This window comes from Prinia subflava, chromosome 4 (assembly GCF_021018805.1).
Source record: "Prinia subflava isolate CZ2003 ecotype Zambia chromosome 4, Cam_Psub_1.2, whole genome shotgun sequence".
NCBI lineage: Eukaryota > Metazoa > Chordata > Aves > Passeriformes > Cisticolidae > Prinia > Prinia subflava.
In genome coordinates, this window is record NC_086250.1 from 38074316 (window position 1) to 38218494 (window position 144179).

Consider the following 144179-nt stretch of genomic DNA (forward strand, 5'->3'; position numbering starts at 1 on the left):
TGCCAGTGCTGTGCTCAGTAACTACCACTCAAAGAGGTAGCTAACTTCTCAACCAATATCCCACCAAACATTAGAAATTCACATGATCTTCAGATGAGCTGAGTGAAAAGGGGCTGTGAAAACTTCCACATCCTGCACCTTCCCTGAAGAGCCCAGTGCAGTCCAAACCCCCATACACTCACTGGCCTGTGCTGCTGTCCATCCTGTATACTGTGTCCAACTGCATGCTTGGATCCAATTTCACAGTATACATACCAAGGTTGAGATTGTGTTGGTAATGAAAGATGGGGTGTTCTTCCTTGGCTCCCTTTTCTCCTGGATTTTGCTATAAATGTTCTGTGAGATGAGTTTGTGTCTGCGAGGCTCCAGAGCACTCACATTGAATTGTTAATACCTGCAAAATCGAGTTCAACCTTTGCCCTCATACCAGCATGCCCACTAAACCATGTCAGGGAGTGTCAAGTCCACTCATTTTTTTGAACAGTTCCAGGGATGGTGACTCCACCACTTCCCTGGGGAGCCTGAATCTCTTCTTATGCTGGTCAGACCTTGACTAAGCCCTTTCCTCCTCATAGATCATTTCAGTGAACATCCCATTAAATGTCATTCACAATTACAGGGCAGTGAGCTGCATCTTATCTTGGGAATCTAGACTGTGTCCTTACATGACCTGCCATTTCACCTGCTATTGGGAAGCATCCTATCATTGATTTTAAGGAGCGGTCAAAAAGGAGGCGAGAATAGAAAAGGTTTGTTTTCCAGAACAGAGCAGGAATGTCAGCTTATCCTTATCTGCAAGCTGGCTTAATGTTTGCAAGGAGCCCAAGATCAAAATTTGGCTTAAAAGAGGATATAAACATTAACTGCTACTTTTCTTTTTTATTGCATGCCACTATTTGTTATTGTCCTACCAGAGTAGCAGATAATAAAGCAGAGTATGGCCCGTAACTGAAACTTAAACCTTGTAAAGCTGTTAGCAATGAATTTCCAATGTGTCTGTTTGTTCTCTGTTAATGGGAGCATAAAATGCCACCATAAAGTTTGCACTGCTGCACCTGGGGTACTGGCAGAAGGGATTGTATGATGGCTCAGTAAAATGTTGACAAAGATTAAATGGGAAGAAGCCATTCAGTGCAGTTAGGAAGGCCTGATCTAGCAGAAAATAGCCCAGAAAATACAGTGATGTTGTTGTGTGACTTACTTCAGAGTTAGCTGGGAAAAACTATCTTTGGAAAAGGTAATGATTTTTAAGTAATTTCTCACAGCTGGCACAGCATGTGATGGCCACAGGTGATCTGTGAGGAACTGCTCTGAGAGATAATAATCCTTATTGATTTCTATCTCTTTTTATTTTCATGACAGCTGTCAATCTGGCTTTCATTTGTGACCCTTGGAGTTAGGTTTTCTGGTCAGTTTGAGAAAACTGTATGGCTGAGGAATTTTTAAGAATGGGTCTTGAGGGCAGTGATGTTCTCTCTTGTATTGACCAGAGTTAATACAGCATGAATAGAAAGACAGAACTGCTTCTACTAGCTTCCATGAGGAAGTTTTAGTTCTGATTTTATGTGATGTGGAAATAGCCCATATTTTTTCAGCACCTCCTTTCTGTAATCACATCAGCTCTCACCTTTCGCTCCTGAGGCTTTCTTTGCCCTCTGTGTTGTGGTTTAAACCCAGTCAGCACCCAAGTACCACACAGCCACTTGCTAATACTGCTCCCTTTCCTGTTGGGTTGCAGAGAAAAATGGGAAAGAAGGTAAAATCCATGGGTTAAGAGAAGAAAAGTTTAATAATAAACAATATTTTTTAGTATTTTCCTTCCTTTCTCAAAAGATTCTGCTGCTTACTGCAGGTGTTCCAGAACTTAGAAGGTGATCCCAGCTGCTTGGTGTCCCTACCCTCCAATTCCAGGCTCCAGCCCTGTTACCCACCATCCAAGCAGCCAGGTGATCCCCTGCTCACCTGGCTGATGGCTGAAATCTTTTGGCATCTCACACAGCTCTCTCAGGGATAGGGACTGAGTGGTTCCCTCCTGTTCTGCCTCTTCCTCCTGTCCTGGTGATGGCCCTGCTTTGCTCTCCTTTACTGAACAAACTCTCTTGTGTCCATTTCTCTGGTGAAAAGGGGTGACTGATACTGGCAGGGGTTGGTGCTCTGGTCCAGCCTCAGGGCCTGGGGCCAGACTGGAGCAGCTGCAGTGTCTGTCACTTTGTCATCAAATCCAGGGAGATTCTTTTCCCTTGAGGATCCTGAATAGTGTTGAACTGGGCTTGGTAGGCCAGGACTCAGCATGTTGCAGTGATTTGGGTCTCTGTGGAATTGCCAGGCCCATGGCATCCTTTTCCAAGTATTTTCCCAGTTTTTCTGGATCCTGCTCTTGCTCAGCGGGAGGTTCCAAAATGCAGGAGGTGTCCCCTGTCCTAGGCACTTGCCCACACCATCCCACACACCCATCCACTCAGAGCTGTCTGATCTCAGCACAGATCTCTGGGTGGTTTTTTAAAGTAGTTGTTCAACAAGTCCTGGAAAAGAGTCAGAAGACACAGCAGTAAAACCGTGCTGCTTTGAACATCCCAAGGATATTTGGATTTTTTAACAGTTGTAGTAAAAGGCTGGAGGAGAAGAGGAAGATGAATGGAGATGCCTCTCCCGTGGATTGGGTCTCTGAGGAGCAAAGGTAAAAGATACCATTGTGAATAGTTTCCAATAGATCACTCACAAAGTATGAAGATAACAGCAGTGCTGAGTACAAGTAACGGATTCATTTCATAACCAGCAATTCTGTCATATCATAAGCCAGCATTAAAGTACAACATGATGAAACTCAGATAACAAGCACAACAGCTCTGAGAGCAAGTGAATCAACATTGTGATCAGTGACTTAATAATGAATGTTTGTAACAGGTTTGTTCAAACATGTTCTACTCGTATTTGTTATCTGAGCCCTTCATTGCCACATGTCAGACATCAAAAAAAAAAAAAAAAAAAAGGACTGTCATGGTTTAACACCAGCCAGCAACTCAGTACCACACAACTGCTCACTCACACCCCCTCCTTCCCTGGTGCAAAGGGAGGAGAATCAGGAAGAAGGTAAAATGCATGGGTTGGTGTAAGAGCAGTTTCAGTTTAGGAACATACTAATTTCATCATTAAAATATAATATGTTAACAATTACAATGACATAACGAAAAGGGAGAAAACAAAAAGAGAAATAACACACTTCTCCAAAACTCCCCACCCAGACTCCCAAGTGATGTACAGTGCAGTTGCTCATCGCCCACTGATTGATGCCCAGCCCATCCCTGAGCAGGGATCCCCTTATCCCAACCAGTTACAGTTTTATTGTTCAGCATGACACCATATGGTCCAGAATATCCATGTGGCCACTTTGGGTCAGCTGTCCTGGCTGACCACGAGAAGCTGAAAAGTCCCTGGCTTTGTATAAGCATTACTTGGCATCAACCAAAACACCAATGTGTTATCAACATTATTCTCATACTACATCCAAAACACACCACCATACCAGCTAATAGGAAGAAAATTAACTCTACCTCAGCCAAAATCAGGACTTTGAAACATTTCTGGGAACTTCCTTTGTCTAGAAGAGATCTTAAGGCACCTTTCTCTGCCAGGATAGATTGGATAGATTTCACTAGGAAGATTAATACCATGAGCTGCACTGTTCATAACTGTACAGTCAAGAAAAGTCAAACTTTGTCTGAAAACCCTTGTTGGGACAGCAGGAAAGAGTGGCAATACATTCTTTACATCACCAGACATAGACCAAGAAGGCTGAAGAATGCTTTCAAAAGGGCAATGGTTCCAAACTGTGCAATTAGGAGTGTGATGCTGACATTTCTAAAGGGATGGAGAGAGGATCAACTAAGAATCTCTCTACTCAGAGGACAAACATCATGGTTAAAAAGGTATTATCACAGAAGTCTTAAGATAGCTGAGGCTATGCATGAAGACAGCCATGCAGAGTGTGCAGAGGGTGTAATGATGGATGCAGGAGATGGTGTATAGCAAGACCAAGTCCTGTAGCAGGTGCAGACTACAGTGCTGTGTTGTCAGAAGCCAAAGGTAGGAGACTTGGATAAAGCCAAACACTGAATTATGGGTAACAGTCTTGTTCAGACTACAAAGAGATTGGTTCTAGAGTGCATCTGTTTCCTTTAGCTGAGAAATGCCAAGGAGGAGTGGTATGTGACACTTGTGCCCCAGCTCAGTGGAGCAGTTTTGACTCATAAGTAGGAAGTCCTGCTTCCAAGTGTTTTCTGGTTGTAAAGCCTCAGCATAATCTGATGGATTGTCTGGAGATTATTGTGGAGAGAGAAAGATGCCACACCATATATATTATAAGTAGATTTATAATAACATGATTGGAAAATGACCAGTGGTATTCATCTGGGATGAAAAAAGTAAATGCTTTCTGTCTGAAATCAGCACAAGAGAGGGTCAGGGTCTGTAAAGAGGCAATGAGAATAAAGCATGTGCTTTTATCACTAGTTCAGCATAATCCTTCCAGAGTTCTATATTGAGTTATTTGTGAAGGCCTTGTGCCAGGGCCTTATCAGATGAACTGAGATCAAAGGTTAGGCTTGATTATTATTTTTGTGTGTCTTTCTGCTTCTTTTTCCGCCCACTTCTACTAAGCAGTCCAGAGACTTTATATAATGAAAAGCTTTCGTGGAAACGGAGCAATAAAAACTGTTTCAGCCTGGCCTTCTCAACTAGCACTTAGAGGGGCACAGAACATGCAGGTACAATGCCAGGACCTGAACTCACTCTGGGTACTGAGCACTGATTTTTGATATAGTGGAAGTCCTAAGTTGTAATATGTAGAAATAAATGGCTGCACAATCATCCATAGAACCCTGGAGTCAAGAAGCCTTGATCCAGTCACAAAGAACCCACAGATAAGGCTGACTGCTGGGCCTCAGCCAGCCCTAGGTTTTGTTTCCTAGACTGCAGGCAACTGGACAATGGAGAGGACTGGAAAGTCTCTAAGCAAAGTCAAGAAATACATCAGTTTCCTTGGATATACTGCAGCCAGTTCTGCTGGACACACTGACAGAATACTAAACCCTGGACTCAGTCCCTCTGAACCACTGGATTTGTGCCAGAAACTCCAGAAACATTGGTTGTATTAACGCTGTTGGACAAGACACAGACTTAAGCTAAGTGTAATATTCAACCTGCTGTTAGCAGGCTCCCTGACATGGTTTGGGCCCATGCAGCATCTGTCACAGTTTTGTTTGGTGAATTAATGTGTAGATCAGACACTGTTCCTGAGATGGTTTATGGACAAGACCATTCTATTTTGGAGGAAAGAGGGATGGGAGTGAGTGTGTGTAGACTGGATAATGCTTTGAGGGCAGACAATATCCCCAGACAGTTTAATTCACAGTACAGATGTAGCCACTCTGTCCAGGGGCAGGTGGCACGTTGTGTGCTGGGGCTCTGGAGCCAGAGGAGCTCACAGAACCAAGCCCACTTGACTGAGGCTTTTTGCTGGATGGAACTGGGATCCTGGAAGTCTTGAGTGTCCCAAATGCTGAAGAAAGGATCCTGATGCCCTTTTCTGGAGGCAGCAGCTGGGCTGCTGGTACTGCCTGAGTACTCTCTCTGCTGAAGCTCTGCAGTGCAGGTCACATCTCTCCCTCTGAGCTAGCATGTCAGCCTTCCCAGGACTGTAGGGATTAAAGAACAAGTATATAAACAGTTATACAGGGTGAAAGAGGGAATGCTTTCCTAATAAAACTATTATTTTTCCATGAAGCCTATAGAAACTGTGGCACTGGTGATGGCAATAAGATTCCATCTTGACTGAGCAGGCAAATGTGTGCAGATGAGGTACTTTGTAGGACATTTCTGCTTTTGAGGAGGGGTCATACATCCTAACTGTAATTTGCCCACCTGCACACTTGCTGGGCTGCAAGGATTTAAGTTGTGCCCATGGGGACAAAGTCAGCTGCAGTATTGATCATGTCCTTGGTTTCTCCAACACACTTTCTAGTGTCCCACCTGCTGTATGGTTTTGGCATCGTGAACTGTAACACGTCAACAGATCCAGGACATCCCTGTCCTATCTTCAGCCTTCCAAATACTCTGGATTTAAAGCTTACCTTTTTAGATAGCTGAAGAATACAGGAATATGTGCCTTTCACAGAATAATACACACATAGATAGGAATAACAGTATCAATACACTTAGTTTCCTTGATTCTCTGACCATTCTTCTGTGTGGACATGGGAGTCCTCTGTACATGATTTCTTAGCTACTGTTTTCCCAGATCTGCTTGGCTGGGGTCTGTTTTCTGTGCCTTTGACTTTCCTGATGAGGTCCTTTTCTCTTATAACACTGGAGTCCTTTGATCAGTTTATCAGTTGATCTATTCTTTGGTTGTTCCCTTTCTGCATGTAAAAGGTTTTGCTGTGACTTGCAACCACCTTGCTGATCAAGGATGCTCTGTTTCAGGCTGGAAATCCATTGAAGCCACAGGGCTCCCGTTGCCAGCCTTTTGCCCACCACCACCAAGGCTGGAGAGGCTGGAGACATGCCTTCTGCCAGACCTCCTCAAATTTGCACGGGCAGTTTTCTCACACTGTCCCTTTGAGCCTTCCACGGAAGGGAGGAGTCGCTGAACCAGGAATCGAAAAGGAAAAGGAGTGTTCCCCAGCGGCAGCGAGGCGCGCTTGGGCACATGGTGGCACTAAGTGCCCGGCAGAAAAAGGCTGACTCCATCCAGCCCTGCCTGCCTGCCACCTCAGCTACACCCCTGATGGAAGAGCAAAGGCTGAGTACTGCAGGGCAACACCAAGTAAGAAATCTAAGCTTCCAAAAAGATGTCTGGGAATACTCTCTTAGCAAGTGTCTTCCTCCGTCTGTCATCTCTCCTGCGACTTCTGCTTCTGGTCATATTACACCCTCAAATCCCTCGGGGCAAGCTTTTCCTGGAGTGTTTTCTCATGTCTCCCCTGAAAATAAAGCCAGGGCACATTTCTGCTACGTTATTAAAAGATCTATGACATTTATTGAAAATCTCACTCACATTTAAAAAATACATTCTTTTTAAAAGGTGATGGCTTGCTTTTTAGTCTGGATCCTTCTTCTGAATCTTTTAATGACTGGTTAACATCACATTGGCAGCCTAAACTTCTGAGCCATAAAATGTGAAACTTTAGAATTTTTTCCTTATGACAGAGGTATTTGGGGTAGAAAATCTGAATGACACAAAAGGAGAAAATTTCCAGGAATCTCTAAGGGAGAAACAGAGCTGAACAATCTTTTTCTAATTATCGTAATAGGAGAGCCATTATCAGAAATGCTCTATGCTCTATTGGGAAAGAGAGCTATGTTAATAGGAAACAAAGATATTTGATCCTTCATAGATCAAAGCACTTTTAAGGTGCTGCTGTCATTATGAAAGGCTCTTGGTGTAAGAATGGTACTTAGTGGACAAGAGCTCTATTGTTCATTATTTATTTTTAAAAAATTAAATATCAGACCTAATGTTTTATTTATGAGGGCCCATATTTGACTAGAAATGCTTCACCCTACCATAAAACAACAGTTTTCAGGACTGTGCTGTACTTCACTGCCTACAAATGTGAGAAATTCCACTGTGCAAATAGAAATATTGGGTATGGAAATAAACACTTGCTAAAATCCACTGAAATGAATAAAGCCCTTGGAAAGCTTCTGAATTCTACACTGCAAAGGTCTGTGGGCTTTTTTACCCATTTTTCTCCTTTCTCTTTATGCTCACTTGTGTTCAGGATATAGCTCTGAGAGCTTCCAACTAGGCTTTTTCTTTTTGTGTTTTTGCAGTGCTTAGAGCAGTTAGATTCTGGTCTGAGACCAAAGCTCCAAAGTTCTTTCCTAACAGATAATAATAAAAGTAAAGAGAAATGGATACTGAGAACAGTTCACCTATGGCTCACAAAATGGATTTCTTACTGTTGTTAAATCCTCTGGGGGGTGGGGGGGAGAAATTGCTTAAAGACCTGGAAAGTCCTAAATACACCCACAGTCAACATACACCCACAGCCTTGTGTAAAGAATAGTGTTAAGAGAATAGGAAAAGGAGAGAATTTTTTCAAGGGAAGGCCTTTCAGTTTTTGTAGGCAGAAAAGCAGTATTCAGGGATAGAAATGAAATTGTAAATACTGATATTTTACTTTGACTTGTATTTATTTTCTTTTTAAGCTAGTATTACCTATTCCCACTCAAGTGGAGTGAATAGAAGTGTAAAGCTATTTGAATTTTGAATAGTCTCTTAGTTCACCAAACTTAATACTTGATGAACCCAATAATGCAAAATTATTTAATGTTTTGTTTGTTTTCTATCGTTTCTGTAATACTAATAAAAGGTACAGTACAATCCTTCCATGTGTCCAGCACATGGGGCCATACACAGTTTGCCCACTTCATTTTGGTTTCTCTTTGCTGCTTTTTTGAATGAGAAACTTGATGACCGTGAGATTTTTTTAAAGTGCTTTTGCTCAAGCATCTTCAAAGCTTGTCTTTTCTTGTGTTTTTTTTCCCACAAAACGAAACTCAATCTCTATACAACCTCTCTACATTTGCCCTCTTAGAGATGGGAAAACTTATGTTAAATGCTCTGCCCGTGGTACTTTTAAGCCCAGAGCAAGGAGGGCTCATGACTTCCAGTTGCAAAGCAGCTTTTTTCAGGAAGCCACGGAGGCTGCTTTCAGTTCCAGAGGTGGCATTTCCTGAGGCAGATATTTTGGCACCACTCATTGCACAGACAAAAACCTGCTACTGGAGAACTTGGGCTGGAGAGCTGGGGCACTTTCTCTGAAGAAAAAGAATATTTTTCTGATATGCAGTATCTATGTTTCCTAAGGTAATTGCACAAGCTTTCTGGCCCATGGTGATCCTACAGGTCCCAGTCTGCTCTGACTTTACCTCCCTGCCAAGTGAAAGTGTATTTTTTTCTGACAGAGCACATTGACTCCCTGTCTTTGTGATAATGAACACACACCAAACTGTGCCATCAGTGTTCCCAGCTTCCATCCTCTGTGCTTATTGCCTTATTTCAGCTCAGCAAGAGTGTCATTGTCCCTTACAGGCATATTCTTCAATGACTTGGGACTTGGTGTCTTTAGCTCTCCAAGTCCTCTAGAACAGGATGGAGAAGGCCTCTTGGGTGGCCAGGTTGAGCAGGACTGCTCTACTCCAGGGGAGTAGAGGCTTTTCCAGAATATGTCCTGTTGTCCAAACCTACCAAAACCCCAGAAAAAACCACAAACCCCAGCAAAACACCCCTAACAAAAAACCCATGGGAAATGCCAACAATTTGGGGGACTATCTGTATACTGGGACAAATATATATCAAATAAAGAAAATCTCCTCATACTTTGCATTCACAGTAAGGCATTCAGTTATGTCAGGAAACTTTTTTCCCCCTTCATGCATTAAAATGTTATGCTGCAATCTACTCCATGGGTTTGTGGGAATGTTGTTTGAATCACTCTGGATTGTGCACAGGAGAAACAACAAAATTGTCAGGAGGTTCAATAACAAGCATTTGCTTGAAAACTTTAGAACATTAAGGTGGGCTAAGATACTTGCCACATTTTAAAACCAAATCCAGACAAAGTAATGAAATTCACAAACTTTAGCTTCACAAACTTGAACATAGCCACCTTTAACTTATCCAGACATAACAAGGCACTTACTAAGGCACTGACTAGAAGTTTTTAGTGTGGTTTATGATATATTTTGAGAAGAAGTTAGGAGAAGAAAGAGAGAAAGACAGAAAGTAGAAAGGAAGAAAAAGGAGGGAGAAAGCTATACAGTCACCATCCTTGGATGCAGTGATGAGACTTGATTCTTGCAACTTAGATGTCTGCTGGTGCAAGTGATGATGGCAGTCTTGATCTGCCAGGGCTGGGGGAAGCCCACACAGTCCAGTGTGTCAGTATATGCTCGGGCTCAGTGGGAACGCCCAGGCGCCTCCTCTAACGGGGCAGTTTTACGCTGTCTGATGCAACACTGTGGATCACGTGGCACTACAGGGGTCTTTGATGGTTTATCACACCTTCAGACATGATACCTGCCTCTCACATCAGCACAGTTGAGCAAATTATGCCCCATCAGAAGAGGTGAAGCTTAGACCCTCTGTAAATATCCCAGTATCTCTCTCAGAGGGAAGTTTTACACCTGAGCCAGTTGTGTAAGGTAGGGCACTGGCATGATAAAAAGCACTATCCCTTCTCCCAGGATCTGCTTCTCATAGGCCTCTTCCCTTCCCTTATGTGGCCCCAGTTTGTAGCCTCTGGTGAAGGGTGTGCACCCCCTCTGCACCTGGGCTGTTCCCTTGCATGCTGCCGTCAGCAAAGCTCCCGCTGCTTTTGAGAAGGGCCAATTGTTTGAGCCATTCACCCCTGGCACTAGCAACAGTCTCACACTGAAGCACTGATTTCATACTCTACAATTCATTCTCTGGCCACACAAAGCTCTCTGGAGTTCATTTCCATAGTCAAAAGTAAAGAGACCTAGAAGGACTTCCCAGAAGGCTGTGGTACTTCCTATGGGAGAAGAAACACCTGTTTTGAGTAGAACAATCTCCCCTATAACTTTTTTCTTTGAAGGCTGGGAGAACTCCTTCCTCCAGGAATAGGCTATTTCATAAATGGGAAATGCTGATAGTAACTGCAGTGACCTCTACAGATAGTCCTGAGAAGCTGTTCCTATGTATGGAACCAAAATAATAACTGCAGACACCTGTCCAAACAGTGATTGCGTATAGAGAATGACACCAGATGCAGAAGGAGATGTTTGAAACTTCCTTCAAGAATTAGTTTTGGAGTCCTGAGACCTTCAAGGCTGGCTGCAGAAGACTCTGGTATGTGCATGCATAAAGCTTAGTGAAAGTATTTAGATTCACAGATGGACAGTTTTCCTCTTGTAAACAAAGCATATTTTTTACTTGACAAGTGGAAGTGTTGCCATCTGTGAAAAAAATAGAGATTTTGAGTGGACTCTTTGTCTGTGATTGTTTTTCAGAAATCCTGGCTATGGGCAAGCTCTCAAGAGGAATATTCTAAATGTTTGTTTTTTCTTATGACTGAGATCGGATCTTTAGATAATTCTGACAATGCCACAACAGATTTTTTTATGGAGAGAACATTCTCATGTTTCCTATGTCTCCAGAGTCAGTGGAGCACAAGTCTGTGATTCTCATTATATGAACAAGATGTTCCTAATGTTGATACTGCCTTTTCTTTCCAGTATATTTGCCAGGGTTAGGTATAACATATGGAGTCTCTCCTGCTTTATATATTAGCATGGGTAAATTTGCATTTTCCTTTAAAATTTCTATTCATGTGTAGCTGGGATTCTGTTCAAACAAAGACATATAAAGACTTCAATCAGTTTTCTAGGCTTAGCTTCACATTACTTTCCACAATAACATTGTCACAGAAGGACAGACTTGTCCCTTGTTAGGCACATGTTAATGAAAGAGAACATGAGGTGCTAATTATGGCTGGTGGAGATCCTGGTCCCTCCCTTGCTGATGGAAGCAGTACAGCTCTCCTGGAGTTTGAGAGCTGCCTTCTGCAGCACCCGAGCATCTGCACAATTACTGTGCCTCGTGGATCTGGAAAGAATTTTCTGAAACTGTTGCTGCTGCTGTTGTGATCCTACTTCTGTTTTTATGTTGTTATTTTATATTATTATATATATTTATACTTTTGTATCCATGTTCTTACTCTTCTGTCTCCACTAACTTGTCTTCCAGTGTTTTCAGAAGGAAAACATTACTTTTGCAACATGTTTAATTATTTGAGCCTTTCTTAAGTGATTGATCAATGAAATTTGAGCACCTTACCTTTCATATATCAACCTAAACTATGACAGAGAAATGTCTGATTATGATATTTTCATTACAGTACTTAATACAACATTCAGAGGAAGTAAGTGGTGCCCTGATAAGCTGAAATTCCTATTACAGATGATTTGGATAGGAGATAGTTTGATACTTTTTACAGTAGCAGCTTTTTTGCTGTCTAGTGTATATATAAGTCACTACTGCTGTCCTGTGCATGTAGGTCACAGAGACAGGAATTAAATGGAGCAGCAGCAGCAGCTAGGACTGCACGTGTGGCTGGTCTCCATTTGAGATCAATTATGACCACCAGGTTAGTCAAGGATGTTCCCCCTCTTTTAGGGGCAGAGCCTGGAGCCACATGCGCACCTGGCACAGCACTGCTTGTGTGGTGTCATTCTCTGTGCTTCTCTGACAGGGTCTGCTAAGGCTTGGCCTTCATCCCCATCCATTATTTTACAGGTGATCCCACCTTCTTTATGGCTTTCACTGTATCTCTGACTAGCTCCTTTTTCTTCTGCGACTTCTCTGAGGACTGATTTCCCAAATAAAACTCATTAATGTATCCAGTGAGCCAGAGTAGTGGCAGGCTCTGTCTGGTCTCCCTAAATAACCCACTGCACAAGCCTGCAGTAAACTCTCCTTCAGTTGTTACTGCAGAGAACACTACACATCTGTGGCATGAGTACTTTCAGAGAGAAGTGCCCCGTGCATGTGTGCCAGCACATTGCCCAGAACACTGAAGTTGTGACCTAGGGCACTACTGCTCACTATGTGGCACATAAATGAATGAATATCTTTCTTCCACATATCAAGTTGTATAACCTTAGTGCCTGTTTTTCCCTTCTGCATCAAGGTTCTCACCAACCTCATCTTTCCTTTGTAGGTACTCTTTCCCTTCATTACTCGAGTTGTACTATCTTCCTCCTAAAATAATGCAATTTCATTCTTCTTCCTGATGGTTCATGGCTCTAACATTGCACGTGTCTGGTGCACACATGCATGTGAAATCATCTTTACTTGCTTGTTTTCTCACCATTTCTATGTCCTTAGCCATCACAACACTTCCATCTTTTTGTATCCACTCTGACCTCCTCATCCTTCACAAAACTCCATCATTTCTTCTTAATATCTCACAAAACTCCACCCATTTGCATCCTGCGTCTTGAAGGCCTGTCCTCCCTGAGTTATGCACTGCCCTATGCTCTTTGTCATAGTTCTGGGGTTTTTGCTCCTAAAGATATTTAATGACTTTCTTATTCCCATTCTCTGCTGGTCCTGTCCTATCCCAATAAGACTACTCTAAAACTCACCCAACAAACTTACTACTTTTGCACAGGACCTTCTGGCTGAAATCTGGCTTCCCAAAGTAGCCTCATCTATCCTGAGAGCCTGCATGCTATTATAAAATCCATTTAAATATAAGGCAATTCTACTTTCTTTTAAAAAAATCTTTGTAATTAATTACTTACCGTATGAATTCCTGATTAAACAATTGCTTTCTGAGCGTTTTTGCTTCATTGGTAGTTTACTTCTTTCTTTCGAGTACTTCATAGAAACAACCTACCATCATCATCTCTGGAGAACCAAGCACGTGTAGCTGTCCCATGCTGCAGGCTCTCTTAACAAGAACGCACGCACTGGTCCCTACAGAGTGCCATGGCTGTGCTTAGCTGCTGCTGCCTTCGACTCAGCTGAGCTGGATGTTCTGGTGCAGCCTGAGCACCTTGGCTCTTGCCAAGTCCTCTTTTAAGCCCCACCTTTCATTTGCCCTCAGCACCTCTATCCATTTCCTACCTGCTGGTGCTGCTGCCCCTCTGCCACACATCAGCTGAACTCTGCCAGCTGTTTGGTTATCCCCTCCCCTGCTTCACCTGCCAGGTTAGGGGTCGGAGAGAAATAAAGGGATGATGTGGGAGGCTTTGCTGTCTTATTAGAGGCAGCAGCCCCGGTGCAGCTGAATTGCACCTCTCTCATGTACGGTGCGCAGGTTGTGGGAAACGTGTCTGACCTGATGCATACCCCTGTCACACAGCTGGAGCTGCTGGTGTCACCTGTGGCAGCTGTGAAAGGTCATCATGAGACACAGCAGCGTGCACAGGGAGAAGGAGCTGTTGATAAGGGTCTGCGAGTGATAAGGGTCTTTCGTTAAAAGATTTAGTCTATGTTGAAATGAAACACTACCATTCTTTTTCTTTTTCTGCACTATCATTCTTTTTTTTTTTATGGCACACAACCTGTGACATATTTTGTCAAGAATTTCAGACACCTAGGGAGGTTATTGTAAGTTTTACAATAACTTGGAAAGGATTAATTGAGAATGCACACCACTTGGTGAGGTGTTAGATCATGATTAAACGCTCTTTACTGTGTAGTCACATTTTTATTACAACTTACATATGTTTGGAACACTGATAGAAAAGAAAGCATGTCACCTATTTACAATCACTACACATTTACATTATATTATTTACAGATAATGGATCTAGTAACATATATGAGCAGAAAATATAGCAAATATCAATATGAAACTGTACAGGGCTTAATCTCGTCCTTTACTGTAGTTGCATTTCACTGTAATAATAAATACAGTTCTATATTTACACATTTTACTTAAAAAAATCTATTAAATGAATTTTAACAATTTCAAGTTAAAAATATCTGATCAAAATATTTCAAACATGCTTATAAAAATAAGACACAAAGCCTTTAGGGCCTTTTGCAAGCTAAAAAAAGTTCTGATAAAAGAAGCTTTAACTAGATCTTTAGAATTATAACATTATTTTGCTTCTCAAATTTCTTTACAAACTTCTTAAATATAGCAAGCTGAAAGGAACCTCACTGACATTAAGCAGAGCAGCACAGATGGACCCCAGTTAAATTAAAGCTAAGTAAACATGGTAATAGGTATTGTGCAATGGTTGATTGATCCTCTGTTTAATCCAAAGTGGTTTCAGGCATCGTTTTTGCAGCTGTGTGCTGCACTGCTTCAAAAGCCACAACAGATAAAGGATTTAGATAAGTACCCAGCTGACTTTATCATACATAATTTCAGAATTGGTTCATTTTTTTTCCCTGAAGGATGAATATGTCAGCCAAAGTCAACTGATGCCATCTGTAACTGCAAAACTAAAAATATGCCAGTGTGAATGGACAAGAAAATTAAGGCATATGCATAGTTGGCAGCAAATTCTTCATTGTGAAAACCCATCCCTGGAGTCTCAGGAAGTTTTATATACAGGAACAGATGAAGAACAGAGATCATCTGTAATGGATTACCTTAATTGCTGGGCCTAGCCTAACCTTCCTGATGTTAAAAAATTAGTCTCATTCACCTGGAGGTTGAGTGGCCATTAACTGAGCAGTGAATACTGGGCTATTAAACATTCCTCCTCAGGGAGATCCTTTTAACAAAAACAAAAATAGGTAAATTTGTGTATTTTTCCATCTTAAATGATCAGCTCACTTAAGCAAAAGGTGCCAGCTCTGAGATAAGAACACTGGAATATCCCCTGATGGCTTGGACAAGGTGAGAAAATTATATTCTAGGTGGCTCTGTTGTCTGAGATATTTTAGCAGCAGACTCGGCAAGGACCTGAAGTCTCTTCTTTCTAACTAGGATTCTTCTGACGTGTAAACATACACGCCTAGATTCAGCAAAGTATTAACAGATTTAAAGTCAGAGAACGCTGTTAACCTAATCAAGCCTTTTCCTAAACTAAAGCCATCAGAAGTCCCTGAATTTCAACAGCTACTCCAGTATCTTTTTTGGCAATATATCCAATATGAATTTAGAGATTTTTGGTGACAGTAATTTCACCAGCTAATGACATCTCTATAATTTTCACCTTTACTTCTACACTGCATATCCCTAATGTCAATTTCCAGTTGACTGTACCTCTCAGATGAGTATCCTCTGCCTTCAAACTTCTTATCACAGAAGCAGCTACTTATAAACTTTGATCAAATCACTTATTTCTTAAATTCTTTTAAATTCATGATATTTATATCCTTTCCAATTTCACAATGTTCTTTACAACATGTGAATGCAATAAGAGTTTGAAATATCCTGGGAGTGCTTGCATCAGTGCTAAGAACACAGATTACACAACCTCTTCAGTCCTACTTGATATTGCCTTATCTAAGGATATTGGCTATCCTTGTCCAAAAGGACACAGTGACCTCTGAATCTTCAGCTGACTAGGTACTATGAACCAGCAGCTTTCTAGAATCACTGTTTCATGAGATAGAGATCATGCCGTGAGCAGGATTACAGTTTTTGTTCCTAAGCAAATTACCTTAAATGGATGTTTCTGTCTGAGTGGCTTTGGTGTCCTTTAATAGTTCTCAGCATGCCAATTTTTTTCTTATATTGATGACTTTCTATGTAGTATTTTCTACTTTCAAATTAAACAAGTCATCTGACAAGTTGATCATCAGTAATTTTGGGAGTAATTCTACTGGCATGAAAGCAATTCAGGACCAAACTGTGCAGAACCTCATTAGAAAAATACCCATGTGACAATGTCTTGCCATTTACAATTACATTTTAAATGTGTAACAGGATTTTGATTAACTTCTTTCACATCATGTTAATTTTTTAGCTTCTGCTGACAATTAAAAATGTTTTGTCAAGTTAGATGACTTCCAAAATCCAAACCTAATGCCAGTTAAACCATTTAATCAGCTTTATCAAACATGGAACTTCATCAAAGGGTATTCTGCAGAAACATTTAGGACTTGAACAGGACTGCTCTTCCATTTAGATGCCTTGCTGAACAAAGGCCATACACAGGTGCTTATAAAAAACACTCATGTCACTGAAAAACTATTATTAAAACAAAATTACAACAAACAGGAAAAAAATAACCCAACCCCTGAAAACATCAGGTGATGCTTTGAAAAAATGTTACAAATTTAATATGCTATTTTTGTTCTTGACCAACTGATGCCCTTTCTGAGTAGTGCTACTTTAAAAGAGAGCAGCTGATACAACTGCACAAACTTCAGCAGCTTTCATTTCCTCTCAACTTCCCAGCATTTTGGAGCAGGCTGAGCAGGCTCAAGTACTGGATTTTCAGCCTGCTGCAAGTTTTGTCGTCGTCTGTTTTCTGAGGTGTATCATAATAATTTAGAGGCACTCTCTACACTCGTATGCACACATCCACGCTTACTTTTGGGACTGAAAATTTTGTAAACAGAGGTATTTTCTGTACTGTTTCTGCAATTAGCGACAGGGAACAAATGCGACCGACGAAAGGTTGCAGCCTTCTGTCATTTGATAAGAGGGTGGCATTAGCGAGCTGCTGGTGGGTATATCATATGATATGCTGGCACTCGTGAAGGTTACCAATGCCTGTGTTGAGTCACAAGATTGTTTTTCTATGTCTTCTGAATTCACAGAGATCAGACTAGCATGTTTTGATCTCCTCCATATCAAAGTTTGCTTTCGCAGACTTCCCAAATCCTCCTTAAAATGTGGATTGAAAAGTATATAAAGCAGTGGGTTTAGACATGCTGGCAGTGGGACAATCACTAGAAGTATTGACTTAATCACTTCTGGGCTGATAAAAGTGAGGTTTAGTAAGGAGGAAAAAGATAAGAAGGCCACAGGGCAATAAAGAATGCAGTTAGTAAAAAGCAGCAAGGCTATATGTTTGACCATAGAGCAATCCCAAATGTTGTCTAGTTCTCCCTTTTCTAAACTACAGTAGAGCTTTGTGTAAGCAACAGTCATTACCAGAAAGCAAAGGGAGTTCAGCAATACCAGTGCTACCATGTAGCCCATAGCAGCAGACTCTCCAAACGGGAGTGGCAAACACAGCGGAGAAACCCCATACTCACTTCCAGAGAGAAGGGGTATCACTGCAACCATCAGTGCCAACATAAAGCAAAAGGAAACGGCAACTTTTACGCTAGCAACGGAGGATTTTGTTTCAAACTTTGCAGCATGCTTTACAGAGAACGCACGTTCGAGCGCAGCCAGGGTAAGGAGGAATATGGAAGCTTCTGAAGCAAAAATTGAGAGAAGGCCAGTTATTTGGCAGCCAATTCCACTTTCCCACTGTGCTCCATACTGAGCAAAGCTACCAAAGGTGGATGCATCCACGCTAGCCAGTATTCCGCTGGACAGACCCATCAGGGCATTTACCATGGCTATTAAACCAATCAGAAGTTTTATGGAGGACATATACAACGGAGAGCTGAAAACTGTAGCAGATACCAGTGCATTGCAAATAAAAGTCAAACCCACTATGGTCCACACTCCAATTCTGATCAGCCAGCTGCCAAACAGATGGTCACATGGTTTGAAGGGACCTGAAAAGCCAAAATAAAAAGGGTAAGGGAAGCCCATGTAAACAAAAAAACCCTTGTGCTTTCTAAGATACTAAAGTTCGTGCTTCTTGCAGATTCTCAGCACAGCCAAAGACTGAATTTTAGTCTAAAAAGCGAGGTGGAAATTTGCTCTTTATTTGGAGTAATCTGAGACTTTGATAACATGCTGCAAAACATGTGATGCATATTGCATTAGTGGTGCACATGAGTCTTTGTCCTTCATCATGAGTATTCTGTGGGTTTCTTTGTGTGCCTGGCAGTACTACTGCAATGTGAATGTCAACTCTTGTAGTTTCAAGAAATGCTGTGGTATTTGTCAGTGTGTGAAAAAAGCTGAAAATGTTACCTCTCACTGAATTAAAACAGGTTCCTAATGAGTCCTGGTGAAGGATGATGTCATGGATATGGACAGACTTACTTTGGCTACCTTATAACATCTCACTACACAGTTGTAGAAAATTGTATTTCTCTTTTGCGTTTGGGAGTGCTGCCTTTTTGGATCCCCTGTGTCTGAAGTCAGGTCATTATGACTGAAGCTTGCTATACATTCTCAAGGGATTGATGTGCATATGCTGTGCAGTTGAAGCTGAATGCTCTGTGGTCTGAGAAACACCATGTGTCTTGGTTTGAGCCAGCAAAGCAGCCCCTCACAGTGGCCTGGGCTTTTGCATGAAGACATAAACCCTGAAGAGGGAACAACCTCCCTGTAACTACGGCTGTTGCCATTAAGTAAGCGTAAGGATCTGTTGTGTCAGTTTGCAAGTTTTTCTATGATACTATTTGAAAAATCCAAGCTAAAATTTCTCTCAGGTCTGGTAACAACTTACCTTGAAGACAGCAGTGTTTTAATGAACTCAGAACTTACATTTAGGCTATTGGAGAATATGTGACAGTCAAATAACTCTATTCTTTGGGTTCCTGCCTTTTCTATTCCTCTTTATATAACTTTAAAAAATTTACTTTTTGTTACTTTTGCAAACAAGAATCATGGCTTAAAATGAATGCTGAAGTACAAGTTGTCACTTGGGGTTTTTGGTTCATGTTTCACAATGAAAGAATGGCTAGTGAAAATGTTTGCTGAATCGAACAATCAAAACTTACGACCATGACTGGCTACATTCTACAACGAAAATTATAGTGCTGAGTGTCCTTTGTGAGGGACTGTGCACATCAATGCCGTAGTGTTTGGCATTTCCTAGACACAGAACTAAACTCTGTGTTGTTCAAGTTGCTCATGTGTAAAATAACTCTGTCATGTTCAGAAGAATTACTTTAGCTTTGCAAAAGACTGAGAGAGGTGAAGATTCTGCTGCCTTTATCATCTGTATATTAGTGGCAGAGTCCTTCCTCTCTCATTTTCTTGATTGGTTATCAAGTCTGGTTAAAAGGGGCACAGAGTAAGGATCTGCTTGGTGACAGGACAAAACTTTTGCTGCACTCATAGAAGAATATACTGGCTGAATATTTTTCTGAAATTCAACACAAAACTGTATATTATTGTGCAATGTATTTGTATTACACTCATCAAATTACTGCACATCATGTTGCTGTCTTAGTATCTGATTCATAGTTTGTTCTGCATCTTATGATGCCTGAATATCTACTAACACTGTCCTTGAATTCCTATCTGTCTGGCAGTTTCATACCTGGGGAAGGTGAGCATTGTACTGAATGATGAGATTTCAAATCTTCTTCAAAGTCAAGAAAAAAGTCCTCAAAATCACGTTCATCTGTTGGGGAGAAAAAACCCAGAATTGTTACTGCAATTTTCAGGAAAGGTTTTTTAGTAAAAGTTGCAAAAATGCCTGTGGTATTTGAGGCCTGTTCTTGTCCCTTTGTCTGCCAAACTGTGAGCAGAAGCAGGCACATGCCTGCTTGGTCTTGAATTACTGTACTCAGGATTATGTTAAAAGTTGGCATCTTCTGTGAAAATAATCACCTACAGGTACCTTCTCTATTGCCTAATTTGCAACGTAATGACTGCTTAGGGAGGAGTTTAAAATATGAATTCTGCTGTTGTGCCATACTACTAGGAACTAATCAAGTTTTCTGTGTCTCTTATACCATCACTAGCACATTTTCTTGGCTCTATTCCTGCTGAACTGGTTTGCAGGAGCAGAGATGGCACAGAAAGCAAAGTAAACGTACGTGCACATCTACATAACAGAACAAGTAACAAACCTAGTGCTGAAGGGGAAGAAAAATACAGTAGCGTTCTGTCCTGGAGAACAAATGCCCTCTCTGGCAACCCTGGTTATGTGCATAGACCAGGGAATGAGAGGCTGGAGAGCAGCCCTGCGGAAAAGGACCCGAGGTCCTGGTCCGTGGCAAGTTGAACACAAGCCAGCAGTGCCCTGGCAGCCAGGAAGGGCCAGCCATGTCCTGGGGGGCATCAGGCACAGCATCACAGCCGGGCAAGGGAGGGGATTGTCCTGCTCTGCTCTGCACCGGGGTTGCCTCACCTCAGGTGCTGAGACCGGGTTTGGGTGCCACAAGATCAAAAAGATATAAAGCTAAAGATATTAGAGAGCCTCCAAAGTAGGGCTACAAGGATGGTGAAGGGCCCTGAGGGAAGCCACATGACAAGCCAAGGTTACTTGCTCTGTTCAGCCTGAAGAATAAGAGACTGAGGGGAGACCTCATTTGAGTCTTCAACATCCTCACAAGGGGAGGAAGAGGGCAGGTACCAAACTCTTCCTCACGACCAGGGACAGGACTTGAGGAAATGACATGAAGGTGAGCCAGCAGAGGTTTAGATTGGATATCAAGAAAAGGTTCTTCACCCAGAGGGTGGCTGGGCACTGTAACAGGCTCCACAGGAAGGTGGTCACTGCACCAAGCCTGTCAGAGATCAAGAAATGTTTGGACAATGGTCTCAGGCACATGGAGGGATTCTTGGGGCTGTCCTGAGCAGAGTCAGGAGTTGAACTTGATGATTCTTGTGGGAGCCTTCCAACTCAGCTCATTCTATGATTCTATGATTCTATGAAAAAATATGCCAAAGTAGCCACATCTTTTGGCTATTACTCATCCTGAAGTGTGTGGGTAAGCCTAGGATATGTTCCATTCTGAGGCTGGCAAGAAACTACATCTTTGCTGGCCTGCTCTTGTATGGAGTTACATACCAGATGAACCACCCTGTCTCTCATATAAAGGGAAGATTTAGTTTACCTCATTATAGTTATTATTTGGATGAAAAGATGAGTGCGTGAGTGAGATTTTTGAATGGCAGACCTAAATTAATGAGTTTGCTAAGCACAGGAATACTTAAATAAAATATTATTGAGCAAGAGACAGGGAGAGGCCACCTCTCTGACTGTAAAGGGTATTAGATTTTTTTCAAAATCAGAGGCTGCTCACAGCCTTCAGGTAGACTTAAAAGCCTAAGATGATGGTTACCTTGAATTTGTAACAGTCCAGCATCCTTTCGATGAAAGTCATCCATGCTGCTATTATCATCTTTGTTCCATTGGCTGGAGATTCTGTAGTGGTTCTCACAAGCTCCAAAGGCACAGCACTGATAGGCATAAGGCATTTCCATGACCCTGCAGAAGAATGAGGCCACGTGCTGTGATACTGATTAGGCACCAGAGTTACTGGACTGTACTGCTCTTATAGAGTTAACCCAAAGGAAATAGTTAAATATCCACAACTGAAAGTAAAAACGACTCTGGGTAAAATCAGCCTCGATAAAACAAAATGAGGGTTCACAAACAAAATACCTCACTGGAAATGCACATGGTTTCTAAGCTAATTTTAGGAAAGGCATAATGAACTTTTCTTATGTGTTTTCATAGGAGACATGAAAGCGGAAGACCTATGTCTTGCTATTAAGTAAATGCTACTGAGAGCTGTATTTCTGTTTTTATGATTTTCAACAATTTTACTGAGTAAATCAATGGTTTCTCCAACAGTTACTTTCTTAAAAGAAAAGAAAAAAAAAAAAAAAAAAAAAAAAAAAAAAAAAAAAAAAAAAAAAAAAAAAAAGCATATCCGAAGATCACAATGTGCCTACCAGGCAAAAACAAAACACTTCCCAAATTGAATTTCTCTGCTTCAGGGAGAATGAGATCTTTTGGACATCAAGCTTTATTCACCTCTTTCCACATTCAACTGATTTCACAGTAAGAGGCAAAAAGGAGATTGTTTCTTGTGCAGAAGATTAAGAAATCAGTGTTCTAAACCAAAAGGTGAGTGAATCAGGCACTGTGTGTGAAATGTCACTAAGAGAAAGGTTTTATTTTATTAATCGTCTTAACAATGAGAACAGTCATTGCAGGACACAGGATACTCATTCTTAATTCTTTTAAGATCATTGTAATTCCTAATACACAACAATATATGCCAGTGAGTTTCAATGATTATGAAGGCTCCTGTTGTCAGAAAATCGCATATTTCTGGTATATTGTGAATTTAATTCCTTTGAGGATGTGCAAATTCTGAGGGAGAATAGAAGAATTACTATCTGAGTTCTATAGACTACTTCTATTCCATAGATATAGTCTATACTTTGGAAGCAGAGCTATTTAATTTGCACAGTTCAACAACAGCACATAGTAAAACCTAACAACTCACCTTAATTCCAAAAGCACAATAAACCAAAAAGTTCAAAGATGAAGAGGAGATTAGAAGTTATTCTGAAGTAACTTAAAAGGAATAAAGTAGAACTAGATCCTCCTATCAGATTACTTTCAACAGATTAATCATGTAAATTAACATAATGAGTGTAATAAGTAATAAACAACCTCTAACCCCCTGGGAAATCTGCAGAGAAATCATGCTGAATCAGGCCCAGTGCCAACAGGGCTTAAACTTGTGCACTAGCCAAAAGTTGGGTACAAAGGGGAACAGATGGAATCTTAAGTTCTAAAGTGATTTTTTAAATTAGTGCATTTGGGGGCATTTGGATTCTATAACCTTACATTTCTGTTGGAAATTAACCACAATAATCTGCACCCTTGTACCCAATACAAAATTTTTAGGGTACTCAATAAAAGTTCAAGATAATCAAGATCTAACTGTCAAGCAACCTCAGGCCAGCAGATTTAAACATTTAATTTCTAACTCATTCATCTGCGTGCCATCTTTTAACATAAGGAGATTATCTTGATTAAACATTTTTGAACACATTTCCCAGAATCCCTTCTTAAATAAACTATTATTAAACCCATTGATTACTAGACTAACCCATAGCTAATCATCTGGGATAAAAGCCATCCCAATCCCCAAATAGAAATTCCCTTTTTTTCGGAACAAAACAAACAATCATCAAAAGTAACACTGACAGCTCTGCCAGGTGATCTCTGCAACTTGTGGCTTCAGACCTTTGGAAGGACATTCCTATAGCTGGGGGAATGAACAGTTAGTGGATATTTTATGCACAAGAGACTGATAGAATCAATATCTATCTATCAGTATTCTATTTTCTGATTATTCAAACAGCTCTATGACAGATTTCCGGATGCTCTTGTGCTTCTCCCAGACTGCTGTCCTGTCATACACTGGAAATGCAGACTTCCCACATTGTACTGGTCCACTGCTGTGATGATGTTTGGGAAAACATCCATGGCTTTAAAATGACATTTAAAGACTCTCATTTCTTATCGTCTCTGTAGGTATTTCTAGCATCCATTCTTAAATCTGAACAGTTTATGTTTGTTTCCCCCCCTAGCCTGTGTTATTAGGACATACACATAATCCTTAAATTAGCAATGCTGCTCAATCTGTGTGCAAAGCCCAATTGCACACAATGGCTGCAACCCAGATCACAGAGGACAAAACATACTTTGCAAACCAGGGAACTAAGTATCAGATCTTCCTGGTGACAGAGGAATTTTTTTCTCACAAAAGCTACATCTAGCACATAAAAAAAAAAAAAGAAAAAAAAGAAAGAACTCTCAGATGTACAGTTGCTGGAGGCAGTCCTTTTTATGGCTGCTGCTTATTTGATGTGGGTGATTAGATTTGGACTTTGTCAAATTAAAATCTCTTAGAAACTCTGGCTAACTTTATTTTTATATACTCCTTATCTTACTAATGATACCTGTATCCTTGATAATTTTTTTCCTTCTAGCAAGGAACGCCTCTTTTTTCTGTTTCTAGATTAAGCAGCAGAGAACACAAGGTCGTTTTCTCCCTCGCAAAGGTGTGGAGTTAATGGTAAACAACAAGGCACAGTTATGATGAATGGAGCAAAGCACTGAGTTCTTTTCAGCCCTGAATCAAAGCATCAGATAAAGAAGGAAGGAGTGGCTGGCAGCCTGACTTTGCTTCCTCAAGGCTTGCTGTAATAGGCGGGGCTGAGCTCTGCAGGGTGTGCTAGTGCTATTGCTGATGATGAGGAAGGGGATGCTCAGCTCTTTGATGTTTCTGCTTTGATGAATTTAGATGAGTAGAAAGTTTTTATACAGGAATTAGTCTTTAATGTAACCACTGGCTAGTCACAACAATTGCAAAGGGTGAAATTTCATTTTGTTTTAGATCTCTGTTCAAGTCTGGTGCTTTTTGCATTATCTGTGCAGTGATCCTGTGTGAAATCCTGACCTCATTTTGATTTATGGTAAAAGTCACATAGACTGTAGGTCAGGATTTTTCCCTATTCTCTCTCTTGACTGGGTATAATTTGTTCTTAGAGATGTTAATTAACTCTAGATAATATACTTTGAATACTATTTTAAAAAGAAACAAGTTAATTTGACTTGTTCTTGTTAACAAATTGCCAGATGAAATACACTGTACTTTCACTTGAGTAATGCACACAATTTTGCTGAAGGGAAATTTTTCTAGACTATAATTTTGAGAAAAGAATTTAAAAAATCTTTGTTGTACATAATTCAGTTGAATAATGGATTATTGTAGGAGGACTGCAGCACCTCTTATGCCTCTAGGTCATAGTATATGCATCATTATATATTTGTCAGGTTGGAATAATCAATTTTCTTGTGTTTACATTCTTTTAAAAAAACTTTTTTGTTTTAGAATTGTCACCTGCCTCAGCACTTGGGCAAAGCCAGTGAGAGAATAAAAAGTATGGTATAAGCTCAGTCTTAACCAGTCATGATTTTGATGGTACTTGCTGTACAGAGAGCCTTAATCAGCTCCACACTTCCATTCATCATTCCCTTATTGCTAACTCCAAACACTCCAGTCCTTTTTGTTAGTGGTCACATCTTGAGCTGTTTGCCTGCTAGGATTCTTGGGCCTTTTTCAGTGCAAGAGGCAAATCTAGTGAAAACGTAAGGATGGACTCTCCATCTTTGGAGATACTCAAAAGCTGTCTGGATGTGGTCCTGAACAACGGGCTCCAGGTGCTCCTGCCTGAGCAGGTGGTTAGACAAGACAGCCTCAAAGGTCCCTTGCAACTTCAACCCCTCTGTGATTTGGTAACTATGTGCACACTGTTTAGTTGTTTCATATCTTCTGATACCAAACTTTTTACAGTAAAACACGATAAAGCGTATGTTGCACTTGCCATCTTTGAATTAAAATATAAAAATGAAGGAGAGTTAGGGGAAATTCCCAAATATCCTGGAGTCAGAGACAAAACCATCTTTGCTGTGACCCTGCAATTAGTTTAGTTGGTCATAGCATGGTGCTAATAATGCCAAGGTCATGGGTTCAAGCTCCATACAGGCCATGGTCACCCAGTAACTGGAAGAGCTGCAAATGATCTTTAGAGGACACTTCCTTCCTGCATCACAGAGGACCCACAGAAATTATCAGTATTAAAGTGTGTTAGTAACACTTTCAAAGTATTATCTGACTCTTAATCAAAAGATTGCAGAAAAATCATGTTCAAATAAAAGAAGTGAAATCTTTTGGCTTTTCAGCAGTATATTCTTCCCTTGTATTTGCTGTGTTCTCATTACATATAAGGGGAGTTCTGTAAGCACAACCCAGTAGAAGAGGGACATATCACTAAGCTGCCAGCGATACTGTTTTAACAGCTTTTGAAACATATCACCAGGAAGCAGATGTGGCTTGTACTAAGCAAGTACTGGGGTTAATATTTCAAAACCTTCATAGTTTCTTCAGTTGAAAGTGAGCATAATAAAATAAGTCTATCATTTTTATCATATTTGCTTTAGTTTAAATGGCAGATTTATGACAGATCAAAGACTGACAATACGAAGTAACATGCGTTACACACTGACACACCTTCCACTGCACATGGACACAAATGTGGCTTATTAGTTTTAATGATATACTCACTTGAGTTCTGGAAAATTTTCAGATGTTATCAAACTTTGTAGGGCATGATTTCCTGTTAATTTTAAATGAGTTAAACCATGTAGCCCCGTCACAGGAAAAGAGGACAAAAGGTTGGATGACACATCCCTGTGTAACAGCAAATAAAAATCAGCTTATGGTTTTCATGGTTTTCATTCTTTTTTTTCAGCACTAGAAGTGACACATTGAAAAAATAGGTTAAAGTTTTCTAACTCAATAAAAAATGAGTGTATTAAACAGAGGTCCCAGTGAACACAGCAAAGCTGCACTGCTCAGGGGTACTCACCTTTATGTCTAGCAGAAAGCTAACAGTAACTACCAGTCGTTAGTTGAGTCTCTGTTTCCAAATTTTGACTCAAAACATAGTGCCAGTTTGGAGACTAGCAAATGAATTTAAAATCTTCTCCCTAGACTGAATTCAAAGGAGCTGGAACCGCTTCCCAACAGCTTTTCTTTTTTCAAAGATTCAGTGGGATGCTACAGGGCATGGCTGCCCTGAAATCTCCCCAAGGAGCAGTTCAGGTGTGTGGGGAAGATGTGCTTTTCAGGAAAGGACAGGTCTGGAGCAGAGGGAGATACATTTCCAAGTGAAGTTTGTCTGAGTGGCTGAGGGAAGACAGAACAGTGCAGACAATCACAGGTAACTTGGGAAAAGTAAAACAGGTGAATGGAAAGGTGGCAAGTGATCAAGGAGATTTGGCTAAGTAGCAAAAGAGGGGGAGTCCAGCAGCACTATTTTGTTTTCTATTTTGCTCTCCTCACAATTATCTACTCTGCAATACTTCAGATGGTCAACAATCAAAGAGGAAGGAGCAGAGTCTGATGCAGTTGAAATGCTTTTATGTCCAAGGCTGAAGAGGAGAGTCTGGACTATACAAAGAAATCTAAGGCCTAGGCATAAAATAAGGTATGTTGATGGACTGGGCTTCTACCTACCTGGTTTAGTGTGTGTTTTCTTGCACACAGAACCATTAAATACCAAAAGTGAAATTCAGGTCCTACTGCAATGGTAAAAATGACCACTGACTTGAGCTGGAGCAAGGTTAGAGACTACCATTTCAGGAAACACTGGTACACTGTGTTACTCTGTGTGTGTTCCAGGGCTTTTTTCTTTAATCCCCTCTGGCTGTTGTACGTTATTGTCCAAAGCTACAATTTACTGCTCACCTCACAAAGTAGGTAAGTTCTGAGAAGGGCCCCAAAAGGGATATTTTAGACAAAATTGACTGTGTGGACATTTGTCAGTGCACCATTCAGAGGGCTTTGCACATCAACAGAAGGGAATACCTCTCCAAATTTAGGGTCAGCAGCTACCGGATTATCTGTGAGCAAATGCCCAGCATCATATTTTTGTGACAACCATGCAGCAAGACGACTCCAGAGGAATTTTTTTTCACATCTTCCACATACACCCAATGCCTCAGCCAATGCCTCAGGGATTCATATTAAAAAAGCATTACAGTGACAGTTGGAAATAGGAAAAAAAATAGTAAGCATTGAGAACAAAGCCTGCAAAACTGGCTGCTGATGTTTTGACCACTAACTGCTCTGGCTGATCTTGGTAAAGAATAAAAACTATTTCACCAAATGAGGAACAATGAAATAAAGATGCACTCTTGAAAAAGTTTCAATTATTCAATTTTTAATCCAGTTCCTGAGGCCTGAATATAACTAACAGGAAATATTCACCACTGCTACAACAGAGTAACTGCTAATAAATTGAATGAAAAGCAGCAGATGCACTGATAATCTTCACAGACCCCAAATTATTACAGTGTTGTATGCAGCTTGGCTGTCATACCTACGTGAATTGGGGAAGTACAAGAAAGTAGACATTTAGATATGCATTCAACAGACCAGATGATTAGAACAGAGAAACCCTCCATTTCTGCTGGGACACCAAGCTATTAAATTTTTGTATGCTCTTGCAAGAAAAATGCAAAAATTGAATGTGTAAGATATTCAAATACTTACAGTTTGATCAGAGATGGTAAAGAGGAGAAGGCATTGGGGTGAATAATTTTAATTTTGTTCCAAGCTAAATCTCTACAAGAAAAGAGAGTAGAAAATGACATACCCACTGAGTGACTATGGAAGTTTTCAAACCTTTGATTAGGAGGCCTAAATATAAAAAATGTATCAATTACATGCCAATACTTTCAATAAGCTCCTGCATATGTCCTAGTGCAAAGTATTTTTTCATTTTTTGTTAGTCAGTTGTGGTGTTATTAAACTGACAACTTAAAATGCCTGATATAGCCCAAGGCATTTCAGTCTGCTTCACAGCCTCCTATGGCAGCAGAAAGAAGGATGGGTTATATGGACTAAGTCTTCTGAAATGTTCTCATGTGATTAAGAACAGCACACCCATGGTCAATTGGCATAACTTCCTAATGTCAATTTTCACCACCCCTGAAAAGTCAAGGGACTGAAAGCAACTCCTAAAAAAAATGTATAGCTTCAATTCTGTAAAAAACTACAACCACGAGTAATTTCTTGATAAAATTAGTCCTCTAGCACATGAGTCTGTGTGAAAATTGGAAACCTGCACATGACTGGACTCCACATCTTAAGACACCGTTCTCTGTAAAAAGATTTCCCCTAGAGTTGATTATAACATGAACCTGCCAACAGATACCAGCTCTGGGTCAGTAAGTCTCTCCACTTCCATCAGACTCAATTAGAAGTGACAGTTTTTAAGGCTCTAAGCTTATATATTTTAATTCATCACTGCAGATGCTAAATTTTACAATGTTTATCTCCTTTCCCAGTTATGAGCTCATGGTAAAAGATCATAGTGAGGAAAAACTGAAATAAGGATTTTTTGGGGTCCACCATAAGCAGACATTATAGAGCCCATATTTTTGAGCAGCTGTGTGAATGTCTGTTGGGGTACTCACAGAGATCGAAGAGCAGCCAGCTGCCGAAACGTGTCTGCTTTGATTTCGGCGATTTCATTGTGATGCAAGTCACTGAAATAGCAATAAGGATCTCCTCAGTTTCAAAGACACTTGGAAGACACTTTGGGGTGTTTTAGATTGTGCTTATGATCCACTTCAACAAAGTGTATCTGGGGTGTGTCAAATAGGCCAGCAATAACCAAGTTAATTACACTCAAACACATATAAATGCTTCCTTTTAAGCTTTTTAGAGTGGTTTGACACTTACATTTTTTGGAGTTTTTTACATGCAGTAAAACAGGGTAAATCTTCCAGCAGGTTATAAGACAAATCCCTGAATTATACAAGAAATAAATAGATTAACATCAAAGGAATGTTAAAAGAAAAATAGCTTTCATTGTGTACCTTCATGCTCAATTAAAAATAATTTGTTTTTATCCACAGTCACGGAAGAATAGAAGTATACAAACTCATTTCTCACCTGTCACATTTTGATTTCTAACTGAAGAGGAGATAGGAGGGGAAAAGGCAAGGCACGTTAACCCCATATCCCATTTTCAAATTCCTTGCATTGTCTTAAGATTTCCTGCCTCAAGTGTAGACTGCTGCTGAGTGTTTTATGGCAATAATATTGGACATATGGATTTGTATCACAGACTTCATATTTATCATGTTTCAATTCTGATAAATATTTAAACAATTTAAAATTTACTAAGCATATATACTCATTTTTTTTCAGAGAAGATCCTGTATTTTTCTGATAGGAGTAACAATCAGCTTCCCATTCTACACTTCTAATTAAGCAGTATTGCCTCTGATCCTTAGAGTACTACATCTTATAACTGAGAGAAGGGGTCAAAAAAGATTTGAACTAACTTTGAAATCAATCACTACATGGGGGGAAAAAAACTCTTTAAAAAACCTTTAAAAGACTTGAGCCAAAACTCAACAAATTACAGAATAACTGAAACATCTGGACTGATTTACAGTATAATATAACTAATGAAAACCAAGCCCAGGCAATTTGCAGGAACTGAAGGGAAAAAAAAGGAACCAAACACCAGCCCCCACCAGCCAAGAGTCTCATCCAATACATATATATATATGTGTGTGTGTGTGTATATATACATATGTGTGTGTGTTGGTCATGGAAAATTATATGAGAAATTTGCAAGTGAAAAGAACAGAGAAAAAAGCTTAGGCCTAGAATTAGAAAATATGTCCTTTTTCACAGTTATCCAGTATTATCATATGAAAGAAATTCACTTTTTACTTTGTGAAATTCTTCTCACTTGTCAAATACTCTAAAACTGGCACCTATTTAATCCCTTGGTACATCTGTATTTTCACTGTTATTGTTCCAACAGGGGCATTTGGACTATTTTATATTTGATTAGTAGAACTAGTGCAAGTAATGACTGTGTGTGTGTCTTTAAGGTATTCTACTCTGGTTTTACTCTGTACAAAGGTAAATATCAATATGTTTGGTGTTGTTGGGGCTGGTTGTTTATTTTGTGGGGTTTTTTGTTTGTTTTTGTTTGTTTGTTTTCTTTTTTTTGTGTGGGTTTGATTTTGTTTTGGCCTTTTGCTTTTTTTTGTGTGTACAAAAAAAGGTACACTGGCTCAAATCAGACATTACAGAGCAGTGAGCTAGAGGCCAAGGTAAAGGATATTTTGTACGTCTGGCAGACACTGTCTATTCTGTCATCCACAGGTTTATCACTTAGGTCTTAGAAATATGTTACCAGCTTGAATTTTGTACATACTGACACTTCCTCCTCACACATGGAACATACTCCTGATCTTGAGACCCTTCTCCCCTCAGTTTCTGCCAGAACCCCAGGAAATACTTTATTTGGGTTTTTTTAAGGTCTTTTCCCCCACAGTTCCCTCCTCTTTTAATTACGAGCTCTAATCATATAGGATAATACTCAAAAATAAAAGATGTGAATTTCCAATGGACAGTCCTATTCTACTATGAGCTCTGTAAGTTATTAATTACTGTATTATTTGTTTGCCCTCTGTTTTGAGATTATTTATTTCTTTTGTATGTTACAGGACATATTTAAACTTAATTCTGTGACATTTCTGGCAGCAGACTCTTTTATCATTCTGGAAATTATTATATTGAGTCCATTAAGTAAAACTTAAATTTTTCTGGACATGTTCTTGACATTCACTCTGGTATCCAAATAATGCATTATAATTAGTGCTATTTCAATGTTGGCCAGAGAATCAATACCAAATAGATTCCTAGTGATGTAATGCATAGAGGAAAGTGCTCTTGGCTCATTCTCAAAGAAGTGGACACTGTGATTACTTTCATTAGTGATTAAGCAAACTCCAAGAAAATTTCCAAGCTAAAATAATATTGTATATTTAGTATACCAAATATGCCCAGCTATGCCAAGGAATAGTCTATGAAAATTTCAGTCAGCTACTTGTATCTGGTTGGGAAAGAAACTAAAAGAGGAGCATAACAAGGACTCAAAACTGCCATCCTTACTTATATTTTCTATTCATTTCAATGCATTATTTGCCTTACTGAGAAAAAAATGCAAACTACTGTAGGAGAGACAGAATGAATGAAAATAAGGTAGTTCTGTCTTTTTTAAACAAAATCAAGAACCTTTTTATCTTTTCCTAAGAATATGCTAAGTAATTATCTTAGCAATGTATGAGAAATCCCGATTGGTTAGTGGGTTGTAAACTTTTAAAATAACACAGGGGCCAACTCCCCGAGCTGAATTCCTAAGAAGTAACATGATACACAGAAATAGCGGTAATTGGGTAATTTTGAAATCATAATAGTTTGATTTGTCTATTAATCTCTTGCATTAATGTCATGTTAATAATCTTACTGAAACGTACAGCACTTGGAGATTAGGTAACTGGTCACAAGCTGATTTGGGGAGAGAGGTGATCTGTGCTCCTGTGAGTGTCCTGTTGAAAGAATTTATGAAAAAAAAAAACTTTTTGAAGACTGAAACCCAAAATTTTTTAGTACATTCTTTACAATAAGTCAGTATATATAAACCAAAGCAGAAATAATTCTCTAGCACTTACAAACTCTCCAGACTTGTAGTCCCTGTCAGATCAGGAAACTCTGTTAACTGTGAAGCACCATTTAAAGTCCTACAATTAAAAAAACCAATTTCAACAAAATTATGGGGATGAAAGTGTGGGACAACTCTAGTATTGCAATAGAAAAAGAAAACTAAAATAAAAAGTAAACACGTACAGAGTTCTTAGTTCTGGTAAGTGTTGAAAAGCAGATTTTCCAACAAGCTGGATAGGGTTATCATAAAAATGTCTGGAGAAAAAAAGGATAAGAAGACATTTCATGAAAAATATTTTTAAATATTCTAAATATATTATTATACGATAAAACAAAGGAGTAAACTCTCTATGATGAATCCCAGACTGTGCCCCTCTGGTTGTAGCAGAGGTGAACTTCTGGGCTTTTCTCACCCTCTAATCTATATTCACCAGCCACGTCACATTTTGAACATTCAAGTAGTCACTGTTTTCCTGTTTTAATGCCAGAAGCCAGTCAACAAAATATTCTCTCTTCTTCCCAGGTTAGCAAAGAGAAAATTTCACAAATGAAGAATTTTGTTATGTCCTGAGACAAATTTAAGGATAGCACATGAAGAAGTCCGAACTCCTATTCAGAAGAGGTTCCCTTGCCCTTTTGAAGTCATGCTGCTTTTGCTCATGGAATATTACTCAAGATGAGTCATTATTTTTCATACACTTATTTTGCAATTTCTTAATTTGAAGCTGTCCATTTAGTGCATTTTCAGGTAAGATGATGAGAATTCAGACTGAATCCATCAAGAGCAATTTTTACCAGTTTTTGAATTGCCAGTAATGCTAGGAGATAGTAGCTATTCAAATAAAAGGTCAAAGGCCAGAGACCCCTATTTGCTTCCCTTAAACAGGGCTTGAAAACTGCCATTCTTTCCATGAAGCTGGAAAGATATGAGCTTGTTTGCTTGTATGGTGACGTGCTACAAAGTGGACTCAAAGAAAAGCTATGTGACAATTACTGACAAATATGATATTTCCACATTCTCTAATACAAAGGCTCATTGAAAAGACTCTTATCACTTACATTGTAATAAGTGAAGGATTACCCACAAATGCACGCTCAGGTATTGACTTGATGTTATTGCTATGAAATCCCCTACAAAGAAAAAACCGTTTATATGGTAAGGGAAAAAAAAAAAGTGAAGACTCCGTCTGTGTTCACAATGCACAATGATGGTTTTTTGTTTGTAGTAAGAAAAGTGTCTGTATGTAAAGGTATATCTTTGTTTTCTGGAACAAGACAGGTCTGAAAAACGCAAAAGCAAAGGAGAAAGAAGAGAAGAGAAGAGAAGAGAAGAGAAGAGAAGAGAAGAGAGAGAGAAGAGAAGAGAAGAGAAGAGAAGAGAAGAGAAGAGAAGAGAAGAGAAGAGAAGAGAGAAGAGAAGAGAAGAGAAGAGAAGAGAAGAGAAGAGAAGAGAAGAGAAGAGAAGAGAAGAGAAGAGAAGAGAAGAGAAGAGAAGAGAAGAGAAGAGAAGAGAAGAGAAGAGAAGAGAAGAGAAGAGAAGAGAAGAGAAGAGAAGAGAAGAGAAGAGAAGAGAAGAGAGAGAAGAGAAAGCAAAATTGCTGAAATTCTGCACTTCTCAAAATGAAAAAAACATTCAGATGAAGTAAACTTCAAAATGGCATTTTAAAATTCAGAGTATATGCATGTATGTATATAGATATAATGTAAATACACACATTTGTATGAACTAAGAACATCTTAGTTATCTAACAATATTGTTAGATATTAATAATTAAGTAGCTAAAAATATATCTCCCCCTGTGCTTGTTAAACTGCAACTATTTCTTTTGCTGGGTGGCACAAGTTTATCAAGGAAAATTTTTTTATACACTATATAGTAATATTGATCCTCCCACAATCACCTTTTTGTTGAGACATTTTAAATGTAGACACAAACAAAATGTAGTTGTGCCTGCTGAATAGAGGGCCAAATCGTTGTCTCATCATTAATTACTAATTTTCATTCATATGAGTAATTCTCCATTGTGAAAAACAAAAGGAACAACTAAGATTTCAAAAGAACAATGATGATTTGTGTGGGAAACTCCCATTAGTTCACTCGGGTATGAAGAAGGCTTCCCAGGCTAAATATGCATTACTAAGCCTCCAATTGTTCACTGATGCAAGTACACTTGGCCATTACTTGAACAGGTCCCACACTATTGGTTTTAGTTGTTTAGGCATTGTGCTGCTGGTGATGGGCTACAGAACAAGGCTTTACATCCCTGCTTGCTTTGCATGCACACTCTAAGCAGAATGAGCATCTCATCTAGAACCAGTAAACACACTGGTTTTCAATGGCATGCCTTGAATGGCAGAAAAAACCAAGGAGATGGCACAACGACCTCCCAGAGCAACATCTGCTGCTAGCTGTGCACAAAAAGGTCACATTTTGTGTTTTCAGCCCAGGCAGAAACTCCAGAGAGACATGAGGTCCCACCCAGAAACACCTTTACTAAGGTGGCCCTGCAATGAGCGGAGTCTCTGTGGGGCTGGGCTCCCACATGGCTCTGTGGAAAACTTCCCATCCTTGTAAGATCATCTCCCAGGGCCCACACAACACATGGAGCCACGCAGTCTCATGGACTCTGCTGGTTTGGGATGTCAGGTTGCAGTTTCAGACCCCAAATGTTCCTTGCACATAGTTGATACCCAGAGGTGAAATCCTGCGGGGCCAGTGCGCAATCTCAGGCACATCAGGCAGTTTGCTGGTGCATTTGGTGCAAACTGATTTACCTATTTTCAGCTACTGACTCCAGAGGTCATCAAAAAGGTGATCCTTTGAGGTCGTGGGATTTCATAGCAATTATTTTACGGCATAAACAGCAGCTGAGAATGGTAAACTCATAGCCCTGCTGCCTCTTCCAGAGCTGCATTCCGGCAACACTGCAGATGCTGAGCAGGAATCCACAGTATCTGGGGGTACCTGCTCTGGAAAAAATCTCAGGTGGCTACTTAGAGTTGGTTTTTAGTTCAGTTTGTGATGTAGCAGGGGTACAATCATGTCCCCGATGTTATTATGGTATGTTATTACTTATTTTTGTCCAAAATCTGTGCTGATAGTACTACTAACATGGCAAATAAGTCAAATGGAAAGAATTCTGAACATATGCATTAATGTGTACATTGTGTGTATGATGTGCGAACATAATTTAATTACTTTTAATTTTTTAGTTCAACCATTTTTCAAAATAAATTTGAATAATTTAATTTCATTGTTGATTTTCTTGATGCAAACTATGCCTGTGCATATGAAAGTGTTTTATTCACATAAACATTACAAAGACCCGACTATATATATTGAAAAGAAATTGCTTTAATTTAATAGAGGTGAGGGGGGGAAGTTGGTAAAATTTAATTAAACCTGATGGACTAATAAAGATGCCATGCCTTCTTAGCTTGAAGACTAATATATTGGGTAGTTTGCAAAATCTAACTTTTGTGTTTGGGACTAAAAGTGAATTAATTGTGTTTGTTATTTACTGCATTCCAAAGAGGAAGTTCCTGGAAAAGACCCACTGCACAAGGCAACATGAAAGTAAAAGCTGTCAGAACTTGAATGGTCTAAACTAAACACTGAAAATTATTTTTTTATGTATGTTGGCATGCTTATTAGTTTTTCCTAGGATATCAGTTTTTAAGAATTACTGATAAAATCACCAGCATTAAAAAAAAAAATAAAAATCACATACTAGACAAAACATCCTTCTTAACAATATTAGCTCTGTACTTACAGTTCCTTTAGGTTTGTTAAAGTCCTGATAGCAGTGGGGAACTCGTCCAGACTGTTGTAATTTAAATCTCTGTATGAAAATAGATTTTATTATTTCGGTTATGCACTGCATAACAGATAACGTAGCATTGTTGGCATTTGCAATGAACTATCATCTTCTATGCATTGAAGAAATACATACAGCAAAAAGACAGGAAATCCTCAAAAGTGTATGGATACTTTCCATCAAAGTCTCTTTAGAGCACATTATCATTCCTATTTTTTATCAGCATTCTATTTTTAGTTACGTTTTAGCTATTCTGCAATAAAGAAAATGTAAGTAAATTCAAGTACTACTAAGGGATTTGCTATTTTATAAATTGCCCACCCTTTGCATTACATTCAAGTACTAACGGTGAAAAAAATCTTTGGTGATCCACACTTTACATGTCTAATACATTTCCCTATAAAAATTTCTAACTGTATTGTTAATTTTAAGACTTGACAATTGTCAAAAGAATACTTCTAACCACATAAATTGTATGATATAAAAATGATAGTGTAGCTACAGTAGTGACCTCCGCTTTAAGAAGTGCTCATGCTGCTGCAGTAATTAGACTTTATTCTGATAGGCTGAATAGACTATAATCCTACTTCTGCCCTCAGCGTGACATCCTTTAGCATTTAGGAGATGGCTGAAACTAAAATTGAGATATGCCACTTTACTGTGATGCTCTCTGGCAACGCTTTGTGAGGAAAGTAGTCTGAAAAACTGGAGCAAAAGCCTTTTTAAGCAGGCAAAACCTAAGCCACAGTTTACAATAGATTGAAATTGAAATAGTATCAGGCTGAAGTAATGCAGGCAGGAAACTGCTGTCTGAACTCAACAAGGCTTTCCTTCCTGCTTGTAAATCTCTCCAGCTTATTGACAAAAAGAGATTACAGGCATGTACGGTTTGGTTTTGCCCTCTAGTGATACGCGATTTCCAGACCTACGCCTCAGTGCAAACAAATGATCTTAAGGCTGGCGTCCATCATTTACAGCAAGATCTCCTCAGATTATCTTGAGACTGTCTAGGAACTGGTCTATACATTATGCAATTACTGTGCCTGAGGCAAGTGCTGCACTGTCCTGTTGCAGGGAAGCGGCTGTACCTACATTTACTCCCGGGGTTGTGACTGTCCTCTGTGTTTTCATCTCTCTCATGCCAGGTGGCTGGGACTGGGTTTGCAATTACTTATTCCATTGTTCTGTTTTTCCCCATTTGTGACCAAGTGCCATGTGAATATCACTTAAATAAACAAACCAAACCATTATATTTTCCTTCTTCCTTTCCCGTCCCCCTTTCCGGTGCTACACTAAGGGACTTCCTCTCAACTCACAGGCGGCTAGAAGTCCAAATTGTAAAATTGCAATTCAGTGGCAAGGGATCAATGCAATCAAACTGCTGATAAAAAAACCCCCAAGAAGCCCAAACCTTCTTGCTTCCTAATCTCAATGAAAATGAGCAGTACACAGCTTTGTGGATGGGAAAGCAAATAGTCACTTTTAGCCTAGCAATATCCATGTCTGAAACTATTTGTTTCTCATAACTGGGTTTTTAACCTCTGTCCTGGTTGGGTAAAACATCCAAAATCACTGAAAATGATGCAGCTGACTGCAGCAGGTGCGGGAGGAAGCACATGCAAAGTTTTACTGTCCCTGTGGCATTTCTGGGGTCTGGGTGACTCCAGCAGACAACATCTGTATTTGACTAACTGTAGCAAAATAATTTCTGCTAACCATTAGCACTGCATTCCTGTTTAGTATTTCATGTAGAATATTTTTGCTAGAAAACTCAAGAAAATTTGAATTGGTCTAAACAGAATTACAGTGAAAACTTGAGGAAGTTTCAGTCTTTACCAGTGCTATTCTTTATCAGAGCTCTCAAAAGACAAAAATTTAGATACAACTGAAATATTTTTTCCCACTTGTAAAGCACATGCATAATTTGACTACCTAAAACTTTTGGTTTTTCCAGGTTTTAAAAAACAAACCTATCTAATTTTATAATTCTGCTCTATGGTAAGACAGTTTCTTAATGTTAAAGCTTTTCACTGTGACAATTTCCCAATCTAGTTATTAGCTTTATTGATTGAACAAGACAAAGAGTTCTAAACTAGGCAACCATAAGTTCATGAATAGTCACTTCTTTTTCTATGTTCAACACAGTTTTCAACTGTCTTTCAAACAATTTATCAACTGACAATGCGTATTAAAAAGGCAAACTAATTTTATAGTCAAAAATAGGATTTACTACATAGAGTCACTGTGAACTATCACTTAGATCCTGTAGCGATTAGGCAAGCCCAAATCCACATTTGGCTTTTGGGCTATTTTTATTCTTTCAGAATATTAATGAAAACACTCTAAAAAAAGAGAAACAAATAAGAGGTCAACTCACAATGTCTCTAGGCTGTGGAGTCCATCAAAGCATTTCTTTCCCAGGGAATAGATTCTATTGTTATGGAGATGTCTGCAGGGGAACATTAAGCATGCAGTCAGGAAAGCACACTGCACACAGTGGAGTAAAGCAAAACATTTTGATGGTTAAATCAAAATTAACTTATTTTCAGGCAAGCACTGATTATATGCAATCATGCAAGAGCATGTATAGGAGAGCACCTCTACCACCCTCCACCCATTCTCCCAATACCTATCTATTTGGTTTCACAGAAGGGATCTGTTTTAAACCACCTAGATTGTTCAAAAGTGTTATATCCTGTAGTTCCAGGCCAGGGTTGCTATAATGAATAGACATATTCTCAATGATAGCTAATTAGATAAGTAACACATCTTAAAAACCGTATGTGGGGTGTGAGGTGTATTTGAAGGCTGTATATTCAGAGGGTGTTAGGGGGTATGGCCCAAAAGAGCAGCCATTGAGGAGATGGGTAACACAGCAGACAGGTAAGGGGCATTAGGCTTGCAGAATGCAGAAAAGACACAAAGCCATAACACAAAAAGTTGTAGCTTCCCTGAGATGAGTAAATGAAATAATCTTAGAAGTGCTGTTACTTGCATTTCTTTCAAATTATGAAAATCAGTAACTACTTCCTAAAATATTTATCAATTGAAAGTAATTTTTATATATTGTAACCAATTTAACACCACCCTCCCCCCCTCCCATCTCAAGACTCTGAGTTCTGCCTATTTCTGTCTTTTAGACTGACATGGAAAAAAACCACTCTGAGTGAAGCTCATTAATGTGAGTAGATTCAACTTGTAGCCACTCCAGGTCATTTAATTTAAAAAGAATGCCTTTTTCCCAGATTTTTCCTTTTATTTTGTCCTCAAAATAATGCCCCTGTGGTGGAGGGAAACTAAGGGAGAAGGGCTTTAAGAGAAAAGAGACTGTGAATGGGTGGCTGCCAGGCCCTTCATTATACTCTGAAAATATTGTTAAAGATCAGAGCCTGTCTGAATGTTCTGCAGAACCCAGAGAAATTGAGTCTACCTGTCCATCAAAGGCAGAGATTCTGACAGCAAAATAAAAATTTTCTCTGGGTTTTTCCGTTTCTAGGAAGAAACTTAATCAACTCTATATTTTTAATGACTACTCTGACCTTTAAACCTTCAGTTAGCATGAAGAGTGCATCTTCCAACTCCAGTTATGTTTGGATCTTTCATTATAAAGGTATTGACCATGCACTTTTGCCCTGTGGTAAAAATTTGCCATACTGTATAGAGTAGCAACCCAATGAAAGAAGAACCACACACAAAGATTTTGATGAGCCAAAAAGATCAGCTGCTGTAGGTCATGAGGAATGATTCAATTATTAATCATTATAAAGCCTAGAAAATTAGAAATAAGCAAGGCAGAGCTTAAATAAGGAAATCTAACTGAGCAGAAGCAAGCATGAAAAGAAATTATTTTCTCCTGCATTTCTTAATTGTCCTCCTACCACTACATTTCTGGTAGGGGTCTAGAGAACAATGTTCAAGACAGCCTCTTGTCTTTTCCATTGCTGATGTAAGTCTAGAAGATCAATCAAATCACCAGTCCGTCCATTCTTTAACTTGAATGGGATTGGTATTTAATGTAAAGAGAAGGCAAAGGCTTTGCAGCACAAGTCAGCTGTTCATCCCCATTTTTGGGGCCCCATGGAGGGAGATAGTGACTGCAGCTGTCAGTGAAGAACCCTGATGTGTGCCAGGTTCAGTGCTTACACTGAGGCTAGAGAATGCGACAACATGCTGAGTGTGTTACATAGGACCATGGTTTCTGACAGCTTGTAAAGCTTGACTACATAATTCTCTCTTTAATAATGCTAATGTTTTCCAAAGCATCCTGAAATTACTGCTCCATTTAAGTTTCTCCAGCCAGTCTAGATTTTCCCACTTGGTACATTCCCAGAAGATAAGAGGCTGAAACCATGATTCATAGTATGCTTTCTAGATTTTGGTGCCAGCCGTGCATGTTTCAGTTAGTTGAACCAGTATGCAAACATAACCAAATACAAAATTAGATATACTTTCTATGACAGGAAATGCATATTTTTTCTACTGAATGGCATTCTTTCCAAGTCCCCCAGAAAGATTTCTATTCATTTCCTGTTTCTAATCTTCCCTCTTTCAATCTTAGACAGCACACAATGCATCCATTCCTGATTGTTTGCTGATCAGATAGGGTGATTTTTAATTCCCTTGAATATTTTTCTATTGAGATGGTAACTTTTAAGCTAGATCAAAACAAGTGGTTTAGCAAATGCTAGTAAAACTGTACAAAGATGCAATAAAATCTGTTTCTCCAAGAGGCCAAAGCCCCACAAGAAGAAAGTGTATAAAAAGCAATCAATAAAACTTACAGAACTACCAAACTGGAGAGGTTTCCAAAGGCATAGTCCGGTATGTAATGAATTTTATTCAGTGCCAATGTCATTGCCTGAAGCGCTGGTAAACTCCTAAAAGCTTGGACGGGGATTTCTGTCAAGGAATTATCATCTAGCCACAAGTGTCTAAGGGAGACCAAGCCATTGAAGCAGTTGGGGGGTACATAGTTGATGTGGTTGGCATCCAGACGCCTAGGAGAAAAAGAAACAGAGAAAATGGACTTCAAGAGAAGAAAAGTGGCTTTGCACAATGGCTATAAAAAGTTATCACCATGAACACAACCCCAATGGATGGACACGGGTTGCCACTCCCTTTCATTTCCTGGAGATTCTATGTTCCCATTTTGCTTGCAGCCTCATCCTTGAGACCTCAAATCATGTTTACATGTCTGCTTGTCAGCTGGCTCTGCAGAGAAAGCTCTCCTTTGGAGCCATCAACTCATTGAGAGCACACACTGATCATTTTTGAGCAGAGTCTCTCTGAAGACCAAGTATGACTTTGCTTCCTTTTGCAATTGTTTGAAGCCACGGAACAGAAAAGTGCAGGAAACTCATCCAGAGATTCTCCTTCAGAACCTACAAATCACTGAGCTGCAAGATAATTTGGATTTCCATATGCTAAATACTCATTCCAAGACCCATAAATAGAACTCACTTCTGAGTCTCTGGAGGTTCCTGTTTTGCCTTTTCTTAAATATTACAGAGCTATAGAATCACAGAGTAAGATGTGTTGGAAGGGACCCACAAGGATAATTGAGTCCCACTCCTGGCCCTGTACAGGACCATCCCCAAAAGTCATCATATGTCCAAGGGCATTGTCCAAATGCTTCTTGAACTCTGTCAGGCTTGCTGCTGTGAGCACTTCCCTGGGGAGCCTGTTTCAGTCCAAATACTGTTTATCCTAATGATTCTAATGAGCACTGAAGTTCACATTTTTATAGTACTGGAACATACTGTTTTTACCTAGACAATAGTATTGTCAATGTGATGTACTTGTGTTGAAAAAGACGTTACTAAATGCACTTCAGCTGCTGCAAAGCCAACAGAGGGAGCTCAACTGCACGTTGTACCTTTGCAGAGTCTGCAGGTGATGCTTTGTCCTCACACTTGTGTAATTAAGGATTAAATCTAGCAAACCTTTTTCAGATGTGGTGCTACAAATATAATGTCATCTATTCAATGGCTTTTGTTTTTGCTGTGTTTTGCTTATTCATTGTGATTCTATCAGTAAAAGATTTAAAAGTGCACTTCAGATTTCTAAAACTTCATTAAACTCCCAGCTGGGGATGTGGGCCCCGATACTTCTTCTGCTTTTAATGTGTTGCAGTGACTTATACCTTTCCCACAACATGAAAGCTGTGCTCTAAAAATTTTCATGAAACGTTTAGAGAGGAGTAACTAAGTGAATGGTAAAACAGAAATAAATTTAAATAGATGTTTGAAAATGCTACAGAACAAACAGCCACACCTGGGGTACAAAGAAGTAATTCTGTACAACCTAAACTCGGTCTATTTGAGAGAAATGCAATACTCTTTGTGGTGGGCATACTAATCTCTTTATTTAAAGCTGCTTCCTCATTTACAGTCATGTAAAATGTCAGGTCCATTCTATCTCCTGCTTCATGCTGGCCGTACCTACTGCATGAGAACAAATAATGACTGCTAAGGCTCCGTGCCAGGCTGGCAAATAACTGAGACAAGGTCAGTTGGAACAAATTTATAAGGTTCAGTGTCAAAGCCCTTGTACGATTAAATTTTCAATGTAATAACTGACATGTCAGGCAGCAGAGACAGAGCTTCCAAAATAACTCAGTGGTCTGTCAACAAATGGGTAAAGCTGGAAATGTTTAGAAATACTCATGTTGTTCTTCCTCCTTTTCCCAGGCAACAACCATGTTATGCCTGTGTTTTCAAATAAAGTATAATTTGAATGAGTAGATGAGGTTTCTTTGTGTTCAGTCAGAAGTAAATTTCTTCCCTGGGTGATGCTGGTATGTAAACTAAGAAGTTACAGTTGCCTTAGTTTGACAGTTTCACTGATTAAAGAATGGAGGCTTTATTCAAACTACATGTGCTGCAGTATTGCCTGCCTGGGCAGCCCTGATGTCCCTGCTCACTCCACAAGAGTCACTCACAGGATGCCTGGCTGTGTGGAGAAGCCAACAGTCACTTGTTTGTATGTGACCCTGTGGCTGAAATGGCAATATTTCTGCTGTCGTCAGTGAGACCAGGATTTTTATCTTACCAATATTTTGTAGCAAATCAAGGAACTGATTTTTTTTTAATAGCTGAAGTTTCCAAATATAAACCCACCACTGGCTATGTAAACAAAACCCACAGAACAGAAAGAAAAACAGAACTGCTGTACTGTAAATGAAATTTGAGATAGTTGAATTATTGTTTAAATAAAGCTTGGAAGAAACAAAAAAGCTGCAATGATTTGTGCTTCAGGTTCTGTAACTGGATTACGTATCCTGCAAGTACTTATAAGAAGTACTGCCTCAAGTGCTCTTTCGTTATCTAATCTTTTTTAAATTTCCAAGTACCGTTTTCCCTCTTGCAGATATTAAAAGGTTTCAGTAGTGGTTATGTTTCCTGTCATACTGTAGGTAATGCACACTGATGTATAAAGGACTGATCAAAATCACCCTTTTCAGCCAATTGTTTTACATGTGTTGATCAAAGTTTTGGCACTTTGAGAACTAAACCCATTAACTCACAAACATGACCCTATTTATAACTGAAAATATATGTAGATAACATGTGTGAGTTTGAAAGCTGCTATTATATTCCAGAGAGAGCTAATTTAGGGAAACAGAATTACTTGATCTCCTCTGATAGGCAGCATGTAAATAAAGCAGCCACTCTGAAATTCACCATGAACTCACTTAAAATGCCTAAACCTTTCAAAGCAAATGCTTGAGCTATGTGGACTGTAACCCACTAGTGTTTCCTGTGACACATTGTGAGTTCTGTGACCATGTGCACAAATTATGAAAAGATATTGTTCATGTAGAATGAAAACCTCATTTACTGGTACAGACAAAGGCAGATGCTTGAAAAATACTTGATTTGCATTTTTTTATCAATTTAATATGAATGGAAGCTAAGTTTCATGCCAGTGGTAGGTTTCTAAGGGAATGTGTATATATATATAAATATATGTATTTTTTTCCCCATGTTCTGTAAACCAGCTACAACCTGGGTATATCTCACAATCGAGAAATTCCTTAATATCTTGTTGGAGTGCCCTGCTCATTCATTCAGGTTTAAATCAAATGCTAGATGGGAGATTGGGAAGGAGATTTCTCCCAAGCCATTTGTCACCCTGAAATGGATTGCCTCATCTTGAACGGATGAGGACCAGAATACAATGAAAGGTCTGGAGTAGAGCGAAGCCACAAAGATGGATACAGAAGTCAAGGATAGTAAGTTTCTTTTAATGTTTAAGTTTAAGGTAGGGGAGGTAAAACCTAAGGAAAAGGAACTGTAGGTAACAGGTAAGGGAGGTAAAGAAATGGGGGCACAGGAAGCCTGATTTTAGGCATGGTGGACTAAAGAAGATGTGTGCTTCTCCCTCTCATATCGCCTTTCTCTTCTCCTGACTCAGCTCTGTTATGCAGGGAGCCTCAGTCAAGTCTCTCCATGAAGTATGGAGCAATGATGGGCAGGGATTGTGGACAGGGCCTGTCTGGGGAGGGCATAAAGGCCCGGAGAGGGTCACTTGCAGTCCACCATCTTTATTAGCGTGTCAGCAACAAACCCTCCCAAGGGTTTGTTCACAGGATTGACTAAAGTCTCATTTAAGTAATGACAAGTGACATCTAAACTACCTTTGAAAAGTGGATGTAATAAAAATAGAGCTGGCTGCTGTAAGCCATGTTTTTCAAACCTGGTCTTTTAAGCAGGATATCCCCTTAAGTCCACAGGGGAAAATGCTAGGACTATTGCAAAAGCTGAAGTACAACACAAGAGCCCAGCAGTTCTCACACCTCGCTTTTACAGGACTGATACAAAGAACCCTGCATACCAGCAAGAAGACCAAAAATGACAAATCACAAGTCACAGTTTAGGAGCATTTGTTTCTGTCCCGCTGCTCAGTTTTACATGGGGAGGTTTCCACAGCCCTGGGAGTTTCTCATTGTGTAGTGTTTCTCTTCACATCCGGATGAGCTGCTCAGGGGTATTCGCAAACCTGCATTCAAGATGATGGATGCTATCACACTGCATACAGGAGAAAAACCAACTGCATTGCTACGTTTATACAAATTTTGGCTCTGATATTGGGCACTTTCAACTCCCACAACTGGGAGAAAGTGGGGGCTAGCAGTTGTTGGGTTATCCCAGGAATCTGGCTGCAGACTCAGATCATGACCCCACAGACAGACAGGCACGTTTGATTTGTCTGGGAACACTCACAAGTTCTCAGCCAAATGGCTCAGAGTGACCTCTCCTAGCCTCCCAAGCAAGGTGTCACCTGCTGGGGACACTCCCAGGGGCATGTGATCTACCAGATGAACCCCAGGAATACAGTCCCCAGTTTGGGGCAATGCTATTTGGCATGGGTCAAAAGTGTGCCAAGGCCCCTGCTAACAGTGCAGCCGGGCGGGCGGCCATGGCCAGAGCCCGGGAGTGCTCTGCAGCACTGCCTGCTCTGCTTGACTGGCTGTGGCTACCACAGTGTGCCACTGCACGGCCTCCAGGACCTGTGTGGAAAGCTGCTGTAAGCCCCTGTACTGCCAGGCACTCCAACAGCAGCTTCCTGACCCCCCACATATCCTGACAGGCTTCAACCATGCAGGATGATTTCTGGCTAGCAGTTCTGAGGCTGAGAAATTTGTCTGTCTTAGAGATGTGACAAATCCTCCCTCTTTTGAGATTACTCATAAGACAGGAAGGAGTCAGATGCCTGGTACCTTCTGTTGGATGAAAGTAAACATCATCTGGTGGGGCCTGGAATTGCTGATTTAATACAGCCTCTTTGCATCCCACTTTGAGAGTAGCTGGCTGGTTGAGTTAGGGACTGCCCATAAAAAAAAACTGTAGCAAATGCTTTTTAGATAACCTTGCACATCTACCTTCCTTCCCTTGGTTATGAATCCAGAAGAATGTCTGTGACTGAGAGGGGTGGTCTGATACTGTACTACTGCTTGATGTTTCAGTCACTCTTCTTGTTGCCCAGTGCCCTGGGACTGCAGCCCCAGCATGGTAAAGGTGTGCAATAAAACGAGGAGACTGCAACAGTGAGTTTTGAGGTGTCTTTGTGTACGTGTAGACATCTGCATGGGTACAAACAACCTCAATTTCAAACGTGGGAAATTCCTCCTCTGGGAGTTTGTGGTACCTGCTGAGGTACCAGCATTCTTAAGAAGGATAATACCTTCTGTAGACTTCATTATCATGGGGTGTGACATGGAAAACCACAACTAAGGTTCCTGTCTTTTCATGAAGACAGGTCTTCAGAGAGAATGTAACATCTGAGATGAATTCTAGATGATATTTTGTGTAAAACCTGGTGTCATCATCAAGTGGTTTATAAATACTGAAATAACTTATAAATAAAATTTAAGAAATCTACAAATTACGCTATAAAATTCTAAAAAATTTCATTGATACTACTTTGTTGTTACTTGTTAAGTCAAATTAATTTGCTTCACTAAATTGCAGCTTTGCAGGTTGTTAAGGGAGAAGAGATGGTTTATATTTTTCCATCTGTCAACTGTTTAAAGTGTTTTGTGGGCTATATTTTCTTCTGCCCTATTTTCCACTATCAAAGTAAAAGTCCCTTAAATTTCAGGAATGAGAGCAGGTGATACAGTAAGTAATGCTTGCTTTGAAATGTTCTTCATGACTGGTGTGGCATGGGCAGTGAGATAGCACCCGAGCTGTTCTTAATTTTGACTATTTGTGTGTCTGACAATGCAGCAGTAAGAGCTTCTTATTAACAATGATATCTAAACAAGAAAATAAATGGAGTGAAGTTTCATTTAAGAATTCACTGCAAAGGCTTGTGTTACAATAGTTCCAGTAAAAGAATAGCAGAACCTTTGCTTTTCCATCTGCAATGTCAATTACCCTTTCCTTCTTTATTTAGCAACATTTGAAAATGGAGACCTGCAACTTCTCATTGGCTAATATAATATATAAAATATAAAATATATTTTATATGTATGTTTTATATAAAATATATCTTAACATACAAGAAAAAAATTGGGGAAAAAGGTAAAAAAAAGATTATTGATATGTCATTGATAGTTTTTGACCAATCCCTGCTTGTTCAAAAATACTGAAATTATATGTCAATTATGGTATATAAAGGGTGTAATTTAAAACAAGATGATTATACCAGAGAAACAAAGATACCTATTTAAACAAATCCCTGCATTAAATTAAAAAAGTTTGACACCAAATAAGTTGCTAATTAAAAAAGACATTTGAAAAACGTATCAATGTACATATGTAAAAAGTTTTTGAACTATACATATATATTAAAAATCACTAAAATTTTTTTTGATTTAAACACAGAATGGAGATATTGATCATGTGCGAAACACAAAATCCAGAGACTTCCTGCTAACAATCTGTTCTAAAGAAATAAATTTGCTCAAGGTAACTTAATAGGGATGAGAGCATTCAAGTGACTCTTTGAACACTGCTGCCAAGTATTGAGATGCATCAGTGATTGCATGTTCCTCCCTTTCAATCAAGGTATCTGCACACTGTTTTGTGCTTGACAGAAATAAATGCCATTTGAATTGTTAGGACTAACAATCAATCTGGATAATTTGTGTTCACACTAGATTTCAGAGGAAAATTATAACCTACATGATAATACAGATACCCTTCTGCTCAAAACCACATCTCAAAATCAGCATGTGCTTGTTACTTCCTTAATTCTCCTGGCACATAGGGAACTAGAGTCCTATGCAAACATTGCCCAAGCTCTGGTAGCTGAATTCATTTATTAATCAATGCAGCACATCACTGGTTCTGACTACTGAACTACAAAGACTTATAAAATTGGAGAATATTTTAATATTGTTCAATCTTACTTTTTTGCTTCAGTGACAGAAAAAAAATGTCATCCATTAAGGTTTTCTCATAGATTTTTCCTGTCAAAGGTGAAATTCACAAATCTTACATGTTTTTGGTTAATCTTTGTGCCTATTTCTCATTTTATAGTGGTTATTGAGTAATATCTGCTGTCTGAATAAGATTGCTCTGTTCTAAAGGTAAGTCAAGCCCTAAGAAATTTATGAATTTTTGTCACTAAAACTTGTCACACCACTCTACATACTGGCAATAGTACAACTTGGACAATAAAGTGAAAGAAATTGCTGCTTGTTCCTGCAACACATCAGCTCTCGTTCTCTGTACCACAGACCATTTAACATCAATTCTATCAATATTGACAACTATACTGTCATTTTATAGCCTGGAACTGGATAATAGGGAGAGTATATCATCCAGAAATCCCTGGATGCAAAAAATTGTGATGAATTTGTATTATGGGTGAAAGTGAAATATTAGTGTGTATATATATGTATATATTGTGCACACATGCACAATTAGACATGGAGACTTCTATAAAAAGGATTTTAACATAATCCTCTTCACATTGATTAAGGTATCAAGGCAGTTGCTATGGTTTGCCCCTTTGCATGACTGCCCTTCTTGAGTAAAACCACAAAAGGAAGAGAATTGAGTCCCATCACCAGCTTTTTTCCCCCCTGCATATATGCTAACCCAAAGCAAAGAGTTAATGAGGCTTTGAGAAATCATGCCACCTGCAGACTTAAACATAATAAATAGATGAAGTTGTTATCTTATAGAAACTGCTTTTGAGAAGGCTTTTAACCTCTTAATTACACTCTTGAAAAGACTCCTGCTATTAAACGGTTTCAAGAAATAATTCCTATTGTAGATCAGAAACCAATGCAAAACAACCTTGTGAACAGAAAATTCCTAGACTATATGAAAGAAGAAATTGAATCTGTGCACACCCTTATCTGGCAGGCACAACCCCTTTTAAGCAAACAAAAGAATAATAGTCTTCTTTTCCTCAAAGAGGTCTCTTTTGCCAGTGATCGTTTTACAGGTGATAGTAGCTTTTCTGTACAAGCCTGTATCATTCCATCTTGGGTCTGCTAGGCAGCTGTTCAAAGGTTTCTACTGACCATTCCTATTCTCCTTCTGTTTTAATTCAGTCCTTTAAATAGATTGCACAAACTCCAGTTTACTTCTTCAACTTCTTCACCAAGGAAAAAAATATTTGCAACAAAGCCTGAGTGAGACTGTCATTTTGTTTAGAAACTGTATGAAAATTCAACAATCTCTTTCAGAGTAACAAAGGAACTCTTGTTGGCTTGGCTTATCGTGTTTTGGTCCAGAATGTGTATAGAGTGATGTGATCCCAGCGAGATTTTTTTGTTTGTTTAGTAGAAACAAAACTTAATATAGTCGCTAGACCAGCATTTTCTCATGACTTTTTCAAAGATCAAAGGAAAGAACTGTAACCTCAAAAGTATATGGCTAAGATATTTCTGTCTGTGTCTGGTCAATAAAGAAAAAAGGCATTGACCAAGTAACAATTATAAGATAATTAATTCTTAGGGCTGTTTCACCTTTAGAAACCTTAACAAATGCTTTGTATATTAAGGAGGCAAATGTAGTTCAAGACAGGCATAAGAACATGGGAGCTATTACAGTATAGTGTGTGTCTGTGTAGTGCTAAGTTTACATACACAGATTACATGATTTCTCTGAAAATAAACTAATTTCATTAATTCTGATCTTCCTATTTGGGCTGAACAAAGTGTATATAAAATACGTTAACCTCCTGGTGGAACTTCCTTACCTACACAGAAAAGAATAGTACGTTCAACATAGCACATTTCTCAACCAACACGTCTTAACTCTAACCAGATTGGTACAGATGCTCATTCTATCCTTGTCAATGTTAGACTTTTACCTGTGATGTTGGTGATCAGTGCACACTGTAGCAACATTTCTTGTGAAAGCTGTTTGAACTTCCAGATTGAATTCTCTATTTGGATCTTGTAATGTTTTAGGAAAATCATTTTATTTGAGAGTAATCCTGTGACAATATAAGATGGTCAACTAAAGCATAGAGAAGAGTCATTTGAGGTTTTCCTCTGAGCAAAGAACTGCTTCTCTATTTTCAATCATCTAGATATTTCATGCTGCAGATTCAAAATCAGTAGCTCCTTTAGAAAACTTTGTGAATTTTTTTTGTATCAGATGACAATACAATTTTGTGGGTAGTTCAGAAACTAACTCAATTTACCGCATCCTGTGTTTAGACAGCAAAAGCATCTTTGTGGTTTCAAAATATGAACTGCAAGTGCAGCAGAAGAAACTTCTGATGCCAAAGTGCCTGAACAAGTACATGGCAGATGAAGTTCAGTATAGACAGGTGTCAAGAGAGGCACAGAGGGAAAAGGCAATTCAAACTTCACAGGACGAGTTCTTTAGTAGCTATTAACATGATAGAAAGAGGTCCTGCAGCTGCAATAAGAATGAAAATAACAGCTCAGCATTTAGTAAAGGTTAAAAAAGTTTAGAAAACCAAGGTTTTGAATTAGTGGGAAAGCAAACAAAAAATCATCCATTTTCGCCCTTCATAAACGCCTGGTGCACAAGCACCTTAAACATGCTGTACAGGGCTCATCCCTCCTTCACTCGTCTCAGATCAAATACATGAGAACTGAAAACAAGTTCAGTAATGTGACAAGGATGACAGAAGAATGGAATAGCTGCCACATGAGAGACAATCCTAACATATTACATCTGAAAAACTGACTAATGGAGATATAAGAGAGGTATACAAATCTAGTGTATATGAATATAGAACTGCTGCTTCCACTTTCTCCCGATGCTGCAGAGAACATTAAATGTGGTGAAAAGTTCCAAGTAAATATCTGAAGGTACCTCATCATGCTACAAAGACTAGCTGATCAGCAGACATGCTGCCACAAGAAACCCACAAGCGTTCCACTGGCTCAAAATGCAATTGCACAAACTCATAGAAGAAAACCCTTTAGCTATCAAAGCCACAATAGATGCAGTGAGGCTCTGACTGCAAATCTCTGGCTGCTGGAACAATTTACCAAAGCAGTATTATACACTTTGCTGGACCGTCTTGTTTTCCTTTGGCATTTGTTATTGCAGGCTGGATGCTGGGCTAGGTCAGCTTTCAGCACGACCTGATACAACCATTCTCATAGGGCAGAAGCACACCAAAATAATTTCATTTATACCACAAAGTAGCCAATCTTCACTCTTGGTCTAGCAGTTCTGGCAGGAGTTCTGTTAAAACTGAAGCTTGTGGACTGAGTCAGCATGGACAGTCAAGACCTATAAATACAGAGACCAGCCTGAAGCACAGAACGTAATTAAGCATCTTCTAGTACACTTTGTTTCATGAGTTATTATTGTTTTTTATACTGCTTAAAAAGAAAAAACATATAAAAAAATAGGGAGTAATTTGGGATTCCTTCTCTTCCCACGTAAAGAATACTAACAAGATACCATGTTTTTGACAAAAAGCATTGCAGGCCAAGGAGTGTCTTCTCAGATGTTGAACCAGTCTATAATGCTGCAAAGAAGCCGCTAGTGTCAGGAAATTACTGGAATGAAATCAATCACTTTTGATGTCTAATTGAGAGCACAATTCTCTTGAAAAGCAGCTCAAAGAGAATTAAAAGAAAAGTTGTCTCAGCACATTACAAAGTAATACGAACAGATAATTATTGGTAATCATGTATTAATGTTCATACAGAGTTGCAAATTGATTAATCAGGTATACTCACAGAGACTGCAGGCTGCGCAGGTTCTGGAGTGCTTCGGTAGGAACCTGGCGTAGCTGGTTATTCTGCAGCATCCTGCATTTTGGGTAGCACAAAAGCCAGAATCAACACTGTAAAGATAATTTCTTTCTACTGCAAATTTTCTTCCAAGCTTGCCTTCTTTGTACTACTTCAAGATAATGAAGAAAGTTACACAAATAATCCATTCCCCTGCCCTGTCAAAGGCCTGCTCTCTTCAAAGCAAACAAATACCTGTAGCATATTAGCTTTGTTAACAGCTAGACATCAGCTTTGAGCAGGATTTTCAAAGCAGCTAAGGAAGTTAAAACAATAAATCCAATTTGCTTTCAATAGGGCTTATAACCTCCTAATTGCCTCCAGTGATTCTGAAATTTTCATCCTCTTGTACTGATACTGTTCTCTTTCTGAAGTAGCTCTCTTCTGATGAAGCTGTGAAGGACTGACTCCTGAAATTCTTACTCAGGAAAATGCACCAATGGTAGATCAACTCTTAACTGTGTGAGGCATTTATGATCTAGTTTGAATAAAATTTTATCTCTAAAAATAAACTGCTAATTTTTTTTCAGTGAAATAAATTTTCTCAACTAAAAGGTTGCTAGCAATGAATTGACGAATCTTTTTTCTGAAATATTACAGAATTTACCTTTCAAAGATTGAAAAATCACTTTCCACTCCTAAAGAATATTTTCCTCCTTTTGAATATTGTTTCATTCATACTACCTAACATCCTTGTTTGGACCAACTCCTACATATATAAACATTCTATGTGGAAAAATCCCCATATTCAATGGGACATTGTAAATGAAATAATTTCTGGCAGGCCTAAATCTGCTTGGGCCAACAAGAGCTAGAGCTTGCCAGCTTAGAAGTAGATGGAATGGGAATCTCGTCATACCTCTTTTCCTGCTAAGTATTTTTTCAGTAGAGATTTGTGCAGTAGCATCAGACACTACCTAGGAGGCTGGTGTTCCTGCTAACAATAATTTCTGTGGACTTCACATGGGCAAAGATCCCCTCTAGTGTAAACACTGAGATGTAGCCTGCTAGTAATTTTAGTAAGTATATGTACTGTCTTATTACTCCAAATAATACAGGGTTTTGTAATATTTTTAATAATTTATGTAATAGTCATTACTTTGCAAAGAACCATACATGAAATGTGAACTGTGTTTTAAATTAAATTGCACTGTATACAGTGTTTTTCCCCCCCATGTCTCTCAAGGAAAGGAAAATCCCAGTTTTGTGTGATCATGAAAAGTTCAGCTCAAATCAGGACTTCTGAGATAATTAAAGAAACAATTAACTGAATCAATTTTTACCTTTGATATTGTACAGATAACTACTTGATGAGCAAGTTGTTTTTAGAATGCTATTAATGTTTTCCAACTTTTTTTAGGATACTTTCTATGTCAAAAAACAAAGATTTAATGATGTTCATATGTATCTTCAATGGAATTGTTCAAATGAGCTGATCAAAATATGTAATTTACTTGATCAAAACCTCACTGGTTAATTAGTTCCCTAGAGCATTTAGGAAATCAGAAATATATCAAACAACACAGAGTTTACTTACAGCACTTTAAGACTGAAAAGGCCAGCAAATGCTCCCTTAGGAATGTATGTCAAGCCATTTCCTGCAAGACGTCTGCAAAGTTTGAAAAAGGAAAAGAGTGAATAGTTTTTCTCTTCATGTGGAATTAATTTGGTTCCTAAAAAGTGCAACACAGCTATGTTTGAGTGACTGATGCCAGAGGCAGTAGTTTAAGAGACTAGTTTTGTCATTAATACCCTTTTAAAAACAAACAAACAAACAAAGAAAAAAGAAAAAGGAGAAGCCTGTAACTGCACTGTTCATCCACTGAGAGCTGGACTGAAGAGAAAATAATTCAATTTCATTGCAAATTTGGCTTATGGTTACGAATGTACATTGAATTCTTCATATTCTTTTCAGGATTTAGAACAATCCCAGCAGTTAAAACACAAACATATTGACAACCATTATCATAGTAGGATTTATAGGCATGCACTTTTGGAATTGTGCATATATGATTTTCGTGAACATTTCACTTATTTGCACAAATACCAAAATATATCCACGTAACCATGATTAGAGTTTATTTTGAAATAATTACAAATACAACTGCTGTACTTGTGAAAAAATGGTTTTCCCTGTGAGCAGATAGGCTGGCAAAAAGTGAATTTGTTAAAATTTGTAGGGCTTTTTTCCCCTACTTCTACTGCATCTTGCCTGAAGGTATTTTACAGACCTCGGTAAGTACATGAAATACTTCTGTAAAGCGTGTTACTCTGACAGAAAAAAACCCAATAAACAAAGAACAACAAAACCCCAAATAAACAAACAAAACCAACAAAAAAAAAACCCAAACAAAAAAACCCAAACCCTGCATCATTCTGTAAAGTTTGTGTCTAGGAAAAAGAGGATCTATTTGATATGAAATAATGGCATTTCCATATTCCCCATCAGTGCAGCTCCAGAGGATCCTGGAAATGCTCAAGGCCAGGTTGGACAGGGCTTTGAGCAACATGGTATAGTGGCAGGTGTCCCTGTCCATGGAAGGGGGTTGGAATTAGATGGTCTTTAAAGCCCCTTCCAACCCAACCCTATGATCTTGCATTCAGCCTTCTGACATGGCAACTCAGCCTGAATTTGCTGTGATACCTGTACCCTACCTGGAAATCTGACTGCTAAGGGACAGCTTCCCACTAAAGTTACTTGGAGTCAGTAGGGCCCCAGAGAGTGCTCCTAGCTGATAAAAAGAGCAAATTAATATGATGTAACCCCCTTTGCAGAACAAGTTAAGCCAAGTGGAACTGTATGCCCCATCAGCCAAGATACTGCACACCAGCACTGCAGAGCCCATAGCCCAGCTCTTGTGATACCAGAGCTGACATCTGATTCAGCATCTGGCACCTTAGGAAAGAGCACAGGACTAGTTCCAGGAAGTTCCTTAGGTACCAAGCTGCCAGAGAGGAACCTGCAGCACTGAAAGAGGCACCAGATTTGTCAATACTGTTCATGGAAAAGGGCAAGCACTTTTGACTGGAGTCACAAAGATCCAGCAATGGCTGGCCCTTAAATGCTGTCCTCTTCCAGGGTTTTCTCTGAGCTTACTACAGGGTCCTCTGCACACCCTGTTTTTAGTCACTGCTTTCATACAGAAAATAAAAAGATACATTTGTCTATATGTTGGGGGGGGAAAAAAAGAAAGAAAAAAAGAAGAAAACATCTAGGTCTTAGTTCCAGAGGCTTTTCAGGAGTTTTCAGGTAGTGGAAAAGGTCTCTTCCAGTACAAATATCCCTGCTGAGCTACACAGCCTGTAACAATGAGCTAGCTCTCTCTGTTCCATGAAGGTAATTGTGCTCTGCTATGACAATCAGTATCAGACAGAGCTGCTGGGCTTGTCTCTCACTGCAGAGTGGAGCCTGATCTCCAGACATCTGAGAACTGGGCACATGCAGCTGAATTCGTCCAGGTGAATGTGCAAACCAAACATGGTTCACTCTTGCTCCAAGATGAGGCACTGCCATGCTCAGATGTGAGGGCCTTTTTCACATGTGTCAGGGCCCTCTGCACCTTCAGCTTTCACTCTTGTGAAATGACTTTTGTGTTGTTACTGGATCAAGCAGGTGTGTGCTAGGTCAGGCACAACAGACTGTGCTCCTGAAAGTAAATGCCTTTTGTGGATCACTAACCAGTAGAGGCTGACACCTGTCTAATTCTGATTTCAGTTTTTTAATGATATGATTGTTTAAAAGAAAACCTAAAGTCTACTTCACCTGTTACATCCCCCTGGGGAAATGGTTTCTTCTCCCTCAGGGACCCCTGGAACTCCTGTCATGTAGTCTGACCCTTCCTTCCCCTTCTGACCCCATTGGCTGTGTGCCAGCTGGCCCCTCCCTGAGAAATCTTGAGAAAAAGGACCTCTGTCCCCCGTCCGCTCTCTCTCTCTCCTGGGACATCAACCTGGAATAAAGGACTGCAGCTAAAAGGGTGAGAGCCTCTTTTGAATCCTTTTCCTGTCTTTCTTGATATAATCCTCCTAGGCCTGAGAAGGGCTGAGCTAGCTGAGACCCTTTGAGGGATATAGGTTTATATCATTCACCCCCACAACATCTTTTTGCTCTGCTGTTTTAATGACGTGATTGGACACAATTCTGGGCATGAGCTTGGCGTGAACCAGAAAGTTAGAAGTTTGCAAAACCCGACTGGGAAAAATGGTGCAGCTACTGAGACTTTCACTTCTGTAACTGCTGTGTCATGTGGAAAACTCAAAAAAGAGGAGAGAACTAACCCCCATGTCTGAAGACTCAAGAGTGTGCTCCTTCAGGCCACCACCCCTTCTTCATTTCTGACTGAGGCAATGCAAACTGCCGGACGTGCTACATGTTAATATCCCGTTTGAACTCAACACCCTTCATAAAGTGGGCTAGCTGAGCAACTCAGACCTATTGAAGAGCTCCCGGAGAAGGGCTGTGGAAATTACCAAGCATGCATCACCTGGCTGTAAATGCAGGACTGTGGCAATGAGATTGGGACAGTGCAGCTTTAAAGTTTTATTTCAATGTCTAAATACTCACTTTTCCCAGCTTTGGAGCATCTTTGTGGCTCTCTGCAGCAAGCCTTAGCGTTTAGCATTTTTTTGAAAATGTACAGCCATATTCCTGAGCTGTTCTGAGTGGTAGTTACCTGAACCTAAACCAAAATGTAATTTTTAATTCCTGGGGTTTTTCAGATTGCAACTCTTTTAAAAAAAAATTCCTTCTTTTCCTTTTAGATCACAGCTTCTTAATTATTGAAAATTTCTTGTACAAACACTTTAGACAGATGTCAAAACAATATGTTAAACTTTTTGGTAGGCACAACTTTGTATTTATTCCTTTTGAGTTTTTTTCGTTCTGCTTTGAATATTTTTCAATTTGAAAAGAGCTCTCACTAATTTTACAGACAGTACTTAGAACTATCTTATATGATATTCCTTTGCTGATGCAGCAGCAGATTATGCTTTTCACGTCCAGCACTACGTATTTCAGCATAGGGATACATCACGTATATCACAAATGCCATGTATGGATATATAAATCCTTGTAGTTCTCTCACCAAGCAACCTGACAGTGCAGAAAAGGCAGCCATCTGGCAACAATTATTTTTGATGTAATGATGTTGTCTGAGTTTCATTTGCCATGCTAAATGCTTTTTCATGATGCACTTTTCATGATTTTCTCTGGAACGACCTCAGCAAAAGCACCTATCTATTCCCAAAGCACACTATGAAACCACTTCTGGCACAATAGTAGCTTCTTCCCAGACCATTAGAATTCCCCATCACTGCAGTATTTGGTAAAAATCAGCAAAAATTGTTCATTTGGATGGCTGTCTAATTATTTTAGTATTCTTGGATAAAAGTTAGCAAATCAGTCCTTTGTGGCATGCTGCAAAGCTCAGGAAATTCAGCTTATTTATTCCTGATAAGTTTTGAAGTCTTCCTTACAGCATTTTCTTGCTATTACTGTGTTTCTATTCTCAGCCTCTGCATAAGGGAAAATGCATCTCTTTGTTGACACTACAGTATATATCAAGTGTCTACCAGGGTTCACTCTTCTCTACTTCGGGGATTTTGTTTTCCATTAACTAAATTATTTGAGGGAAGCTGCCCAGTATTTTACTGAATTTTGGATGTACTTTGGCTAGTAATTTTAGTCTGAATGGTTAAGTATAATTTTCCCTGAACAAAGGAAAATGTACACAGTGCCTCTCCCTATACCTGACTATTTAGTTAATAATTTCTGAAAACAGAAACGAAATTGCTTATTTTTAGAACTTACATAGCCAAATGGTTGACTTTTATTATTTGAAAAATTTTGAATACCCATCCTAAAAGTTCTTTTATTTTAAGCATTTCTGACATTGGTTTAAAAATTAGAGCTATATTACAGATATATATTAGATATATATATCATATATATATATATATATATATGTGAGATATCCCATTAAGTACATTCAGGCTTACCTATATCACGTCTCTTTAAGGAAGAAGTAATCAGAAAGGATCCTATTTTTTGCATCATGTTGTTTTAGATTTAGTTTTTACCTGCACTGCTTTGAATAATCTTGCAAATTAATGGAGGCTGGAAAAGTTTACAGAGAAGAGCTACTACATATCTCCTTCAGTACGTGTTACTTGCTATGCTTCCGGTCAGGATACTTTTGGCTTAGGCATAGTTTTTATACTACTGCAAGTTTTTTTCCTAAAAAATGTAAAATAAATGAGCTGAGAGAAAAGCATGTGGCCTCCATACTTTTAAATGGCAGTAATTTATAAAATAGCTTTCAATGCCACTGAGCCTCACTGTCAATCAGTGCTTACTGTGGGAATAGTTGTAGTGCCTATGGTCAGAGCTAAGAAAAGGTGTGACTGGTTCTCCTTTGAGTGCTCCCCATCTGTTGACTCCTTGGACATATTCAGACCTCTCCTGCAGTGTCATAGTTCTGAAAAATGGTGGTCATCCAGTCAAAAGAACATTCCCAGAGAACTAAAGCTCCAAAAATGATCAGAAACCCTTTTCTTGTTCTGCTTTGATTGTCTGAAAAGAAAAGCACCATTTATCACAAAGAAGCAAATAAATGTGAGTTGTGACTGAGAACAGTCAACTTTACACTTCTAGTACAAAAATTTTTCTTTGCCAACTCAAAATGGCTTTTTGTATAGATGTTTTCTGCACCAGGACAAACCTTACCTGGTATCAAGCATCTCCTCTATACCTGCTGGGATGAAGGTGAACTTGAAACACTAAAAAAGTCTTCCCTACAGATAAAAACCTGTGGCATTTAATAAAGAAAATGCATTTCCACTAATTGTAGAAAGAACCTGTGGGAAATCTAACCCAGCTAATTCTCAGTCTGCAGAAGACAGTGGCAGTACAATACTAGTAGCGGCTGCCTTCCTTCTCTGCTTAAGTAAGATCTAGTCCAGCAAATGCTGATCAAGCATCTGTGAAGTGTATTTCTAAATCCAGCAGTATCAAAACTAAAGAAAAGACATGAAAGGGAGGTAACTATCTCCTTGGGAAGAAGCGTATGTTTAGATGGATCAGTATTCATGCTGTGTTCTAACAGGATTATCACAATGGAATTTTCTGGGACAAGTTACTTATCAAATATAGCAAAGTGCTGAAATGTAGGAAAATAGATGACACTGGATCTCAGTGTGACTCAACATGAAATGGGAATAAACAATGTAAAAGGAGTCAACCTTCACTACTGTAAAGTGAAAATGCAGTGAAACTGTTGTAATGTTTTCAGAACAGATATAATTAAGTAGAAATTCATTACACTCAAATTTCTGATAAATATTTTTGACTCTTAGTATTTGCCAGTAAACCATGACACAAATACCAGACTGACTCAGTGTTTCCAGACTAATGCCAGTGCATGCCCTTTAATACAGATTAGGTTATATATCATTGCATCATTTGCGTTGCATTATATTTAATCAGTTCCCATGTAGTGCAATATCCTATACAGAATGGAATTGTGAGTACAATCTGAAATCATTCTTCAACTGTGCACAAAGGGATTTCTACCAGAATAATTCTGTGAACTAGAATCCTTTCTGTATGTCTCTGACTCAGTATTTTACTTCTGTTCAGTAATTGGTTTGCTGATTTTATTCAAGGCATGAGAGCAAAGACTGCACATGCTAAGACAATGTTTATATCTATATACCTATCTCTGTATCTATATCTATATCTATGACTAGGTTAATATCAACAGAGTCACAATCCAGCCAGTTTTATATTTTTTCATTTTCTTGGAAAACAGGTGTTCTATTCATTATTTACTCCATTATGTGCTACAGCTAACAACCCCTCCAGACAGAAAATTGAAAAGAATCTTTTTTTTGGTGAATATAAACTGAAAGTTCAGAAGGTCTGAGACAGTGAAAAACCCCAAGAGATGGGACTGTTCTGCTGTGTGTGGCACTTTCCTGAATTTGGTGCTAAAACACTAGTATGTAGAAAATTCCATTAAAATTAATGTAATTCCGGACTGTGTCTTTTATACCTTGTGTACAGATAAGAAACTCTCTTTTGTAATTTGAAACTTCTTTCTTAAAAGCCTGATCTGCCTCCTCCAACTACCATAATTGTTCTGAATACCTGATAAAGATCCATAGTGAAATATCAGTCTCATTGAAGTCTGGGGAAAAATCTGTGCTGACACAAGTAGAAATGGAGCTCTCACTTGCATCCTGCCACAGTATCATATTTGCCAGTAATTTACTTCTCTCTGAGGAGCTGCACTTACAACACTACTATCAATCCTAAACCTACTACCCCAATTTCTAATGGAGCAAATGGCTATTTGGGGAGGAACAACATGGAAGTGCAACAAGAAAACATAAATTTCCAAATCTTTTACTAGAACAACTTACTCTGGTATTAAAAAATTGCCTTTGTTCAAGGAAGAATTTACCAATCTTGCATCTTGCCTAAATTTTGTTTCCTGTTGAACTTTGTTAAAGGTACACAAGCACACAACTACACAGATATTTACTCCACTTATATACATATACAGCCAACGTATAATTTATATATTTTTATTTCTAACTTTTTTCAGCTTACATATACATTGATAAATAGGTAATATGAAACGTACCTGCTACTTACATCAAAAAAGCTTTGACAATATGGATATTCATATAGCACTTAACCAAAGTCAACTAAAATTTTGAGATAACCGTTTAGTTTTATATGTATTAATGATTCTTCTCAGGCCAATGGAATAGAAATGTATGAATCAATGGCTGATTAATTACAGTGTTAATAATTCACAGAGGATATCAGCACATATTTCAAAATGTTTTTTAAGAATTACTTTGCTAGCCCGGGAATTTAAATGTTAGTCTGTATTTTAATTATATTTTTATATTTCAATCTGTCATGTTAATTAAAACTATAAAATTACAGTAATATAAAAAGAAATGTGAGTTAAATGATCTATTAAAATTCTGATGCTCAGAGAGATCAAAGAAGAAACTGTAAAGATATTCTCCTTTCTTTAAATAAGTGGAGGAGAGTATGCAAGTCATAATTGTGCTGTATGTTATATTTATTGCTACTTACAGTTTAGTTGGAAATTCAAATATAACACAGTCTGCTCTTGCTTTAGGGCCTAATTGCCTTTTAAAATGCTTGTGCCAAATTCTCATAGGGTGTAAGCTGGAATAATTCCAACAGACCTAAAGCAGTTGGAATGAAATCAGTGTGTATTTGATCTTGAACGGGCTTTGATGAAACAGATCATAGATTTTTGTCAGTTAAGAATACGGTTCAAAACATACTGTTTCTTTCTCCACTTATAAAAGGCACAGATTCTTTCTGCATCTGGCATGGTTGTGATCCAATCACTGCTAAAGACAACTGATCTCTTCCTTTGTGAAGCTGTCCCTAGCCAGTGCTGACAAGTGAGTCCTTCAGCTGAACAGATATCCAAGTACCTGCCTTCCAATTGCAGCAAGGACAACTCTCAGGAGGACTCCAGCACTGGCCAGGACACCCCACACTGATTCCCAGCAGTGGATCCCATGGATATAATCATTAAGAGGCACTACTTCCATTTTGAAGAATGTTGTCACCAAATCACAACTCTCAGAATGATCTTGAAATTGTTAAAATTTCTTTTTCAGTATTTAAATGTTACAGCAACATGGAGCAGTAAATGGTGGATCATATACTTAATATTTCCTAGGCTGGGTCTCCCAAGTGTCATTTACACTTCTGATGTTGGTTTTGGTTCTATCCCAGTGGTGTCACTATCATCAGAAAAGGGAGGAAATAATAATCATTAACAGCAGGAACTGGCTGAAGTGTACTGCAACACCACACAGTATGATCAAACTGAAAAAAATAAAAAGCGTGTTAGCTGTTCAGTCATTTCAGTGTGATAGGCAAAGAACACAAATTGTGTAGATTCAGGTTTTGAGATTGCTGCTGTTTTCTGAGTAGTTCAATGAGGCAATAGCAATGAATTAACAGAGGAATTACAGCTCGTCCTCTTTGGAAATCCAGAAAAAAAAACTTAAGAGGGAAGAATTTGGTTCTGCTGTGCTTGAGAACCTATTAGACATAAATGTGACGTGGTCTGAATTCCTTAGCCATCATCCTAAGCAAGTGAAAAAATTTGACCCACGTAGGTACCAAAATTTCTCACTACACTGAAATTAAGCAGTCTACAAACAGGCTGAACTTCCACTGACAAAAAAAGGAAATTATTTTGGCATACTTGCTACTGCAGTACACACAGAATGTGTAAGACTTAAATTAAAATCCTGCCTCAGGAGCTACAGATATGTAGCAGGCTTCACCCTACATTAATTAAGTGTAATGTCATTATCAGTATTGATCGCAAAACACAAAAAGCACTTCCAATGACTCTTTTTGATGTTCTAAACTAGTTCCTAATGAATATTGCTGGATAATAAATTACAAGTACCAGAAAGCATTTGTAAGCTACAAGCCAAAACCAAACTTCAACAGACGCTCAATAAGAGTTAACGCAGCAGCAATGACAAGGTCTCCTGGATATTAACCTAGAACATTTATTGCTTCTGCTTGCAAGCATATCTGAATGTTTTCAGTTTTCTTTTATCTTTTTCCTACCCCGCCATCTCCCCTTCTTCCCCTTTACCCCACAGATGCACACCAGTTTCAATGTCAAGGTTGCTCTGTGCAACTTCCATTAACATTTCCAGAATAATTATCTGTCAGCACAAGCTATTCAACAAGCAATGCAAGTAGCTCTGATTTTAGTAAGATATTTGCTCTGTTTTTTTTCTCTCTCCCCCTTTTTTTTTTTTTTTCCTGTTCCTCATCTTGTTATTCTTGATAAGATGGCAAAAAGGGCAGTTTGGGGGATGTCAAGTTGACACATCCACATGGGCGAGTTCTTTGTTGTTACTTGCTTTGGTGCCATTAAAGGGATGGCATCAAAGGCAGTGTGAGCTCCAGAACCCTAGAGCTCAGAACCAGGGCCCTAGTTCTGTGGATGTAAAGGTTACAAGTTGTTAGCATACAGTAGGAATCTTCTGTGCTTGGGTTTGTTCTTTTCTAGTAAACCTAAACTGTGCATGCAAAAACTAGGCGAGAAAACTGTTGTCATTGTTTCCAACAGATCAACTAGGTAAACATCTTCTTAGTGCTTTTACCAACATATTTCAAGATAACCGGTGTCCTTCCCTCTGTCAGGATTTTGAGTGCAGTCCTATATTAAAGCAAAGTTGGGAAACCACAGTCCTCAGCTATCAACAAAATCTGTCTTGCAGCAACAGAATTTACAGTGTGCCATGGGCCATTTGCTGGGCTGGTGACAGATACTTGCCACTGACAAACACCACATATTGAACACAGTGACACAGTCTGATCCACATGGATGCACACATGAAGTGAAGAAAGTAAATTTGCAATTTATACAAAGAAGCTGAATTCACAACTTAGGTGTTAGATTGTGCACCGCTCTGAAATTATCTAAGGGATCACAAGTCATTCAGAAGTGACATTTCTTGACACTTTAGCTGATGGAGGTGACACAAACCAATTTTCACCAGGACCAGATCTGCTAAACTCTGCTGTGTAAGAACTGTAAAACTGGTACTGAAGTGACATTGAATGTGTGGACAGTTTGAGACCACTAGATAATACTCTGTTATTTTTTTAGTTCTGCATGTCAGTTGCCAGTATTTTTACTCTTGCCTTAGAGATTTTTAAATTCATGCAGATTAACCTTTAGGAAATATTTTAGTATTTAATGATAATGTTCCAAGATTGTAGAAGTAAATTACACAAATCCCTCACTTTCTCAAAAAGGTTTTGGACTGTGGCTGCAAGACTTTCATGTTTTCTACCAGCTTATGCAATAGTTAAAAGTACAGAATCTGTTTTCAATGCTAGTCACAATATGCCTACATCAGTACAAAAAAAAAAAAGACTCTACAGAACCCCAAAAGCAAATGCTCTCAGTTTTCAAAAATGTACATGACCAGAGATCTCAGTCCCACAATGCAGAGTCAGTGGGGAAAAGAACACCTAATTCCCATTAACCCTTTGAAAACCTCTTTGCAGAGAGAAAGACCAAGCACAGGGATAAATAAAAAAAAAAAAACAACAACAAAACAACCCAACAGCTCATAATGGATCATGCCTGGTAATTTAGGACTTCATTTTCACATATGCAGTAGCTTCTTGACCACTTCTGGAGTGGAAAGGGATTTCAATACAAATAATGGTAAGATTCCCATAATACATCTCTTATGAATTATATCTGAAATTTTGCATTTCTGTAATGCAGTGAATTGTACTTTTGGAGTGCAGTAATGCAGTGAAAAGGCACTTCTGCCTGAGAGACCACTATAATAATGCCAAGATCAATCTTAAAAACTTTGTAGATATATTTATTTAAGATCATTTAAAAATAACCACGTCAGAAAACATTCTTGTGCTTGCATGTAGATTGCAAATAATTTGGGGTGACTTCATTGCTTGATTTTGTAGAAAAGAGATTATTTCGGACTGTCCTGCTCAGACTTTTGTTGCTGTTTTACTAAAACATCCAATTTAAGTTGCTGAAAAATAGCAATTTACTAAATATCACTTGAAGCTCCGTTTATCTGTGGAATGTTCCTGTGTTTAAAATTAAAATGAAAGTCTTATATATGTGCATTTGTGGGTGTCTGTGCTTATATGTATGCATATATATGTATATGTGGATATATATCTAGTTGAGGAGATTTTGTAGGTAGGTCTGTTTCAAATAGTTTTAAATTATTATTGGCTTTCTTCCTCACATTTCATTGAGACATTAATTTATAAAATAGAATAGTTTCAGGCACTGCTTTGAAGTGTAACTAATCACAAAATGTTAGGTCTGCACTCAGATGTAGTTACCTCTAAAACTGCTAAGAGTCCTACCCTTTAGATTTTTTAAAAAACCTTCTTTCCATGCATTACTCTAATTGGCTGCTCTATTAGAATAGGCATTCTACACATCCTGTATAATGACATATGTCTAGAAATAATCCACATGAGAGTGAGTCTTGGATTCGGTAAGACTGATAAATATCTGCAGTTATTTTGAATTTGTAATGAAGAATTTGACTTAATAGAGTTGTACAAGTTCATGCAGAACAACTTGCTGATAATCAAGCAGCTGAAGCATACTTCTTTCTTGGTGGGAGTTCTGTCATATATGCTTTAAGAGAAAATTAAATCTGAAAGGCCCATAGTTTTCACAAAGAAAAGGTTTTGCTCAGAATTTTTTTTTTGAGAGTTAGAAAGTCCCAAGTACCTCAACGTTTTCCAAAATTTTCAGAAGAATATGCACCTCAAAACCACTTACAATATATTTAACTCAGTGCTCATAGTCTGGTTATGAATAAGTACCAGTCATGATCATCAGGTTTGCAAGACTGTTGTATGTAGAGGTGTCTACCTTTGGCTGTACAAGTGGATCAGATTCAGCCTGGAAAGTCAGAACCAGCTAAACAGACCTGTCTTATACACCAGTGCTTTGGAGTCAAAACAATTTGTTTAACTGTTTTAACAAAACCTCAGTTCTTTCAGGGTAATCACTTCATAGGATTGCCAAACCAGGCATTGAGGATGTAACATCTAAGCTAAAATTCAGTGGTTCACGAGCTTTTATCAGATGTTTGAACCAGATTTCTAATAAAGGGATCTTTAAGTAAGACTTAAAGTACAACATTTTTCAACACTAGAAAAATCATAAAAGCTGCATTTCAAGCTCCTGCTGTTGTGTACTTCAAAGATCACACAGACATTTCTAAGATGGATTTTAATTTTATGAAACATTAATTTAGTAAAGATCTCATAAACATCTTATTTTAACAATGTCTGAATTATGGGCTAAGTTATGTTTTGCAGGACTACCTTTTAAATGAGCCACGCAAACAAAACACAGATTTCTCAGCTAAACTAGAAAAAAAATCATGTGGCAATGCCTGGATGGGAAAAATAATTTTCACATGTATAATCACTGCTCAAAAAATTAATATAGGGGAGCATGAGAACTACAATGGCTGCTCTCCTCGACTCCAAAACTGAATACAATAAAAAATTCCCTTTCCATTGTCTATACCTTTTTCTATGTAATACTAGGCTGAACTGCACTGCGTGCCTCTGAACACGAAAGAATCTCTTAGCACAATAAGAAGTTACATCAGTTGGCTCACATCTTCCAAGGCTTCAGTTTTTTAAGCTTATTTTAAAAGTGAATAAAAACTAGAAGGATTTCATGGAAGAGCATGAAATTAATGAGAAATAGAAGTGATTGGATTGTGTGAAACAAAAGGAAGAGTTGGCTATGTATATGTAGAACAAAATACAGTAAAAAAATAAATACCAGCAATGAAAGACTGTAATTACTTAATTTGGAACAGAGGATTCTAAAAATAAAGGTTTAATATTTCCAGAGAAAAAGATAGGCCCAGCACACAGAGAAGGCAAGAGCACTTTCAAAGGTCTTGATCAGGAAGATGACACACCACAGAACAGCTTCTCAGGCAGTGACTTAAGTCTTACAATTTGGGTCATTTAGCTGCCCAGGGAGGTGGAGTCTCTGGAGGTGTTTAAAAAAATACTGGATGTGGCACTCTGTGTGGTGGTGTCAGGTGGATAAGGTGGTGTCAGGTCATAGGTTGGACTTGATGATCTCAAAGGTCTTTTCCAACCCCACTGATTCTGTGATTCTGTGATCTAATGATAAAATGAAAGAGTGAAGATAACCTGGCTGTATTAGAATTTCCTTCCAGGAAAAGCCTAAACTTTTGTTTAAATTCTTTCATCTCTCCTGGCCGGACAGCAATTGGGTTGGCAGATTTTAGTAGGGTTATCACAATTGACAGGAGATTGGACAAGCAAGCATGAACATAATGAAGAACTTCACAAGCAGGGGCTTTGAGGCATCATTCACTCCATACGCATGTAACATCGTTAACACTTGGTGTGTGACTTTGTTATGTTCTGTTCCTAACTCTCTGTTATGTTCCTGTTTGTTACATTATTTGGAAGTTGCACTAATGTCAAGACAGATATTGAGAACCAAAGAAAAGGAGTAAGTAAAGGAAGAGAGAAAGAATTAAATGAAATAAAGCTTTCCAAATACAAGTGTTGAGAGTTTAAAAAATAAGACAGAAAAGGAAAACCTGCATGCAAACAGGATATTGTCCAAAATTAGCACACAAAATGGCTTCATTTTTTGGTTTGGTTTGGTTGGTTGGTGATTTGGGGTTTTTTTTTCGTTTTGTTTTGCTTTGTTTTTTTTGTAGATGCTGCCTAGAACAACCAGGTAGCAAAATTCAACTGAGCATTAGCAAGGACACTGAAAGTTGTCAGTGCAATACCCACCTAAATTGCAGAGGACTGTATACATTTCATAGCTTAAAACAGACCATATCTTTGCAAGAAGGGTAGCACCATGACTTTGCACATCTTATATGTGGATTTTATGGCATGTTAGCAGCTAAACATGCTAAAAAAAGAGCAGGTTTTCAGTTCTAAAAACTTAAAAGCCACATTTCATAAAAGGTTTTTAATCAATACTTAGAGGTACTCATGCAAATACAGGCGCCAGCTTTTTTCCACAAGCTCTATGGTGCATCACTTATAGAGTCTCCATCACTCCTCAGAAACCTAAATTTTCTTTTAAGCCTGGGCCATTATAAGTAGAGTCACTGCCAAATCCAGGTCTCATGAATGCACAATACTTTTCACTTTTGGTTAGTCACCATCACTTCAAGCCAACATTCCTCTTTTGATGTTGTGCTTGATTAGCTAGTTCTTGCAACGCACTTTTTCCCCATGGTGAATGCAGTAGATAGCGTAACTAAGCTTTTCTGCACTCTACAGTCAGCCTTCAGGGATGCTAAGTTTAAGAGTAAGGAAACAGTAATTAAAAGTAATTATGACAAGAAGCCTCCATACTATGAAATGTGGACTCAATTGTCCTTGACACTGGCAGAACAAGGCAGCAGGTTTTGGTTTTGATTACAGCTTTACTTGGGATTTTAATAAACATGAGCCAGTATTCAAACTTAATATCCTGCTGCTTAACTATTTCCAAAAAGCAATCCAGCTCTTTTAAACAGTCCTTGTTTAAAAATTTTAATTTGTTTGGCTCCGTCTCTGCTTAGAGAAGCTGTAGCCTCATGGTAACTCTTTTATAAAAAAGTTCATTTCCAGAATCACAAGCAAATGTTTTTTTTTTCAACTAAGTGTTTCCGCATGTGCCAAAAGTGTCAGGCTGACAGCTTTCCTGCACCGTTTTATCTGGTTCCCACAGTAAGTATGAGAGACAAACACAGGAATGTGTCCAGGGCTGACTATGCCCATCAAGGATACAATGATACTTACAGCTCTTCCAGGAAGCGGAGATTGTGCACAGGGTTTGAGGGCAGCTTAGTAATGTTGTTCATACTGAGATCACTGTAGGGGAAAACAGACAGAGACTTAATACGGCATGCCACAACTGTGGCATCCAGCTGTTCATTCCACACATTTTTAAGTACTACATTAATAAAAATTAGTTCCTCTGCCAGAATTGATGAATCATTATCTACTTAGTACATTAAACATTCCTTCTTCGTATGAACACAGCTTTGTCAAACCAATACAGGCTGTAGCACGTTCCTCATTTCCAGAGATTTTGGAATGTTTTATCACGCTCTATAAATCAGCTGGAACACTAAGCAACACTTTTAGTCGACATAATTTTAATAAACCACCGTCCTGTATTAAAATTTACTTGGAGTAATAAAGGAAAATTACTATGACTTTTGTTGTTGTTGTTGTTGCACTGTAGTACACTTGGTTTACTAAAGTAGACAGGAAAAAGCAAACAGATCCAAAGTATCTGCATCATCCTTAAAATTTCATGAATATGGAACCACTTTGCTTTTGCCATACAGCCTGTTGAATGGTCATACTGATCTGCCTTGACTCACACAGGCACATCAGGTGTCCCCAAAACCCAACTTGACTTATAGAAATGACATATTTTCAAATAATAAACATTCTCTTTTTGAGTGCTCTTTTGTTACAGGTACTCAAATTGCATTAAATAAGTGAAATGAACCATAAAACAAGGGTGTAATGTGATCCTGCTCTGTAACACACTTCCTGGTGGGGTTCCATGGTAGTTCCTGGTACAGGAAACTACCAGCAGTATCAGCTCTGTCACAGCTCATTCAAGCTATGTTTTAGACTAAATTTAATATAATACTCTTTTATTCTTAACTTGCCTTTTCATTGTTTTCCACTGTCTTCCCCATGCCCTACAGTATCATTATAATTGCTTTTCATTGAGCACCAAGACTGTAAACAAATTGCATAACAAAATTCTGTGTGGAAGACACAACTTACACAACTTTATCAAAATTTCTGAAGATTATTATAATAAAATTAGGAGTGACCTGCATATTTTATGCAAGCATTATACAGTAATTTAAAACTCCTCACTATTTAAACATACATATGCATTTGTAACAGTGCTTATAGTTTCCAGATACTTTGGGTACTATTTAGATAATTTTATTTCTTCCAGCTGTTGAGAGCTTACAAGGTAAATAAGTTATCTGTACTTTGGTGGGTAGGCATCCTATTCCTACTCCATCTAGTTCTTATTATCCACAGTCTGTTTCACATTACAGAATATATGCTTTTAGTCAGCATAGTTAATTTAGATGTTTGATCTTTTTGGTGAATTTTAAAATGTATAATTTAAAAACACAGTTCACATAGAGATTTTGAAATAAAGGAAATGTGTTAATACTTTGCAACAATTATCAAATCATTGTTGAGTTTCTGCATTCACTTCAAAATCAAAGTATAATTTGAGAAATGTGTATTTATTAAATTCATTTTTTACTCTAACACTTTATCACCTAATTCTTTCATACTGTTTAGCAGGTTATTGCCCTTTCACTTTGATAAAGGCTCAAAGGATTTATTCTGGCAAAGGAACAAAAACATGGATTTATCTGGCAAATGAAAAACTCATCCAGGTAGTGAATAATATACTACTGAATATTAAGATAAACCAATATTTTAACAAGATCATTTTGATTATGATATTTTCAACATGTCTTAATGGTTTTTTGAAAACATGCCAAATCACATTTTAGACTTAAAAAGCCCTGGTGGAAGATGCGAATGATTCATCTTCAGATACACAAACCCAGCATTAACCAGTGCTCTGGCTGATGAGACAAACCTGCAATCTGCTTTCGGAGCATATTAATTCTATTACTAGTAGGCAGCACTTGTCTGCCTGTATCACCCACAGGACCCCATGCTGAACCAGTCAGTAGCAGTCTACTGACCAGACCCTAATATCTTAAGAGGATTAGAACAAGAGAAGGTGGCTTTCATTATGTGCTTTGATGCCCAAGGAGAAAATCAACAATAAGTGCATTTTCCTTAATAACATCTTTGGACTCCAGAGGTGGATTTGCCAACAGAGAACTGCTATGTCCTAGTCTCCTTTTTGGACTTCACTCATGTGGTAAAGTACCACATGTGTACCATATCATATGATGGAGGAGAACTTCTCCTTTTTCCCAGTGTACACGGCAGCAATTTCTAACTCTTTTTAAACCTACCAGTCAAATAATTTCCTTCTGTTAGATTGGTTACTTTTTCTTCCATATGATTCTCTTCTTGGAATGTAACATACAAAGGTGTTTTTGTGCAACTGAACTACTAAACATTACCTATGCATATTTCATGGAATCATGGAATTGTTTGGGTTGGAAAAGACCCTTCAGATCATCCAGTCCAATCGTTAACTCAGCACTGCCATGTGTTCATCACTAAACCATGTCCCTAAGTGCCACATCTATGCATCTTTTAAATACTTTCAGGGATGGTGGAGAAAACAGAAATTATTCCCCAAGCTTGCTCAATAATCTCTTTTTAAATTAGCTTTTAACATACCAGCAACTAATACACAGGACATTACAGTCTCCGTTGGCAATGTGCTATTCTTGTAGCTGTAAGGGTTTAAGAATATAAAGCAGACTATGGTAGTGAGAGGCAATATTTGATGAGGCTTGATACAGTTGGAAAAACTGAGAAACTTTCAGGCACAGAAATCAAAACTCTCTACCTCTTCCAGCTATACCAGTTGGCTAAATGAGTGACATTATTTCTCCCTAAAAAACACACATCCCTTACACTGCAAAGCAGTAGTTCATCTGTGCTCACAGTTTTTAGGTTCAGAATATTCTTTTGTATCAAAATTACCATGGATGCATTTAATCAATTTTTTGTTCACTGGACTAACTAAGGGAGAGAAGAGCCATGGCCCAAAGTTACTTCAGGGGGGAAGTTCAGAGAGGTGAGACAAACAAAGAGAGTCAATGTCATGCAATCAGTTACCGGGTCTTTTGTGAGCAATACTGCAAAATTTGGGCTTCTGAAAAGAAATCCCTCTCAGTGCTCTAGAGACAAATAAAGTTGGTTCTCAGCATTTTGGTTTGCTAGCATTTTGGACCATTCTGCCAAGAAGGCACAGCTAAGATGAGATTTACAGCCATTAGCAGATCAAGCACAGCTAACAGCCAGAAATGGCTAGGTGGTAAACCCTAGGGTTACATATCATTACTGTGAAAACCAGTAACTGCTGCGGTTATGTCTTACATCCTGCATGTATGATAGTTTCTTTCCTTCAAATGTGTTTTCTGATTTCTCCTTTCAGTGCTGGCCCGTAAAAATTAGCAGTTCGCTCTCTCTAGGAAAGAGAAGGGGATGAAAGCTGGCTCCCACATCAGCATTTGCAATGTAATGCTTAAAAATATTAAAATCAAGGTACTGGAACTTTAACTATCCTCAGTGGAATGGTTCTGATTTTGTAACAAAACTTGGTAGACTCTTACAAACTACAGTGATGAAAAACTTAGAATTATTTGAATACTGAAAACCTTTAAATAACTCAGTGTAACAGAACTACTCCCATCTCCCAGCATCACAGCACATACAAACCCCTCTGATGACAGTAGAAGCAATATCGTAAGAGTGTAAGTTTACAAATGCTCTGAATAGACAGCCATAGTCCCACATTTGCCTCAGTGAAAACCACTGTGAGCTGCCATTTAGAACTGAAAAGGTTGTATGTTATTTTGAACAGTGAGATGAACGCATTGTCCCTTCTCCCATCAGCATTCCTGCAGTCTGTTTCCAGCTGCTGACTATAAAAGCAACATACCAGCAAATGAAACCTTTATCTCTTCAAAAGATAAGAAGCTTTGCCTTAGTGACTGCATTGGCAACACGGCTCACTATAATGATATCTTAATTATACTCTGTGCCAATCAATCACCATGCAGTGTGTCTGGTGACTTGTTAAAGGAATCCTAGCTCTGATTAAATCTTTGAAGACCAGAAAATATTGAAAACTGCACCCTGCACCTATCTGTTTTTTTCTGGGTGAGTAGATGGGCAAATTCTGAGCATTTGCAAAACAGCATCCAAGAAGGCAAATATAGCAGGCCTTTGTTTCCCCCAGTTTTACTGGCTGTGCATAAACACAGTGAAAAAACATACAGTTACCATGTTAAAAGTGAGTAGTTCACCATGAATTCCAGAAAGCCAGTAAAACAAGTTAAGTGAACTAGTTCTTAACAAATAATAGACGAGTCTGCAGGCCACATTACTAACCTTTCATTAACTGTTATTACAATAGATGTTTCAGTGACTATTCATCTTGGAAGATCAGTTTTTCGCATTATATTTATGTCTTTTAAAGGAGAACAAAAGTATGCCTAGGGATACAAGCAAAACTTCTACTAGGCTAAATGTCTATTATACTGAATGGTACAAACTTGTATAACCATTCCAGGTATAATACAATAATCCAACATTAAAGACAATTAATTGTGTAGCCTATTTTTCAAACAGTTTCAACCTGCTTGATTTTTTTAAAATTATCAAGATTTATTATTAGGATTATTAATTTTGATTCTTCTAAGCTTACCTTATCCAAGATGTATGAACAATTCTTTTTATGGAAGTCTTTGAAAGATAAAGCACTCTCATAAAATATTGTCAATAGACTGAATGTAGTCCCTCAGTTGTTACCAACTGAGAACAATATCTAAACTAAGACAATTTCCCTAATTCATGTGCAGCAAAATTTGATGCTAGCTTACATGTAGTAACATAAAATAATGAAAACAGGTGAATCCTACTCCTGCTCTTCCCTTGCTCTGCCCATCCTTTTAACACAGCACTCTTGTTTCTAGTACTGGCAAAATATAGCTACTATTAGCTCCACTGTACGATGGAAGAATATGTTGGCTACTAACTGCATGCCATCTACTAATGCAAATGCTTCATTCCTTATGGAAAATATCTCCATATGCTACAGCTACATTAACGAGATAAACCTATTTGCCAACACCGTAGTAACAGAAGTTCCTGTTTCTTACAAATAAATTGCTATAGATGTTTTCATTTGAGGGTATCAATAGATAAATAGAATAATAACTACCATCATTTTGCAGATAGGAAACTAAGACACCTAACGGCTGAGTGACACGTTCACAGTCTAACAAATGTTTATACTATACAGCATTGATGATGAGGTGTCCAACACCCTTTTCATTAGATCACACTGTCCAATCATGGCATTTACACCAATTTACCAAAGTAAAATGCATAAGCTGTCAATACACCAAGAATAAAACACCATATTTTCATTTTAATGTTCCTAGATTACATTATCTTTCAAAGTCAACAGGAAAATTTCTAGTCATGTATTTGCATGTTTAATACACCCATGCAGAGCAGCACAGGGCAGAGTATGAGCATGCATAAATAAGCATTTTAAGTGTTTTCTGACAATTAAACCATAGCACTTCATCTCATAACTAGATTCAAATTTCACCAGTGATTCTTTGAAGGATCCTATAGCAAACTGAATAAGATATGAATCTCCACTAAATGATTCACATTTGAAGAGTACATCTTTGTATTTGGAAAAATCTTCTGGAAGAAGAAGTAGTAGACTAACAGGAAGAAGCAGTAGAGAGAGCCATTGTAGATAGACATTACACAGAGTAAGAAATCTCACAATCAAGGTATGCAAGGTAAATAACAATTGACAACAGCATGAATATTTCTGTCCTTCTGCTTATAGATAATGACAAATGCTATTATTAAGTATTTAAAAATTCATTATCCTATGGAATATTACTTGCAATAGCAAATTAACAGCAACAGATCCCATGCTACAGGTTTACGTGGAAGGAGTGTAAGGCTAAAAGAGGATCACTTGTTACACATTTGTTGCAGGAAATTTCTTTTACTTGACATTGAAGCTCACTCTTTCCAGAGACCCAACTCCTTCGTATTAAAACATGCCCTGCAAAAAGCAAATGATGATGTGTGGTCACGTGAGAACAGACCCTGCAGTGAACCTGTGTGCCTGCACACCTCACAGTTTTATGCCAGTATATGGACAGTACTCCCTTTGTCCCTCTGACACCTTTCCTAGTCACACCAGTGGTGCTTGTCCCAGCCATTGCAATTGTAAATAGATATATATGGTAAGGATCAAGCACCTTGAACTCAGGGAAACCTCAAAGGTGATCCAGTAAGGTCAGGAGGGCTCTGTCTACATCTCTTCTGTGCTGTTGTGCATTGGATCCATATAACACTGGATCCTGGCAAGCCAGGCTGATAGGTCACATCTGGATTCAACACGAAGTGACAAAATGCTTTGGCCAGACTTTTGCACTCTCAACACTTGTCACTGAGTTCCTCTGATGTCACAGACAGCAAAATTTGGCTTATTACTGCAGAATCTCTGCAACAGAGTGATTTTAAACACCATGCATTATTCCTGAACATAGGCAATTCTGCCATATAAACAACCATCAAAGTCTTACTTATATCTGGAGTGCAGAACATTTGTAAAGCAAACAGTATGTGCATGATTAATCTTTTCAGGAAACAATTTTGCCATTCAGTTTATCCAAGACTCCAGCAGAGGGAGTAGGTCAGAGCAAACAATTAGGGTCAAAAAAAGAAAGTAAAGATCAAAGATCAGATCAAACACACCCAGTGCTGAATTAATCTGACAAGTATCTGACATATCATTTTAGGTAAAAGGATTCTGGCTCTCTGCTTTTTTTAATATCAAATTCTTGATGCTCACTAGATGAAATTAACCATTTCCTTTCAAAGCTGATTCATTTAAGGCTGAAGACTCGGTTTGCTAAGGAATATCACCAGGGTAAATTACAAAAACATTCAAACATGTCAATCATTTGCTGTACTTAACTCACATAATAAAAAACTTAAATAACTAAAGGAGTATTTTATAATACAAAAGCCATCAGAGACAGTTAAAAGAGGACTGAATGGAATTCCTCTTCTGCCCATGCCCACAGATTGTATTGGTGTATTATTTTTACTTTGAGAGTTACTGCTTGTTTCTGCTGCACTAGTTCAAACATTATATGAGTACTGCATACATGATTAATCTTGTTCAAATACTGAAACAATATACAACAGGAAAATAATACCAGTTTTTATTTTAATTTATGAAGACAACCACCAGCATGTTTATTGTGTTTTTCACTACCTGTTTGTTTATCAAGTACTGTTTATCTTATTTTAATGAAGAACAGCACAGGTAAATTGACAAGAGATATTTATTAGATGTGACCAAGTCCAGAAAAAAGAAACCCTTGGTTTCAGAATATTTTCTGCCACTCCAGATGTTGCTTATTTTTACAACTATTTGCTACATAAATGACAAAAAACCCCTTTTTTCTTCTTCTTTTGTTTTTTTTTTTTCCTTCCCCTTAATGACTGGACACATTCATCCATTCTAGAAACCAATTTTCTTCTAATTCCCTGCCTATAATTTCATCCTTCTGGTTTTGGTGAGGCTGTTTCTTAATTATGGTTATTTATATGACAGGAGAATATGTACAAAAAGCACAGCATAGTTTTTTATTGACATGCTACACCTTGTACAGCAAGGAACTAATTCAAAATATATCTGAGCATAAACAAAGATTCAAAATATAACCCTAAAGTTATAAAGTGCAAATTTCTATTAACTATTATGGCTCACCAGTAGTAAATTGTCTAAATAAGTAACCATAAATTATGTACAGCACAGCTTATATGTTACACAAACCAATTTTAAAACTCATCTTCACCAAAATACCCAAGATTACCTCTGTAAGGCTGCTGAGGGTGAAAATTAATCATGATTAGACTGATTTCATTCATAACAAGATACAGTATAAGTAATGTATTCTGTGCATCTTAAGTTGCCTCAACTCAATTCCACAGCACGGATTTGAAGAATTTAAACCCAAACAGCTTTGAGAGCATCCACTATAAACACATTTCAACAGTGATGATGTAAGCATGAGTATCTGGAGATCTGCGCACAACAGACCTGTATCCCGGGCAGGAAATACATCCCCTACATTGCACACTGCAAAGATCCCCAAGGTACAGATGAGTGAGCTGGGTCCAGAGCTGGAAGATACATTACCACATGAGGTACCCTCAGAGACTAATTAGCCCAGGCACAGCAGGATGATGCTATGACTGTTCCAATTTCACAACACAGGATCTCTGCACAATGCCACTTTTTGTGATGTAATGTAGCATGTGTCATGAATATATACATTGGGTATTCCCAAAACAGTTCACTGTAAAATACACATACCCTGGGTGAAATTCTGGTTTGATAAAGGAGATAGCAAAAATAAAAGTCAGCAAAGACAAGAGTCCATGCCTTTGATCTCAACTGATTTTTTTTTTTTTGGTCAGATGATTTAGCAGTAAAATGCTGGTAAGTTTCTTTGCTACTCCTATCCTATAAGTTTCCATTTTCCTACGCATTGCTGCTGAATCATAGACTCAGAATCATAGAACTGTTTAGGCTGGAAAACAGCATTAATATTATCATGTCCAATCCTTTTAGCAGAACATTGTCATGTCTGCTTTTACACCATTTAGTTGTACCTTGTATTCTTGAACAATAATTGAAGAGTTTCAGCACAGAAAATGAAGCTATGTTAGATTACATCTACTAGAGTTCTACTTTGAAGTGCTAATTTGGTAATTTTTGTGCTGTTGCTCAGCTGAAATAATTATTTACAGAATCTTCTCTTTATTGCATGGACAATCCAATGGATGTCATATTAACAACAGTTTCATTCCATGTTGCTACCAAAAGAATTCCTCCTGATCTCTCCCCTAATCCAGAACTGCTCATTCCTTGTAAAGATGCTGTTTAACCAGAGTTGGCAACTGACCTGTACTTAAAAAAATATACAGCAGGAAAAAATTTGGAATTTAATTGAAATCAGTTCCCTGAATTGGTTAACTTCCTTGGTGTTTGTAAGTCCAAATACAGAGGAGGAACACATAAGAAAGGTCAAGCAGAACTGTTTTATTTCAGCTGGCAGTTTTGGCTTGGACTAATGCAGGCTGATCTTATACCTAGGATGTAAATATTGTAAACAATTGTAAATAGTTTTTTTATGTGCTCATCTTCCCTTTATGTCTGATAGACCTTGTTTGCTGAAATAAAATAGGCCTCTAGATCTCTCAGCTCCTGGCTGGCTGACAGCCTCTTCCAACACTTCCTACAGAGTTCAGTGGAGTGACAAAGCTGTCGGATCTTTCTCTGACTGAACATCCAAACTTCTGCAACAACAAGTGCCAAGAAATGCGTAGCTTGATTCTTACAAAGATAATGCACTTAAAACCACTGTACTTCTCCATCAGGTAATGATTTCTTTTTTCTTAAGTAATCAAAATTCAGTTTCATCATGACATACCTTCATGTGGACTGGTATAAAACAGTCTTAATATACATAAATACCACATCCTTAATCTTATACTGACTTCACTTGTATCCAGTCTCCACACATTTTCTTTGCTTCTGACTGATCAGCTGCCCTTCAGATGGGCAGACTACTGAAATACCTGAGCTAGCTTTAAACAATTCAGGTCAAGGAGCAGGGTTCAGATGTTCTAAGTCACCCTACCAAGGAGAAATCTACAGTAGGGAGACTTCATGTGTTGTATTGGGCTGGCACATATTTTTCATGTTTATACCAGCATAATCATAAATGTGGTCTCTTTTGAGAAATTATTTCCTTTCACAACTTAAATTAATGGGATCAGAGCTTTACAATTAATATGTGGAGGCAAAATATTTCAGAACTATTTCTACTGAGCTCAGCTGGGCTGTTCAGAGGATATGCCAATATTTTGCAGGAGCAGAGGCAGCACTCTGATCCAGAAAAAATGATCCCTGTTTCCTTCCTTTTATTCATAGACTTTACATAGTCCACTGGCAACCTCATTTTGAGGGCAATGACCCGCACTTCTTGTGATTGTTATGATGATCAACAGAAAATCTCTTCAGGGCAAGCAATTAACTGGTGCTGTTCAGCCAAATCCTCTGACCTGTCTCTGACTCAGGCTTCAAATATGAGTTTTGGATATGCCTGGAGACACAACTGAACAATATCACAAAACATCAGTAGCCAAAACAAACCTTTACCAAATGCAAACTGTTGCTGCCAACTGTATTGTACCTGAGTGCGTATGTGAAATAGTGTGTCCTTATACTGCACCTGTCTGGTCTGCCTATTTTGCTCACAAAATGAACTTTCCAAGATCTCTTTTTCTGTTCCAAATGTTATAAAAATGTTGGAAACAATCAGTTGCTCTATTATTTACAAATCTTAAAACCTCTAATACAGTAAATCAATGTCAGCACTGGAACGATGCCTGGGGGTAAACACCTGGCTCCACTGATGCTGGTAGCAAAATTCCCAGTGATTCCCATAGATGGAACACATCATCCCAGGCCTACAAGTTCCTAATGCCAGGTTCTACCCAATAGGTAGTATTTCATGGTTGTGGAAATTATGCAACAGCACACTGGGTTGCCTGAAATAGTGCATGTAGTACTTATAGGTTGACAGGGAAATTTTCTATGTATTTTTTTCAGCTGTTTTATAATTTCTAAAATCTGTTAAAGGCAAGATGTCATGTGAATTACAAAGGAGTGGAAAGTGTGACATTTTATGCCGATTCAGCCTTCCTTTGTTTTCTGTTGGTTGTCATGCCTGATCCAAATTTTTTGGTACTTAACTTTTCATTCCTCGTGTTTTTTCAAAGTGATGAGCTGATTCTGCTAACTTTTCCTTTTTCATCCTCTCTTTTCCATAGTCTGCTCAATTTCTCTTTAATGTCGAGCTCAGGTTTCCAGTCAGCTCCATCATAAAACCAGAAGGATTACCCAGAATAATGTACATTGTGATGTAGTGAGAGACTGAAATGTTAATGGTTAAAGGCTGAAACAATTGGCTGTTTGCAAAAGCAGTGAGGGTTTTGCTGACAATGTGCAAGGCAATAGCCCAGGCGCAGCTGGTGTGAGCACCAGAGGATGACCACCACAAATCAACCTTTGTTTAGCACAAAGCTGGAATTTGAGCCAGGTAAGGGAAGAGGCTGATAAGCAGCAGATCCTGGGAGGTGGGGTAGTGCTTTTTATCATGTCCTCCCTTATGCAACTGGCTCAGGTGTAAAACTTCCCTCTAGGGGAGATACTGGGACATTCACATGTAGGTCTGAAGGTGTTCATCACTTCTGATGGGGCATAACTGGGTCACCTGCTCTAATGAGAGGCAATTGTCATGTCTTAGGTGTCATAAACCACCAAAGACGCCCTAAGCACCCCTGGACTAATTTCTAGGTCCTTCCACCAGAAGACTGTACATGATCCACAGTATTGCACCCAACAGTGTAAAGTTTGGCCCCCCCACCCCCAGAGGAGGTACCCGGGCATTCCCACTTGAACCTCACTGTATCTTAACTCACTGAACTTCGTGTTTCATGGGCTTCCCCCATCCCTGGCAGACCAAGACTGGGACCATCACTTGGATCAGCAGACACCTAAATTGCAGCAGTCAAGTTTCATTGCTGGATCCATGCGTGGTAATATCTTTTTACTCTTACCCCTTCTTTCTCTCTTTCTCCTTCTAACTTCTTCTCAAAATATATTGTAAGTTAGAAAAAAAAATTCAGTCGATGCCTTGCACGTGTCTCCGTATGTCTGGATAAGTTGAAGTTGCTGAAGTTCATTATAATTTGCCAAGCACCTCAATGTTCTCAAGTTTGCAAGTAAAAGTCCGGTACTGAATGTTCTGAGAATTTTGTTTTTTCCTGTGCATCACCTAGAGTGAATCAAACAACATTCCCCTTAACCTGTGGAGAGGACTGGGGTGTAACAGCTAGTTCTTTCTGCGTGAAAATGCACCATCCTTTTTTAAGAACTAGAAGCCTTAAACAATCTGGGAGTTTTCCTATAGGCTTCATTTGCATTGCAATGAACAAGTAGCACAGATGAACACCACAACACCCAACTGCTACATGACATTGGCTTCTTATGACCACTGGTCACCTCACACAAGGCAGTACCTGCCACATGCTGCTACTGCTGTTCTCCTTCCCCAAATGGTGGCAAAAGGGATGCCAGCATGAAAATGGTGAAGACAGAAATGAAATATGGGACAGAAGTAAAGCCAAAGCACTCATTAAGCAGAAGCAGGTCTTCTGCTGAGATATGCTGTCCTATTTTCCACATTCTGCAGAATCCAGTCAGCTTTCCTTTCCCTTCATGAGGAGCTCGGAGTTGGTGGGATGCACAATGATGTTCTTCTTCACACCACACACCAGGTATAAAGAGACTACAACAGCCCACATCCTGGCTTTGTTCTCCTGTCCCATGTGGGGAGTGATGTGAAGATTAGAGGTGAAGGATGCCCCTTCAATCATGGCCTTGGCATTTGAATCTCAGCTCTCACATACTTGTGACAGACTGGAAGACAGCACCACATGGTTTTACATGCATAAATACTGTTGCTGTCAAAAGGAACACAGAGGGGATTTTGTGGGCATTTGTTCTGACTGAAAACAACAAATCTGTCAGGAACTTCATGAATAAAGGCCCAGTACATCCTTGCATAATCCACCAGGGATTTCAGAGATCCCTTTTTCCAGAAATGTGCAGCAGGTTTTGCCACCTTTTCGTTTATAAAGTTTTATTAAGCTCTTCAGAACTTTTATCTTGAATCCTGCAGATTCGGAACAGCATGGTCAAAATCAAGGACTTCAAGCCATCCTGATCTTAAATTATAACCCTTTTACCTAAAGCATGATCATCTAAGGTTCATCATCTTTTTTTCCTGACTCAATCCCATAATGGATAAATAAAAGCATATGGTTTGAAAAAGAGTTTTTAATAACCAAAGAAAAGAAATAACATAGAAACAGGTTTTCAAATGTCTGTGGAATAAAGGACATTATTTTAAAAAATTAAACTCAGGTGATTTGTCTTGTCACATGTATAATGCATGAAGTTCCTTTTCTTTGAAAGCCACTATTAGAGAAGGATATGGTAGCATGGTTAACAAATGCTATAGGGCAGAGAGTCTTTCCTGGGCAATTTTTCAATTCACTAGAATTTTCAAACTCGTATTTGGCCATTTCCAGCTCCCATATTAAAAATCTATTAGCAGAAAGTCCATTGAAAAACTGATCATGAGCACAAGAGACTTTTTCTGGAAACACTTCTATTCAGTTCTCATGCCTGAACAAAAGCAGATTGGCACATTCAGTTATATACAAACGCCTTTCAAAGGGGCCACCCCCCCTTTCCCATAGCCACGCGTTTCAGGGCTCTATATGCTGAAGGAAGCCAGTGAAAGGTTTAAAGGGGTGGGGAGACCAAGAGCTTCCACCGAGATCCTTCAAAGTCCCCATTCTCTATAGTGGGAGGATTTCCCTCTAAACCCCTTTCAATAGCATATTGATGGCTTTGAAGGCTTAAATGGCATTTGTCAACCATCAGTAAATCTTGAAAACTGTTTCTGCAAATAGCCCAACTCCAAGACTCAGATTTTCTCATTAATCTGTACGTAAGGCCACTGAAGACTTTTTCAGTGCCTAGATAATGCCTGGACTAAAAGGTCCATTCAGAAGGGAAAACTTTAGCATTCACCTTGTGTACATAGCCATTTCACCAGTGGTATTCATGGGTTGTTATTTCAACTCTGCATTTGTCCTGCAAACAAGACATTTTGCCACAAAGACTTGGTAGAGACATTCTTCAGTGAATTACTGAAACCTAGCCCCACTATTTGTCATGGTTTGTTGTTTTTATCAAGTGTAATCAGTTCAAATAGAAACCCTAGACTGGCAGCTTTACAATTATGTTAGTATTTTAAGGCTGGAAGGTATGTTCTTCTAATTCAACAAAGAAACTGATTAAAGCACAACCTGATTGCTTTATCTAATGAAAGAGTCTAAAATTTCCCTCAATAAGATGTCAGAAGTTGTTTGTTTGTTTTATATTTAAAGTACAGACAAGAAATTGGTATTAATCCTTATTGAACATTCATAATTTATAGTATTTTATAAAAACTTTATATACTTAGAAGGTTTAATAATTTCCAACATGTTACATACTACTTTGTGTTTGCCTTTTAGGACAATACAGTTTTAATTTCACCTTCTCCAAATAAAGCTAATGAACAGATTTTTAACCATCAAAATCTGTGCCCCTTACACACACAGAGACTTTTTTTAGGCTGTTCTTACATCCCAGGGACATTTTTATTCTCTTCTTTCTTAATTTTTTTTTTCATTTTGGACCCAATAGCTTAAACCAGAGCCAAGGTATGAGCTACTTTGACAGGCACAAGGCATTACTATTATTGTTATTAATACTAATAATATTAATATTATTAATACTATTGTTGTTGTTGTTGAAATAATAGGGTCAAAATATTTAGGCACCACAGAAAAGAAGAAAAACAGAACATCATGCATTGGAGACTCAAGGCAATGTTTGAGATGCCAGTGATGCAATGCTAGTCGATTTTTTCAATATTAGAAGAAAAAAAATTTGGACCCCTGTCAAATTTTCCCCAGTCTGGAAAGATCTCATTGTTTGAACAAATTGACCTTTCCACCATATTGGAAAATTTACTGGGAATGTCAAGGACACATAGCTTGGGGATCAACAAAATTCACAGGACAGCCCTCATCAGGATACACAAAGACTGTCCTTTCCACTAGTGCTTTTGAAAGGGAGAAGCTTAGTCAAGTCCTTCCCTTCCCTTCCCTTCCCTTCCCTTCCCTTCCCTTCCCTTCCCTTCCCTTCCCTTCCCTTCCCTTCCCTTCCCTTCCCTTCCCTTCCCTTCCCTTCCCTTCCCTTCCCTTCCCTTCCCTTCCCTTCCCTTCCCTTCCCTTCCCTTCCCTTCCCTTCCCTTCCCTTCCCTTCCCTTCCCTTCCCTTCCCTTCCCTTCCCTTCCCTTCCCTTCCCTTCCCTTCCCTTCCCTTCCCTTCCCTTCCCTTCCCTTCTCCTTTCAGTCTACCCCTTATTCAAAATCAACAAGCATGTGGATTATACTGTAAGATAAAGGACTAATTTATACCAATTTCCATGGCAAGTGCATAATTTACTAATAAAACTTTGAAAGTTTTTGAAAACCCCCTGACTTTTGTCATTCCTTTTCAGCCATAGGCATCTACAAATATTGAGTGCTCTCTTTCCCTCAGGGATAGGGTGTCACAACGTCCCACACTTTTTTTTGCTATCAAAGGAAGAAACCTTGTAATTTAAATTTGAAAACTCTGCAGCTTGGATATGGCATAAGAGATCATCCACACTCAGCCCAACTCACTGTAAATCTTTTATGAAGCCTGTCACACAAGGTGTGAAAAAGGTGTTTTCTACTCCAAATCTCCCCCTTCACACAGGTTACTGTGTTAACAATATTCTGTGTCTCTTTAAGATTTCTGGGGGAACTATGCCATGGCTCTGGGCTGACTAAAAGTAAACGAAACCGCCAGATTGTTTTAGCTGTGGTTCATCACTTCTTGAGATCACTTGCCTGGTTCCAAACCAACACTGTTCCCACAGTAGAGAATACACTTTGTGTAGACTCCATATCATATGTGTCTCATGGAGACACCTCAAATAACCTGTAGTGTCTTAAATGGCATAAGGCAGGTATAGGTGGGCAATTAAATCAGAAGACAAAATGTATGCACAATATTTATACTAGTGGTAGAACAAGGAAAGCAGATGAAGAAATCTGATTCCTAACCTACACCAATACAAGTTTTTTGACATCAGAAGTATACTGTAATGCCTGGTTGGTTATTCAAGCTTTTCTTTTAGTGAAAGGAACCAGTTTTCTTTACATGGAAAAGTGAGAAAGTGTCTTTCCTTTTGTCGGTACATATGAAGACTTGTGACTTGACTGTTGGGCCTTCTTTTATAAAATATAAATAGGTAGATCTTCCTAGAAATACAGAAAACTTAGTAAGGAGGATTAATAAAAATTGGTAAAACCCTAATGAAAGTGAATGCAATTTATGCTGTAACAGCAATTAAAACACTTTTGAAATCTTTCATCTCTGTAAATCAGAATGTGTTTCTTAAAAGCAGAGCTTAGAGAGCCCAGTTTCATGGAGGTTTTAATCTTGTAGCCAGACTCCTTTAGGTGCAAAGAAGTGGAACAAGTTTCTCTCCCATGCATTTTCTTAGGTGTCTCCAGATAAAAACCATCGTTTTTGGTAAGGTTAGTGCTCAGGTAAGGTCAGGCTCAGTGCTTAGCTGACGGTTTCCAGATGGCTCAGAACCAGGGCAGAGCTTACACACATCTTCCTTAAAAAACCTACATAGATCTGACTTCATACAGGTGTGGAACTCTTTAGGACCAGAAACAAGTGATATTGCAAAACTGTGAAACTTGTAAAACTGTTTTTCAGCACCATTTTGACAATTGTGTATTTCCATTTTATCACAAAAAAGCAGTAATAGCTCAGCTTCATAATGAACAGAACACTATGGAAGAAGGACATATTCGTAATTAGAGTCAGTGTTTTCCTCCTGTAAGAGTTACAGATAGTCTGATTTCCTCATGCTTTTCATGTTGAAAAGCTTGAAGGATTTAGGAAACTAATTTCTGAGCAACTGAAAAAGAGACACAAAAGCAATCTCCAGTCCTTCCTCAGATTTGTGAATAACAGCTGTAGGAATCTAAACTCCAGCACACATCCTACAGAAAAGTGATGTAATTCAAAAGTCTGAAACAGTATTGGTATATCTTCTCTTGAGAGGGTCAGGGGAGCAACTTTTGCCCACCCATATGCAAGGAGGATGTTTATTGCCAACAGGTGGGAGGAATTACGTGCTTGCTGTCTTTTCCCTCCCGCACATTTTGTACAGCAATATTCAACTATGCAATACTTTTCAAGGAACAACATAAAGAGTTAACTGCTAAGTAGGGGTTGAGGAGACTGTAGAGTGGGAGACAATTTTGCTGTGGCATTAAGCAATGCAATAAGGAAATGAAAATATAAGTTTGAATGTCAAATCAATGCTTTATCTAGGAGGCTGTGCTGCCCCCTTAAGCAAAACAAATAAATATTCCCAGGCTAAACACAACTCCCAGTGCTATTTCAATGAATGCTTCTACTTTTTTAATAACTCTTACATCAGTTTTTATTTTTGCTACTGTGTTCTCACATTGAAACTAACATAGCTTTTGCCACCATACAAACACTAGAATACAAACACTGCAGATTATCACAATGTCAACATATTTCAGGATGTAGAAAGACAACGGAAAATTTTGTTATATACTTCAGTTTAAGACTGCTATCATACAGGAACAGAGCTTTTATTTTTCCTCCAAATACTATTCAATGCATCTTGCTGGCAGGGGAAATTAATTTTCCAAACTCTGTCTTTAAAGGATATTATTTTTTTAATAGAAGCGTCTTTTGAGATAGAACACATGCCCCTGTTTCTCTGTCCACACCATAAAATGTTTTTGCCATTCATCACCAATAGCTGCTTTTTTTTTTTTTCCTGTGAAAGCTTTTATAGAGCCTGCCCCTATATTTTAGCTATTACTGACATAGTGGATCCACAATTCCAATTACGGCCGTGGACTGGAATACAACTGTAACATAAATGATAAACAGAGTCCTTAAGCTTATCTGACTTTATAAAAAACCCTCTGAAAATACAAAGAGGTAGGTGGACAGAATTATTAAGCAAGCTGGTTGTAACTGCCTGTTGAACTAATCAATTCATATAAAGATCAGGAAACGTAGGAAAAGACAGATATTAAAATTGAGGTATTCTGCAACCCATGGAATGCAGTAAGATCTGAATGAGTCATTTGCCTGGATAAAGATGGCATTGCATTATGTCTGCATATTAAGGGGCTTACTGTAAAACTTTTGCAAGACATCTTGATTTATACTGAAGTAGAATGGCCCAAGCCAAGGAGCAGTGACAGCTCCCAGGAAACTCAGCTGAGGCATACTACACTATAGCACATGTGTCAGGCTAACAGTCACAGTTCAGGCCCACAGAACCACGCAATTGTTACCTAATAGAATCAGGAGATGGGATATCCAGTAATTTGGCTTTGGCTATGGCTAAAGAATTTTTGATTTCACAATTATGGCCTCAGAAATCCTCATCTTGAAGTCTTATGGTAGCAGTAGATCCAGACGTTAATGAACCACTGAATTATTCTAATGCAATTGTGGGAAAAGATATTAAAATACCTTGTGAAATCAAACAGCATCCTCTCAGAATGGCAGATGTACTGTTTACATGGAATATGCTTTTTCCATAAAAGAGAACAGAAGCTACATACACTAAAACTCTAAAATATTAAATTAGTCTTCAGAAACATATAGCTGCATAGCGTTATAGATCATGGTGAACAATGATATCCCAGCCCAAAAAAGCACCTTAATCGGGGTCTCTTTCCTATGGCACCATCCTATTTTCAATTAACAATGTTTTCTGATGAGCCGAAAAGGGGTACTTTGCTCCCACCATTATAATATCTGCTATTCTTTTCTTTACCCTTTACAAAAGCATGAAAGCATTGGCTTGCTAATTACTTTTATCTAGCCTATAGGAAAATTAGTTTATCTTCCTGATCAAAGCAAATTAGGCAGATCATGGCTGATTAGAATGCAACAGTAAAATCTCCATACTTTCTATTCCACCCCCTTTTCTCTCAGAAATGGGGCCTGTGTCAAATATGTAGGTATTTCCCACGACCAGTCTGGACTCGGTTTCCAACGGGCTCTAGGGCTGGGACAATGGTTCTTACACAGACACTGAAGTTCTTTAGTTCAGTCATTGTGCAAGGAAAGAACTGGTAACCCCTTAGCTAGCATTTGATGAAACATCTAGATTTACATATTTCCCTAATTGCATTTTTTGAATGTGAGACTTATCTGACCAGAGTTAAATGCCTCCTTTATTATACGACTGAAAATACAAACCTATGCTCTCCAGGCAGGGTTGCACTTGGTTCTAATCCCAGCATTAAAACATTGGTTTCCTCTACACTGGGACAAAGCGATGCCTACCTTTACTCCTCAAAGCACTATCAAAAAAAGGCTTGACTATTTGCTTCCAAGGTGGCTGCTGCATCACATTGCAAAACTGAATGCCATTACTCCTTCTAAGTAACTGCATTTTCTATCAGTCTAGTATTTTACCCTTCCCTTTTTACACTTCATAACTCATTCCCCTTCAGTCTGTATTCTATGGCTTTAATAGATGAAAGCCAAGCTATACAGCAACTTTATTTATAACCAATTACTATAAATTAACAGTAAATCTCACATTTAGCTCCATTTAAACATCACTATGCAGCTGCCCATTTGAAAATAAAATGGTTGCCTTCTTTCACTTCAGTGGGCACAATACAAAACATCCATTGAGCTTTTCCTTTATTGCAGCTGCCAATGCCCAGTCGACTTTTAACAAACCAACCAAGCGGAATAACAATGCAGCTGCAACATTTTATGGTATTTCTGTTAGTTCTCTTTTGAGACTGAAGGTGTTAATTAGGAATCAAAGAATACAACCCTACCAGCTTTCTTTCACAAACTATACTCTGGCCATTCCAGTTTTCAGAAAGAAAATAAATCTAATAAAAGGACAAAAATGTTGTTTGTCACACCAGTAACGTGTATTTAAGATCCTTTGATCACAAGCTTTTTATGTAGGCTTGTTAGACAGGCTGAAAATATTTTTTCCTCTCTTTTCTCCTTTCTTCAGGCTTTTCTGAATACTGATCCTAGGATTGTCTGAAAAGGTGAAAAAAAGATAGAAACTGGAATGCTTGATGGGTTAAAATTGGTTTGCTGAGAAAGCCAGCTTTAGAACAAATAAAATAATTGCTCACTTTTCTGATTCAGGTGTAAATTATTTTGAAATACAAATGATCGGTTCCTGTTACAGAGTTCAGTAATTCTGTAATTAAAAAGTAACATTTAATATTTCAAGCACTTAAATATACGCAGGTGTTTTAATATTAGCACATCAATTGTTTTGTGAAATCTCACTTTAAACCCCAAAGTATTGAAAAGTATGTAACATAGATACATTTGCAAGTACCATACAATATATATTCGATGTTTTAGTTACACTTATTAACCATAATCACGTTAGATACATTCAAAGGTAGCAGCATGGATCACTATCTTTAATCTTTAGTCAAAGTTAAAACCTTAAAATAGGTTTATTAAGTTAGCACAACTGAGAATTAGTCAAGCTTGTTAGCTTACCCAGCAAGAGCTTTCACTGTGAAATACACAAATCATGCCAAAATCTATTAATCCTGCCAGGGAATGGCAGAAAGAAGATCTGGTTGTTGATTTAATGATAATGAATTGACCAGGCTCTTAAGGCTACCTGCAGAGTTTGCTAAACTGTAAAACAAAGTAAATTTTAATAAATACTTTTTACAGAAATATATATAAGTTTTCTTTGACTTAAACACCACATAAGAGAAATGAGAGTCTAACATACAGCTGTACTTAACTGGTTATACATTTAATATAGTTTCTTATAATGTTAAGTGTATATACAGGGTGGTGATTCTAAAAGGCATCTGAGAGTTTGGATATTTGATAATGCAGAAATACAGAACTGCCTTGAAAATGTTAAAATCTTAGCAACAAAAAGAAGTTCTGATGAATGTTGTCATGCTGTATGTCTCACGTAAAGTGCAGTTTCTGGCTACTGTAAGAGACTCATAATGAGATGATTCAGTTACAAAGGTGCATTTTCTTTGGTGTCCCAAGAGTACCATTTCTTACATTCCAGAATTTTAGAAAAGAAAAGCATAAACTTGGAAGGTGTAGGTACTTTTTTAAAACCAAACATGTTTGCCTTTTTTGAGGGGGGGAGGCGGGGGGGGGGCAGGGAGAGGTATGAGATGATAACCTATTAATTTGGTTGATTGCTGTAATTTTATCTCTTTTACTTGTTGAGCATTGGTTGTGGATGCAGAATTTGGCTGATTTTCACAGCGAGCTGGAAGAAAGAATATTGCCTTTCTGCATAGGGAATATGGTAAAAACAGCAAATATATTTGAAATTGGCTGGTGCAATCACTACTTACAATGCTGTTCCATTGTTGTATCATAATAGTGCTATGGCATCCAAAAAAATGGAATTTTTTTAGCCAGTTGCCAAGTGTACACACATAAGCCATACTTCTTTCTATAGGGTTAATAATTATTATCAATGTTAATAATTTGTTCTGGATTATATATTTCATGGCTTTTTCAGAGTAAGGTGACATTTTCAATGCAAAGGTCATATCTGATGATTCTTACACTTTCTTAAATGTGGCCTTGTCCGCTCTATAAGCTAATTTTATATATATATATATATGAGGTGCAGTTTGTTTGCCACTAAGCAGACAAAAATGTCTTCCCTGTACTTCAGTATGGAATAAAGAGGATTTTTTTCTTATTTAAGGAAAAAGGTTTCCCCTTAGTCATTATTCTGAAATTATCTGTGTATATATATATATATATATATATGAATTTGATGTATATACTTCACATTTACTAGACTCACAAATTCAAGAACTGTGACTTTTAGAGCCATGTCTGGGTGAAAATTTTTCTCTCAGTTGACTACTAAATTGAAGCATGTAAATGAACTCATTCTCAGACAATGTTTGGCTGATCAATTTTGCTGAATTCTAGATTCATCTGGAATACTCTGAAGGAATTTATATTGTGTCTGTTATAAACATCACCAATGAAATTTTTACAAAGTATTGTTCATCAACAATACCAAATTAACCAAAGAAAAAGATTTTTGCTAATGAGCACATGACTACAACTAAATCAAAGATAAGAAAATCCTATCCTTATGGTTTTCTGTAGCGTCATTTTTGCATAGGAATCTGCAATGGTGCAAGGGCACTTGAAAAGTTTTCTGATCCCCTTCATCTGCTCACTAAACTCCCAATCTATTGTCCCTGTCCATTCAAGGTCTGCTGGTTTGGCTGTTTCTGTGTCTAAGTTCTAAAGTGTATCAGTGAAATGAGATACATACTTTTCAACCAGAAATGTGTTTCTTTTTAAATCAGATGATTTCACAGAACTGTTTAGGAGTGCAGACCAACAAACAGCTGAGTCAGCACAGCCGAAATAGAGAGAGCCTCGAGCAGGAGTGTGGGAACAACTGGCTCCAAGGGGAGGGCAAGGCAAATATGAACATCTAAACATGTCCCATGTTCCACAGGGACTCCAAATATGGAACCACATTTTTTCCTGAGTTTGCTCTTCCAACTCCAATCTTCCAGAAAATTTTGAACACTATCTTCTTCCAATTCTGCAAATTCAGAAACTTAACTAGCAAAGATAAGTGACTCCCACACAGGGGATTCTGCTGCAGAAAGCAAGTTCTTTTCCCAGTGCCCTGCCCTGCTAAGCAAAATCATCAACTGCACTTGAGCCAGGACTCTCAGGAGTCAGCACACATGCTGGCACCTTGGAAGTTCAGTGGTCTACTTTCTAAGTTGTTTCTCCTCACACATCTAACCAGTCCTAAATCTGTTTTCTTTCACAGCTTGGAGAAAGAGCCCATTTTGGTTTCTTCTGCTTTTGAATGCAGAATTGTTGCTTGTGGGACCAAAAGTGAAAAGTGTATCGATGAAACATATCAGAAAATAAAGCATACAAATCACGCTTTTCATGCCCTCTTTCTCACATCTTTCACTAAAGCACTAATGTTGTAAGATTTCATTACATACCCTCAAGTACATTCTGTGGACTGAACACTACCAGTCCACAATGTCTTCATTCTGTTGTTCTTTCAGGCAGAGTAATTAGAGCAAAGAACAATTGACTCTCAAAAGCAGCTTCTGCAATGGCGGCACTGATTTTGATTACCCTGTTTTTTTTTCATTTTGGTAAGTAAATAATTTTTAAAAAATTTTAATCACTAGACATTCACTGTTTATTTTGAGAACTCTAATTTAAAGGAATTTTAAAATCCCAATAAATTTAACATAAAGCATGCAACAAAATAAGTATGATAAGGCTCAAACATATGCCAAGAAGCTCTTTTCCTGCCTGTATACAGGCATACACAATATCTCCCTGTATTCCATCAAGTGCAACTTAGAAAGGAAATAGCTTTCTTTATCTTATCAGGTAATGTCTAAAACAAAGGAGACACTTGATGTAGATTCAATGGCTACAAAAATCTCAGGAGAAGTCTCTTCCTAGATCTGGAATAGTAATCTGTGAAGCTTGAAAAAGCTTTGTTTTCTGGTGTAAGGCATTAAAGATTCTAAGGATAAAGGTCATAAAATCTGCGTAGGCATGTAGAGATGCAAAGGGCAAACAGACATACTAGGAAGGGACCAGGCACTGAGCAGAAGATCCAGAGGTAACAGTCTGCACAGATGATTGCCTGATGTCATCCCAGTCACAGCACAATCCATCTTTCCTTCCAGACACAAACCAGCTAGGTCAACAGCTGTATCCAAAATAATGCAACTGCCAGACTCCCATGAACACAGGATATCTTTGTATCCAAGGAAAAATGTAATGTACAGCTGAGCAGTACTTCCCCTTTGACAGAATGAAGAATTCAGATACTGAGAAAAAATACACTAGTTTTTGTATCTTAACGTATTTTACACTGGAAAGACAGGACTTAAAGGATGTGTGGAGGCACTGCATTGTAGAGAAGCACTGCAGCTGAAATCATCACCCTGAAGATGCACACACTGGCATTAGTCTACACTTGTTTATGACTCCAGAAAACACAGTATGTATAATAAAGCAAATCATTTTACTGGTGAGCTTTACTTACAGCTAGCAGAGCTTGTGGTTATATTGTCATGTCTTCTGCATGTGATAGTTTAAGAACACAGATGTAATTTTTTTTGAGACTCAAGAATAGCCAATGACTTGGACTGCTGAACTAACTTGAAGTTCTGACAGACCATCATTTTTAACAGAACTGAGGAAGAGTGGATCAGTCTGAACAGTCCTCATCCACCTCTTGGGATGAGACAGTGGTATATGGTAAACCTCTTCAGAAGCCAAAGACATTTTACATTCTCTGCTTGACAGTTCTGACTAGTGGAATAATTCCTTATCTATACATAAGCTGACTGCTTTTCTAAGAAGCAGTGTAAAGCCTTTGTGAGCTGTGTCACTGTCTTAAGTAACGCACAAAGGAAAATACTTTAAAATAGCAAAATATACCTCTAGCCACCCCTGCTCCTGAATTTTAGAAGCAGCATAAATTCTATTCCAATATCTCTTACTGAATTCTTCTTCTTAAGTAACACAGTCAATGGCATCACATGCTCTGTGAAATACCGATAGAGTAGCATGAGGGACAGAACAGGTATTCAAACTGGAAATCAATCTTTTATTCATTTTAATATCACTCAGCCTTATGTATATACTTAACCAGTGATGTCCCAGACTTGTTTCCCTACAGCAGGAAACTTGCATTTTATTAATTGTCATAGAAAACTGCACATCTATTTAATGTAAAATATTATTCTATTAGTCTAACATCTACTTTTATTTGTGTGGTTTGAATTTTTATCCATTAATATTGTCTCACGTTAATTAATATGTTAATACTCAAAATATTATGTTAATACAATTTATTCTGAGTGCTTGATAATAACTTTAAAAGTTAGCTTATAATGTCATGCCATCAGTAAATATAACCATTATCTTGCCTATCAAAGCATTTAATTACATATTTTTACTAAAACTGGCAGTCAGAAACAACTGCATGAACAAGACTATTATGAAAAAGAAAGAAATAAAACCAATATTCACAGGAAATAAAACTCTTGATTTTACATGATCTGCATTATCTAGTTTGGTGGATGACACAAAAGGGAACATAAACATCTGAATTTTGTTGGGGTTTCTTTCTGTGCTTTTAAAACCCTGTGTTACTGAAATCAATCTCTGTGGTTCTTTCTTTGCACTTTCTCTGATACAGAAGAAAATAGTCAATGTCTTTTTTAACTAGAACTGAAAATACACATATGGTAAATCATTAAAATATTAACTCAAGAAATACATGCTCTGAGGCAGCACTGCAGAATTATCTTATGATGCAACCTCAAAGCTTCTATCTTAGACTACTGAGAAATTCTACCACACATTTCATCTTCATCAAAAATTGTGCCATAGTGTATAAGGAAAAATTTTGAACTCCCTTTGTCCTCTGTCACTTTTCCATTTGGTGTAGCCCTGTTTGTTTCGGGTCAGCTTGCAGAGCCTTGGACCGTGCATTCCCAAGCGCACCCAGGGTCACTGCAGGCCTGCTCTAATTGCACCTGAGGGGACTGACTTGGGCATTTGCTTGTCACTCTGCTTGAAGATTTTAGCTTGCCCAGTGAGCCAGCAGCTGCTCAGAGACTTAAACAGTGTACAAATATACCAGCTGCTTGCTCTACTCCTTAGACTCATCTTCTAAAGTATCCTATTGGTTAGTGCTGGCCAAAGGCATTTCATTGTAAACAGACTAAGCAGCACAGAGGAACACTCAGTTAATGTCTAAATCTGCTAATAAATGTTAAATTATTAAGTCTTTTAATTTCTGGATTTTTTTTCTGAGAAACAACACCATTTTACAGAGAGAGAAAAAACATTTATCTTTAATACTAGTATTGATATTACTAACTCAAAGAACGTAGATATAATCCTATGCTGGTAAGGCATATTTTTTCCTTTATGTCTTTCTGTTATAATTCTCCTGTGGCTGGGACATCCATCTACTTATCAAAGTCATATTGTTGAATGATGATACACAGGCTTCTTATTTTCATTTGGTCATTATTGAACAACCACCTAAATACTTCTTTATAAAAACTGTGAACACAACTTAATGGAAGCTCTCCATGCACAGCTAATCCAAACCACTAATGAATGTAATTAACAATTAATTAATTATTACAATTGATACTTCAGTAATTACGCCTTCACTAAATTACTCATTCACTAAAACAAAAAAAAATCTGCTTGTGTACTCAACATATGGAAATATTTGGATAAAGAGTGAATAATTTCCCTTAGATTAGACTCATCATATCTCAACAGAATCGTCTACAATAAAACTAACTGTGACATACCAGGGGTTCCATCCACATTACCGATAGGAGTTTCAGTTCTAGCTTCATTAGGAACCAAACTGGCTCGTAATTAGTTTTCACAAACCCTTATCAGAAGGGATTAAACCAGCAGCACATTGAGAGCAGGCAGCATTTCCTTATAGACTTCCCACACAGAGACACAACACTGCAAATAATACCATCCAGTAAATCTGGATATTACAAATTCCTTGTGAAATCTGATGCTCTTCCAGCACTGCTTTATGGAAAGACAGGCAGGAACATAGAGCTGCATGACTACGAGATGCTGTATCCATGATCAATGATAAATGTAGAAAACAGACCACATCTGGATTCAAGTTTATGGGATTCTTCACAAATTGACCAGAGACAGCCATTGAAGGCAGAACAGCTTGAGGCACCAATATGTACAGAAATGCGATTTTGATAACTCTATTTGGCATGACAGCGGTTTCTGTCTATAAGTAGAAAGAATGTACCACAGCACTGTGTAAGCATCCTCCAAAAAAACCTGTTCCTCTTTTCACTTAATGCTATCAACAATGGCTGCAAAAGGATTGAAAAACAAAATAAATTCCTTCCTCCCTGAAACTCCTGCAAAATCTGTACAGTTGACACAACTCCCTGACACAACACAACTCACCTGCCAGAGTCTGCATCCTGATGCAAACAAGGCAATAATGATGATCGCTCAATGGTGTGCCTAAAATCTTTTCTTCAAAAGAAAAGTTGACTATTGTTTATTTCAGAAAGACAGACACTATGCATACTAATGACACAACAGAAGCTTTTCTGTCAAGAGTTGGCACTTTAAAACCAAAGCAAGTTCTTAAATTTATTTATGTTAATTAATACTTTTCAAAAATCTTCAAAATTTTCAAATTCAATTTGTATTAGCAGGACCAATTCCACACAATTTAGTTCCATTAGTATAAGCATAGCAGAAACTGTGAAGTCTTCCTTGGCATAAATCTACTAATTTACCTTCATGGAATGGCACACAGAAATCTGTGTCACGAGTGGGGGACAGGTTGTTCAAAGAATCACTGGCAAAAGCAGATTTAATATTAAAGTGAAAACATGACAAAGCTCATTGGCAAGGTTCACTCTACTGCTAACTAGATTGTTAAAGCACACAGAGAAAATCAGACTAAAATCTAAAAATCTACAAAAATTATCTCTGTAAAGGCTAAGGATGAAAAAAAGAGTAAGGATTAAAAGGAATAAGAGAGACTCTTCCTCTTAGTCCCAAAGTTTAGAGTAAACCTGCCTGCCAAACTTAGCCCTAGACCTGACCAATGGCTTACACTAAAGATTTTAACCACATTTAAATTTAACAGAACTTAATAGCCAAATTTAAACAACTTGTCAAGAGATTCAATAAAATTTACTATAAGCGAAATAGCAATTCATTTATAGAGCTTCCTTATGAATATAACCCACTTAAAAATCTAAGAGAGAAACATTCATAGCACATTTGCTATAGCATAGTCACACTCAACAAACACCTAAAGGAATATGTACAAGGTACAGATCTGTGAAATATTCCCATTTAAGTGCAGTACTCATACCAGATGCCTTTGCATCTTTACAGGTGCAGGTTTGAGCCTCAAGGAGTGGGGACATTGACCCAGGTTCCACGGGTGGCATTTGGCAGTGATCCTCCAAGTATAGCAAACTTGAGGGTTGGCTGGCTTTGAGAGGTGTCCCAGGCAGGGTGAGATTCCTGGTCACAGCCCGCTGTGAACCAGGATAGCTCAAAGGGTCTCACTTAGGACTGCTGTTTATAGGCTCGCAAAGGTGTTGGCTTTAGTCACAGTTATTTTCCATCATGGTCACAATTCAGGTACATAACTTTCTTTGGAAGTTGGATAACAAAAATGTTGTTCCACTTGGATTGCCATTCAAGCAAGAAAAATAAGTTTCCATGCTGTTCATTAAAAAACGGGAGCTCATTAGACAGAACTAGTTCCTGGGAGCAGACAGTGTTTGTGATAAGAAAAAAAGGAGGTTAGCCCAGGTGCTGTTCATCAAGGCTGAGGGCTAACATGCATTTCTGAGATCCTAGTGCATATTCAGTAAACATTTTTTTTTTCTAAAAACATGTACCTCAAGATTTCAAGAGTGTGTTTAACTATGTTCTGTACTGTCTGTGGCCTTCAGGTTTTTAGGATGTTCAAAAGTGGTTGTCTTGGTCTTCCTTTTCACATATTCTTCTTGGCCCAAAGGAAGCAAAGTTCTGGCACTTGACAGTTCACACTACTTTACATATGTGCAGGCAACAGGTATGAGACAAAGTGAAGCCTCCACATGCTGAGGGACTTACAGTCTTCCCAGACACTCTTCTCTGATCGAGAGCTTTCACATTGTCCGTTTTCAGTGCTACACCTAAAAAAGACCACACGAGACCCTTTTCTTGCTACCAATTACTCTTCCACAGTGCCTCACAATCAAGCTTTAAAAACATTATCAGCAGTATTGCACATCCTTACTCTTCACCCCACCATAACTATATCCGAAGGTCTTATCTCCACTAAAGAAACAAATGTTTCTGATAATAACTCTGCCTCAGTAACTGTACGCTACAAAGTCTTACTGCACACATATGGCAAATATGTGAATTGTGAATTTAGAATTTAGTGCTTGAGTGTCAATTCTCCTGAGGGTTTAGAATGTTTAAAACTGGTTGAGCTGCCTGACGAGAGGTACATGTCACTATATGACACCAATACAGGCAGATTCCCAAGCAACCTGCTGTGTTTTTGCTCTTCGTGTACTTTTTTTTTTTTTTGCTTTGTTAACCTTCATGTAATTGTGTGTGCCTGTCACAGGTTACAGTCAATACAGTGAGACTTTATGCAGAGACTCTCTAGGACAGGAACATACTCCCTGACACCTTTGTCAGGTGACAAGGTTGAACCTGCACCCCTTTAGGACTGCTTTCAAATCCTTGTCTTTGCACAACTTCAGCAAAGGGCAGGCAACATTTCCATATTGCACCAAGCGTATGGATCCTGTATTTCCTTGTCAGCAGGTCAAATATTGCTCTCAGATGCCTGCATAGACTTTACTCATTCCAGTAAGAATTTTATATATCACAGCGTTCAAGTCACACACAGTCAGGAGTAAAACTGAAAGGCATACATACTTCTGAAGAGAAGAAAATTCCTTGGGACCTCCCTTATTTTACCATGTCATACTCATAATTAGCACCTAATTAAGTATTCTTAATCTACAGATCTCCAGCTTTTTTCAGTCACCCTCAAATTAGTCAAATTCAGATGGAGGTAGTTGTCTCAGCCACCCCAGAAGTAAGACTAGAGAAAAGTTGTGTGATTTACTTGAATCCATAAATTACTATACCCAGGAGCAGAACTTAAAGGTCTCTCTACCTGAATCCCAGTTATGGCTAACTGATCATAGTCCCTGTTCCCAGAAGCAATTTCTGCCCTACGTTCATGCTTCCAGAATGACAATCACTACGAATTAGGGTGTTTAAGAGACTTCAGTTTCTATGCCTGCATAAAGATGAATCTTATTTCTGGGCACTGGACTACTTGGTCTCACCATCCACTACAAATATAAATGCAGTCTCATCATATGCAAGACCAACAAGAGAAATATTTAATTTCTGAGGCAGCCTCCACACCAAGCTGATCAGGGATCAAGCTCAAAGGCAAGTTAGTCATCAAGGTGGTGCAGAACAGGTAACTCTCAATCGTGGATGAGAGAGAGCTTTGTCTTATCTTACTTGCTTGCTTTGCCAGCTATGACCTTCTCTTCCCCTCAGGGTACATAGAGGCTCATTTACAAACTCAGTGAATGCCAAATCAGTACAGCTACACTTCCCTTGATGCTGACATCATCTCACATCTGTTCTTTCATTCACTTACACTAGCATTTTTATTATCACAGGATCCAGAAGACATGGTATAACTGGCATCATAAGATGCCTACTGCTGCAGAAACAAGGGCTAGGAAAGTCCTATTTCTGTGTAATATCAGTGATTTAACTGTTCTGTCCACAAACAAAACAGGCTGAAGCGCTAGGTAAAGAAATTAACAGGAAAAAAACAGGTAGTAGTACCAAACACCAGCTTTAGTCTTCTACCTCCTACCTCCCCTTCATAAATATCAGTATCAAATGATTGTACACTTTTCATGGGAAAATCTGTATGATACAAGCACAAAAAACGAACTTGAATGAGGCCAAGTTCATTCACAATCATTATGCACATTAAGTCCCAATCCAAAAAATACTTCTGCATGACTTAAGTAACTAATGCTTAAGTTTAGTAATTTCACTGGTTTTTCTCAATAAAAAAGAAAACATTTAATCGAGTGTTATCAAAAGAGGGGAGAGATTTTGTGTGGTGGGAGTTATGGTTGTTTGTGCTGCTTTAGACTGATAGACACTTTTTAAAATTTGTCCAACATCTGTCTATACACAGACATCTCCATGCACACAATATTATATCACCTGTACAAAACCAAATATACTTCTGGAATATAATGCAAAAAGTGTTAGCAATTTTTGATCATGTCCTTAAAATTATTTCACTGCAATTACATAATTTAATACTGTTGGAAGATGGTGTATTCCAGATAAAACTAAATATTCAAATTCAGATTTTTAAAATTTTTGAAAAACAATTGTATTAAATGATTTACGATATACATAATGTCTTAGGCTGTGCAATGACACAGTGGTGCAGAACTGCTTAATGAAACTCTTCCCCAAAAATGAGCTGATACTTGGGAAAGGATAATTGTTTTAGAATTATTAAAGGCTTTGATCAACAAACATTTGCACATGTGATTTCAGTGGAACCACTCCTGACACTAAAGTTAAGTATCTGGATAAGTATTTGCAGGACTGAAGCCAAATAATACAATTGGACCCAAACTAAGAGCCCATTTGTTACCAATAAAATCCCAGTTCGGGAGTGGCTGATTATTATAATTATCATTACTGGATAACACTACACTTCAGATTAATTATTTTTTGCAGCAGTGACTAGACATCAAAATATAACTCGTCCTTTCAGGGAATTACCTCAGTGCTGTGGCCACAGCCCCTAAAACCCAAAGGTCATAGCTAAAAATTAGTAAAACACAGGAAAAGAATAAAACTGGAAGGTGATACAGAATGTACTGTCCTTGCATTGCAATCCTGTTTCATTACTGCTTAGAGATCCAGGGATTGCTGGTGTTTAGCATAATACGAGCTGGCTGGGGTCTTGTTCATCTACATGGCAAAGACATTCCAGGACAGTGTTTCTATGGGTGCTGCTGCTTCTTCAATACTCATTCTCAGGTCTCTAACTCAAAAATTACCAGATACTGTCTGCAGACTTTCAGGAAAAAAAAGCACTAGGACTAAGCCAGGGTTACCATGGGTTGCCAGCCTATACAGTTGAAGCAGCTCACCATCTTTGTACACTTTTTATTTAAACCTCAGTTCTGAGAAATAGAAGGTAGCGCTCCTTCAGCAAGTGTCAGCAACCTCATTTCAGGCCCTACCCCTCCCCAACCACATTTATTTATTTTATTGTTCTGCAGGTGATAAATTTCTCACATCTGATCAGTAAAATTGTACAGGATATCCTCAGGTTTTCTCAGCAAACAATACAGAGCATACAGCATGTGGATTTGCCACATGAATTGCTAAATCTCTGAGGAGAGTAAGCATGCTTTGATCACATTTTATTTTTTTTAAAGTTGTTAGGGTATTTTCTTCTAACTGAAGTCTAAAGCTGTTCTGGTATGTCAAAAACACCACATCATATTCTGCCTTCAATCAGTTTACTTAGAGCCAAGGGAACCACACCTTATTTACCATGATTTTTCCTGGGAAAAGAATCAGATCTGCTGGTCAGTTCAAGTAAGGAAATCAGGGAAAACACCATAAATTTTATTAATCATGACCATTTAAATAGCCAACAGAGAATTAAGAAAGCAGTGCATGCAGATGAAATATTATCTTGGCCAACAAACAGAATAAAAGAAAGTGATCTGGACTACTGAAAGATTGGTAGCAATTTTAAGCATTTGAAAGACAAATGACATTGCAGAAAAGACTGGGTTAACAAGGGAGCACTTGAGGGAAGCCTAATCTCCGCTGGCATGCTGACTGGGAAGGTCAGCCCAGAGCAGGCGTTCTCAGCTGGAGTCAGGCTCCCTCTGCCCGGCCAATTGTCCTATGCACTTGAGATACCAACCAAAGCGAAGGTGCCTTCACTCTGTCAGCGCCTTATATTCCCCCAGTTTAAAGACAGCTTCCTCTTCCCTGTCAATTTATGCAGTGCTTCCACAGAGAAAATGCTAAAGGAGAGAGGTGATGTGTGAGAGCCATTTTTTCCTTTCTGAGCAGCAAAAGGCTCTTTAAGGAAGCAGGGTAAAGAGTTATTTTTAACACGGTATTCTCGAGTGAGAACAATGATATTTCAAAATACATTTTCAATCCAAACTTTTCTCAGAGAAACTGACTTTGACTTGACACACTATATTTTGAAATTTAAAGTAAGTCTCTTGAAAACTGGCAAACATGATACTTTACATAGTTTGCTACTTCTTCAGTTTCTGTTTACCTCTAATTTATCTGTGGGTGTATTTCACCTTTGCATATGTGCAAAGAGTAGAGAGGAAGTGTTACGTTTTCTTTTCAAAAGGGAAATTTAGCATTAAATTCTACATCCAGAACCTGGATTCACCTTCATCCTCAGTCAGGACAAGATTCAGATTACTAACAGAAACCACATGACAATCAGTTAATTTAAGGTCTATAAAGTTTCTAACTATGTAAAGAAGTACTTTCTAAGAAAAGACAGACATCTTATGAAATACCTAACTCCTATATCTTGTCAAGGGATCTGGAAGGTGTGAGACTTTTTAAGTCTCACTTCTCCGTAAGAAGATACGCTGCTGTTTGATCTCTTTTTTGAAAAGAGATCTTCTTTGAAAAACCATGGTCATTCCCAAAATATCTATGATGAAGACACAGACAAGACCTGAATTTGCACTGTGAGATCAGAACGACTGAAAGGATGCAAATTTACCCCAAAGGATTGGTCTTAATGATTTTCGGTATTCCTGACACAGAAACAGCTATACTTCTTATTTCGGAAGCACAGTAAATTTCTGGGGACATACTTCATTACCTTCAAAATAGTAAATAATCTTTTTATTCAGGCTCATTGCAATATTTTTTCTTCTCATTTTTTATGTTTAGTATGTTCAGAATCTTTTTTGACTGTGCTCTACAGGAACAGCTAATATCAAATACAATCGTATAGCAATGAATGAAGTAGGTCAAAATGAACTTGAAAATTGATAGGTTTGAAACCTTATAATATCCACTGATTTCTTCTTCATAGGTTCTACTGTAATAATATCAATGTTATAAAAGTTTTGAGAAATAGTTTTCAATAAATTATTTCTATGAAAAATTTAAAATTATATGAATCATATATCACCAAGTGTTAGCACACATATTTACACTGTACTTAAATTTAAACTTTTAAAGTAAACTATCATGTAAATGGCAACATGCTGCAAAATTGGTATTTGTATTCCTGCATGTCTCTGTCAATCTATGATGTTAACATTTTGAAAATGTTCTGCTTATAATTGACAAGTTTTGATCACAAACACAGCATATGAATTGTTAGACAGCCCTGGCAGTTATAATAAATTTACTTTTTTGTATTGTCCAGGCCCAAAATAAAAACCCTAAAAATCTATAAGTGCTGTCTTCTATATTGTCATCACATGAGATTGAAAAGAAAATCTGTTTTCATTATTTGTCATACTAAATATTCTTGAACAGGAGTTGCCAGATTTTTCACAATTTTTAAGGATTAATTATTTAGGTAAAGAAGGATGAACCTGTGGTTAAGCAATGGAGTTAGGATTTCTTTAATGGCTGGCTTTGTCATAAACTTTACTTCTAACTTTGAGCAAGCCCTTCTCCATTTCAGTTTTCCACATCACAGCAAATGGTAACAATATTTCACTAACTCATGGGTTTGGTTTGAGAATTAATGAGGGTCCCATGTGCAAAAGACCTGTAGATTCTGGCTTCTTCTTTCCACTGTGAACTGATAGGAAAGTGACCTGTTCTTAATTTGAAACAGAGACTCAGTGCTGCCCTTCATCAGCACATGGAATTCTCATTTATGTCAACAGGAGTTGCATTGAATACACTGAATACATTACTTAGCCTAAAAGTAAATGAAGGAAAAGGAATGGAAAGAAACTCATTGATTCTCCTTGCCTGCTCTTAAAAAGTCTAACAGTTCATGGCAGCAGACACATAACCATAAATAAAAATATTTTTGATGGGAGGCAAGAATTGCTGCCTGGGATTATAAATGAGAATGAAGAAAATTGTAGCAGGTCCATCTGTAGAGTACATTTAGCTCTGCTGCAAGAGCACCATTACAAAAAAAATGATGATACATGAGAAATTCAGTCACCATAATATATCATGCTCTATAGACATTTGTCTCAAAATAAAACAAACCTTTAATGACCTCAGAATTTCAGCTTTTCACAACATCTCCAGTGTACACCAAGAAAACAATTGCCTTTTGCTCCTATGTGAGTGTTAAATGAAGACAAAAAGTTGAGAACTTCAGAAAAAACCCCAAAGCTTTAAAAGCTCAAACTTAATACAAGGCAGTACTACACACTGGCTTTGGTCAGATATATCTACGGTGCAAGAACAGAATTGACTGAAGAAGATTGTTTTTTTCTGCAAAGAGATTAAATAGGAGTACACAATTTTAACCTCTTGCTTTGATCTGAGGTAAAAATTGTCACAGCAGAAAAAGACATTTTTGGGTTTCTGGGGTTAAAAAAAACAAAACGGAAAGGAGAATAATCAAGAAGCAGCTGGTTGGCCATTACCAAGCTCAGGGAGGCAAACATGCCTATAACAAGCAGGCATGTTTTAAAATTTGCCACTGCTTAGCCATCTACAGAGAATGAGACTTGACAGTTCTTTACGGAAGGCAAGCAGGAGCTACAATTCTGCATAATTAGGCAATAATTAATGAATCCAAGGATAGCAGCCTTGTAAACTTGGAAAACTGTAAGTGTAGCTGCCTATCTGTATCAACTAGTCTTTTATATTTTATACTGCCTGCATGCAGTCCTGGTCATTTAAAAGTCTGCCTGTCCAAATAACATTTTTTCAATTCAGGGTGTATGTTACTGAACAACAGAGGATTTTTGACTGGAGAAAGACATTCCTTCTGAAGGACAGAAGGATTTAAAAACAAAAGGGCAGACTAGATCACAATCCTCCCAAGAAGCAGGTTACCAGAGGGCAGAACCCCAGCAATGGTATTTTGACATTGCCACACATATGTTCTCTTTTTCTTCATAAAACAGTCTAACAGTAGATTCATGTTTTTCTGGTTTTAGCATTCCTCGAAACAGTGAGGAATTTAGGGTCTCTGCTTCTTAACACAGGATATGTACAGCTTAAGTATGCCTTTATACCATCACTATCTACCTTTCTGCTTATGGCTTTCCAAAGCACCAGAAAGAATTGTATACCCAAAATCTAACCTGCTACTTTTGTATGTGTCTTAAGGACTGTATCTTTATTACACGTTGCCAAAGTTCTGCTCTACTGGAAGTGGTCATTCAGTAATGCTGACTACTGACTCCTGCCTCATAACATTATCAATAGTTTTGACTTTGAAATGTTTCTGATAAAATAAGCTAAAATCGATCTTAAGAAAAATTTCAGAATATTATTCACATGCATAACATATATAAAAAGTCTTTCAGCTGCTCACCCTCTTTATAAATGTATGCTATTTTCTTTCAATTAGGCTTTCCCCTAATATATACTTAGATTTGGTTGGTTGCACTTAATTTCCACCTTGTCTGTGTTGTCATGTTGATACCTCTCATATAAATCCTAGCTTACTTTATTATTACTTACTTCTAGCTTACTTTATTCTATTTTTTCAGATGTAAGATATGTTTTATGTCCTTTGAAGTATAGTAGTAACAGAGAAGTGTGCTCAGAATTACTTTAGTACCCCAGACACATAAAGCCGTGAAAGCATCTTCACAGTAACTACAGTAGCAAGCACGTCAACAGCATGTCAGAGTACGGAGACTGCACAAACACGTTCAGAACCAGACATACTTTATGCTGGGTATGAAGGATAAGCAGTAAATTAACAACCTACTGGTCATGCAACCACAAAAAACTATGGAACACAGAGCACCAGCACTTTCAACACACTAAATCACGAGTGGCTAAAGCACGAACATTGAGTCAAAAATAAGGTTTCAACACAGTTTGGGGTGGGTTTTTTGGTAATACACGGTTTCTCCGTTCTCGCCGGCTCTGTCCCTACGCGCTGTAACTCAGCGCGCCCGAGATGCAGCGCAGCCCGCAGCACCGCAGCCCGTGCGGGCGGGATGCCCGGTCCGCGGGCACTGCGAGGCCCGGGGAGCCTCCCGAGGGGCGAGCCCGAGCCCGGAGCCGGACACGGACACCTGTGTGTGGACACGGGCACCCCGGCCCCAAGCGCTGCCTTTGCTCCCCCCGGGGGAGATCTGTTAACGATTAAATCAGCAGCGGCCGCAGTTCAAAGCCCTGTCCCGGGAAGCAAAGGTGAAGATAACGTCCCGGCGGATCGCATCGAATTTCTGCTGTTGCAATCACTTTTAATTACCCTGCAAACGGCACATCACACAGCGATCCTCCGGGCGCCGGACCGGGCACCGCGATAGCCAGATACCTATAAACGCTTTACAACGCGCCCGCTGATTAAAAAGCGATTAGAAACTTATTTGAAGTCGGGTGCTCTCTCCGGGCGCGGAGCGCCTCCTGTCAGCGCCGGGGGCCGGCCCGAGCCCTCCCGCCGCCGGTGCGCGCGGCCCGGCCCGCCCGCACTTACAGGTAGGAGGTGAAGACGCTGAGGTTGGCGGGCACGGCGGTGAGGCCGCGGTCGGAGCAGTCGGCGCGGAGCAGCACTCCGTCCAGCTCGCAGCGGCACGGCGCCGGACAGCCCCGCGGGCGCTGCGCGCCGCCCCGCGCCCCCCGCCGCAGCCCCGGCGGGCACAGCAGCAGCAGCAGCGGCAGCAGGAGGGCGCGGGCAGCGCGGGTCGTCGCCATGGGGCCCGGGGGTACCTAGAGCCGCGGGGCGGCCGCTCTCATGCCCCGGGGCGCGGCGGGGGCGAAAGGCGGGCGCCCGTCTGGGCTCGAGGAGCTCCTGCGGCCGCCGCCGCCGCGCCGCTGTCTGTGGTAGCATCTCAGCTTACACGCTGCTTTAAAGCCCTGGAGCCGGCACCGCGCGCCCGCTGACGCCGCCCCAGCCTTGCCCGCCGTAGCGCAGCGGGCCCTGCCCGCGCCGCCGTGCGAGCGAGCGGGCGGGCGGGGGCGGCCGCGGGCCCGGCGGGCAGGCGGGAGGAGGGAGCGGGGAACGCCGCCCTCCGCCTGCCCTCAGAGCGGGCCGCGCCTCGGCGCTCGCCTCGGACCGTCATCTCACATTCACCGCCTGGGCCAGGCTGGAGGGGACCGCAGCGGTCCAACCACCCTGCCCGAGCACATGGCACAGGATTGCATCCAGGCAGCTCCTGAATACCTCCACTGAGGGAGACTCCGCAACCTGTTCCAATGAGTGATCACCCACTCGGTAAAGAACTTCTTCCTCATACTAAGGTGGAACTTCCTGTGCCTCGTACAATCGTAGAACCATAGAATAAGCTGAGTTGGAAGGGAGCCATCAGGATCATCGAGGCCAAGTTCTGGCCTTGCACAAGACACCCCACGAATCACACAGTGCATGAGAACATTGGCCAACTGCTGCCCGTTGCCTTGTGTCCTAGTGGCGGGCACCACTGAGAAAAGCCTGGCTTCACTTTCTTGGCACTCCCTCCTGCCCGTTGGGTATTTATACACATTGGTGAGGTGCCCTCTCAGTCCTCTCTTCTTGAGGGGGAATCCCCCCTCAGGGTAGGGATGCACATGGTGGACATTTCTGGAAGGTGAGAGAACAGGCGGCTGTGGAAGTGGCGGTATGGTCCTGAGGCCATGGGGTGAGGGATGGGTCTCTGGGCTGATGCGACAGAGGCTCGGGTGCTCTAGTGGGCTGGTAGGGAGATCTAACCACTAAGGCCTGCCTTGGTTGGTTGGCGGTCCCAGCTGCAGGCCATAGTTCTGGTCAGTGACAGGAATCCACTCTCACCGCACAGTTAAATCACAGGCTTGCCAACAGGCAACAATTTTCTAAAGGAGACTGGCTGCTGGGGGAAACTGAGTTCACAGGGAGGCTGCCATTGAAAGCTCTTGGGATGTCCCTCACCCAGCTTCTTGCTAGAGGTTCTCCTCAGATAGTGCACAAACTTGCCTTTGTGCTCTATGTCTATGACTGAGGCAAAGGTGAGGATGGCCTCACTTTTGGTTTTTAAAACCTTTTTCCTTCAAATTAGTTTTTAGTGTGAACAAAGTTGGCCACAAACTCCAGATTTGAGACTAGCTGCAAGTTTGAGAACCCAGTCCCAGCCCAATTCCTGTTTAGACTGGTAATTAAATTGTTGGCCAGCCTACTCAATACATGTTGGAGAACATTAGTTAAAGGTTTTCTGCTATACTCTCTTTGAATCTAAAATTAAGTCTGAAATGAGAGCCTAATGAAAAGGCCAGGAAAATATTTGCTTTATGTTCTATCAAGTTTATAACACCTGTTTTCACCTCTGGATCATAATCTGGTATAATCTGATAATTCTGCAGAATGATCTTGTACTGGAACTTAAATGTTTTATTTGAAATAACAAAAAAGGAAACTGCTGTCTGGCTGGTTAGACAGGCCAGAATGTTTTGGCCTGTGGGGCTGTTTTCACCAAGCATCACCTTGTCCTAAGATAATAACAACAGTGGTTGAAAGCATGAAGTGCCTGTGAGAAATGCCCGAAGAGAAAAATTCCCCAGGAAGAAGATTTTTCATTCTGTGTCGCAGTATATGCCCAGGAGTCCTCTTTCCTCAAAAGTTATCTCTGATCTCTGTCTTTTGCCCATGTCTATAAGTTTATATTTTTCATAAGTGTAGTGAAACAGTATTTATGTAACTTGAGGCTTTTATACACTTCTTTTTTGTTGTTGTTCGAGAAAGCAAACAGTATATTGTTTCTTCATTTTCTGTTCAGGATTTATTAGCTTGCACAAGATACCTGAAGTTAGACAGACATAGATTAATTAGTAGTAAGGGTTCAACTGTAAGTCATCCTCTGTATGTTATTTTGCATAAATACATTGGTGGAGCTAGTGGCTTTCTTTAAAATACTTAATGAACTTCTACACAATTTTACTTAAAGATTTTTTGAAAGTAAAGTAGCTTGACAATTAAAGATTTTGTAGGAACGCATATAGATAATTCCTACCTTTGTACATTTAAACTAGGCTGTGCAGTCTTTTTTCTTTTCATGATTCTCACAGGTCTCTGGTTCTCCATAAAGGGAGACAGAAAAACAAGAGTCTGTTTGGTGATGTCTCTGGGAGGTGCTGTTACTGTTCCAAAAGGCCATTGGGACTGGAAGATTTCCTGCAGGTTCTAGTATGTCACCATCATGCCCCGGTCACTTGAAGTGACATCCATGGTACAGCCATCAACAGTCTTTGGCTTTCATCAAGGCAGTAAACAAAACCCCTCAGGGATCTCAGCAGAATGTTCTCTTGAATCTACCTTCCTGAAACTCAGGCAAAACCCCTGATCTTTTGAGTATGATATATGACGATGCTCAAGCCTAAGGTTACCAATAGAAAAGGTATCTTTATGAAATATTACCTACAAGTAAAAAAAATTATATATATCTTATATGGTGTGTTATATAGTCTTAACACACAAAAAGAGTAAAAATTCTTATGTTAAGAATGCACAGCAGATATATATATTTTTATATATATTAAGTATATATATTTAACATCACTAGTTACAGCATGACAGATTTTAGACTTCATGTGAAATTTGTGTTTAAAATACAGGACTGTAAAAAGAAAACTGTCTATCTAAACTATTCACTGCTATTTCTGTTTTGTAAACTTAAACTCAATAAAATTATTTTTGAAAAGTGTGGCTAAAACATTTGACAATGGAAAATTATGCTTAATCCTGAAATGATGAGTTATCCCATTGTCCCAGCCAAAATGGAGTTTAAAGCAGAAGTGTTAACAGATCTTGCACTAGCGAAGGTAGCAGCTAGTATAAATATTAAGGCAAGTCCAATACAGAGCCAAAGTAAAAAGCACAGCAGCAGAGAACACAATAGTTTATAGCTGACTGTAGCATGTTTTTTTCTTTCCTGCCTATGGATGAAGGATAGGTTCCGAGAAGGCAGTAAGTACAAGTGCATGTTTAGACTGGAGAAAACAAAGATCCTGTGCAGGGTGGGAATTCTTTTTCTGCCTATTGGGATAAGAAATTCTTCATTGAATGTGTTGAAATCCTCACATTGAAAGGGTTCAGTGGGCAACTGTGCAGCTCCACAGCCCTGAGGCTGTTCTGCTGGAGAGCAGTACAGCAACTGCCCAGTGATGTGAGCAGAAGGATCCTTTCCTCCTTGCAGGACACTTCATTTATCCTTTTATCCCAGCTAGCCTTGGAGAATGGTGCATGCATGCCTTAAGATTTATCCCTATAGAGGCTTTTTATACATACAACAGAAGGCTATTTATGTGCTGGGTTCACCTGGTTCTGTGTTTACCTATTGGAGTATGTTTCTGTTCATTTGCATCATGTTATCTGTCCCGTTTTGTGGAGGACCTTGAGCTAACACGAATATTTACATCCCTTTATTAAGCCATACAATGTTCTTCAAGGCAGATGGCACCATTTCTGTTTTGCATAGTGATAAGAGCTGGTACCTGAAATGTAGGGTGGTTAGGATGATGTCACTCTTGGAACCAGAAAGAAATACAGGATTTTTAATTTCCCTGGTTCAATTTACCACCTGGCTACAGCTTTTCAGTCACAATAAAACTATGGATGGTTTTATCATTATGGATTTAGTTTTTTAGGTTTTCATGCTATTTAAGGCATCCTATGTCATGCCTTATTAGAAATAGTCGATTTCATACAGATTTTTGGTTTGGCACACTGCCATCTAGCTGCACGCTTCCCTCAGCAGTTCTGCAGTCAGTGTGGTGGTAGGACTGAGGTGAAACATCTGACAGCTAAGATTTACTTGGATTCATCTGAAATATGCTTCAATAGTCAAGTTTCTAATGGGAAGAAGGGATAAAACTAGAAAAAAGATATTATTCCTGTTAAATTTCATATGGTGACAGTTGGGTTTTATGTATAATTTTGAAGCAAATGCTGGCATGAACACTGTTTTCAGTCTGAAAATATCTGATAGTAAAGTTCTCAACTTTAGTGCAAAAGTCAGGATTACCCAGGCACATTTTAATAGTTAGAAATTTGGGAAAGAAGTGAGAGAAAAATGTAAAAATGTAGGCTGCAGATTTACTTAATTTTTTTTTGAGGAAACGAACACTGATTGTTAGAGTAATTTTCTGCTTAGCAAATAAAATCCATGTGTTAAGGTGAAAATGTGAAAATAAGGTATATGAAGAGAACCTCCTATTATTTTGAGTTGAGGTGGATGTGACATCATTCAGAGAGTTACAGCCAGGCTGCAAAAGCATTAAATATTTCACCAACACAGAAACTTTACTTTAAATGAAGCTTTACTTTACTTGAAACTTTACTTTAAATGAAGCTTTTAAACTCTGACACTTACTGGTCTGTTACCTTATCCTTGTATGTTTCAGGTAAAGCCAGAAGAAGAAAGAGAACATGCAAACTATGTCTAAAGATGTATGAAAAATGGTAGGCATTAAATGGGGAGCAAGACTTCTACCAGAACAACTAATCTGTGAAAACAAACAATAGCTCCCTTTTTGGCTCACTAAATCTTATTTTCTCAAGATGTATCTAACTTCCCATTCGAAGTTTGTCTCACTTGCAGCCCCAGACAATCACTGTTTCCTGAATTGCGTAGTCTTGGGTCTCTACTTTCTCACCCCACAAAAGTAATCAATAACTACCTGTTCCTTATAATAGCAGGTGTGAGAACCAAACATTTAAAAATGCACTACTGTGCATTTTAGCACTGTAGTTAAGTTCAGAGAGCCCTGCATTCTGTGATGTTTTTCAGTGGGACTTTGAGGGAGGTCTTCAAAATATTGCTCATGTAATGCAACAACAGTTCATCACTCCCATGAGAGTCAATACCTCCACTTCTGTGAGGAAGTTAATTCCAGTTCACAGAGGGTTGCAGGATTGTTTCTGTTTTCCTAAAATGCATGTAAAATGACAAACCTTTGAATACGTGTGTGTGTGGAGAGGCATGATGTATTTTTGTGTTCTGTATGTGCTGTGTTAATCTGCATTCTGCTCTGGGTAAAAGACAAGAGGACATGTGCATGAATAGAGTAATTTTCTAATTTAGCAGCACCTATAGAAATTCTGTCCAATTCCTTCCTCCTTCTCCCACTGTGTCTGTGTGGCAAACACCCTGGGGTTCCTGTGGTTTTGAGGTGTATTTGCATGATACTGTATAATGAATGATTACATTGTTCTGTAGTTGTTTGAAGGAGGTCACAATAATGTTTTTGTACTTATTTTTCTTTTTTGTGGTGGTTGTAATAGCTTTAGTCATTCTGGGAACAGCTGCCATGCAAAAGGAAGAAATGTATGTAAGAAAGAATCACCTAATTGTGACAAATTGTCAGAAGGCTTTAGATGTGGTGTAATACCCTGCTTTCCTATAAATTCCCCTCCAGAAGGAGGAAGTGGCATGTATTTTTATTTATTTCTCTGTGTATTTCTCATGTGAGGTGTAAGCACAGAAAAAGGAAATTTCTTTGCAGAGAGGGAACTTGAGATTTTTTTGTTGATGAGTAAGACCAAAAGATTTCAAACATCTCTGTCCTCTTGACAGCAGAGCTTTTTCTATCATTGACTGGAACTCTGGAATAAATCAGATGGGAAATGCCTTATGGGACTCAATTTTTCAAGAAGTTTTTGAAAACTATTTGCATACTGCCCTGTGCAAAATTAATTCCCCAAACTTTATAGTTAATCAGAACAATTGTTGAAGTGTCCTTGTTTCTGTGGCTCATGTGCTTCATCCGCATTTTGTACCAAGGTGACAAAATGTCAGCGTACGTTATCTGCCTCTGTTGAGTCTCTGAAGTTTATCCAGTCCCATCTGCAGTAGTGTAAAATGACACAAAGGGAGGGAAGGAGAAAAATATATATCTGTGATCTTCAAGACATCCACAAAGCCTCCACCAGTGCCTGCCAGAGATACATGGATGTCCAAGAAATGCTATTTCTTCTGCATGGCTGGCAATCATGCAAAGCCCATACTGTAGGTGGAGTAAGAGAAGTGGTCGAGAACTTGGATAGATCAACCATCAGAAAGAAAAGTGAGATCTCTCTGAAGAGAGAAGGAGCCTTAAGCAGGGGGGCATGAAGCAAAGGGAGGAAGAATGATTGCAGCACAGATATTTATAGGAAGATGAGAGTGAGTTGGATGAGCCCTTCTATTTGGAAAAAAGAGAATGGGGACACTCAGAGCAAACTGGATTTTTAGAACAGGAGAACGACAAGGAGGTCTTTACAGAGATGAGGAGGGAAGGTGCACCCTTGCAAGAGAAAGAGGCAAGAGGCAAGAGGCCTTGGTGCATGCAATAAATTCTGTCAACTGAAATACATAACTCTCAAGTTACTGTGTTCTTTTTTGTAGAAACTCTACGCCAACAGTGTAAATACTCTATGAATTGCTATGTATTTGTGCTGAACTTTTTTGAAAGATGTAGAGATGTATTTCTGGATTGAATGTCAGAATCAGGGCCTTACATAACATCAACATATTTATAACATGCATTGCATTGCATTGCTCTTCTGTTCTTTGGCAAGGTTGGTTAGCTGACTTTAGGGCAGGCACATTTGTTTTGGGATATGTTTGTCTTTGAAGTAAGCTACCTATTTGAGAGGGTTTTATATTTATAAATCCCATCTCAACAGAGTGCCAGCGCAGATCTGTGGCACTAACATCTTTACAAAACAGGGAGTAGGATGTGGCTTCATTCAACTTCATCTGTCACCATTGAACACAAAGAGGTACCTGCTCAAGGCAGTTGCTGGCTTCTGGCTTCAAGCTGGGAGAACCCTTTTCTCTGTCTGTTGAGATCTCCCAGGGAACCTTAGAGCCTCTTCAAGGCTGTTACAGTTTCCCGTGCTGGATAGTTCAGATATCCCTCCAACTGCTGTCATGAGAACAGAAATTTCCAAATGCCTAGTAGCTGCAGGACTTTTGTTTTAAAAGGCTGCCGAACAAAATCCAAATTTATATGGATCTGGACTACAGAAGCCAGTGTACTTATTTCTGTTAACAACTTGTGCCTCTGAGAGTTTGCCTACATTTTTTTAGCAATTAATGGAGACAGTATGATATGAGGAGAAAATGTTTATACCACCCACGTTTTATCTCCAGGCATCCTTCTGAAGCTGATTAAGTGTAATAGACTCCTCCAGAAAGTGGTTCAAAGCACCTACATTAATGATTTCATGTATTTGTGGATAGTTAAATCACTGTGCAAAAGTATCCTGGCATTGATTACAATCAGTGTTACTGCTGCAATAGATCATAACCTTGAGAAGTTACATACAGGAAACACTGGAAAAATAGGACTATTATGAAAAACTCAGATTTAGGATGTTCTGTTTATGTACATTTTTTGATCTGTTTTTGGCTCAATATATGAGCCCCTGAGACTGCTGAAACAGAAGATTGAAAGTAAATCGGTAGTTATCATTCTGGTCTAATGCCACTTGGAATCTGGCAGGAGCAGCAGTGGTATAGAAAGGAGCAGTTGGACAAGTTTAATTTTTCTCTGAAATATTTCTGTGAGCTATGGTAAAAACAAATGGAATTGAAAATTTAAAAAGAGAAAGAAAATGATGAAAGAAGAGAGCAATGCATGGTATTGAAAAATAATTACTTTTCACTTTGGCCCCTTGGAATAGATTTTGAATGCAACAAGTCAAGAGCAATGTACTTGTGTGTTTTCACTTTCATTTCCATTATAAGTTTTCCTTTTTAGGAAACACATCTTCATCTGTAAAATAAAAACACCCTTAATGCACTTAATAATATTAATTATAATGATAACAACAACAACAGCTACCAGTACTAGTACTCCTCATCCAGAATTTTAGTAAATATTATTACAGAAAAAGTAGCAAATGTCAGATCTGTTGGCTAATGATTTTAGGGATTATTTCTTTGGACATGGGCACTTATCACAACTGAAGTGATTTGGAAGGAGAGGAAGACTGCAGAAGGGATGTTGTGTTGCTTTTGGCCATGCAGTGGAACTCAAATGTCCTGTTATTTTGCCTCAGACTTTTATTTCCTCAACACCTTACAGCTTGATCCATTTGTAACAGATTATAGTATGTATCTATACTAACATTGTATTAAACTTTATTTAGGGCAGAAATGTATTATTTACAGGTGAATTTACAGGTGAATACAGGTGTCAAATCAGACATCACTCTTTAGTAATGCTCATTTGTGCTCAGAAAGCTTCAAAACCTGGTATTTCTATTTATTTGCACTTTTGAAATCTAACTGCTAATTTTGACACAAGCAGTTTTTGCTTTCTGACTTTGAACAACTTAATTACAAATTGAGATCAACTTAAAAAGAGTTTCAAAAGTTAGACTAAGTAAAGATATTTTGAAATCCTAAATTCAGATTTACTGCACTGATTGAGATAGGTTATTTATGGTATATTTTACTTTGGAGCTTTAATGTTTAGAATATCCTCCTGTATTATAGTTGTCCAGCAGTGTATCAGCAAAGTTTTTTCCACAGCATTTTTAAAGAGAACTTTCTATGCAGGAAGAACTCTTAATTTATATTTTTTGAGAATATGTACCTAAGGGACAGCATTAAATTTAACATTAATTTAATTTTACCATAAAATTATTTTGATGTATAGAAGTTTGGAGTAATGTGGTGAGACTGAGTTATTTCATCTCTTACAACTGCTTTGAGTCGACAAATACAAAGAAAATGTTATAACAGGTACATAGATATTTCTCAAAAACAGCTTACTGTTTACTGTGATCTGTCTAAATCAAAGAGGCTTTTGTGGTAGTGCCATAACATTTGGCATGCAAAGCTATTTTTTCTATCTCAGTATTTTGTCAGAGTAAAGCTTAGTAAGTTTAGAATTGTATTTAAGTGAATTGAGATTGTTCAGAGAAATCTCTGTAAAAGCATACCCATAATACATGAAAAGTATGTTTGTTATTGCTTTCCAACAAAGACTGGATTGCAAAAGAGGTATTTGAAAAAAAAAACCAAACCAAAACCAAGCAACACAAGCAATTAGATTCAGCAACACATTGAAAGGATGAACTAGTTTTTGAGAAATTCACAGGTATATATCATAAATCTATTTCTTGTACATTGTCTGACTTCATATGGACAAAATACATGCACAGATTTGCTTGCTGCAGTGGAGTCTAAAGCTGTGGTTGAACTGAGGAAGATGAAGCAGTAGCTGAAGTCATTAATCTGGCTTTTGAAAAAGAAGTGACAGATGAAAAGGCATATGAGGCCAAGGCCTAATTAATAGGTTCCAACCATATCCACAAGCTTATCCATGAAGCAGTTGAATGGTGTCCCATATATTTGTGTATTCGTACCAATTAATTTTTTAAAACTGCTTATTACGGAAGGTGTGGATTTTATTTATTGTTTTGCCAAAAAGCATACACGCCCAAGAGATAGCTCCTTCTGCTTGAATTAAAAAGTAATTTGGCTCTTATAAAAACCTGAGTTTATCTGTACAGAATCTGTGCTCTTGATGTTGCCTTTTCACACTGCTCCCTCCGTCAGTGAGACAAGAGCAAGCCAAAAGCATGAGCTCCCTCTCCTGGTTGCTGCTGGGGCTCTGAGCCCTCCGCCTCCAGGCGTTCCGGGCAGTGGAACTGAGAAGACACGACTTGCAGCTTATTTCAACCAATTACACTTTGAGGCAAAAATATAATGAAGTGTCTATTCAAATAGATTAGATATAATCTTCACAAAAATTGCATTTTAAATGCTCAGGCACTGTGAAGTAACAGTAGTTTTATGGTGAAAGAGCATCAGATAGACCAGAAAAGAAAATACTAAATAGAAACAAGTTTTTACTTTCTGTAATATCAGGTACTAAAAGAGAGGAGTGAGAAGTGGAGAAGTGAGGGTGCAGATTAACTAATCCTAGTTCTTTTGTAAAACTTAGCTGTAACCTAATATTCCCTCTCTCACTTCTTGTAGCCACCTCCAAATTCTGGGTGTAATTTATCTCAAGAACCATTGTTTGTTTGTCTGGTTTTTTTTTTTAGATCTCAAATGAATAAGCCATGAGACACCTAATCTAAAGTTGGTCCTTGAGCTGGAGATTAAACAAGGTAACCTCTTTAAATCCTTCCAGCATAGATTGCTCTGTGTTTCTGTTCTATACATGAGAGAAAGATTAAATTTTTGAAAAAGAGTTTGTATAATATAGCCTTTAAGCCCATGTTCATCCTGAAAGTCCTTTTAGATTCCAAGGTAGAAAATGGTATTCTGCTTGTGTAAAGAGAGAAGCCTGGGTGCCCTTACTGCACTTTGACCCTGTACCAGCAGGCCTTTGCTGTAGGAGAGATGGGATATAGGTGCAGAGGACAAGGCTGCAGATTGGGCACCTCCCTGGCATTAAGGAAAGTGTCTGCATGTCCCCTATACTACCATCTACTAATAAAGCTGTGCAAAACCACACACAGCTAATTTCAAAAACAATCTTGCACATCATCTCTTAGAGAAGTCAGGTGGTGGTTTCTGACAAGCCTCTACATTGAGCAAAGGCATCACAGTCTGGATGACAGGGAATGGTTTTAACACCCTTCATTGGGACCAACAGTTAGCACAGAGCTGCTTGACACAACCGTTCACTGCATGGGAGAGAGAGCAGATGAATGTGAACTCTCTACCTTACTACCCCAAAATAGTGAACAGAAGAACATAATTTGTTTGAAAGAGAAGTTTCCAGTGTCAGAGGAAAGCAGAGCAACATAAAATACATCAAGATTGAGAAGATGGTATAGAGTAGAAGCCATTATCTAGGCATTCTTGATATTTTCCTCCAGGACAACTTACATCCTTCTATTAACAATGGAATTACTTTGAAAGTCTGGTCTTTGAAGGCTAAACTTAAACTTTGTGAATGTTTCCTTCCCTTCTCTCTCTCCAGTGTCTAGTATGACTTTCTCATTTCTTTAGGCCATGGTTGGAATATGGAGTGAGATCATCTGACACAACAGATTCCCATCATTCTGCCATGGACATGTCAGGTTACAGGCGTGTTTGGGCCTGTGCTGTCATTTCATTAAGGGTAACTGTTAAAGAAAGGACATGTCTTTTCTACTAATTTTCTGGAAAACTTCCTTACTAACATAATGCCAGAATTATTATGAGAGGTATTTCAAGATGGTGTTTTTGGGCAGTTACTAAAGCCCAGTATACAAGGGGCAATTCCGAAGGAACTCTCTGAACTTTTTAAGAAACAGGGTGATTAAATCTGTCCCATATTAGCAGTGATCAACCCAGCTTCAGGTAAGCAGATATGAGAAAGAAGGTTAAAAAACACCCTGATAGTTCTAGGATAATAGTCCTGATGAGAACACTGTATCCTCAGATAGCCTGATCACAATATCCTTGATTTACTAGACAGTTTTTCAGAAAATAGAAAAAATCACAATCAGGAGCTACAGAGGTAACTTGGAGAAACCTTATGAGATTATTTTTGCAAGTTGCTCCTCTATTTACCCTGAGGAACTGGCATTGCAAATGTAATTTGTAAAACTGGCTTTGAAGTCAGTGTATGTTTTACAGGTTGCTTTGTTCAGGGATACTTGCTGAAAACACTGAACCTAAAATGTAGTCCATGGGATTAATGGTAGTACTGGCCCCTAATGGAGCCTATCAGAAGAGTGAAGAAAGGTGTGCAGCTGATATTGCCATTTCCAGATGCTGTTGTAACACCTGTTGCAATAGTTCTTCGATTGATTTTGTAGTATAATGTAGATGCACTAAAAATAATTTTAGTTATAATAGCACGTCTGTAACTTTTTTATCCTTTTGATACTTAAATTGGTATGATAGCAGTAGATCGTACACAGAAACCAGACAATACTATCTCAGGTTTGTGAACCACCTGCATCTTCAGTATTTCAGCATTCATCCAGATGTTGCCAGGACAATAGAATATAAGTATAATTACTCTGCATATTATATATATATATATATATATATATATATATATATATGGATTTAACAAACTGGAGATTTTTAGAACTGACTGCTCTTATGTGATTATGTTAGAAGCTTCCCATATAAACAGGATTTCTTAGCTGTGCACTATTCACTTACATTCAAACCCTTAAGGCACCATTTACCACTCCAAGCTTTATGCAGGCAATGAATGGAGGAAAAAAATGCTTTGAAAGCACCTTCGCCTTAGGTACTCCTCTGCCATGATACCTGGCTTTGAGACACACGATGGAAAATACTGGAATTTGAAGGGTGAGGTTTCCAGGTTTGGTTTTTCTGTTACCAAAGGGGGAAAAAAATCTAATAATTGAGGTGGGATATTGTTATGAAAGGTACAGCTCACACTGAGACAAATATAAATTCAGGGAATAATTTTCTTCCATAATTTTCTTAACTCTGTAACTGTAGGTGCCAATCTTTCAGTCCATCCTCTATTATGCTAATTTTAATTTAAGTCAGTGGAAATTTTGACTCACAAAAGCCATATTATGACACAAAATAGGGGTGTTTACATGCCTCTCTATTTCTTTATTGAAATACCTGAGCTGGCTTTGAGCAGATAAATCTTTCAGGAGAAATGCAAAGCTGAGCTAGCTCATGCCACAGAATCACAGAACCATTTAGATTGCAAAACACCCTTAAAATTATTGAGTCTAACCATTAACCTAATACTGCCAAGTCCCACTAAGCCATGTCCCTAAGCAACACATCTACAAGTTGTGCAAATTGCCAAGTGGCTGCATTAAAGAGTTCTGCAGAGTAGAGATGCATTTGGAGAACCAAAGATGTTGCTTTCTGAAACAATAAAAGGAGCAAAGCTTTAGCCAATAGGTTTATTCGGCTTTTTTATTTTCTAGCACGTTTTTGATGTACTGGAGAACACAATACTCTGTTGACATGGATGCCTGGGTTTTCAAGATGTGTTGTAAAAATATGAATATGATTACCCTACTCTCAGTTCTATCTGTGTTTTAGCATATCTGATCCTATTACAAAATGCAAAAGAAAAAATATTCCATATGTTCCCTGACAAAATCCTGTGAGAAGTATGCACTGTTCATTAAAATACAGTATACATTCTATGAAATCTAGGGTTTTTTTAGCTTAATTTTATATTAGGTATATCTGCTTTGCAATCATAAATTCTTTTGAAATAATTTCTTCGGCACATTATGTTTGTCTGCTGTAATAATAACATGGAATAATGTTTGCAGAAATGTACTGAATCTCAGCCAGTAGCTTGTGCCTTTGCAGTCATCAAGTTCCAAATTGTGAATAATAGGTTTTAGGGAAGAAGGTAGGTGAACCAACACCACTGGCTTTCCTTAGTAACTTATTTCAGAAGAGACAAAAAGACCACATTTGGAGGTTGAAAGGGTGCACTGCATCCTTTAGCCAAGGAGAACCAGCCAGCATCTCAGAGATACCTTACTCAAATTATTTAAATAGAAACACAAATAAAATGTTCTTTAAATTGTAAGTAGCATGGATAGAGTTACTTACAGGCAAAGTTACTTTATTATTGTTTCCAGATGTAAATTTTAAATGCAGGAAGGGCAGTTAGCATTTGAGTTCATTAAAAGTGATGTAGTTCAGGACTCATGCAGCCTTGTACTCTCTTTTGGATGAGAAAGGGAAGGCAGGAATGAGAATTTAGTACAGTTGAAGGCTCTAGGCATGGATGGAGTCATAATGTGGAGCTTGGGTAGGATGTGTTACTTGAAAAGCAGCATCTGGACTCACACACACAGCAGAAGTAATCAACAGTTCTGTTCTATGGCCAAAAAGAAACTGGGGGAAAAAAAGTTCTTTCAAGCTAATTTTTTTACTTGCTGCATCAAAACTAATGTACAGAGAGCCATTTTCAAAGGAGGCAAAGGGAGACACAGCTTCCCATTTCCACTGAATTTCAGAGCCTCTGTATCTAAGCAATTCTGAGGAAAATTACTGTGAATAAACTCAAATTCACAGTAATTCTGCACTAAAAATGATTATTTTTCCTCTGATTGTTTGCCTCTATTATCTGCTGAGCTTTACCAGCTTGCTCTGCTGACGTTAAGAATGAGTGTGGTCCCTAGAGGGTCATTCTCATGTAAGCCAGAGGGCCACAACACTCATGCTCTATAGTTATGGGCTTCTTCAGGGTTTGTGAAGGCTTGGAAGCACCGATTAAGTAACCCTGAAGCCTAAAATGACACAGAAAGCAAGTCAGAGCAGGGCAGAATACAAGCTGAGGCACCACCAGGCAGGCCCTGGTAAGCAGCCTGCAGCAGATCCTTCCACAGCCATGTGTGAGCAGCAGTGCTTACAGCTGTTCCAAAGGTAGCACAGCCCTTGCCAGTATCTTTTAGCTGCTTTTTTTCTAAAGAGCCAACTGATTTAGTGAGAGGGATTTATTTTCAGTCTTGCACAATAGCATTTCTAATGGAGCTTCAGCTGCGAAACATCTTCTACTGGTGATACTGATGAGTATAAACTTGGGAAAAATCTATTTTGACTTTTACATTTCAGGCCTAGTTTTCCATTTACAAAAGGAAGCATTAACGTATTTTATATTGTAAACTGAATAAAATTGATACAAAATCGATGAGGTCTTTTTGAAATAAAAACACTCAAAGACCAGAGTTTTACAGGGAGTATTTTAGAGCTGCATAGTGAGAGATGTTTTATCCTGTGAATTCCTTCAGGACACTGGCTGTTTAGATCTTTATCACTAAGGAATATATGCTATAATCCTAATTCTGTGACTGTAGACTCCCAATTGCTGTAGTTGTCAAGGAGGTGCCACATGTGGAACTGAGTAACTCAAATTATAGGATTGTTATAAAAAGATCTCTATTGAAGTGTTCCAGCTTTTAAAGCTTGTCCCTTGTTTCAGCACATAAATTTCTATGAAGGCAGATTTTTTCTGTAAATGGATGCAGCCAAATGTGCAGCATGTGTACATATATATACATTACTTAACCAAAATAAAATTTTCATGAGTAGAATTTATTTTGACTTTTCTTTATCCTGATAGTGTTACTGGTTTAAAAATATTTAACCAAAATGCACAAACAGCACTTTACATGAAACCCTCAGAAAATACAATAATGCACCACAGGAAAAGAGAACAAAAATAATCAATTAATAATGCATAACATTTCAGTTGCTATAGCCACATCTGCTATGAAATTAATAGAACAACCAACTATACAAAAAACATAACAAAAATGTTATGCCCGCACTGCCTCTCCTGAAATCATTCTTGGATGACCTTCAACATAGGATTTTCATAAAACAAGCCAGACATCATGACATATCTGACTCCATCCTTTTGTTGTTTGTTTTATGCAACTGTCTACAGAAATCTTTCATTTCTTAATAAAAATATTATTTTACTGTTGACATTAATCCCACTGAAGTTGGTGGAAAGGTCCATACTGAATTCAGTAAGAACTCATGGGTCCTTTAGTCACACAAATATGCATGTGTTTTCTCGAAGTAAAACTATGTTTTAGGATGCACTTGTGGCATCTTCTGATGCAAAAATTAGCCTCATAAAATATATGACTGTCAAGCTTCACCTTATGAAAATCTGGCCTGCAGTGCAAAGAGATAGGGAAACTTAAAGGTACTAAATACTCTTCTGGTTTCAAGATGACCATGCATAACTCATTTGTGGCTTTGCTTCATTCAACACCCTGCCCTTTCATGCATAAAGTCATCCAAGGGTCACAACTAAAAGGGGCATATTCTAGGGGGCCACAATTCCTTTGACACCTCTTTAAAATTATATGGTAAATATAAATTGCAACTGAGAGGATCTGGTAAACCTGATGCAAAAATATCTAGACTGCCACTTTCTAGTAAGTACCTTCAGATGGCAATAGACATTTCTGGAATTAAATCTTTCTAAGCTAAGCTATTTTGCATTACCACCACTTAGTTCCCTAAGCTGAAGGTTGCTGAAACTGCATTAGATGAGGTGTCTAGTTCCTGAAGAAGAAGCTAAAAAAGCTATTTTCCACCATTATCACCATTATATGTTGTGCTGCTTAATACCTCCATAGTGTGACCCTGATTGCCCTTGCAATTGCCACCAGGTCCACGCAGAAGTTCCCCCCTGGGTGGACAGGAGTTTGCCGCATCCGAGTTCTGCTGGCTTGCAGGACTTCATGATTCCTGCCTCGTACAAAGCCACCCTTCCATTTACACTCAGTGACTGCACCCTGATCTCTTGACTTCTAGAGCAATGCCCGTGCTACTGTCCTGCTACTCACAGTATTCTGCCAAGAGGTGAGAAAGAGGAATTCCAGGCTCTCTGGAGTCACTGCCGGTCACTTCCCCTGGGAGTGCAGCAGCTCCATCTTCAGTGCATGACAAAGGCAGAGCCCTTTGTTTAAAATGAGATTGCTGTGCTGCTAGGGATGCAAGAGATTGCATCCAAGGGGAGCCATAAAGCTTGACTTTGCAGCTTACCAAGGTGGGGAGACCAGGTCTCCTTGATCAGGAGAGTACACACGGATTAATGCTACCAACAGATCTAGACTTGGAATAACTGCTTTGTCTGATGGGAGCAGCAAATTGTCAGATTATAAGAGAGCTGCATATCCTTTGTTTGGCAAAGGGCAGGCACCCTATAAGCAGAAATGTTTAGCAAGAGAAATAAGAATATTTCTGTACAGTATGCTTTCAACTATTCAGTTAATTCAGATTGTGTTAGGATTTAAGAGAAAAAGTAGTCTCTCCTTTTAGAGAATTACATTATATTATATTACATGAAAATTAACTTAATTGTTTCATATAGCTTAAAATGATTTTCCATCCTGGGCAAACTTTCAAGATTTTGATGGTTCTGTGCATCTATTATTGAGGCACTATGTTGAAATTTCAGAATGGTTGTGAAAACTATTTGACACGAGGTGTTCTTTTTGATTGTTTCTGAATATATAATTCCATTTTAAAGGGTATTATTTCAGCTCTTGCTGCCTTACATTTTAAGATGATACCTTTGAAAGGAAAACTGAACCAACAGAAAATTAGTTAGAAATTTTCAATATTTTTGAAATGTTTTCCTTTTTTTAATAAGAAATTCAGTGCCTTTGGCTCATTGCTCTCAGACAATTTCAGTTTAAATCATTTTGTATCTTGTGGTAAAAGCAGCTTTCTTAAATTTTCCATTGAGCAGCATTCCTAATCCTGGAGGAGTAGGAGCTCATTATTATTTCTTCTGACGTGATGATGGATAGGCAGTCTACTTTTGTACTTTTAAAATGTTATCTGATGGTTAGAAACATAAACAGAATACAGTATCTTGAAACCCACAATTGCCTTTGTTATTTAATAGAAGAATGAAACAAAAATATAGTTTGATTTCTTTTTACAGTATTGAGACCATGCAGTCACATTATAAAGATTACATAGTATTTACACTGGTAACATCACATAAGTATCTGTATCAATATTAGTTTCCAAAGTAATTGATTTTTGGGTTTCTTTTAAATATCAGAGATCTGTTAGTGCCAGTCTTATAATAAAAACGTTAAAAATTCCACTAGGTGAAAAAAAAAAACCTTATAATGAGATGAAACATGCTCAGTTTTTCGGTTTGCAGAGAATGCTTCAAGCATTTTATGTTTTACAAACATTGTTAAAATCCCATCTGGTGTTTGTGAAGCATTTTACTGTCTCCTGCTGGGCCAGGCAGACATTGGTTTTCTTGTCTGTATGTTTCCAAAACATCAGGAAAAAAATTGAATGGACCTGGACCAAGCACAGCATAATGATAGAATACTATATTTCCATTCTTTTGCATTTGGGAACAGAGACAAATGTCCTTAATTCCAGAAAAGATACATCAGTTCCCATAATACAATTTCATGTGACAAAGGAGTAAATTTCTCTAAGTAGTCCAACTTTCAACATCTTGATCATGATATATTTTTGTGAGCAATAAATATATAATTTCTGTTTCAATTATGTATTTCATTTTCAAGGGAATTAATTTAGAAAACATAAAACCCAGATGAAAATGTGTTCTGTTTTTAGTAATGCATTTTTTTATGCAGCTGATTTTACTAATGAATTTTGTGTGAAAAATAAATAAATATGAAAGTAGAAATGCAAAGTCCTCCTGCTCTTGTGTTTTCTAGAGCCAGCATCATGCATACTGATGTCCCATTTTCTCTAAAGTCAATGGGAATGGATTCATTTCTGGTCTTACACTGCCTCTAAAACTGGTATAGCTTTTAATTATTTCAATTTGGTTACCGAAGCAGTAAGAGAAGATAAAAGAGAATTAGTTCAGAAGGGAGAAAGGTCAGTGCGTCTGCGGTAGCTGTTATTTGTAGAAGGGAGATAATTATCTAAAATGACATGGCAGTGATAGCATAGCTGCTGCTTGAAACTGCATTTTAATGGCCTGAGAAATATAAGTATTTCCAAACACATTTGTTGCACTGAAGGTCCTAGAAAGCCTTTTCCACATTCACTGATAATTCATAGAAAATGTAGATACATTGCCAAAACAAATAAGAAAATCTTAGATGAACAGAAGTACAAAAATAGACTGATTGCTTTTTAAGATGCAGCAGTCATAACATTGGAATACCAGATGGAATTTTCCATAGACACTTTTGTGGCTTTTACCTGATAAATGGCTGGAATTTTATCAGAAAACCTTTTCTTTGTGTGCTTTTGATTGTATATTTGCTATTTTCTTAAAAGACAGACTTTGAGGGGAGTGTAATTCTTGCTGCATTTGTTCATTCTTCATTTCTCCACACGGAATTTGCACACACTGGGCCCATCTTCCCAGGAAACGTGGGGAGCAGGTCTACATGCAGACACACATTTCATATAAACTTGATGTGTGAACAGCCCAAGGGATTGACAGTGTGTGCAGATAGTCAATAGGCACATCCCCCCTTAGATGCAGTCTTGACACTTGTGAAACACATTGTCCCTCTCATTCCAAGCCTTCTGGTCTCCCTCTTTGCTGGTATCATATCCATTCTTACAGCCAAGGACTATGTGCAAGTGAAAGAGATCTTCTGATGTGTATCTAAAACTAATGGAAATTAGATTGTTCTCTGCTTCTCATTTTCTCTGGCCAGTGTAAAAATCTACTTCCTTTGCTATTTAAAATGGTTTTTTTTCAATTTGTAACAGCAATTGTAAATGTCAAGATAATCAGAATTCTGGATAAAAGGCATTTATTTCTATTTGAGGCATTTTGCTGAGTCTATATACACAGAGTATGATAGCAGCTTTTTGCTTGGCCACAAATCTGCACTGTTAACTCTCTGGGAAACAGGATGAAGGTGTGGGCAAGCTCAGCCAAGCTAGTTGCTGTTTCCTCCATAAGGCAGATATACAATATGGGCACTTGTTCCACAAAGATCTGAATCTGTGATAAAATGGAACTGAAGGAAGACTTGGAGAAAGGCAAAAAGCTCAGAGAGAGTAAGAATTGCTAAAGTCTGTAACAGCAAGGGGTCAGTTGTCTCTCCCAGCCCCTTTACTCTCTTTTGGGGGGATATGGTGGTCAGTAGCGAGCTGGTGACCAGCTGTGGAGGTGGGGGTGGGAGGAGTGAGGGGAGGAGTGATGGTAGAAAGGAGGCCAACTGCAGCTCCCCAGCAGGTGGGAATGATTATGGAAAGAATGACGACCTGTACTGTACAAGTTATTGATGGTGCTTCCCAGAGGAGCCGAGTTAATAAAGCTGCAGCCAATATAAACCACATCCCTTGCATCTTGTCTTTCTTCCTGCATGTCCGGAACAAAGCAATGAAAGACTATTGCTTTCTCTTCCCCCCATGCCTTCCCCAACACAATCAAGTTTTCTTCCACTCTGTTCTACACAGCTGTGTCATGAAAGGATTTAACTGTTCTGTTAAAAGTACAAAAATATGAAGGTTGAGTAGATCCTAATTCTACTTTTTTAAAAGGCAGTATGTGCTCAAAGTGAGAAAAGGAGTAGAAAGAAAACAAGCAGAAATACTACCTGCTTCATGTAACAGTGTAACAGTTTTGCCTTGAGCATCTATTCCTAGATCTGTGCTGAGCTGCATTTCTCGAGACTGGGTGGAAATGACAGCGTTTGCATGGTATGATCTGTAAGTGGAGCTGATGCCCAGCCTCCAGATGATGGTCTTTGGAAGTCATTGTGCTTTTTAGTAGTATGGACGTGTAGAAAAGGAGTTGTTCTGAACAAGAATAACTATAAAATGGAACTCATTGAAGGACTGAATACAAATCCAAATTCCAGCTAACAGTGTTTCCTGATTTAGAGCTATTTTTATAGTGTCTTTCTTGTAAAAGTTTATATACTGTCCATTTTATAGACAAAGTTACTTTCAAGGTATTTTCCACAACACAGAGCACATGACAATCCTGATCCTACATCGCATATTTCCATTTACTTTTACAGCTCCAGTCTTAATTTTCCTCATTTCCACCACCAATGCTAAATGGCTTTTTTTGCTATGACTTGGGTTCCAAGACCCGTCGGTATGGAAGAACATTTGAACTAGTGAGGACTGAATGACTGGCTTCAACACCATGTTTATATTTAATAGCTTTGGCTTGCTATTCCTTTGAAATTTGGTTTGTCTTCTTCCAAGTCCATCACAGCAACTGCACGTGGTAGAATACTGTTTTATTTAGACATCAAACCCTGATGCCGTTGCCCTGGATATATTTTTTGGACAATTATTTCTACAGTCCGTCTAGAAGTATCAAAGTTCTTCCTGAGTATTTAGAAATAAAAGTATCTGTAACTTCTCCTTTTTTCCTTTTACTTGGTCCAGGGTGTAGGAAAAAGGTCTTTAGTTTATAGATTGGCTGAACGAACACATGTGCACCTGCATGTGAGTTTGAATGTGTCTATATTTATACTGAGAACTCAAAGTGAAAGGTACATTGACTATACACCTATTTCTGAAGGTGGTGACACTTCTGCTAATTCTTCTGTAAGTCTTACAATCAAGCTTAGTGTTTGCTAGACAGGAAAGCTGTATCATTCATGGGGAGTGATCAGCCAGAATTGGGTTTACTGTCCTGAAACCAGGTGTGCTGATAAAGAAAGCTTGGGAGTCACTTATCTAGGTCAAACTATGGTTAAATGACTTTTGAATGGAAGATAATATTTATAGGTAGGTTTATTGGTTTATTAGTAAAGAACTTCTTTCTAAGCTCAGGAGGCAAGGACTTGAAAATTGAGAGTTGAAGATAATAGGCATGGGTTGCACAGTGGTTTACTTGCAAGTCAGGAGTTTTGTGTGCAGTGCTTCGTTGCTATTTGGGCTTTGTTGGCTATTTGTTGTTACTGTAAAATCTTTACATCTTCCTGTAAAAGTACTTCTCAGTCTTTTAAAAGTTGAGCTCATTTCCAAAGCGAAATCAATTGAACCCATTGCTTTTTCATGAGCCATTTACTTCAAACACCTTAGCATATGTATATTCAGGTGTTTCCTTATTATATGCCAATTTTTACTGTTTACGCTCAGAATCACCAGGTTAAGAATTCCTTCTAAGGCCCTTTTCCCTTTTTACTGGCATTAGCAGTGAAATAGTGAGTAGTAGTGGCATTAGCACCTCTTGCATTTAGTAGATTTAGTGAATGTCTAGGAGTAAAAGCTGCAGGAAGACCCTTCTGAGCCAATTGCTCCCCTTTTTTGCAGGCACATAACCACAAGATTTAGAGCTTTGATTTTAAGTAATGGCTTCTTAGCCTCTGTTAGGAAAGCTGTCCACCAAAGTTAGTCTATTTCCCAAGGAATGGTCTACATCTTGAGAAATGTTGTTCTATAATTACTGACTTTGGTAGTAATTATAGAATTTTGGTAGGCAAGTGGAAAACTCTTTTCACACATAAGGGGTAGAGTTTTTACAAAGACAAAACATTTTGCAGGCTGTGGAAGTTTTGCAGTCTTGATGATGATCTTGGATAAAGTTTAAAGGAGTGTTGGCTTCTATTGATTGAATTCCAACACTTACTTAGACCTAATTGTACATAGCTCTAAACATCTTGATCTCTATTTTCCAGGAAGGGTGCAAAATTTCCTTAAAGTCCCTCTTGTTACCCTGGGTTCTATCTCATTTGCAAATGTAGGAGTCTATCCCTATGATGAGAAATATCCCTATGAGGGAGGGGATCATATCTATGTTCTATGAAGTATGATTGTATAAATGAAGCTTTAGATATCAAAAGTTTTGAATTTGTTGTCACACATTTTTTCCTACCAGCTACTGATCCTCAGTATGTAGGAAGTTTGGCTAGTGGATCCAATGGCTGGGGATCACTAAGAAGGCTGGATGTGGATCCTAGCCACTCTGCCTCAATCTCCAAATTTTCTTAGGAAATAATAAAAAAAAATAGCATGGATGTGTACCAATGAAGGATCTGTAGCTGTCTGTATACAGCAAGATCAGCCCCAGCATTAATAACCACAGTAGAGACCAACATTCATTTCAGCAATTGTTTTTAAGCTACTGGGTCAATGATAGTCTTGACAATGTGAATGGCAAGCATTAAAATTGCTTTCACAAAAGCGGTTAGCACATTGTACCACTAATTATATGATTACAGGGGAGCTATTTATCAATTTACTTTTACAGGAACTGTTTATTTTGGACTTAGTCTTTGAGTTTTGCTGTAGTTTGAATCAGAGCCTTTCACAGAAGGAAGCTGTTAGTAGTGGCTAGTTTATAGAGTTTGGGGCCCAACAAAAATACCTCAGAATCATCCAAGGCCAGACAAGGTTTTATGAAAGTCTCCTAATTCCACACATGAAACTTGCATTTAGTTTCAGTTAAAAAGCAAGCAGGCTTTTTCTTTCTAGATTTCCATCTTTCTTAATATTTGGGTTTCAGGTCATGCTTGCGTAGGGTGACAAATGGTGACGCATAGAAGAGGATGTGTCCTTTGCTATATCTACCTTAGTTCCCTTCTCATATAGCCACCTCTTCTTTGGTTTTTAGCAGCCATGAGAAATAAAGACAGTCCACTTTGCGCCTGCTTTCTGGCACATCATGGCTTTGAATGTAAAGACTTTGATAGGGATAGAGCAATAAACCAAACTGCCTTTTGCTAGAACTATGAATGAGGGCTGTAATATTTCCAGATCTCCTGGTAGACCTGCCAGTGATGGCAGGGGGAATTTTGCATCATAGGTGGAATATGAATGTTGCACCAAAACTGAGCACACACAGAGCTCAAGTGATTTGAGAATGTAGAGCAATGAGGTATTAGAGGGAACAGCATGTACTAAACCCATAGCCAGAATGGCATTAACCAGCACTGGCTGGCTTTTTTGCAAGTTAATTCAGGATTATATGGAATGGACTGTTCTCAAACCTGGGATCTTATGCCCTGTGCTCCCTTTGGAGAAGTCTGTATATGCAGAATAAATGCAGGGCAGCATGCCCTGAACTTGTAGATACAAGTTGCATTGGTTTAACTAAAATTTTTAAATAGATTTCAGTTAGGCACTCTGTGAGGATGTTTCCCTTAGTTTAAGTATTAGATAAGTTCCTGATTTACTGACCTGAAATAGCAAGGTTTTCAGAGCTTTTTATATAAGAAGTCTTGCAGAGTACTGCAGACACTACCTAGCTGAGCCAAAAGAGAAGAGCATAGAATTTATTCACAGGCTGTTATTTAAAGAGCATCTTTGAACACACTTATACTTTCATAAGAGTTAATAATTGGTTCAGTCTAGAGACTAAGGGCTAGCCCTTCTAAAGGTCACTTAAAAATTAGGCACTTTTAAATCAGGCACTCTAGGCTGTATCCCACATCCTGTGCTAAGTGCTAGGGTTAGCTGTGCTAAGTGTGGTGAGAGGGGATAAACCAAAAAACATCTGCAAGAGACCTGTACAGGCAGCATTCTGCAGAGGGCCAGAAAGAAACATTAGGAATCTCGATTTTCTGCTGAAGGAACAAAACTGATTTACAGCTTCAAAGGGTTTATATTTGTAACCATGTCTAGAACCCTTTTCATGCAAGACCCTTAATTTCAGCATATTTTATTACACACATTGATAGTGTGACAGCCATCCACTTCTCTTAATTGGCTGACAGCTTAAGGACTAACAATCTGAGGACTTGAAAGAGTTGAGATCACAGCCATTGTCTTGAGGGGCAAATCTGCATGCAGGCAAGTGGACTCTGAAATGAACATTGCAGTTTGGGTGTCTTTGTGATCCCATCAGGAACTTGGCCATAACACACAGAGGCTTTGAGTTCAGGCTGTACTCATCAGTTTCATTCTGCCAGGGGAACATGGAGGTAGTGGTGTAGAGCTGCAGTTTGTTCCACTTTGGGTTGTTTGTGTGGGGGAGCATTTACTAAGAATCATGAGTTCTGTATAACCAAGGGCAGGAAATAATAATTTCTTACTTCCCACAAAATGCCTTTAAACGACACCCTGCCTATACTTTTGAAGTTTTGACACCATCCAGAAAAGCATTTGAGATATTTTATCCAAAAAAAGACAAGAAGAAACCCATTTGTGTGCTTACTATTTACATACATCACAGTGATGATTCTGGATTTTTGTCCTTATTCTAACCTCAGGAGCAAATACCGGAATCCAGAATGTTCCATCTGATTGGCAAATGGTCTGTATTCCTACCACTCGGAAACGTACTCTGTACTGTAAATTGCTGTATCACAACTGATCTTTGTATGCATGATAGCCTCTGTATTAGCCAACAGCTCCAGGGGCACAATCTGAGTGCTCCCTAATTATGTCCTTTTGTTGTTGAATTTGCATTTCTACCTTCCTGGGTCAATGGTGTAAAATCTTTTTTAAAAAGGAGTGCACCCACCTCTGGTTGTTAAAAAAAAATGAATGCATATCTCACAACTCCTGCCTCTAGAAAGCCCAGTTCCATGAATATGTGTTAAATGTCTCTCTGAATGTCAGCTGCATTTAGTTACTTAGAGGTTTTAAGCTAGTGGAACATGTTTTTTCTGGATCCTGACTGTAAATAGGCTGGAAATATCAGAAAAAACACTGAATCAATCAGATATATATGTACTGGGTAAATTTAGGCAACTTCAAGGTTAGGCAACAGTTGATGAGTCTTATTTGGATTCCAATTATAGCCTCAGGGTCTCAGTTCCAACTTCAGCCTTGCTTTAAGTGTCTGCATCCTTCCTGGATACAACACAAAGGCTTTAGAGAACCATAGTGTCTCTGTTCAAGTGTGCTTTTGCATGGAAGTCCTGAGGAAAAGATGATATTCTTTAGTGTTCCTCAGGCTCTGTACTATGGTGTGTGTTGCCTCTTTTTCACTTTTGAGTAAAAAAAAGCCTGATAAGTTCATGGTAGTCTTTACAGATCTCGAATGTAACTAGTTTTCTCCTTTCCCTATGCTTAGGGCTTAGCTAGTCCAAAGAAGGTGTTTGGAGGTCTTCGGTTTCTCCAATATGACTTTTTTCAGGTCTCCTAATTGCTTTTGTGAAGTAAGGTATAAGTTAGAAGAGGGTGTAATATGTGTTTCTGTGCATGTAAAGTTTATTTGTCAGAGCTAATTAATCTCAAATACCAAAAAATCCTTACTTCTTAGCATTTACTAACCTGAAATTTGTAGATTGAATGAAAGGAAAAGAAAGGGTAGTTGTTACAAAAATACACAGGGACCTTCTTTTGAATAATGTTGACCTAGAACCTGTGTACACATATTTCTTTTGTTAGAAGAAGTGTTCTAAAAGGTGAATAGAATAGTTCTGTACTTTCTCAGGGGAAACTTCAAGTAACAATTATATTACTACTGTTCAGAATTATAGGTATATATATAAAAAATATAAAATAGAAAATGTGTTACATTCAGAACTTAAAAAGAATATTCTTGCTTCTAAAAGTTCCTTTAAATCTCTCCTACCTTTCAAAGCGGAGAACCTGCAGTTTATTTGTCAGGAGCATTAAAACATTAGACAGCTATCAATAACCTTTTAGGTTGCTCTCAAATTCTAAACACTGAAATTGTGAAAGTAGTTGATTTGGATTTAAGAGTTCACAGCTCCGGGTCATTTATAAAACACAGAAAATAAAAAGGTAGCAGTTGCCTGTTGGCAATTATTTAATGAAAAGTTTCAGCCTGTAAAATACAAGTAGTATGGGAACAGATATTTGAGTCTTAGAAAAGACTGCAAAAAGATAGGTACCTTTTTTAAGTCACCCATTCTGTTACAGGAGTGTGTCTGATAGTTATGTTGGTTATCCATTAACTTACAACCCAAAATTAAAATTCATTTTAATGTGAATTAAGTACTCTGTCAAGAAGACTTGCCTGTTGAGTAGCCATAAAAACCTGTGCCAGAGAAGTCATCTCGGACATGGCTTTCCAGCAGCTCACAGCACTGATCTAGACAGAGAGAAATCCTGTGACTGGAAATCCTTTTGCTGCAAGGACTGCCTAGCTGGCAGCAGTGATGGCAGAGAAGCTGCTGTTGATAGCCATGCTGCTCCTCACAGTCTGGCTGGTGGCAGTGAGAGCAGCTGAGGGAGCTGGATTCCCAGGCCCACAGCAGCATCATGCAGAGTGCTGCTTTTGTTCATTTAGAGGGAGGAAGAGTTAATGTTAGTCTAACATGCAAGATTGTCTTTCTGTGTAGAGGGTGAAGCCTAAACTCAGTGGGAGGTCCACGAAACAGAGCGTGCCTCTGCCCCATTAGCATTCTGGTCATACTTTAGAACAACATAAGCAGATTTACAGCTTTTAAAAATATTGTTTTGCTCTCATCTGCCCCACAGCTGAATTCTCCGTAGAGAAGGGGTGTTATGCCATGCTAAGGCTGGGATATTTAAATTTCTCTAGCTGTGTATTTTCTAGTAATTATTCTTCCCTTCCCCCTCCACCCCCCATGCTTCCTCCTCAGCTTTTAGAAATCAATGAGAAAAATGAAAGCCCATTAATTCAGTTTAAGATTTATCTTACTTCTACCAAGTCATTCCACATGTTCATCTTTACAATTTCCATTTTTTTAAATTAAATACAGTTTATACTAGCTTGAAAACGTGTGGGTCTTCTTGCTCATAGCAAGGCCATAGGAAACTTCACTGACCTCCCTGGCTTCCTGTGCAAGGAAGGAGAGAGTTATACCTGTTCCTTCCATCCTCACAAGCTGAAACAGGCTGTGTTATCTTCAGATCAGCCCAGCCATCTGCTCAGGTGAATTCTGTATCTGGCAAAGCCAGGGTCCCTGAGCAGGACAGGGCATGCTTTAAAGAAACTCTCATAATGGAAGCCAACTCAATCCAAATGACCCCTACTGCAGGTTCTTTTAAAATTGTTAATTATTTCTCTTCCGCAGTGATGACATTTCTGTATTTTTTACTTTTTGATTTCTGAACTTTGCAGGAAATATATCATATTAACTGAAGGAACTTATTGATTGACTGAAGGAACTGAAATAGTTTTTTGCTGTTTTGATTAGAAGGCATGGAATAATGTGTTTCATAGTAATACTTTATTTTCTTTAATTCTTTCTGCAGGCAAATTGAACTAAATTTTCAAATTCCTTAGATAGGCTTTTTTTTTTTCTTTCAGGCAAAACTATTCATGCAATTGGATTTGCACTAAGCAGAAAATAAAATACTCAGAATTGTTTTGGGCTTATGCCCTCTAGAACCACAATTATGTCTCTAAACAAGAAATTGATTTTGAAATAAGCCACAGGTTTTAATAATTCTCAGCGTTCCCTTCAGATTCCCATTCTGTGTAGGTAGGGAGTGTTGTAAATAATGACATCTCTCAGATCAAGGCAGAAGTGCCTTAAATATGTATCAGAAATGGATCTGTCTGCAAGGGCTGGCTCTACACTCTCACAAAGCTTTGGAGAGTTTAGATCTTGGAACCTGATTTTGGTCAGGATTGTTCTTTGATATTCTCAGATGAAAGGGAGGCTATAAATGTGAAGAGCAAATTCGTCTGCCTTGGTTACACCAGTGTTACTGAATTAGTGCCAATGTGGTCACATGCTGTAGCAGGGTGGAAAATTTGGCCCAGAGTGTTTATTGTAAGTAGCAACACGGCAAAGAAACCTATTGAAGAGCAGAAACACAAAACTGTAAATGGCTAGGCAACAGGTCTCATGCTAACTTTATTTGCCAAACTGGTGGTTTACTCCAACGTTAACATTTTACGCAACCAAGCCAAATTCACTGTGTAAAACATTTTATTGCCTCTCCTGCCCTTTGCCTTTTCTAAGAGATTGAAGGGCACACTAAACTGCTAAAATACCCCAAATTGTTTAGCTATCTGTGTTCAGTATCCCTACAGGCTTATTTACTACATAAAGAGCAAAGAAAACTAAATATTTTAAGAGGCTAGAGAAGTTTTAATTGAAAAATATCCAGGGGCTTTATTGTAGACTTATGAGTCTGCGCTACAGATTTCTAATAGCAAACAATAGAAATGAAAAATGAGAGGTTTTAATGCATTAGTTATGGGTTGGTAATGTACAAATATGTGGTGCTTATTGTCTGCCTAGCATGGCATGGCATCAGCCTTGGGTCCCCACTAAAACAAAAAAAGCGGAAAGTCAAACAACAGTCATGTCAAATTAAACCTCTTTTTGTTTAATTTTTCAAAGTGATTCATTTAGCTGGTTGGCAGAGGGTCAAACTGATAGCTAACAATAGTTCATTTGTTTAATGTTGCTTTCAGTACCCTGTAGCCACTCGACTGCATCAGAACTTATCTTCTGTAATTCTCTTTGAGCTGTGAAGATAGGCCAGGAAACTGGAGTAGGTCAGGTGTGCAGGAAGGCACAGCTCACATGGTGGGGCAGTTTGTGCTTCCTGAACCATAGGATTGGGAATGGATTTCCAAGGATAGGTAAAGCTTACTTTTAATCTGAAAAGTGAATAAAACTGATATCCTTATGTTTCATGTTTGCTGAGTCTCAACAGTCCAAAAATGAAAGAGCTCATTTTATAAAGTAAAAAAGTGTTGTGCAAACTGCCAAAGCTGCAAACTGTGAGAGCAAACAATGAGAATGAGATCTTTCTTGACTACATTTTCTCACCAGTTATAAAAATGTGGATAAGTTATTCTCTTGGTGTTTTCTATTTAATTGTATTTTCTGAATAGGATTGAAAAACATGACTCTGATTAGAACAAACAAGCAACTCTAGTTTTGCACAAATGTAACTAAATGTAGTACAAAGCATTTTAGGTTTGTGGGACTTATAGAAATAAAGTTAAGCAAACGTTTTATGTCAATAAAGTAGTTGATACAAACCTAATAATCAGAGAGGAAGTAGATCAGTTGAATAAGAAGATAATATTTATAGTAAGTGTGAGTGTTGATAGCAAAGTTTTTTCTGTTCTGGGTAATAGAATTTTCTGTGACTGTTGAATGGTGTTTGATCAAGGAGCTTTGGCATAGGTTGTTCACCTAATGAAAATGAGAGTAGTGTATGACAGTTCTCTGGAATTTTAGAATTGTGTATCATGCAATATAGCTACATACAAAAACAGTATAGGGAGTGGGAAAATACAAGCAGTCTCTGCATGTAAGACATCTGTTTAAATCCCATGAATAATTTATGATTGTTTGTTATAAAAACTGGATGAGTTTGATCTTCCATTTCAGTTTTTACATTTTCCATCTATATTTTCCATATATTTATGCTTACACAAGGTGATCTGTAAAAAAAGAAAACATCTCTAAACATAGGAACCATGGATTGTATATTAAATAAAATTTTCTATTATTCAAATCTGGTGAGGATTATCTATGCTTGCTAGGGACAAGTTTTCCCAAAAGCCAAATAATCCTTTCAGTGCTGTTCCTATAAATATGTTCTATCCATGACAAAAACTCTGTGCCTTTGGTTCATGTCTAGTTTTATGAGGGTCTTTTACCACAGGAGGTTATTTTAGAATAATTTTCAAATGCAGTTTTTTCTTTAAGAAACATAGTTACCTGTTATTCAACTTATATTTATGAAAAGAAATCCTTTTGATAGAATAAAAGCTTTTTTTGTTTGTTTTCATAAAATGTGTATTGCTGTTGCTAAGTAGAAGGATTCTGTAAAAAAAAAAAAAAAGGCTGGAGAAAGAACACTGGTCCATCATCCCTGGTTCTTTGGGTCTATCTTTATGTAACCCTTGTGTTAAAACCTGTAATTTTCCCTCTCTGTACTGCATTTTATTATTCCTTGGTTACTGTGTCTTTAGTGCATTGAAGAAGGCTTGTGTTCTCTGATATCATGGTGAGCCAAGCCATTGAGAATTTTTGCTAAGTAGGAGTCTGCAGTCAGTCAAATCAAGAGTGGATTGCAATCAAAAGAAACCCTTCAGTCTAATAGGGAAAAGAAACTATCTTTTCTCAAGAAGGATGTACATTGTAGAAACAGTACAGTTCCATTAAAAAGTACTTTCCTTATTTCTGGTGGGTTTTACAGTGATGTGAAATATAATGGAGTAAGCCAGTTCTAAATCTGAATGTGTATTACTCACCTCACTACAGTGAATCTATCATGAGCACTCCACTCCAGTGACAGTGCCAGGAAGGCTGCTGGTATTGAGTGCATGCCCATTATGATGAGGGTCAAGAACCACTCTGCTGTAATAGAGGCCTGCACTGCAGAGGGCTTTAAAACAGAAAAACACTTCAGAAATATAAAATCAATACAGCTTTGGTTAGGGCTAACATAAAGGCAGTGTAAAAAGCAAACCAAGCATAATTGTATTGTTATTTATTACCAGTGTTTTTTATACTGATGTAGATGTTATGTAGATAGAAGTATAAATAACATTTCCTCCCAAAATTCAAAACGAAATGCCTATGTACAGAAAAAGCAAACCCACAGGAAGGGAGGTGCCAGGATTATTCATGCCAATGTAAAAATGTCCTGCTATGTGAGGTGCTGGCTGTGTTGGCATGGGATTTACAGGACATTTTATACTGTTGAAGTGTATATTTTGAAAATGTAGCCAGAGGCTAAAATCCCATCATGAAATTGAATTTTGCCTGTGACATCAAAAGGGCCACAGTTTCACTCAGGTAGGTACTTTTGTCAAAGTATGAAAAAATGCATGCCTGAGGAGAGTATTAGTCAATAACTGAGAGGCAACTAATAAAGTTTTATAGTTAATCTTCTTAGAAGTTCTTTTAGTTCTGGAATAAACAGGAGCCAGTATCAAGGTTATGCTTAAAAATTGCAGCCTGAAATATGTTTCACCTTCCACCATCAGAAGGTGTAGAACGTTTGGTTGGCTTTTGTTCTGGAATCACTTCACTTAAAAAAAAGGCAGGGAGATATCACAAGATGAGATCACAAGGAATTTTAGTTCAAAACTTCAGAGTTTTGGGTTCCATAGACTCCACACATCAGCATGCAAAGGTGACAAAATGAATTATTTACTAAAAGGAGGAGGCTTCTAGACTGGATTATAGTTTGTGTTCTGTATTCACTGCAATGTGATACCTCCTGGATACTGCTGGGGTCAAAATGTTTAGAAAACTGAATGTAAGTCAATCATTTCCTCAACAGTCTGATGGCTTTTTTCTTCATTCCCATAGTTTTAAATAAAAGTGCAAGGAATCATGGTTTTTATCACTCTTACTTGCAGGAAAATAGAATTGTTTCCTCAAATAATCTGGTTAATTGCTTATACTAGAGAAAGACATTTCAGTGGGAATATGTCCTTATGACAGACTTTCATTTTACATTTCATTTCGTTTTATTTTAGAAAATACCATTCTGAAGACAGAGTTACATCTCTGTGCTGTTACTGCACACATATTTCTGCACATATATTGCACCAACAATTTCTGACACAACTGGAGAGGATTTGAAAGAGTTAATAAACTTATAAGTAGTTGGAGAAGTTTGCATTTAAGGAAAGCATTATAAAAAATAACTTTGGACTGGGCAATTGGAAAACTAGTTAGAAGGATGCCAAGATTTAGATCTTTAGGTAGATTTAGTATTTCAAAAGGCCAGAGTTTAGTAAGTTGTAGGTACAGAACATGCCTTTGGAGAATAGCAACAGCTTTACAAATGACCACCTGTCATCTGAAGCACACAAATTATCTCTAAACAAACCTTAGTCATGAAAAGACACACTACCTTAAGCCTCACTGAAAGTAATCAGCTGCCTTGCATTTAACCACCAGATGGGCATAGATGACCACAGAGAAGCAGCGGACAAAGTATACGTTAAAAAGATGATTACTTTACAGCAATTCTTCACTCTGTTCATGCACTAAACAGAAGGATAGAAACACCTAGGGATGAAGAAAAGCTAAAAACCTTAAATAATTAGCTGAATGGTAAAGAGGTTAAAGAAACCATAGCTATTGACACAAAACGAAAGAGTAATTTGCTCTGCTTTTCAGTAAGTTGACGATTGCTGGCAACAAGAGAAAAATGAAGTATAAACAGGATTAAAATAATGGAAATAACTATAAAAGAAGTAAAAAAATATTACAGGTAATTTTAATAAAATGGCAACAGACACAGCAGTGGCTGTCCTTTTAGAGAATTTGCACCAAAACACAGATCTAGTAGTAACTGTTATAATTCAAGCTTACTGAATTGGTGATAGTGCTAGGTGCAAAGATGAGCTTTGCCTGTGTGTAATAAGAGGAAGCTGCTGTGTGCAACTGCAGATTTGTCAGTCTGGCTCAGTAATGTATGTAGTTTCAAAACAGGTTTTGAAGGCAAAGATCATTAAAGCTACAGATAAAAGGGAAGTGGAATATTAGTTTACCAAAGCAGGATGTGTCAAACGAACTTAATCTGTTCTATTCTGTTTTCCTTTTCTTTTAAATAGAATGACTTAATTTTCTAGAGACAGGAAATAAAGGGGGCATATTCTGTCTGTCCTTTTACAATGCGCTCATTATGCTGCTGAAAAGAGAACTGCATACTTGCTTGGAGAAAGTGGAATTTAAGAACACAACTCTGAGATGACCATTGTAGGTGATTTAGGACAATATTGAAAAGCAGCTGTTTAAAAAAAAACCTTTTCCCTGATAGTCATAAAAGAAAAGTGGGAATGGAGTGTCCTGACAGTATAGTATAGGGAAGCTTAGGTAATCAAGATAGCTGATGAAAATAACTGCATTGCCTTGAGAACCTGGGGAACTATACAGGAGATTCAGCAGTAAGAGCTGCAAAGCATTTCAGAAAGGTACTGTAGAGAAAATATAAAATGCTGTTGTAAGCTGAGAAGTTGTCAGCTGGAAATGGAGATTATGAGAAGACTGATTTTTGTTTATCAAAATACTAGATGGCTGGGAAACTCTATTCACCATTTTCAGTATAACTTTTGGGTAATATTATGCCTCCTTTGCTGTGCTAAAAATTGATATCAAAAATCTCTTCCCCACACAGATATTTGTAAGATATGATCCAGTCACCTTCTTAATTAACTAAATGAATAGAGCTTCCGTCACTGTCTCACTGCAAAAAACCTACCCTATTCCTAGACCATTTTCTATTCTTGTAGTTATTTTCTGAGACCCTGCCACCAATTTTCTTTTAGAAGTGCAGACAGCGATGTGTTTCAGCAATGATCTAATTAATACTGTATTACTCAGAAATCACCACTCCTGACACTGTTATACATCCCTCTGTTCAAGGACTGTGTTCTCTGTCTACACCACACTGGAAACAGACTTTATTGAAACAGTCAGTAATCATGATTTTGAAAAATTTTCCAGTGATGCTGTGGTTTAGGATAATAACCTTGTTATTTTCAATTGGACTTACTGTCTTCATTCTTTATATCTCTCTCCTTGTATTTAGTCATATTAAACAACTTGGTTATTTATGAAGCAATAAAGATCAGCCTGTAGAGATGGTTTAACCCTACTCTTACATGTTATTCCTGTAATAAATGGAAGGTTATTTGCGATAAGATGTGAAAATAAAACACCAGCTTAGACACAAAGAGATTTTCCATGGCTTTGTTAGAAATTGACCTACTGGTGACAAAGTAAGGACCCAAAATTGTTGATATCTTTATGCACCAATTAGTTATATATATGTGTGTGTATATATATATATATTTCAGTACTGTATATATGTGTATGTTTTTGTATGTGTATGTACACATATGTATGTGGAGGATATGCATGACTATGTCTTCATACATTTTATGCATACATAATTAAAAACCAGTGTTGATGTGTATAAGTTTTCTTAGGTACCCCCATTATAAAGTATCAAGATTAAGACCTTTTGATCTTGTCCATTAACAAATTCCTAGTACTAAAAATGATAAACCTCAATAATGAAATTAATTAATAGTTTCCTAAAAGATAAGTCCAGTAAGTTAATTCTACATGGATTTTAAAAATAGGGTAAATTATTATGAACTGATGTTAAGACTAGAATATCAAGAATTATCCCATGCAGAAACAGAAATCTTGCCTTCAAAATTAAATCCTATATACTTCTACCATTTAAAAATCTGTTTTACTGTATGGCAGTGCAACTAGAAGTCATATGAAAGCTGCTGCTACCTGATCTACACTTCTTTATAAGCCATAGCTCTAGGCTGGCTCTATATGGGCAGGCACATTTGGACCAGTGCCCAAAAACTAATCACAAATGAAAGGCTCTGGAGACAGATGAAATGGAGAATGAGAGGAAGCCAAAATAGGATCAACATCATAATAAGGCAAGAATTGGCTTGAAATACCTTTCGCCACACTGCCCAGAGTACCCCTGGAGAGTAGACACCTTTGCTGTTTGCTGCTCCAAAAGGGAGTGGAAGTTACCTGGGCCAGGTAGCATTGGTAGAGCCATTGAGCCATTGACCTTTTACAGATCTCCTTGCTGGCAGAGGAAATAAGGTGGTTTTCAGATATTTCTTAGTGCCTCAATTCCTCCTGAGAATATAGAGAAGGTGAAGAGTAAGGCTGACACTGTCCTTCCACTCCCTGCAACTCATGCCGTGTACGGTAATCTGCATGATCTGCACCTATGCCCAACATCTTTCCTAGGCAGACAGCATCAACTCAAACAAAAGATAAAATAGGTTATACCAAAAAAAGGGGAAAATAGCCATTAAAAGAGCAGATGGAGAACAAAAGATTGTCACATGGAAGTGAGAATGAAGGGCTCATTTCAAAGTGGACACACAAAGAAGGCACAGCTAACCAACTCCCTGTAAGCCAAATGCCACTGTATGGTCTGTGTCTGTAGTTCAACATCTATACATTTCTCCTAAATATGTCACATTCTATCACCATGAATGACCATGACAAGTTTAGGCTAATAAAATATGGTACTCTTTAGGACACCAAATTGGAGCCATAAGTCATGATGTGGGTTAGGTCCTTCATTTTTAGAAATGTAATGCATGATTGAGTAACTTGCTATCTCTTATGCCAAGCAACAGATTCTTGGAAAAACAATCCAACATTTCCATGTTATTAAAATGTGAAACAGTCACAACAAAGACTTAACTTCAGAAAAACAGTTTTACTGACATTATGCACTGTGAGACGTATACCATAGTCAGACAATTGAAAAAGTTTTGAGCTGGTGTCCAAAAAATACTTTGGAAATAATTCTCTATGTTAAAGGTAAAAATATGAAGCAGTTCATTACTGTCAAAGTCATTCAATGTCATTCAATGACAGACGTCATTGACTCCAATTCAGATCTGCTGAGTAATGTGACATACATGTGAAGCAGCCATTTCTGAGCATCCCTGTAAGCCATCTGCAGCAGGAACACTTCATGGAACTTTCCACTGCGTGCTGCTTTTCGACTCTCTCAGTGATTTCTTTTATGTCGTTATGCCTCAGTGGCTGTTAGGTGAGGGAACTGGATACAATGCTGGTGCTCTAATTAGCCTATGGTGATCAGTCAGTGGAAATTGTTTTGCTTTTCTTGCACTGCTTCATTTACCTTCCTGTTTGAACTTCTAAATCTTTTCTGTCAGCCTCTGCATTCCATCTTCCCATGCACTTTAAGAGTTGAGTTTGGGACAGGGATTACTATCTCCAAAACTGCCTCGATACCCAAAGGTTTTTTGTTTTTTCCCTTTAAAAAGTACCACATTTAGCTAAGAAAATATTGTGAGAGATTCTTTGTAGTTTGCTAAATCCTGCTGTTCTTACTGAGGATAATATGTACTAATGGTGATAAAATCTAACACACTCTTAGATCCCTTGGCCCCAAATAATTTCCTTTACCATAACCCTTAGGAGTGAATGAGTTTTCGAATTAGTTGCCATTATGTGATCAAGATTCTTCCAGATTAAACTGCTTTGCTGCTCAAAAGAGCTTGAATCCAGCCTTTGAATTATATTTGTAGTTTTGCCTATACAGCTCTTCTTCTGCCAACTCTTGATATTCTTGATCTTTTTCCTCCATCTTTTTTACTGAAGCAAAATCCAATTGAACATTTCAGAATAAGCCCTGGTATTACCAAACTTCGTATTTACATGCACATGAATCACACTCAAATATAATGAAGCTGCTGGACATGACAACACAGCCCACAGACCTGACCAACAGGAACAAAACATGGAGCTGTTACACATCCTTTCTGTCAACTCATTTTATGCAACACTTTCCAAGGAACACTTACATATTCAATGCCTTTAAATACATAAATATGAGGAACCATTGAGCTCTTCTGCCTTTTACTGACTTTTATGTTGAGTATAGAGAGGATTAAGCCCTTTGGTGAAAGCCATTTCTACTGGCATATCATTGTAAGTACAAGCTATAAAACTATAAATAATTTTAAAACAAGTAGTGTGAAGCTGATGTGACATATTTGTAAATCATATGTCTCAAAGAAAAAACCTGTCAAGCTGTGTTTCATAATGTAAACCTAGAAATATTGCAAATAGAGTTTTAAAATATTTTTAAGAATAAGATTCCAGTTTGTAATTAAAAAATGTGTATGAAGAAAACTTTTATTATTATTTCTGGAACTAAAAAAGACTGCTACTTTTAACTATAGATATTTCAGTATATATATTTCAGTGCATATATTTTACTGTAAATATATTTTCATATATTGAAGTCAATTTTAGCTGCTTGCTTTCTGCCATTGAATTCAGCCTTTATTAGTGGGCCCAGAAGGAAACAATTTTTTCTGCTAAATTATTTGAATATTGAAGAGTGAAATTTCTACAGACAACTTCTGTAAATTTTGATAGAAGAAACCTCGTACTGAGTTACACTTCAAAATACTGAAAACAAAGCAAGTGCTAGATTTCTTATTTGATTAGAAATAGAACTTAAGATTTTTTTTACTTGAGTCTACAGAGGAAAGGAAAATTATCAAGTGAGGAAAACATTAGGGAAGTTACTAAAGGAAAAACACAAAAAATTACCCAGTGGTATAAGGGGGCTCTTATAAATGGGGCTCTTATAAATGGGGCTCTTATAATGGGGCTCTTATAAAGTATTTCTTCCTCTCTGATGATTTCCCTCATGATTGCAATAAATTTAAGTCTTGTATAGTGCTGACTATCAGCACTAACAGCTTATCAGGAAAGGAAGCAGAGTCCCTTATGGTCATCCTCCATAATTGCACTGCAAAAGGCTTTTTCAGTTGTTAATGTTTCTAATCAGTTTGTCAAGTGATGCTGCAGGATACAATTGGGAAGAGCTCCCTGCAAAACTTGCAAAGCCAAGCCATTTTGTGTTTTCTCATTCACAGCTCTCTTCAAAATGATGCCTGCGAGAAAAAAAAAAAAGATTAAAAAAAAAAAAAATCAGTGAGAAGACTGCTAGGGTTCAACCATAACTGTGTAGCAGATGAAGATTAATTTCACTTCTTATCACTATCTGAAATATTTTCAAGCCTTTTTTTCATCTCTATCACTCTTCTTATTCTTCTAGAGTAAGGTTTTTGGAAGAGAGACTGTTTCTGTTGTGTTCTACAGACATGATCCATAGCCAGGGCTCCTATTTGTTAAGTGGAACATTTTTATGCTCTCTACTCCCTGAGAAGATACGCCACATATGCTCACATATGCTAAATATCTTACTTTTCTTTGCCAGTGATGCTTCAGGTGGCACCCTGACATAGTATTTTTTTCCTCCAAAGGTAAGTAAATGAGATTTAGAAAGGCATATGAGCAGACTGCACTTCAAGCATGTAAAGCATGTCACTGCTAGGAACCAGTCCAATATTTGTTTCAGTGCATAGTTATGTGTTGAGCTAAGCTGTGATATCAGGCATCTGCTTAAAAGTCAGCATGATTTCAGAACTTCACTGCCATGGGGTGTTTCTATGCTTAAATCCATTAAAATCCTAGGACGTGAAAGTGTACTATCAATTCTGGCCCTTTACCCACAAGACATT

The 144179-nt window shown here is 38.3% G+C and overlaps 1 protein-coding gene across 2 annotated transcripts; it reads right to left on the reverse strand.

Moving 5' to 3' along the window:
- Window positions 1-14223: 14223 nt before the first annotated feature.
- On the reverse strand, window positions 14224-106059 carry LGR5 (leucine rich repeat containing G protein-coupled receptor 5). 2 transcript variants are annotated; one of them, XM_063396463.1, is made up of 18 exons: window positions 105406-106053; window positions 68304-68375; window positions 53430-53501; window positions 51839-51910; window positions 40983-41198; window positions 38579-38650; window positions 36157-36225; window positions 33443-33514; window positions 32567-32638; window positions 32392-32460; window positions 32197-32268; window positions 29594-29659; window positions 29326-29397; window positions 28400-28471; window positions 26408-26533; window positions 21596-21741; window positions 19843-19926; window positions 14224-18178 (listed from the first exon to the last, which is right to left on the reverse strand). In XM_063396463.1, the coding sequence occupies exons 1-18, from the start codon at window positions 105621-105623 to the stop codon at window positions 17088-17090; spliced, it is 2733 nt and encodes a 910-aa protein (XP_063252533.1). In that variant the 5' UTR covers window positions 105624-106053; the 3' UTR covers window positions 14224-17087. The 2 variants fall into 2 exon arrangements, with proteins under 2 accessions (XP_063252533.1, XP_063252534.1); XM_063396464.1 differs by lacking the exons at window positions 51839-51910; window positions 53430-53501 and having other exon boundaries at window positions 105406-106059.
- Window positions 106060-144179: the final 38120 nt, after the last annotated feature.

Excerpts from the sequence above, each read along its gene's own strand:
- LGR5 (XM_063396463.1), bottom strand. The coding sequence starts at position 105,623 with ATGGCGACGACCCGCGCTGCCCGCGCCCTCCTGCTGCCGCTGCTGCTG. Across the intron at positions 29,398-29,593 it reads TGTAAAAAACTCCAAAAAAT|TGACTTGCATCACAATGAAA; the intron begins GTAAGTGTCAAA and ends TTGCTATTTCAG. Across the intron at positions 19,927-21,595 it reads TGGACTGTTACAAATTCAAG|ATGAACGTGATTTTGAGGAC; the intron begins GTAACCATCATC and ends TCTCCCCAACAG.